Genomic DNA, 118,944 nt, shown 5'->3' with positions numbered 1-118,944 from the left:
TAAGGTGTAATGACATTTCCTGGAGATTCAGGACACCCTTTTTTTGAATCAATAAATTTATTAACGACAAAAAATTGCTGGCACCAAACTCAATTGCAAACATACTAACAGCAATACCTGAGTCATTGTGCGGTGACCATAGAGATTCATATGTTATTTACACTGTAGACCCGGGCTCAGAGAAGGGCTCCATTGACAGTGCTGTCACAGCCTTTGCCCTGAAGGCCCAGATTCAAACACCCCTTCAACACTAAACTGGCTGATGTTGGAAAGCGCTAACTCTGAAGCAGCAATAACTTTGATGTTGGAGGGCAGACTGTCTCACTGTTAACAGCAACGTCCATATTGTTATAAAGATAAGAGTGTCTGAGAAGGAATTCTTTAGATTTGACACAGTTTCCTTGACCTTTGGACCAGATCCTGAGTTGCTGACAGGGAGATTTGGCAAGATCATGCACTGGCAGCCAACAATTTTTGCAGCATCACTTATTTACATATATAGAATTATAAAATAAGTTTGATATATTAAGTTATAAATTCAACCAACTTTCGATTCAGTTGATCTATTGATCTTTTCAGCTCCCTCCGTTCCGGTGGATCCCCTCCTCCTGTGGCCTCATGGCAATTTGCAGTCATCTGTGGGCTGAATGGCCTCCTTCTATGCTGAAACCCGTCTTTGATTCTGAGACTCAGCTTGTCCAGCAATTGTCACTCCATTGTCTCCTTCACCATGTGGACCAATTACTCCGTGTCCCTTTTGGACATTGGATGTTACGGGGATGCTAAGGGATGCTGGATTCTACTGCAGCTCAGGAACGGGCCAATCTGAACCATTGTCGAAAACAGTTCCTCATGGAGGCCATGAGTTGTGAAAGCTGAACTCAGATTCACTCTGGCCTGCTCTAGAGAGGTGAATGAACTGAGTGGCAACACTTTCAACCACTCCAAGTGGCTATTATCCATCAGGAGGAAATATCTGTATGGAAGCGACAAGCTGGCCAACTCCCCATTTGTACCAGAGCCTGTAATCCTGACACCGTGAGCAGGACTTTACCAAACCTTCATCAACCATTCCAGGCCAGTGCACACAGTCCTAGCCACAGCCTCCATTTGGGCAATTCCCAGGTACAGTGTGAACAGTCAACGTAATCAAGGGGCCCTCCCACCCTGGTCATTCTCTCTTCTCCCCTCTCCCGTCAGGGAGAAGATACAAAGGCTTGAGAGCACATACCACCAGGCTCAAGGAAACTTCAATCCAATCCAACCCTTGCAGTATCTTGGGGTCAGCACTGTGACCCCATTTCAGGCAGCTTTGACTCCCTGACAACTCATACCACCTTCTGCAGAGGTCTGATCTCCTCACTCATTCCTATCTCTGATTCTCTCCTCTGGAAAAAGGTAAATTCGTACAACTTCCTCAAAGGAACATCTTTACAGGTAGCTCTGGAAATCTCTTCTAATAGGAAAACCCTCAGTAGCTTGCCACTGAAACATGTCGTGTTCTAAAGTTGCCATTGCCTTATTGCCAGGTAGCCATGACAGTTCATTAAAGGTTGTATTCTGCTTCAATGTACAGTGGTCAAAATTCAAAGTCAAAATCAAGTTTACTGTCATATGCACAAGTACATGTGTGTAGAGGTGCAATGAAAAACTTACTTGCAGTAGTATCACAGGCACATAGAAGATGGCATGGCCCAGATGGTGGGGATCTTTGATGATGGATGTTGCCTTCTTGAGGTAGCACTGCCTCCTGTAGATACTACTGATGGTGGGGAGTGATATATTGGGCTGAGTCCACTACTCTCTGCAGCTTTTTTACATTCCTGAGTATTTGAATTACCAGACCAGACCATGATGCAACCAGTTCTTTCCACAGTACATCTGTAGAAGTTTGTTAGAGTGTTCAGTGACAAGCCAAACCTCCTTAACCTCCTAAGAAAGTAAAGACATTGGCGCGCCTTCCTTGTGACTGCATCTATGTGCTGAGCCCAGGACAGGTCGTCTGATATGTTAACACCTGGGAATTTAAAGCTGCTGACTCTCTCCACCATCGATCCCCCAATGTAGACTGGTGAATGTTCGCCCTCCTTCCCCTTCCTGAAGTCAACAATCAGCTCTTCAGTTTTACTGACGTCAAGCGAGAGGTTGTTGTTGTGTCACCACTCAACCAGGTGTCCAATCTCACTCCTGTAAGCTGACACCTTTGATTTGTCCAACAACAGTAGTCGGGTATGACAACAGGTTGCCCCATCGTTGGAGATTTTCAGTCACCATTGCCAGAATTTGGTCTAAAACTTACCATCATGTGCAAGTATACAACCCCTTATGTGTTAACTGTCTGGTAGTGTCTGACTCCCTGAGTCCATATCCAATTGTGTGTTGACGCAAGATCACCCTAGCTTGCTAAGTGAGCAGAGGACACAACTGCTCATCGGCAGTTCCACAGGTGCTGAGAGTTTCCAGCATTTCCTGTTTTTATTTCAGATTTCCAGCATCTGCAGTTTTCAACGTAGGAGAATTTTGGCTTTGTCCATCTACGTTAAGTGTGTGTGGGAACGGTAACCACAGCTGGATTCACCTCCTCAGAATATAATTGCACATTTATTGAGAGTTGAGATGTACAAGGAAAATGTATGAATATCAGAAATAGATTTTATTTAAATTTTCTTGTTGAAACTTTTAAAAGAGAAGCTAATTAAATAGAGGGTGAGATGAACCAAAATGGGAGAAAAAGAAACACAAGAGGTTCTGTGGATGCTGGAATCTGGAGGAACGCACACAAAATGGTGGAGGAGCTCAGCAGGTCAGGCAGCATCTATGGAGGGAAATAAACAGTCGATGTTTCGGGCCGAGACCCTTCATCAGGACTGGAAGGGAAGAATAGGGGGAGGGGGAGGAGCACAAACTGGCAGGTGATAGGTGAGCCCAGGTGAGAGGGGAAAGGTAGGTGGGTGGGGGAGGCGGGAGATGTAAGAAGCTGAGAGGTGATAGGTAGAAGAGGCAAAGGACTGAAGAAGGAGAAATCTGGTAGGAGAGGGCTGTGGACCATGGAATAAAGGGAAGAAGGTGGGGGATGGATGGGCAGGTCATGAAGATGAGGGAAGGGAAAGACAAGGGGTGAGGGGGCCACAGGAATGAGGGAAAATAAAAAGGAGGGAGTAAATGAAAAAAAGGTGGGGGGGGGGGAGAGAGGGGTGGCTTTACTGGAAGTTGGAGAAATCGACGTTGAGGCCGGCAGGTTGGAGATTCCCATATGAGGTGTTGTTCCTCCAACCTGCGTCTGGCCTCAATATGGCAGTAGAGGAGGCCATGGATAGACGTGTCAGTATGGGAGTGGGATGTGGAATTGAAGTGGGTGGCCACCAGGAGGTCCTGGCTTTTGCGGCAGACTGAGCAAAGGTGTTCGACGAAGCAGTCACCCATTCTGCGTCGGGTCTCACCAATGTACAGGAGGCTACTCTGGGAGCACCGGATGCAATAAATGACCCCCTCGGATTCACAGGTGAAGCGCTGCCTCACCTAGAAGGACTGTCTCGGGCCCTGAATGGTGGTGAGGGAGGAGGTGTAGGGGCAGGTGTAGCACTTTGCACAGTTGCAGGGATAAGTGCCGGGAGGGTCATCAGTGGGGAGTGACAAGTGGATGAGAGAGTCACGGAGAGAGCGATCCCTACAGAAAGCTGTGAGGGGGGGAGGTGGGGAGATGTGCCTGGTGGTGGGATCCCGTTGGATGTGGCAGAAGTTGCAGAGAATGATGTGTTGGATGCGGAGGCTCGTGGGGTTGTAGGTGAGGACAAGGGGAACCCTGTCTCTGTTATGTTGGGGGGGGGGGGGGGATGGGGTGAGGTCAGACATGTGGGAAACGGAGGAGATGCAGGTAAGGGCAGCGTTAATGGTGGAAGGAAAACCCCGGTTACTGAAAAAGGACATCTTGGATGTCCTGCAATGGAAAGCTTCATCATGGGAACATGTGCAACGGAGGCAGAGGAACTAGGAGAAGGACATATTATCCTTGCAAGTGACAGGGTGGGAAGAGGTCTAGTCAAGGTAACTGTGGGATTCAATGGGTTTATAAAAGATGTAAGTGGTTAATCTGTCTCTGGAGATGGAGACAGAGAGATCCAGAAAGGGGAGAGAGGTGTCGGAGAAGGACCAAGTGAACCTGAGGGCCGGGTGGCAGTTGGAGGCAAAGTTGATTGAATTGATGAGCTCAGCACGGGTGCAGGAAGCAGCCCCAATGCAGCTGTTAATGTAGCGGAGCAAGAGTTGGGAAACAACACCTCATATCCCGCCTCGGTAGTCTTCAACCTGCCGGCCTCAATATCGATACCTCTAACTTCCAGTAATCCCTCTCCTCTTGCCCCCACCCCCCCCCCCTCTCATTTCCACACCACCTCCTTTGATTTCACGCATTCCTGTGGCCCCTCACCCCTTCTCTTTCCCCTCCCCTGCCCTCATGACCTGACCATCTATTCCCCATCTCCTTCCCTTTATTCCACAGCCCTCTCCTACCGGATTCCTGCTTCTTCAGCCCTTTGCCTCTTCTACCTATCACCTCTCAGCTTCTTACATCTTCTCCCCCTCCCCCACCCACCTACCTTCCACCTCCCCCCTCACCTGGACTCACATATCACCTGCCAGCCTGTGCACCTCCCCTTCCCCTGACCTTTAATTCTGGCTTCTGCCCTCTTCCTTTCCAGTCCTGATGAAGGGTCTAGGCCAGAAACATCCCTCCATAGATGCTGCCTGACCTACTGCATTCCTCCAGCATTTTGTGTGTGTTGGAAGGAAAAGAAAGATTTAACTTGCCTTTATGTGACACCTTTCATTCTAACAGGACATGCCAAAGCACTGTACAGCCAAAGAGGTAGCTTTAGAAGTTTAGCCACTGTTGTAATGCCAATTTGCAGACAGCTTGTGATAATGATCAAATAATGTCTTCATGTTGCTAAACAAAAAGCCAATTCTTGACCCCTTCATTCTTGCAAACTTGCATACCTTGAACTCTTTCTCTGCAAATTCTTCTTAGAATTCTTTTAACCAAGTTCCTGCCCTTCCCAGATGAGATTCAATGTAGAGAAATGTGCAGTTGTACACTTCAGAAGCAGAAATAAGCGGGCGGATTATTATCTAGGAGGAGAGAAAATCCAAAGCACGGAAGTACAAAGGGACTTGGGGGTACTCGTGCAGGATACCTTAAAGGTTAACCACCAGGTCGGATCGGTGGTAAAGAAAGCGAATGCTATGTTGGCATTCATTTCGAGAGGTATAGTGTATAAAAGTAAGGAAGTGTTGATGAGGCTCTACGGGGCACTAGTGAGGCCTCATTTGGAATATTGTGCGCAGTTTTGGGCCCCACATCGTGGAAGGATGTGTTGACGTTGGAGAGGGTTCAGAGGAGATTTACGAGGATGATTCCAGGAATGAAAGTGCTTACGTATGAGGAGTGTTTGTCGGCTCTTGGACTGTACTCACTGGAGTACAGAAGAATGAGAGGGGACCTCATAGCGACATTTAAAATATTGATAGGAAAGGACAGAGTAAATGTGGCTAGGCTGTTTCCCTTGGTGGGTGAGTCCAGGACCAGAGGGCACAATCTTAGAATTAGAGGGTACAGTTTCAAAACAGAGATGAGGAAAAATTTCTTTAGCCAGAGGGTGGTGAATTTGTGGAACTCCTTGCCACGTACAGCAGTGGAGGCCAGATCAGTGGGGGCGTTCAAGGAGGAGATAGAGAGATATCTAAATAGTCAGGATATCAAGGGATATGGGGATAAGGCCGGAAATTGGGATTAGAATAGTTTTTTTTTCTTCTTCCCCCATTCCCCATTTCTCATTTCTATTTCCCCTTCCTTGGAGCAGACTCGATGGGCCAAATGGCCTGCTTCTGCTCCCTTGTCTTGTGATCTTGTGAAACTATCTCTTATCAGTCATCAGTGATATCTTTTATGACTGTGTCAAAGGTAATTTTACTCCTCCTTATCCTTCTTGACCTCTCTACACCTTTGACACCAGCTGCTTTCAATGTCTCTTCAGTAAATAACACTGTAGTTATTCACCTACCCAATCCTTACATCACCTCTCAAGCCTGTGATTTCTTTCACCACAAAGGACAAGGGCAGCAGAGACATGGAACACCTCAGAGTTACCCTCTGAGTAACAGTAGCGTAGCGATTAGCGTAACGCTATTACAGCGCCAGCGACCCAGGTTCAATTCCGGCCGCTGTATCTTTTCCCCGTGTCTGCATGGGTTTCCTCCGGGTGCTCCGGTTTCCTCCCACATTCCAAAGGTGTACGGATTAGGAAGTTGTGGGCATGTTATGTTGGTGCTGAAAGCGTGGCGACACTTGAACATTCCACACAAAAGATGTATTTCACTGTGTTTCAATGTGCATGTGACTAATAAAGATATTTTATCTCATCTTAATACACCATCCTGACCTGGAAATATATCATAGTTCCTTTATCATTGCTGGGTCTAAACCTTGGCCTCCCGACCTAACAGGCCAGTGGAATTCACCAGTAGAACTGTAGTGTTTCAACAAGATGGCTCCTCACCATCTTCTCAAGGGCAACAGATGCTGGAATTGTCAGTGAGACCCAAATCCCGAAAAATTAATAGACAGAAAATGTCCAACTGGGTGAGACCAAATGCATTGGTTCCATTTCTATATCTCCAGTCAGGGATAAGATAAGATATCTTTATTAGTCACATGTACATTGAAACACACAGTGAAATGCATCTTTTGCATAGAGTGTTCTGGGGACAGCCCGCAAGTGTCGCCACACTTCCGGCACCAACGCAGCATGTCCACAACTTCCTAACCCGTACATCTTTGGAATGTGGGAGGAAATTGAAGCATCTGGAGGAAACCCATGCAGACACAGGGAGAACGTACAAATTCCTTACAGACAGTGGCCGGAATTGAACCCAGGTCACTGGTGCTGTAATAACTTTACGCTAACTGCTACACTACTGTGCAATCGCCTGCACTGGCTTTTCTTCTGGTATCTGCACTGTTATCCCTGCCTTTCCTTGTCTCCGCCTACTTCTGATATACATGCTGCCCTAGTATCATCTGAAGACACAGTACCAGTGTCCACATGTACGTCCACAACACTGACCCCATCTCACCGCCACCTTACTTAACCCAACCTTGACTCTATGCTTGCCTGAAATCCGGTAATTGAACAGAAATTTTCCCCAGCTGAATAGAGTGAAGCTGGAAGCTAACGTCTTCAGTCTGTCACAACTTCGAGTTTCCTCGCCACCGACTCCATTGCTTGGAGACACAAGAGACTGCAGATGCTGGAATCAGGAGCAACAATCTGCCAGAGGAAATCAACAGGTCAAACAGCATCAGTGGGAGCAAAGGAACTGTCGATGTTTCAGGTCGAAATATTAAGATACAAAATATTAAGAGGAATAGGTAGAGTGGACAGCCAGCGCCTCTTTCCCAGGGCACCAATGCTCAACGCAAGAGGGCATGGCTTTAAGGTAATGGGTGGGAAGTTCAAGGGAGACGTCAAAGGGAGGTTTTTCACCCAGAGAGTGGTTGGTGTATGGAATGCGCTGCCAGGGGGTGGTGGTGGAGGCTGATACGTTGGTCAAGTTCAAGAGATTGTTGGATAAGCATATGGAGGAATTTAAGATAGAGGGATATAGAAGGGGTTAGATAGTCTTAGGAGTGGTTTGAAGGTCGGCACAACATGGTGGGCCGAGCTGTGATTCGACTTTATGTGCCACCACTAGATTTCCCTTTGAAGCATCACCCAAATCTGCATTTACCTCTGATCATCTGCTGCTGGCAGGCACAGTAGTGTCGTGGTTAGCATAACACTATTACAGCACCAGCGACCCGGGTTCAATTCTGGCCGCTGTCTGTAAGGAGTTTGTACGTTCTCCCCATGTGTCTGCGTGGGTTTCCTCCGGGTGCCCCGGTTTCCTCCAACATTCCAAAGACGTATGGGTTAGGAAGTTGTGGGCATGCTATGTTGGCACTGGAAGTGTGGCGACACCTGCGGGCTGCCCCCAGAACACTCGACACAAAAGATACAGTTCACTGTGTGTTTCGATGTACATGTAAAGGTATCTTAACTTGTCTTATCTTATCTATTATCAAAACTCTCAACCCTGTCTTGGTTTCTCCAGTACTCAGCAATTCCAACACACCCCTGACCAGTCTCCTTCTCCCTCATTCTACCTCTGTAAACATGAGGTCATTCAAAATTCTGCTGCCCTTAAACCAAACGAGTTCAACCATTGTCCCCAGGCTTTCTGACATAGATTGGCCCCGAGTTAAATCTGTCCAATGTTTTCAAATCCTTCCATAGCCTCTCCACTCACCCGATACTCCATCAAATTATCTGTGTTCCTCCATTCCTGACCCCTTGATTATCCTGTAATTTAATCATTTCACTATCAGTGGCCTTGGCTCCACCTTAAACCTCCCCACCTCTCCTTCATCTGTTAAGATTTTCCTAAGACCTACCTTTTTAACCAAGTCTTAGACAATCAGCCAGAATATCTTCTCATGTGGCTTGGTATTAACTTCTGTTTCATTAAATGTTGTCAAGAAATCAGAGGTTTTTCTACTTTAAAGGCAAGTCAAAACTGAAATATTGACCTGGATACAAAAAAAGTTCACAAAGTCCAAAGTCAAGTTTATTGTCATATGCCCAAGTATAAGGTGCAATGAAAAACTTACTTGCAGCAGCATCACAGGCACATAGCATCATACAAGTAACATTCACAAGAAAAACATAAATTAAACATAAATAAAACACAATTTTTACAAGAAAGAACACAATTAGAACAAAAAAAAAGTAAAGTCCATTTCAGTGCAAAGTGATCAAAATGGTCATAGTATTGCTAAACTCTAATGATTAGGGTTGTGTTGGTTGGTTCAAGAACAGAATGGTTGAAGGGAAATAGCTATTCTTGAACCTGGAGGTGTGGGACTTCCCTGTTTTTCAACTTTTATCCCCATTTCAGAGAGATCAAGCCTAACATCTCAGCACTGAGGTTCAATTGCATAAAGATGGTTTATACAGCATTATGCAATTGAAATTTGTTTTTTTTCCATTGTGAAACAAATTGCATCCATTGCTTAGAATGTGCCATTCCTGGTCAAAATGTGTTAGCAAATCACACAAAAGGTTTGCTGCAGGAAGTTTTAAGCAGGAAGGAGAGAAAGGTAACTTTAGCATTTCAGCAACTGATGGCTACATTTGGGATTTCAAGGCTTCCATCTGAACGATAACATATTTAACAACACAGCATTCCCTCAGTACTACACTAGAGCATCTGCCTAGACATTTTGCACTCCAAAAAAAACACAGAACCCATCCTTCTGACTCAGAAACAAGAATGCAATCAGCTTCAGTCAACTCATGATAAATCTATAGAGTTGACTCTCAATTATCCAGTGGCTGATTCACCAGTTTGTGAGTTAACTGAGCAAGGGAAGAAAAAGTCTATGCTCCCAGGCATAAAAACCCAGACTTCCATGTATAAGAGGTATTAAAATCCCACCTCAGGACATCCTCCACAGAAAACATTGTACTTAAGAATATAGTGTTTTGTGATAGAAGTGTTCAACATATTAAAATGAATCCAAATTTTTGCGTCCTGAATTTGTTAGCCATCTCTTCTATCTCTTAGCCAGTTCCTTAGGATCAAGGATAACTTCTTCCAGGAAGAAGAAGCTCCTTCTTCTAGGAAGGATGTGGAAGCTTTAGAGAGGATGCAGAGAAAATTTACCAGGATGTTGCCTGGATTGGAGACCATGTCTTATGAGGATAGGTTGAGTGAGCTAGGGCTTTTCTCTTTGGAGAGAAGGAGGATGAGAGGTGACTTGATAGAGGTGTACAAGATGATAAGAGGCATAGATTCGAGTGGACAGTCAGAGACTTTTTCCCAGTGCGAAAATGGTTAACACTAGGGGGCATAATTTTAAGGTGATTGGAGGAAAATATAAGGGGGGATGTCAGAGTTAAGATTTTCTTTACACAGAGAGCGGTGGGTGCATGGAACGCACTGCCTGCAGAGGTTGTGGGGGCAGATATGTTAGGGACGTTTAAGATGCTCTTAGGTAGCCACATGAATGATGGAAAAATGGAGGACTATGTGGGAGGGAAGGGTTAGATAGATATTAGAGCAGGGTGAAATGTCAGCACAACATCGTGGGCCGAAGGACCTGCACTGTTGCTGTAATGTTCTATGTTCCACGTCCAGTCTGGCTGGTGGTTTTCTGAGGTGGCTGATGCGGTCAGAGTGGGAACTGCAGTTTGTGAGGTGGCGAACTACTTCTGTTGCTTATACAGCGGTTCTCTGTGCCCCCAATACGTGGCCTCAAGATTCTCAATACCATTAGCTATGCTCCACCTCCACTTTGAACAGTCATGAGCCAGGGCTTCCCAGGAGTCAGTGGGGATGTTGCATTTCTTCAAGGAGGCTTTGAGCATGTCCTTCAATCTTTTCCTCTGTTTGACTGGTAATCTCTTCCCAAGGGAGAATTCGGAATAGAGTCTCTGTTTCAGAGTCTGAATTTGGGCATGCTGACAATGTTCCCAGTCCAACATAGCTGAGTGCGTAACACTGGGGGTGTCTGGGGAGAATACCGATGTTGGTTTGCTCATCCTTCCTGTGAATTTGAAAGATTGTGCGGAGACAGAATTCATGGTATCTTTCCAGTGTTTTGAGATTTCTGCTGCAGTATGTAGTCCAGATCTCAGATGCATAAAGGAAGGCAGGGAATTTAATGAGAACAGCATTTGTACCTGTCAGCCAAATGGCCTTTCTCTGCTCTATACACTCCATGCGATTATATCTAACTTTTGTGCACAATTGTACAGGGATGAATGTAAACTGCAGGGGCAGTTAATGTATCAAATATCAATGCAAATGTTAGCGTATTTACATTAAGAAAATTTCATAACTTCCTGCTGGGAACCTGATACTTAGAAGATGTTGATACATAAAGACCAGGATGGCCTAGGCTGAGTTAACAACTTTAACAGTCAGAACTTTATGCGGAGTAAAATTTCAACAAGAGTTCTTCCCTTCTTTTATGAAATCACTTCATTTCATAGAAAAAACTCCATAAGCAAATATGTACATACATACCAGTCCTGATGAAGGGTCTTGACCCGAAACGTCGACTGTTTATTTCCCTCCATAGATGCTGCCTGACCTGCTGAGTTCCTCCAGCAGTTTGTGTGTGAGGTACATACATAGTTGATACAAGTAACATAAGAACATGAGACACAGGAACGGAAGTAGATAACATGGCCTTGCAAGCCTGCTTCATCATTGACCAATATCAAGAAAGACTTGATTTTGTCTCTGACATCACATTCCATTCTGTTCTCATAATCTTTGACTTCCCTATGGTTCAAGAATCTGTTTGTTTCCACCTTGTGTACAAGATGATAAGAGGCATAGATCGAGTGGACATTCAGAGACTTTTTCCCAAGGCAACAACGGCTAACACGAGGGGACATAATTTTAAGGTGATTGGAGGAACGTATAAGGGTGATGTCAGGGGTAAGTTTTTTTTACACAGAGAGCGGTGGGTGCGTGGAACACACTGCCAGCAGAGGTTGTGGAGGCAGATACATTAGGGACATTTAAGAGACTCTTAGATACATGAATGATAGAAAAATAGGGGGCTATGTGGGAGGGAAGGGTTAGATAGATCTTAGAGCAGGATAAAATGTCGGCACAACATTGTGGGCCAAAGGGCCTGTACTGTGCTGTAGTGTTCCATGTTCTGTGTTCTAATATTTTCAATGACTCCACCTCCACAGCTCCCAGGGCTACAGAACTCTCCTGATTCACCACCCTCTGAGGGAAGACATTCCTCCTCGACTCCATCTGAAACAGGTGGACCTTTATTCTGAAGCTAGATTTCCCCATGAGAAAAAAACATAGTTTCAGCATCTCACTTACCCAACCCTCTCTTATATGTTTCATTAAGATCTGCTCATTCTTCTGATCTTCAATGAATGTAGACCCAACCTGATCAATCTTTCCTCACTAGACCAACTCTTCATTCCCAGCAATCCACCCATTAAACCGTCTTTGCAGTGCCTTCAAAACACATATATCCCTCCTTAAATAAAGAGACCAATACTGTAGGTAGTTACCTGCAGTACTGTAGTTCTCTAGGTGTGGTCTCGCAACCCACTATGGCAGGACCACCTGACATTTATGTTTCTTCCCCCTTGCAATAAAGGTCAGTGTTCCATTTACCTTCCTAAATACTGCCATATCCGCAGGCCAACTTTTTTGTGTCTCACGATATTTTCGCAATAGTTCTGAAGGGTCTAAACAAGTAGTTGAATCGCCAAGTCTATTAACCCAGTGCAGGTAATGCAGGATGAGGGGGCACCTCATTGAAACCTACCGAATACTGAAAGGCCTGGATAGAGTGGATGTGGAGAGGATGTTTCTATTAGTTAGAGAGTCTAGGATCCGAGGGCACAGCCTCTGAATAAAGGAACGTCCCTTTAGAAACTGAGATGAGGAGGAATTTCTTCAGCCAGATGGTGGTCAGTCTGTGGAATTTGTTGCCACAGAGGATTGCGGAGGCTGTCATTGGGTGTATTTGAGGCAGAGATTGATAGGTTCTTGATTGGTAAGGAGGTTAAGGGTTATGGGGAGAAGGCAGGAGAATGGGGTTGAAAAGAAAAATCAGCCACGATTGAATGGCGGAGCAGACTCAATGGGCCGAATGGCCTAATTCTGCTCCTATATCTTATGGTCTATAAATGGGATTAGTGTTGGGAGATTCAATGGGTGGCATGTACATTGTGGGCCAAAGGGCCTGTTTCTGTGCTGTACAACTCTATGACTCCATGTGTACATCCAGATCCCCCTCTGTACTTTTTCTCCATCTAAATCATATCCTGCTTTTCTATTCTTCCATTTCATAGTGGACAACCACACACTTCCCCACATTATACTCCGCCTGACAAACTGTTACCCACTCACTCAACTCGATAACATAGTTTTGTAGAATCTTTGTGACCTCCCCGTAGTTTGCTTTCCTGCCTACAACTGGTAACAGTTTACATGTATTTAATTAATACAGTCATACATCACAGTCATTATATACATCAACTGAGCAATCTTAGAAGACATAGTTTTCCTCTTTCTAGGCTGATTTATCCATTAAGCTAATCTATTAGATTTTGCTCAGCCTTCAAACTCGAAGGAATCAAACAAGCTTAAGCCCCAGACTCAGTTGGATGACTGAGTATACTGGATATGGTATCAGGATATGATCTAAAACAATAAGGATCGAAATGGGGATAAATTCCCTCACTCAGAGGGTGGTGAATCTACGGCATTCTCTATTACAGAATATGGAAAAGGCCAACTTGCTGAGTATTCATAAGGAGGAGATAGAGAGAGAGCTACAGCATCACTGAGAGATACAGTATTGAAACAGGCCCTTTGGCCCATCAAGTTTCCACAATGACTATCAAGCAGCTATTTTTACACTAGTCCTACACCAACCCATTTTATTTTTGCCACATTCCCAACAACTGCCGCCATCCTTTCCCACATTGTTTCTACCACTGATCTACACACTAGGGGCAATTTTCAGTGGCCCACCAGTCTACCAATGGGAGCACCCATTGGAGAAAACCAACGTGGTCGCAGGGAGAATGTGCAAACTCCACGCAGACAGCACCCGAGGTCAGGATTGAACCCCTTGTCACAGGAGCTGTGAGGCAGCAGCTGTACTGGCTGCGCCACTGCGACTATGGACACAAAGGGCCAAATGACAACTCTGCTTGTTTTTTCTATGTTTCTGCTGCACTTTCTCCAAGGCCAATGTACCATTTGTGAAGTGTGGTGCCCAGAACTGAATCCAGTGTGTTAGGGTTTGTCCAGATGAACAATGGGTTCCTCCCTCACACATCAGACACCTGAATAGGTATATGTCATTTTTGTGCAATTCAATAGCAATAAACTTAATAGCTTTAGCCATTCAAAACTAAAATTAATAGAGCCTTATGTTTTCAAAAAATATTTTTGAACTTCAGGAAAAGGATTGTTCTTCCAACAAAATATGTTGGCGTCACTGAGCTAAGCAGAAGACGTCTCTCACAATGTGAAGCAACAATTATAAAAGAGAAACAGTAAATGCTTGAAATGCAGGTGATTCAGTGTTCATCAGGAGAGGATCGGTTAATGTTTCAGATTGATGACCTTTCATCAGATTCTAAAAAAGTGTGAAATGCAACAAGAATTAAGCAAGCGCAGAGGGCAGCAAGGTGGAGAGATGGAAGAAGCAGAGGAAAGGGCTGTGAAAGAGTGGAAGACATGAGAGATCAATGTTCGAAGGGAGGATGGTGCAAAGAAGGGTATGGTGGTGGGACCAAGAAAGAAAATGTAGAGAAGATCAGACTGTGGGTGGTGAACACAGTTCACTAAATCTCCTGGAAAGATGAGGAGCTGTAAATGGGAATGGCAGACTTATTGCATGTAGCTGCTGTCTGAACTAAAGCTACCAAACTTTTGAACTTATCTTGGAAAGCTATAGCGCCAGCGACACGGGTTCAATTCCGGCCGCTGTCTGTAAGGAGTTTGTACGTTCTCCCCACGTGTCTGCGTGGGTTTCCTCCGGGTGCTCTGGTTTCCTCCCACATTCCAAAGACGTACGGGTTAGGAAGTTGTGGGCATGCTATGTTGGCGCCGGAAGCGTGGCGACACTTGCGGGCTGCCCCCAGAGCACTCTGCACAAAAGATGCATTTCACTGTGTGTTTCGATGTACATGTGACTAATAAATAAATATCTTATATTTTATGAGGTGCTGTTTCTCAAGCTGACGTTGAGCTTCCTTGGAATGGTGTAGGAGGGTGAGGACAGAGGTCAGTGTGAGTATAACAGAGAATTGAAGTGATTGGTGATTGTAAGCTTAGGGTTCTGTTTTTGCTCTCTCCACTGTACAGGAGCTGCCATCCTGTCGTGAACGCAGTCCATTAAGTTGAATTACCTTCTTCATCTGAAAGCAGTGTTTGGGATCCTGTAGTTGTCTAGGTTGTTTTGGGGAATGGGAAGGTTTGTTGGGGAAATTGGTGAGGGGATGAGATGTAGTAGATGGACGTGCTCCTTCACTTCTTGAGTCGTTACCAACTGTGAAACTGGTTTCTAAATGACAAACATTTGGGTAATGCACTGAAAATGGCCCAGTACAAGTGAGCCATCAATGCAAGTAAGATTTTCGTTGCACCTGTGTATGCATGTACCCATCCACCATCAGATCTCTGAACGATCCATGAACCCATGAACACTACCTCGTTATTCCTCTTTTGCACTATTTATATTTATAACTTATAGTAATTTTTATGTCTTGCACTGTACTGCTGCCGCAAAACAACAAATTTCATGACATATGTCAGTGATAATAAACCTTATTCTGTTATGACATCAAACTCGATTTTGACTTTGACACCCAGAGCTCAGCAGAAACACTGGTTTAGCAAGCCTAAAGACGTTACTTCTACCGAAATAAAGAAACAAAGGCACATTTCTGCGGCACATTTCAGGACATTCTAAAGCACTTTAGAACTACTGAAGTGCTTTAAAAAGTGTAATCATTACTGTAACTCAGGCCAGTTTGCACGCAGCAAGTTTCCACAAATGCCCATAAGATAATAATCAGACAATGTATTTTCAGCAATGTTGAATGAGGAATGAAATTGGCTTTGGTACCAGCAGTAACTCTTCTGTTCCTCCTCCTCTTCCAGAGACCATCCAGGGATCTTCTACATCCAACTGCAAGAGTAGGTGGGGCCACATTTTACTATTTCTTCCAAAAGGCAGTGTAGCACTAGAGTGTAAAATTGATGGGATGTTATACTGCCTTTTAGAAGTGTAGCACTCCTTCAATTCTGCACTGCATACTAGCCCAGGTTGTTGTACTGCAATCTCTGGAATGGGACCAAATCTGGTGACGGGTATGCAGATGACATGGTCTGCTCAAGGTAGCCGAGCCAAGTAACTAAGGCCTCTTGTGTTGGGGATGTTTGGCCAAGGAGAGGGCACTGTTATTGCTTTACTTGTCATTCCAGTTAACCTGAAGCATTTGCTTACATGGCATTTGTGCGTTTTTCCATTGCTGTGAGGTGCTTGCTGTAGATGGCCCTGGTCTCAGAAGCATAGAAGAAGAAAAGTGATCACTGATGTCCAGTAGACCAAGGGTTTTGTGCCGGGACTGAGATCTTGACCTTCAAACTCTTTTCCTCATTCAACCAAAGGCTGTGCTGTCATGTTGTGTTCAGTTCTGGTCACCTCGTTATAGGAAGGATGTGGAAGCTTTAGAGAGGGTGCAGAGGAGATTTACCAGGATGTTGCCTGGATTGGAGAGCATGTCTTATGAGGATAGGTTTAGTGAGCTAGGGCTTTTCTCTTTGGAGAAGAGGAGGATGAGAGGTGACTTGATAGAGGTGTACAAGATGATAAGAGGCATAGATTGAGTGGACAGTCAGAGACTTTTTCCCAGGGTGAAAATGGCTAACGCAAGGAGGCATAATTTTAAGGTGATTGGAGGAAGAATAAAGGGGAATGTTAGAAGTAAGTTTTTTTACACAGAGAGTGGTGGGTGCGTGGAACGCACTGCTGGCAGAGGTTGTGGGGGCAGATATATTAAGGACATTTAAGAAATTCTTAGATAGACATATGAATGATAAAGAAATGGAGGGCTATGAGGGAGGGAAGGGTTAGATAGATATTAGAGCAGGATAAAATGTCAGCATAACATCATGGGCCGAAGGCCCTGTACTGTACTGTAGTATTCTATGTTCTATGTTGAAGCTATGAATCTTCATTGTCAGAGGGCGGTGTGGTGGAGTGGGGGTAGGGTGGTGGAGGACCTTTATCTTACCGATGTTGTTTGTAATCCTTAACTGTTGTGTGCTTCACTGAATGAGTTAACGATGGCTTGGAGTTAAGCCTCTGAGAGTATACAAACACAAGATTCATCTGCAAATTGCTGATCAACGACTGAGGTCGTTCTGACCAGCCTGACCTGGTCCAATGACATAGACGCCATGAAAGCTCACCAGCGCCTCTACTTCCTCAGGATGCTAAAGAAATTTGCCACATTCCCATTGACCCTCACCAATTTTTATCGATGCACCACTTACACTTGTATTTGTCTACACCTCGCTGCCTCAGTAAAGCAGCCAGCATAATCAAAGTCCCAACCCACCCTGGACACTCTCTCTTCTCCCTTCTCCCACCAGGCAGAAGATACAGAAGCCTGAAAGCAGGTACCACCAGGCTCAAGGACAGCTTCTATCCCACTGTTATAAGACTATTGAACTGTTCCCTAGTACAATAAGATGGACTCTTGACTTCACAATCTACCTCATTATGACCTTGCTCCTTATTATCTACCTGCACTGCACTTTCTTTGTAGCTGTTACATCTTATTCTGCATTCTGTTATTGTGTAATGAATTGATCTGTATGACGGGTATGCAAGACAAGTTTTTCACTGTACCTTGGTACATGTGACAATAATAATAAACTAATTCCAGGTTCCAGTAATTTTGGTTCTGGAGTGTGGTTGTTATGTATTGAACAGATTCTCATTAGTTCTGAGGATTTGCTGCATTCCTGTGGGAAGATTGTCGGAGGTGAGGTGCAACACTACAGCAAGAAAGATTGAGAGAAGTATTGGGGCAATAACCCAGCCTTGACACCAGTCTTCACAGAGAATGGCTCTGTTGTGGATTTGTTTGTTAGTATCATGGCTCGCATGCCATCATGGAGCAAATTTAAGATGGAAATGAATTTCTGTGGGTAGCTGATTTTGATTTCTTCATTCAGTAAGACTGTCGGGGGAGATTACAGAAGAGGCAAAGGGCAGACAGTGGATGAAAGAATGGATGAGAACTTTAATTCGAGATGTCAGACTGGGAGGCACTGTAGGTCAGTAAGTACAGGGGTGATGGATGGATGAGAATTCAGGCAGCAGAGACATGGATGAGCACAAGTTTTATACAGAGTGCAACATTGGAAGTTGGCTGGAAGAGTATTAATCAGATTCAGAGATAGCAAAGACTAGGAGCAGAATTTTGCCACTAATCCTTTAAAGAATGCTGAATTTAGGCAATGTTATGCAGATGCAATCGGAATTGGTTTATTAGCACCAATGTTACAAATAGTCCAAGTTTTAGACAGTTGTTAGGGATGAACTGGTAGCCAGAGAGTTTGTGATGGGGACCAAAGTATCTGTTGAATGAAATGTCCATTTATTATGCAATGACTGTCAAAGAAGCAATGCAACTAACCAGAGAGAGTGGAGGAGTTCAGAGAGGTGATACTGAGATAGAGCAGAGTCTCTTCAGTTACCCGAAGGTATCTCTGAGAGATGACAAGCAGATCGGAAGTAAAAGCGTGTCAGAGAAAGAATTGCAAAGGGGAACCACTGCAGGCAATTCTCTGGCTAATTTACAGAATCATTGCAAACAGGAGGAGGCCACTTGGCCCATCTCATTTATGCCAGTTCCTTATTCCATTCCATTCAGTTCTGTGGCTCCACTCTTTCCCCATAGTGCTGTAAATTTGAATCCATCCAATCATCTTTCCTGGCTCAAAGTCAGAAATAATATACCTTCAAGAACCTACCCAATACTCTTTTCAAAGCCCTGGTTGACCTCATTTCCATTGGCCTTCCTGACAGCACATTCCAGGTTCTTATCATTCCCCGGCTAGAAACGTTTTTCTGCAGATCTCCCTCTATATTTTGCCCTTTGCTTTAAATCTGCATCCCTTGAAATGTCTGTTATTAGCAACAACTTCTCTCTGGTTGCTCTATCTAATTTAATCTTGAGTATCATTCAGATGATATCGCTATAGATAAGAAATAGAAGTGAGTGCAGCATAGATAGGTCCTTGGAGAACTCCAGAAGTAACAGTGCAGAAGTGAACATTCATTGGACAAGAATGGAATCAAGTAAGAGCACTTCTTCCTTGCTTGGTGAAGGAGGAGAGGAGTTCGATGAGGACGGTACGGAGCTCTGTTGTAGGCTGCAGGTGGGTTGACAAGGTGAAGAGAGATAGCTTATGTTGATCATAGTAGCAAAAAGAAAATTCTGACTTTGAGCCAGCAAGGATGATTGGATAGATTCAAATATAGAACTTGGGTGGGGAGTAAAGCAAAAGAACAGCAAGGGCAAGAGACAGTAATGATGAGGACATCGAGTTGTGGGAGAGGATGCTATTGTCAATTGCACAATTGTCATGATGAATTGCAGTCTTAGGTTTGATAATTAGAAATTTGAAAGAGCAGAAGTATTGGCCTGGAGAGATTTTCTTTTCCATAATTGTATATAGAAAGAAGTGGAATTGGGAGAGAGAAGGGGAATATAGTTAGACAGTGAAGGAACAAAATTATTGCCCTATCAGTGCTTGTAACTAGATCCTACTGGTCCCGGCCTACTTTTACACTCTACATCTTCTTTCTTCCACCTTACAGCATAAACTTTGATTTCTTTCTCCTCAGATATATTTATGCCGTTATCTTCAACAACACCTTGTGAAGTTGTTTTCCATATTCCTATCACTCTCCACATAAAGAGCTTTCTCCTGAATCCCCTATTGGATTTCGGTGATTATCTTCTATTTATGCCTCTTAAATTTGGACATCTTCTGCGCAAGTGAAATATTAATAACACCCATTCTCAATCGATAAAGCAATGTCTTCTTTCTCTGCCACTGACATTTCATTATTGAATTAAAAACCCTATACTATTGGATAGTGTGGAAACATAGCACAATAAGTTTATAAGAAACTGGGACTGGATATAGGCAACACTTTTCTATTTAGTGTTAATGACATTGATAAGAATTGTACCATATATTTAACATGTACAAATACTTGGGATTTAAATAACAAAAAACTTAATGACTAGCAAGTCAATATGGCAGCCATGTGACAAGCTCTCGAGATAGCTCCTCCTAGCTTGCCCACAGGAAAACTGATGGGCAGTTGATAGGGAAACAGTGCAGTTGTGTGTCAGAGGCCAAGTGTGGGAAGGTGCTTTGGTGTGGAGTCTTTGATGCCCATGTTGAGAGGCTGTGCAGAGGCTTGCCAACAACTGCTGGAAGTGTCTGGTGGAGTCACAGTTCAGTGGAGCTGGGTATTTTCATTCTTTGGTCTGGAAGATGATGGCAGTGAAACGTAACTGCAGGTCACTCCGCATCTGTGAAGAGAACAGACAAGATCTTTAACTATGGGGCCAACTGTAAGAAAGCCCTCAAAACAGTAACATCGTGGTTGAGTTACTGGACTAGCACTGGCAAGGTGCAGGAGTTCAAATCCCACCAGGGCAGCTGGGGAATTTAAAACCAAGTAATTAAATAAATCTGGAGTTCAAAATAAAAACTATTCTCAGTAATGAGAACCACAAAACTACTCTACTGTTATAAAAACGCTTCTGGTTCATTATTGTCCTTCAAGGAGAGAATCTTGCTATCCTCACCCAGTCTAGTCCATTTGACTGCTGGCCTGTTAAGGTAGTTGACTGCTAACTCCCTCTTCAGGATTGACAATAAATACTGAGATCACCAGGGATGTCCACATTCCATGAATTAAAAGAAAACTGTTACTTTTCCCTTTCCAATGGATCTTCCATGTTTTTCCTCACTTTTCCCAAGGCTCTGATTATTGTTGAGATAAAATTAGAGGCACGACTGTGAACCTTCTGTGCTAGTGCCAATTCTCTGGAAGTAATGGAGGGCTTTTCAAGTGTACGTGGCAATATAGCCCAGGACAATTTTATCTTCTCACGCACCCCCCCACCCCCGTCCCCACCACACTTCTCAGAGATGTATTTTCAGTAAAGTTGTTGTTGGACCAAGTCAGGAACAAGAAATTCTTGACTAAGCTCACCCATCTTCACGCAGGATAGCTCTGGTCAAGCCTGGGCTAGGCTAGTCCAGCAAGACCACAAAGCTCAGCACCAACCATGGTTGAAGCTGAGGCATCCCAGTCTGTATGATTGTTACCATCAGAGACTGGGGAGCCTCTACTGTGGTGAAACAAGGAGAGGCAGAGTCAGCAGCTGTACAGAAAACAAAATAAAGACTTTAACTTATGTAGCAACTTCCATCATCTCAACTGACCCCAAAGCAAATACTTTTGGAGTGGCCCATTATTTTAAAGCAAGGAATTTGATAGCCAATTTGAACAAGAGGCCAGAATTAATATCTAAGAATGTAAGAAATAGGAGTGGGAGTAGGATGTCTAACTCTTCCAGCCTGCTCCACCACTCATTAAGATCATGGCTAATCTTCTTCCTCAGCCCCATTTTCCAGCACTGGTCCCAATATCTCTTGATTCTATCAATCTCTGTTTTGAATGAACAGATAGCCAAGAGGGCCATAGATCCAAGGGAGACTGCAGACATAGAGAAGACCAACACCATGGAAGAACTGAAGAAAAGAGTGACGATTAAAATCAAGTTGTTCCTCGATCAGCGCCCAAAGCAGGTCAGCAAGCGCAGGGGATAGGGAGATTAGTACACGGGCAGCACAGTTTTGGTTGACTAGTTTATGGAACTTGCATTGCTTAAAATTTCAAGGTCTGAATCAACTTTACAGCAAATACTTCATTACAGTTATTTATTAATAATATCAAAACTCTTAACAATTATTGCATTTCTTGTTTTATTCATGATAGTTAACTTATTTATCTGTATTTCTCATCCAAGTCTATTTACAGAAGTAGGTCAAGGTGTACCTGAAGCGAGAAAAAGCTACAACTTCAATATTTGTGATTGAAACCAAATCAGGAGCTGTGGTTACACAGCAGAGGTCTGCAACAAAGCACAGGAAGAAATTAATAAATGATGAGAATGAAAGAATGAGATAAATATGATGTGATATATTTTGGTACAGAGATAAGGGAGGCCACATATTCTCTGGAAAGGTTGGAGGGACAGAGACATCTGGGCACACAAATGCACAGATTATTAAAAGGAGCAACAGGTTAAAAAGGCTGTTTTTATAAAAATAGCAAACAAATCATTGAAAAGCAGAGAGGTGACAATAAACATACTGAGTCTTGATTAGGCCACACTTGGATTGTGGCAATGGTTCTAATATTTGCTTTATAAAAAGAACCTAGGGAAGAGAGTATGTTTATGGGAATGATATCAGACCTGAGAAATTATACCTTTTAGCAAAAACTGAGCAAAGGAATAAGCAGATCAAGGTATTCAGAATTGGAGGACATAAATACGAGCTGGCCATTGATAAATCCAGTAGGAAATTCGGGAGATGCTTCTTTATCAGTCAGAATGCAAAAATTCATTATACTGAGGAACAGCTGAAACACACATCAGATGTGTTTGAAAGGGGAAATCACATGAGGGAGGAAGGAACAGAAAGATATATCGATGGGGTTAAAAGACTGAGGAGAAGCTTGCGTGGAGCACATGCACCAGCATGCACCAGTTGGGCTGAATGGCTTGCTTCTATACGGTAAACATTTTGTAAATTTCCAGGTTTCAAAGCTGAGTTGGAGCCAGAATCTGAAGCTGAGGAAAACTGTATGGCAACGAATTCATCCAAACTGTTTTTCAACACAGACACAACTTGGTGACACTGAACTCTCCCTCACCAAGCCCTCCACTCTCTCTGATCTTAAATCCAACTCGGACACAGAAAATTAAAGTCTCATTTTTCTGTCAGGTGTGAGGATATCACTGAAAGTAGTTTGATTCCTGGTCCAAGAATCATTAAAACCAACAATACAGCCAACACAAATCAAACAGAAAAAAAAGAAAAATCTCAATTACAGATGCTTTTTTTATAAAATTAGTTTTCAAATTTGGGAGTTGCTGGCAAGAATGACATTCAGTATGCATCTGCAGTTGTCCTGGCCTGCTGTGTGAAACCTAGTCTTCAACCACTATGCCTATTCTTTGGTAATGGTTTGATGCCATGAAGGACTGGCTGGATAAGATAAGATTTCTTTATTAGCCACATGTACATCGAAACACACAGTGAAATACATCTTTTTGTGTAGAGTGTTCTGGGGGCAGCCCACAAGTGTCGCTATGCTTCCGGCGCCAACATAGCATGCCCAAAACTTCCTAACCCATACGTCTTTGGAATGCGGGAGGAAACCGGAGCACCCAGAGGAAACCCATGCAGACACGGGGAGAACGTACAAACTCCTTACAGACAGTGGCCGGAATTGAACCTGGGTCACTGGGAGGTAACTAAGAGTTGCCCACATTGTTCAGAGAAGGCTCAAGTGGTCCTGACAGAGCAAGAACAGTAGGTTTCCTACACTAACATGAACCATTTGGGGCTTTACAACAATCCAACTGTTACTGAACTGCTGTGGTGAAATCTGAGTGGTATTCTCAGGGATTACTTGGTTGCCACCATGAAGTATATGGAGAATTGATTAAGTTACTAGACTAGCAACCAGAGTTCTGGACCATCAATCCAGAGATTGAATCCCACTAATGACAGCTGTGGAATTTAAATTCAAGCAAATAAAAGCTGTAATTTAAGAAAAAAATTGTTAGTCTCAGCAGCAGCAGCAAGCATGAAACTGCAGGATTGTTGTAAAAAAAAACAACCTGCTTTATTAACATCCTTCAAGTAAGGAAACTTGCTGTCCTTAGCTGGTCTGGCCAAAATGTGACTCCAGACCCACTAATGTGGTTGATTCTTAGCGGCTTTGTCAGTTGGGGGACAAGTAGGAGTGGATAAAAACTGCTAACATTATCAAGGATCTGAGGCATGTGTTACAAGGGCAGTTCTTTCCGTTGGAACAAAAGGTTACAAAAAAAAATGGTGAAAATTATGGGAGGAAAGCTATTTCAACTGGTTCCACTGGGCATAAATTTCAAATCATCATAAAACAAAAGATTAAATGATCTTTATCAACTCAAGGGCCGTTAACACAAAAAGATGCTGAAGGTGTCGCTTTTGAAAAGAGGAAATGTATAAATATTTGAGGAAAGGCAATTGTCAGTTTGGGCAAGAGTGGAACATTCAGTGCTGTAGGATGACCTGACACAGGCCTGTAAAATTATGAGAGAGTTTGGAAGGAAGTCTAAAGCTCAGGGGCATAAGTGAGATAGTCACTAATAAATCCAGAAAGGAATTTAGAAAGACCTCTTTACCCAGGAAGACACAAAAGATTCTGCAGATGCTGGGATCTGGAGAAACACACACAAAGTATTGGAGGAACTCAGCAGGTCAGGCAGCATCTATGGAGGGGAAATAAATAGTCGATGTTTTGGGTTGAGACCCTTCATCAGGACTGTGTTTCTCTTTACCCAGGGCGTGGCTAATGTTTAGAATTCACCACAGCAGGTTGTTCCATCATTGGCTGCACTTGTATTTATATAACATCTTTTAGACAGACTTGTATTTATTTTACATCTTTTATGCCACTGCTGAGGAATATCCTAAAACAGTTTGCAGTCAACAAAAAGCTATTCATTGATATAAAATGGGAAACATGGCAGCTAATTTTCACATGGCATGCTCCCCAAGGCAATATAATAAAAACAAAATAACCAGTTTTAGTGATGTTGGTAGAGGGATATTGGCCAGGACACCATGGGTAACACTCACATTCTTTGAAATCGTGCTATGTGATCTCTTGTGACACGTTCTTGGTATCTTAAAATAAAGACAGCACCTCCAACAGTGCATTACTCCCCCAGTACTAAGATTACAGTTTATATTTGTGTTCAAGTCTCTGGGATTTGAATATAGAACCTTCTTACTCAGAGTTGAGAGTGCTGCCCACTGAACCACAGCTGCTACTAAATGTGCTCGTGGCACTGCAGGTTCACCTGGACAGTTTCCAATATAACTGAGGTTACAAGGCCTGGAAATTGTTAGACTATTTTTCAAATGGTGTTAAAACACTGCAGTGAGTCACCCTAACACAATTTAAGGAAGCCCAATAATGATCAAGATCTTCAGTTGCAAGGGTCACAGAACAGTGTTGCAATGCCTGTGTGACATATTGCGGTGTCAGATTCCGAGCAGAGTTCTGATGAAAGGTCTCTGACTTGGAAACATTAACTCAAGTCTCTTTCCTCAGAAGCTCCCAGACCTGCCAAGTGTTCCTGACTTATCTGTTTTAATTTCAGATTTCCATCATCAGTTTTTTTAAAAAAATGTCTTCATTACCGTATTCTGTTGATGCATTGTAAGATTTCACAGCCACTGGCATTTGGTCTCATGGGTGCTACCTTGGCAGCTAGCTCTTAAGAAAGACCCATCACATTACAAACAGCACTGGTCCAACTACAAGGGTACATTGTTACTGCAAAGATGGGAGGAGCTGGGTGAGTGCTTCCAGAAGAGGAGGTGGTAGTGGTGGGGAGGAAGAGGGTGGGGGCGGTTGGGTTGGTGATCAGAAGCACCTGGATAGCTGGGGAAGAACAGCTTTGCAGAGGGTATGATCTTTGTGCAAGGGAGCTTCAATTAACTACAAAACTAGAGTCTCAAATCTGAACAAAGCAAACTACGTAGGTTTGAGGGGCTTGGCTTAGGTTGAGAATTGACATGAAAAGATGTTAAATGGGTTGGCTGTCATAGATGTTGTATGTTGTGGAAAATGCGAGGTTCTTCACTTCCCCCCCCCCCCCCGCCGAGAAAAAGTCCTCACAGCATCCTGATCAACCCTCTCACAATCTTGTTTCAATAAGATCACCTCTCACCCTTCTAAATCCCAGCAAGTTCTGGCCCCATCTGCTTAACTTCTCTTCATAAAGGCAAACTTTTCATGCCAAAAATCAACCCAACAAACTTCCTCAGAGCTGCCTCCACTGCAAATACTACATTCCTTAAATCAGGAGATCAAAACTGTTTGCAGTGTTCCAGGTGTGGCCTCACAGTTATGGCAAAATATTTCTACTTTTGTACTTTTCCATTTACCTTCTGAATTATTTGGTGTACCAGGATGCTAACTTTGTGCTTCATGTAGGAGGACATTTAGATCTCTCTGGACAGTAACACTGGGTAATCTTTCGCCATTTGAAGAATAATGTGTTTCGAAATAGATCTCACATTTTTTCACATTATACTCCACCTGCCATCTATTTGCCCATTCATTTATCTACATACCTTTGTAGACTCTTTCTGAACTCCTCAAAACTTGTTATCTCCTCATCTTTATATGGTCAACAAATTTGTCTACAATACACACAGTCCCTTTAACTACATTAATATGAACTGTAAGTAACTGAGGCCCCAGCTTCGAAGGAAGTCATGCTACATTTTTTTTTAAGAGACCACATCTATAGCACAGTGTAATAGTTTTGTTTTCTTCCCATGTATGTTTGCTTTGGAGTTGTAAATCGCCTATTGCACTAGATCAATTCTTGGGAATAGAGGTCTATCTTAGAAGTACAATGGGCTTATATAAAGAGACACCATCTTAAATTTTTAAATCTAAGGTCTATTCTGTTTTTGTGGACATGAGGCTTTGCTATTTCTGTATTAATCCAAACCCCAAATCTGTAAACACTAGGAAAGTTAAATTATGGATGAATATCAAAATTAAGCAGATGGGGCAATGGAGAGTGTGTTCGATATTTCCTTACAACAGTGGCCATTTGGCCCATCTCATTTCCTCATTAAAATTTCCCTTGTGCTCTATTCTCCCTATTTTCCCATCAATTCCCCCTATATTCTACTTACTGGGTTGTTTAAAATGGCTAATTAACCACCAGCCTGCACATCTTTGGGACGTAGAAGGAAGCCAGGGTACTCAAAGAGAACCCGTTTGATCACACTGATCACCCTTGAGCAAACTCCAGATGGAGTCAGATTTGAACACCGATCGCTGGCAGCAGCTCTACTTGATGCACTACTGTGCCACTTAGAAGTGCTATCAAATGTCTTCCTGCTTGAAAGGCTGGGTGGCAAAATTGAATCTCATGAAGTATTAGCTCAGTGGCAACATTAATAAGAAATTGGCTTAAGGACAGGAGGCTGAGGCATGACAAATGGTTGTTTATCCCCCCCAGACCGCAGAATAATAGAAAGTGGTGCTAAGACCATTGCTTTATTTTAGTAGTAGTGATGTGGCCATGGTTTGCAGTATAAAATTCCAATATTTGCAGATGACACAAAACTTGCAAAACCTGGTAAGCATTAGTAATAGTCTGCAAAAGAACATAGAAATGTTAGTAAAATGGGAAGATAAATGGCAGATAATATTTGTTATAATGTGTGAATATCTTCAGCAGAAAGAATCAAGAAAGGTAATAAATTAATGGACAGAGTTATAAAGGGCATGCAGGCTGAGAGTGATCCAAGTGTGTAGTGTAAATCTTTGGAGTTAGAGTTAAGAGCAAAGTTAAAGCAGACAGGACCCTGGACTTTATGAACAATACTAGGGAGGCTTTGTTAAATCTGTATAAACACCTATAAGGCTGCCAATGGCGTAACACATTCAATTCTGGTTACCATAATTTAGGAAGGATTAAGTCCTGGAGAGGATTGACAAAAGGTTTACAAGAATGAGATTTCAGTTACAAGGTTAGACTGCAGAAACTGGAGCAGAATCTGGAGCCAAGAAGGATGAGAGGAGATTTCTTAGGTGTGAACAGGATTATGCCTGAACTAGGGTATCAGATTTAACATGGGCCATAAAGGAAAAACTGCTTCTTTATATAAGAAGTAGTTATGATCTGGAACTGCGTGCAAGAGTGGTAGAAACATTGTCAATCGGGGTTTTCAAGAAGGAATTGGGTAGGCATTCGAGGGAAAATAAATTTGCAGGGCTATAGGGACAGAACAGGAATAGAACTGACCAGATTGCTCTACAAAAGAGCCAGCACAAATTCAATGGGCTGTGCCATAACAACTCCATAACCTACTTTATTAAAGTTGAAGTTTGAAAATGTTTGTGTGGGAAAAGAGATCAAAATTACACTGAGAAATCTAGGGGCTTCACAATCACAACAGTTAGTCAGTCACTGGAAATTAAAATCCATTTTAATTTTGCCTCATTAGTGCACAAGGATGTGGCATCTCCACATGGCAAGAGTAACTCCAGAGTAAGACATAGAATCGGCTCCACAATGCACCAAAGCCAAGTTTCACGCAGGCATGCAAGAAAATTCTTGGGTGGCAGAAGTTGGATTTAAAACAGGGTTTAAGCAAACTTATGACATGACTACTCTGTGACTAATTTATGATCCACACAATATTCATTGAACCTTTCCAACTGAAATATTTGAAGGTTCTATAGAACTTCCTTTTTCTTCTAAAACTGAATAGGATGAGTACTTTAGAAGCATACATCATTTCGGAAAGCATCTCAATGGAATGGAGCTCCTTACAAGAAAACGTCAGAGATCAGCTGGAGAATACATATTTAGTGTTGCAATGTTCCTCACTTGGAATGACCATTAAGAACAGGCCAGTGTGGTGCTTCTACAGCCTAACTCTATGCTCAAATCAGACAGACAACATAAGCTTTTGAACAATGCCCTGTTATGTCAGTGGTGGATACTTCTAAAATCTATTATAAGTATGAAAATGAGTCTCCAAATGAAATTCACAATTACAAAAGGTACATAAAAACTCTCCTTTGCGATATTACAGATAAAATAAATATTTCATCTGTAATTAAGAATATCATAATATGGTAATATATTGGAATTTGATGATAAACCATTGAAATTTCATTAAAAATTCCATGCATCCAGGCAAGAGGCAAAGTGGAGGAGAGAGAATTGCACATTCCAGAGTAGTCTTATCACTTGAATTTGTCAGAATATTTACACCCCACCACTTGGAATTCCTATATCACTCAAATCAAGTTGCTTTCAACACAGAAAAGATAGTTTGCAATGTACTTATTATTGCGGTTGTTAAAAAAAATCTTCTGCTTTACTGGGTATAGTTGCTCATAATAGGATTGGGGAGGTATAATATTGCTTTATGAAAGACCTAAAAGTACTTTTGTTCCCAATATAATGACTCCTCTTAAAAAGTGCAGGCCTGATGATTTAAATAGGCAGTGAGTAGAGAGTGTTCTTTTTATTTGTTCCTGGAACACAGAATGTTCAGCCAGGGTGGATCCAAGGGTTATTGCCTATCCTTATTGCCTTGGAGACAGAGGCAGTAAGTTCAATGTAGACATGACTGGTTACTTCTTCTACAGTGCTGGGAGGGACATGGATAGGGGCACAAAGAGTGTCAGAAAAACTGGAAACAACAGCAAAGTACTGTCAAATAAGAAAGGAAACCTTGATTTAACAAGCTGTTGGAGAGCAAAAATGCCTAGCTACAGAGACTTCTTAAAATCAAACGATTTGCAATGCACTACTAGTAGGAACTACAATTAAAAATTACGAATATTTTATTGAACAGCTATTGCATACACAAACATTAACAAGTCTGCACTCGCTGGGCTGAGTGCGATGATGCTCTTTGTAGGTGAAGCTCCCAGCTAGGAGCGTGGGCTCATAAAAATACACTCCCACTTCAGTCAGTTTGAGGTGAATCATGTTTACAACATTAACACCACCAGCCTGGCTGAGCCCAGTGCAAAACATAGCAACAAAATCCTAATGAAACCAGTATACCTTAAATGGTTTTCAACTGTACTTTAAACATTTTTAATTGTTCCCACCATACTAATTAATAGTGCGAGCCTTTACAATATCAGCAACATCATATTGTCATTACACACACCGTTTACAACATCAAATTCATTTAAAATACTGGGTGTTTTCCACAGTTAAAGAGCACAGAGATTTTAAACTAGTAAGGATAAAAAAACTGCATAAGGTGGAAATCTAAAATAAAATAAACTACCACTGTGAATAGTATACCACAATCCTGGCAACATCAGTTTAGGAATTATTCATTTGACAGGACGTCAAGTTAAAACATAAATGCTCAAATTCATTTCACAGTTCATGAAATGTTCCATTTGATGGAAAATCTCACTTATTCATTACCTTTGACTCTTTACATACGGAAGTTAATGCAAGGCAGCAGTGAGGAATGGAAGCTGTAAACTGGACCCATGTGTCAGATGATAACGTTGGAAATGGCTCTGCCATTTTGTCCAGTTAAAAACCAGATAGCTTTTACTCCTCAGCAAGTTATCCATAAATTTTTCAAATCTAAACCAAAACATCAAAATGACCAATGCTAAAATAGAACTCTGTTCTTTCCCAAGTCAATTGTACCCCACTCTGCCATCAGCATCCGAAGACATGGCAGTGTTGCTAAGCAAAGTTTTAAAAAGGCTGGGATCCCACTTCCTGTCCCAGTCACCTGTTGGATTTTTAGAACCTGGCAACAGCCTCCCTTGGTAACAAGAGCTGCCCTGATGCTCAAAACCACACCACTGGCAGCATGCAAGAAGATGATGTGTTGTTTAAAAAAGGATTCTGCTGCTTTACCAAGACGACACGCATGGGAGAAATACACACAATTGCTTCAACTTGCTGATTTTGCAAAGTTATTGGTTCTGTAAGACAATTTTGATAGGAAGATTTGGGCCCAGCCCTGAAGTAACTAATCCCTTGCCTTATCTTTGTACCTTGGCAAAGACTTAAAAACAAGTAAAGCTACAGTCATATCAACACTACAGAGCCTACAGTAGGTCAGGATGAATTGACCAGGGTCATACTGTTCTTTGAGACTGAATAGAGTTTGTTTTCTCAGTTATCATAGTATCACAATGGGATGAGACTGCACGGTTCCTCATTCATTTCCACACTAGGCACATGGGTATAACCAGCACGACTGGCCGTTATTACCCAACTCAGTTGCTCCGAGCAACATGGCAACTTGACCAAGCATTTGAGTCAACTACACTGGCATGGAAAGGAAGTCTATACAAGCCAGACAGGGCCAGAATGGCAATTTTTCATCAATAAAACTGCACTGCTGGCAAATTGTCTCTATCAATGGTATTTTGTTCTGTGCTGCAATGCAAAATGTAACAATGCAAAGCAATTAACTGCTGCTCGACAGTTTGGATTGCTTATCGGTCCCAGTTTTAAGACCTTACAGCAAATCTGAATTGTGCTAAAAAACAAAGGGCTTTATAAACCCAAGGACTCCCACTGGATTCATTCATTGATTGTATAACTATAAACAGTTTGAGTTATGCTCCTCACTAGAGCAGGTGGAGCCCATCACAGAATATTCCTAAAAATTCCATTAAAATACACACAAGGCGACATTGCCCACTCACCACTGAGACAGTTCTCTAAGGCTGGCTTCCTCCAGAGGATAGAACAATTTAGAGGTCTAACTCAGTCCATTTGGCAGTCTACACATTCAGCCTTTGCATGGGAGTCTTAGAAGGCCTTTATGCCAATATCAAGAGTCATGTTTGTGCTGTGCCTTCTGGATTGAAATAAGAGAGAGAGAGAGAGAGAGAGAGAGAGAGAGAGAAAGAAAGGGGAGAGATCACTGAACCATAGTAATAGTTTCACTGTTCTCTCTGGCTCTGCAGTTGCATGTGGAGAGAAACTTTCTGGAGATACAAAACACCTTCACATGAAGGATCCTGGACAGGAAACATCAACTGTCTCTTTCCACAGATGCTTTCTGACCTGTTGAGTGTTTCCAGCATTCTGTTTTCAATACAAAACAGTTAAGCAGAATAAAGTAATCCTGAAACAAAAAGATTTAATAAAGAAGAAAGACAAAGGTTCTGGGTTGAAGGGCAATTGTAAATGGACACCTAAAAGTATTTCTCTGCATAGAGGAAGCAGCAGGTGTAATCGAAAATGCTGGAAATATTCAGCAGTCTGGGCCACATCTGTGGGAAGAGAAACAGAGTTAACATTTCAGGTCGAAGTCCCTTTGTCAGGTCTTGGATCTGAAAGGTTAACTCTGTATCCCTTCCCAGAGATGTGGCTGGACCTGCTGAATATTTATAACATACTGTTTTCATTTTAGATTTCTAGCATCTGCAGATTTGTTTTGATTTTAAACAGCTGTAATTGATTGCTCAGAAGAATGGCTGTTGCCAGAACCAAGGCAATGGACTTTTCAAAAATGAAAAAGCTAGATACTGTAACATTAAGGCTGGCTTCTCCTGGCTTTCTTTGGGCCAGTATCCATTAACTTTTAATATCCAAGAATATTTCTCCACAACTAAATGTGGGCTGAAGATACTGGAATCTGAAACAAAAACGAAAATGCTGGCAGTCAGCCAATCAAGCACCATCCGTGGAAAGAAAAACCAGTCAACATTTCAGGTCAGCAACTCTTCCTTGGAACAACTATCCCCAGATGTTTATCTGGACGGAAGGGCTCTCATCACCTGAACCACTTATATCATCCCCTTGGTGTCAATGTAATTAAAGATCAAGTCTCTTCCCAACAAGAACAGCAGAGACAACGATCTACAGTTAAACAGCAATTTGCCCTTTTCAAAGGACAAAATTTATTTTGCTGGTTTATAAAACATCATGTATATGTGGGAAATAAATGAACCTACATATGTCAGTGCTTGCAGCAGGTATTGACAGGAGATGGCTTTGCCCCCCAAAATCTTCCCCAACACCCAGTGTAACACCTATCCCAAAATTTTGTGTAATTCAGGAAAGGAAACGGAGAGAAAAAAAGCTCTCAGGCAGTATCTTCATCATCGACTCCTTATCTTTTCTAACTATGTATTTTCACTCCCCACCCAATCTTACAACTACTTGCATTTGGCCTTCCCTCCTCTCCTTTCATTGGTCTAAGCCTCACATGCTTACAGTGAAGACAAAGGACTGCAGCCCATTCTCCCAAGCTCATAGGACAAACTGCAGCACTTTGAGACAGAAGGAAAAAATAAGTTGATGTTTCTCTAAAGCACCTGACACAGCAAACAGCAGCCACACATTCCTGATGGTGTAGAGTCAGCAGGATCCCAATTAAATACAACTCCACCTGCTCACACTCTCTTCAGGCAACTACTTCTGAAAGAACTTGGTGACCAAAGCTTTACAGAGCTTCACCACCAGAAACCATGACTACCCGATAATCTGAATCCCAAGCCCTCGTGCTACTTTCTCCAGTGTTTCCACAGGGTCTAGGGAGGAATTGTCGTCATTTCTCTCAAGGACAGCAGCAGGCTTTGGTGCTATCTGGACTACATTTCTAAGGACACACTGGACAGAGGAGGGTCTTCCAGAAACTCCTGCATCTATCTCACCCGCTTTTGGGGCTTGTGAGGAGTCACTGCATTTTGGCAGCAAGGCTTTCGGCATGGGCTTAGCTGGCGGGTTGGTTTCCTGCTGCCTGGCACATCTTAGTTGGGGAGCTGAGGCAAAGTAGTCATCCTCTCTTGCTGCTCTTCCAGCTGGAGGTTTCCTGGAGAGAATTTTATGGCAGGAGTCCAGTGCTGGGAGACATGCGTCTATTGCTTTCCTTCGGCGCCCACGTCTCTTCTCTAGGTCCTTGATGATTTGCTGTGTCAGCTCAACTGTTTCATAGCGGACCAAATGCAGCTGCAGGTATCCATCTGCATGCTCTTTGTATCTAAATAGTTAAAGCAAAAAGCAAGTTTTTGGATGATTTTTTCATTAAAATTGAATAATTACATTTGATAATGTGGAACTTGGGAGGTTGAATGGTGCCATACAAAAACCCCTGCCTTTATGAAATATTTATTTTAAGATGTGCCAAAGTTCTTCATAGCCAAAGAAGTGCTTTAAATCATAGTCACTACTTCAATGTAGGGAAAATACAGATGGCTAAAAAAAAACTAACTTTTCACCTCTAGGACTGGGTTTAAATCCAATCAAGATTGATGGGAAAGACACTTCTCTGTTGGCATCATAATGTAAAATGATTTTGGTAACTCTCCATTTTTATACTCAAACAAAGAATACCTCTACCTCACCCCAACCTTAGGGGGAAAAAAAATCAAAGCTACAATGCTCACTAGATATACTTTGCACACAGCAGACTCAATGATGAGCCAAAGTGAAACAGGTGACTACCTGTTACAACCCACATTATTACAATACTTGAGTCACAAACATCGGCCTATCTATTTTACAGGCTGATTGAATGTGGTAGGTTACCTTATTTGACAACAACCACCTCCTCAGAAAACTATAGTTTTAAAACCCCAGATCACAGATTCATATTTTTGGTGCAGTTAGTGATGTCACCTTTTGCTAACTCCAATGCTAAACTGGGATTAATTTTAAAATTGTATGGGAGGTGGAGGATGTGGGCAAGGATCTAAAAGAATAATTTGTGGTCATCTTCACCAAAAGGGAGGGATGATATCCAAGTTGCAGTTAAGAAGGATGAGTGTGAAGTACTAATGAGATAAACTTTGTGAGAGAGGAAGCATTAAGGCATTTGTTATCTTTGAAAATGGACAAATCATCAAGTCTCCATGAAATATGTGCCAAAGGGGGAGGTAATAGTGGTGGATCTGACCATTTTTCAGTATTTCCTGGTACAGGAGTGCTGCCAAAGGATTGCTGGACTGCTAACTTTGTACTTATATTTAAATAGGAAAGTGGGGATAAACCAAGGAATTATAGGCCAGTCACCTTAAGGTGGCGAGCAAATTATTAGAATCAATTCTGAGAGATGAACTGTCACATGGAAAGGGCAAATTAGTTGGTAACGTTCACCATGGATTTGATAAGAGAAGGTTGTGTTTGATTAACTTAATAGAATTTCTTGACAAGTTAACAAGGTGGATCTATGAGGGCAGCGCTTATGTAATCGACATGAATTTTAGCAAGTCTTTTGACAAGGTCCCAAATAGCTCACTAGTCATTTTCTGTAGGGTTATCAATGATTTAGACTTGCATGTAGGGGGCATAATACAAAAATTGGCTGGGTGGTTTATAGTGAGAAGGGAAGCATTAAATAAAGATAGTCTGGTCATAAGTGGCAAATGGAAATCAATCTGGGGAAGTGCGAGGCAATGTTTTTATTTGGGCAGGTGCAACAAGGGAATATGCAGTAAACGGCAGAATATTGAGTGATGTGAAGAACAAAGGAACCTTAGAGTGCACGCCCAAGGTCCTTTAAAAGATGGCAGTTGGCATTCTTAAGGTGGTTAAAAAAAGACACACAGGATTTATTTATTCAGGCAAAGTAAATAAAAGCAGGGAGGTTATGTTGGAACTGTGTATGACATTATTTTACAGCACAGCTTGAGTACTGTGTACTGTTCTGGTCACCACAATAAAAGATTTATTGTGCCAGAGAAAATGCGGAGGTGATATACAAGCATGTTGCCAGGATGGGGAAACTGTATCTATGAGGAAAGACTGGATAATCGAGGATCATTTTCTCTGGAACTGAGGAAACCGAGTAAGGACAAAAGTGTATAAAATTATGAGGGGCCTAGACAGAATAATACAAAGGACATTTTTTCCCTTAGCAAAAGGGTCAAAAGCCAAGAGGAACAGATTTAATGTAATGGGTAGAGGTATTAGAGGGAAGAAATGAGCCTTTCAACCAGTCAATGGTAGGGATTTGGAACTTTCTACACACAAATAAACAGCATCTGCAATAATCAGACAGGTAACCTTGACAACCTGAATCGTGCATGCCCAGAAGGCCACTTCAGCTGGTGCATCTTGCGGAGGTGCATTGTTAGAGTGTAGGCCCAAGAAAAACATTTGCCACAGATGTGGCACTTGTATCGAGGCTTTGTTTCCCCCTGGAAAGAGGCAATAGTGACACATTGTATCATTGACTTGAAATATTTTTTGAAAACAAAATACAGTGTTCCTTTTCTTGTTCAAGCACAATTGGATAAACTCTTTAAAAGGTCATTGTATTCTTGAGGGCTTTTCTTCCACAAGATGGCAGTCAAGCTACAAAGATCCAATGTGACAACAGAATTAACCATTGGAATTAGTTCCTTGTTTACGTTGCACCTGCTTCAGTCACCAGCACTTGAACAGATCTCCAGTTCTGGTCACAGATCTTGCATGATGTTTTTGGGAAGTCAAATAGGGATAGGACATATACAGTGAGTGGTAGGGCACTAAGGGATGTTCATGAACAGAGAGATCTGGGGGTCCAAGTCCATAGCTCCCTGAGAGTGGCAAAAACAGGTCGATAGGGTAGTGAAAGCATGCTTATTTTATAGGCTGAGGCATAGAATATAAAAGCTGGGACTTCATGTTGCAACTTTACAAAACATAGGTTAGGTTGGAGCATCATGTGCAGTTTTAGTCCTCACGCTATAGGAACGATGTGATTGAGCTGGAGAAACTGCAGAGGAAATTCACCAGGATATTGCCTGAATTGGAGGACTTTAGTTATGAGAAGAGACTGGATAGGCTGGGCTTGTTTTCCCTGAACTGAAGGAGGCTGAGGGGTGACCTGATAGAAGTAGACAAGCTGATGGGAGGCATGGATAGGCAAAATCTTTTTCCCATGGTAGGCTATCAAAAACAAGAGGGCATAGATTTAAAGCGAAAAGGAGCTTTAATGGGAATCTGAGGGGTAAGTCTTCACCCACCCTCCCCTACAAACACCGAGTTGTTGATATCAGGAATGCAATGCCAGTGGAGGTATTGGAATCAGACACAATTACTACCTTTAAGAGGCATTTAGACAGGCAGTTAAATAGGCAAGGCAAAGGACAATACTGTCCTAATGCAGGCAAATGGGGTTAGCGCAGATGAGCAAAACAGTTGGAATAGGCGTGCTGTACGACTTTTCAATGTAAAATCCAGCAATATGGAAACTCACCAAAAGTGGGCAAGAGATACAGGAGGAAAAGGTGAGATGAACAGTTAAGAGGGAGGCAAAAATAAGAAACAAGAAGATTAAAAGGGTTGGATACCACAATTCTAAAGTGATTTCAAATTCATGTCTCCAAAGTACACAAAATTCCACAGTAATTTACTCACCTCATGTATTCTTCTATAGTGCTGTTTAAGTGTTTGCACACTGCGAGCACTAAAATTACACCCATCAGAGCTGCAGTGGTATGTGGGCTCATCATTATGTGTTTCAATGTGCTTCCTTAGGTCATACAAATTCTTAAAACTGGAAATGAAGGGAAAAACATGGATTATACATTGCCTTTAATAGAAGGAATTTTAGAGAAATACAATTTCATACATTGACAACAGCCTCCTTTACCTTCTCACCACACACCTTAAAGCCATACATTTTTAGAAAGTAGTTACACTTTCTAATCTCCAAAACCCTATTTTAATATAATACATATTAATAACATTTAAACATACCAACATTTTCAGCTTTGTTACACAGCCATAAATTTAATCCAAATAGACAAAGAAATAATGTAAAGCTGTCACTTAAACAAAGCGTAAGATAATGTCACACAACCTAATTTTCAAATTAAGAGGTACAAAGTTCATTGAAAGCGTCTATCTTTTAAAGTAATTACTAGGGTTTTTATTATCAATTAATCATCATGATTGGTTCCTATAATTCCCTCACCTTAATGCCCAATTTCAAGATAAACCATCTTGGCAATTGCTTAGCCATAAAGCTTACTGTTCAGGAAATTCCTAACAAGGCAATCCGTCAAATCAAAGCGGAACAATGGAAGTAGAAGTTTTTATGGCTCTGGGCTATTTTTTTGGATATTATACTAAATATTCTTATCAGATGCAACAGATGAACGCTTTCTACCTTGCTACTACATACCCATGTCCTTTTAATCAAGCCACAGCTTGTTCTGCTGCACTTTGGTAATGGGGATAACTGAGAAAGCTTAAAAACAAATTCTTTTCCTCAATTATGACAGCAATGCTCTGCAGAACTGGTTCCAAAGAATGCGACTTAGATGTAGATGCAGCTTTGCTTTGTGCGTCTATGTTGTTGCGCACCAAAAACCAGAAGCAGAGTCACTCACAGCAAACAGTCTAAAATTTACTGCCCAGGATGTACAGCATATATAAACCAGAGAATCCAAGGTTTAAGCTGCAATCTGTGGGCATATTAGTTTCCCAAGATTCCTGGAGGTGGGCACCAGAAGCAGACAGCAGTCATGACAACAAGGTAGACAGTTCTGAAAGACAACAATGCTTTGAAAGACCTAGGGAAATCAATGGAAATTTTAGAAGCAATGGCAGTTGGGCCCACTGTGTTTTATCATATGAAGTGTGCAATGATTGTGTTTTTGAGAAGGAAGAAGCACTTTGAGTGTCAGCTGGAGAGGAGGCCTGAAGGAAAGCTCAACATTCAATCTATTGGTGAGACCGGGGTGAAGGAAATGAAGCTACTGAATGAAGCCATGAAAGAATCAAGCCTGGAAACTGGAGAAAATATCTTCTTCATTCCTAAAATCAAGAAGCACTTCCATTTATATACTGCTTTTAACATTCCAAGATCACTCAAGTTACTTCACAAGAGCATCATCAAATGAAAAGTTGACACCAAGCCACAAAAGGATACATTAGTTGACTAAAGGCATGACTTAAGTTTCCTACAGAAGAGAGATAGTAGTAGTAGTTTAGGGCCTTGACATCTGACATTTTCACAATAGCGATCTTTTGGAAAAATTTAATTATTAGTATCATCGATGCTGTCCCCACAAAATCTTCCAAATTCATAAAAAGTACGAGCGAACCCATATCAGTGTTCTCTCACAGGCTAACATTGCCAGTAGTGAGATTCTAGTTACTCACTCAGCTACATTGGACAGGTTACGATACCATACTCCTGAAACAGGCACTCTACTCTAATCTCTATCATGAGAAGATATTATCAGATGAACAGAAAAAGATTCAAGGATGTGCTCAAGATCTCCTTGAAGAAGTGCAACATCCTCACTGGCTCCTGGGAAACTCTGGCCCAGAGCTGCTCAAAGCAAAGATGGAACATGTGGAATGATACCCTGCGTATGTGGTGGACCACCTCACAAATTATCCATCTACCTGCTCAGTAGGTCACAACCTGCCCCATCTGTAGAAGAACCTGTGGTTTCAACAGTGGTCCACCAGGCCCCTCAAGACTGTCTCGTCATTGAGTATGACATGATTAATCTATGCCAGTCTCAACTCCTCCAGTGCCAGTTTCCCATTATCCTCAATTCTGCCATCTTTCAAATATTTATCAACCTCTACCTCATACACATCTAATGAACTGGCCTCCACCACCCTCAGGGGCAGAGAATTCCAAAAAGTCACCACCCAAGAGAAGAAATCTCTATGCACCTCAGTTTAAAAGATGTGCTCTTATTTTGTAGCTTTATCCTCTTATTTTTGCTATTGGGATAGGCAAAAATATCATCAGCCCTTTTCTCCACTAAATCAGTGTGCTGAAAGTACCAATCAATGCTTATGCTATACAGCAGAAATTTGAGCAACTACCACAAGTTACCTGTTTTCACAGAAGTCACACCCATATGGCCTCTCATCACAGTGGCGGAATTTGATATGGGTCCTTAATGAGGAGAAAGTAGTGCAGGTCATATCACAGAGTGGGCATTTAAACTGGTTCACTAGTAAAGAGAAACATGGATTAAACTACTAAATCAAAAAATCTTATTTTCCATTTGCTTTAATTCACTTTTAGTTTTTTTGCCTCTGCCATTCTATTGTGTGAAAGTGCCTAGCTGTTAATCTGCTAATCACTACAAAAAAAGGATCTGAGATTCGGTAGGGATAGATAGAGGAGCAGAAGCAGTTAGAGATGGCAGTATTAAACCCACAATGTTCTGCAGCGATAGTGCGTGGTATCACAGCAGAACATTGTGGGTTTCCTACTGCCATTTTTACCCCCTCCTTAAATGAGCACATTTCATTCTGCCACAAGCCAAGAGGCTGCCAGTATTCTATTCATATTAGAAAGATATTTCTCCGGTAAAACTTAATTTATGATTACAAGTACCATGTGATACAAATTTAATACATTCCTTCTGTTCCCTCAGTGCTTGTTGCAAAGGACTATGTAAGGTTTGTCAATTCTCCAGGCTGGAAGCATTTAGAACAATGTGTTTTTGGAGACATGGCAAACCATTGGCCACTTTCCTCACTGTGCATTGCAATCAAAATTAGTGAGATCAAATCCCATGGCCAGAATTCACAAACCTTGAAGAGCCTCTAATGCAGTACTGGGGGAGTTCTGCACTTCTTTTAGGATGAAAAGATAATCCAAAGCCTTGAATGTCTTATCGGGTGACACAAGATACCACTGGTCTGTTTGAATAGTGGTGGTGTTTCCTCAAACAACTTCACTAAACAGATGATCTGGTCATTACCACATTGCTATTGTGGAACTTGCTGCAAAAGGGCAAGAAAAATGCAGCTGAAAGTCTCTCTTATGCTGGAGGCCCTGGATGCTTTGGCATTAAAATGGCAGGGAGGGTTTCAGATCTTTGGCGGGACACCCAAAAAAAACTCATCCGTAATTTGCATACAGATGGTTAAACCTCAATCCTAACTAGCATTTGCAGGCAGACGATCATCTTCACTGCTGGGGAATGTACAAGCAGACCAGCAAGGTAAAAATGTTTACGTCTTGCGTGGGCTAAGCCTTTAGTCTGTCTCCAAAGGCATTAATGGTAAATTGCAATTATGCTTTTTTTGTGCTGCTTTCACCTGGGGACAGGACAAGGAGGTAACACGGACCTAGCAGAAGTGGCTGGTTATTGCTCAGAGCTGTTTGTAAGAGGAATGAACGTGCATTTATACAATTCTATTTTTAATCCTCAGAACAGATCTAAACCATGGGATGAACACAAGACCAGATTGCATCTATTTTAATGCAAGGTGTCCGAGTAGTAAGACAGATGAACTTAGAGTGCTGATCAACACATGGGAATATGATATTGTTGCTACCACAGAGACATGATTGAAAGAAGGGCAGGACTGGCAACTCAACACTCCAGGGTACAGAATCTTCAGGCATGACAGAGAGGGTGGCACTATAACTTATTAAGGAATCCATTACTCTGGTAATGAGGGAGGATATCCTACAAGGCTCTTCAAATGAAGCCATATAGATAGAGTTTAGGAATAAAAAATGGGGACAATTGTTTTATTGAGGGTCTACAAAGGCCTCCTAACAGTCAGCAAGAGATAGAGGAGCAGATATGTAGACAAATAGCAGAGATGGAAAAGTAATAGGATTATAGTACCAGAGAATTTCAACTTCCCCAATTCTAAATGGCATGTCTTTAGTGTAAAAGGTGTAGAGGGAATGGAAGTTTTAAAGTGATCAAGTAGTTGTTATTGAACCAGTACAATGATAGTCCTGCTAAAGAAGAGGCATACTGGATCTAATCTTAGGGAATGGAGCTGGGCAAGTAACTGAAGTGTCAGTGGGAGAGAATTTTGGAGATAGACAATGGAACTCCAAGTATAAAAGTTGTTATGTAAAGAGATAAGGATGGTTCAGAAATTGAGGGTGTTTGAAATGGGGAGGGGGGGGTGAGACGAACTTCAATATCAAGACAGGAGCTGACAAGAATAGACTGGGAGCAGGTAGGTCTACATCGGACAAATGGCATTCAAAAGTGAAACAAGGAGAATTGAAGGCCAACATGTTTTGTTAAGGGTGAAAAGTACGTACAGCAAACCCAAGGAACACTGGATGTCAACGGATATCAAGAGCTGGATTAAAAGAAAAGGAAACATAAGGCAGGGGTACAGAACTGAAAACAGGAGAGGCCCTTCAAGACTGTGGAAAACATTGGGGTACACTAAAGGGATAAGAAAGGCAAAGAGGGGGTACAAAATCTCACAGGCAGACAAGATGAAGTAAATTAATGGCAAGAAGGTAACCAGGAAAAGAGTAGGGCCTAATATGAAGCAAAATTCCGATCTAGAAGAGCTAGAGGACATAGGTGAGACCTTAAAGTAATACTTCTCATCTGTATTCACTAATGAGAAGAACACTGTAGTTAGAGAATTGAGGGGGGAGCACTGAAATCCTATAACTTTTTTTATGTAAACAAAGGAGGTATCAGATGTTTTAGCAGGTTTAAATGTGGTTAAATCCACAGGTCCTGGTGGGATACATCCCAGGCTGCCATGGGAGGCAAGGGAGAAGATTGCTAAGGCCCAAGAGAGATGTTTAAGTTATTCCTGGCCATGGGTGGGGTGACAGATGACTTGAGGACAACAAATATGGTACCCTCATTCAAGGAGGACAGCAGGAATAAACGAGGTAATTACAGTGAGTCTAACATCAAAGATAGGGAAGTTATTGAAAAATATTCTGAGGAACTGGATTAATCTACACTTGGAAAGGCAGGGATTAATCAAAGATTGTCACTATGGTCTTGTTGGGGGGGGGGGGGTTCCTGTTTGACTAATTTGACTGAATTTTTTGAATTCGAAGCTGTAATAAAGTGTGAGGTCTGTATGGCAGTTACAGTCTACAAGGACTACAGTAAAGTCTTTGACAAGGTCTGATCCAAAACATTAGAGCCCATGGGATCCAGCACAAGTTGAAAAACTGGATCCAAAATTGACTTGGTAATAGGAGGCAGAGGGTGATGATGGAGGGCTGTTTTTGTGATTGTAAGCCTGTGAACAGTAGTGTATCCTAGGGTTCAGTGCCAGGATCTTTATTTTTGTCACGTAATCTAACAATTTGGATATGAATATAGGAAGTACGATCAGTAAATTTGCAGATGTGCCTGCATTGTTTTTTTTCCTTTAGTACTACCTCAACGTATGGAATAATCTGCAAATGACACAGTAATCAGTGGTGCTGTTGATAGTGACGAGGATAGTTACAGTCTACAGGATGATACTGACCAAATGGTAAGATGGGTAGAATTATGGTAGATGGAATTTAACCCTGATAAGTGCAATGCAGTGCCCTTTGGAAGGACTAATAAGGATAGGGCACACACAATGAATGGTAGGGTCCTAGTGAACATTGAGGAATAACAAGATCTTGGTGTACAAATCCAAGGATCCCTGAATGTTGCAGCATTTCTGTGCTATAGCTCTATGACTGCAAAAGTCGTAGAAAATATTTTGAAGAATTGGTGCCTATCATTTTGTAACATTCAGTTATCTAGTGAGGGCAGCACGGTAGTGTAGCGGTTAGCATAACACTATTGCAGCGCCAGTCACCCAGGTTCAATTCCGCCGTTGTCTGTAAGGAGTTTGTACGTTCTCCCCATGACTGTGTGGGTTTCCTCTGGTTTCCTTCCACATTCCAAGAGATGTACGGGTTAGGAAGTTGTGGGCATGCTATGTTACCGCCGGAAGCATGACGACTCTTGCAGGCTGCCCCCAGCACATTCCAAGATTGTGATGGTTGTTAACACAAAAAGTCACATTTCACTGTGTGTTTCAATGCACATGTGACTAATAAATATTATCTAATAGATAATATTCAGTTATCTATTACTTTTGCTTTGATTGAATGAGAATTGTGGTCTGGTGAATTCTCAGTTCTTCAAATATTATAAAGAGATCTTTTCACCTATGACTGGGCAGAGAGATCAGAGTTTTTGCAGCTCATCTAAAATGTGACACCTCTGAGGGTATATCCCCTCTCTCCACCCTGCCCCAACCCCATCAGCACTTTACTCAATTGCCAGCCTCAGTTAAGCACATGGATCTTTACTTCTAAACTGCATTACTTGGCTCTTTCTGCCCATCATCCCTCACCCCTCCTCAATCGTGTAGTGGTTAGCGCAACACTATTACAACACCAGCGACCCGGGTTCAATTCTGACCACTGTAAGGAGTTTGTACATTCTCCGTGACTGCATGGGTTTCCTCCGGGTGCTCCGGTTTCCTCCCACATTCCAAAGGCATATGGGTTAGGAAGTCATGGGCATGCTACGTTGGCACCCGAAGCGTAGAGACACTTGTGGGCTGCCCCCAGAACACACTGCGCAAAAGATGCATTTCACTGTGTGTTTCAATGTACATGTGACTAATAAAAAAAATCTTATCTTACCTACCGGCTCATCTCAGCACCCCCCCCCCCCCCCCCCCCCCCAACTTCTTTAAACTGGCTATTTTCCCTCTCCACTCTCAGTCACAATGCATGGTCTCAACCCAAAAATGTGGCAATTCTTCTCTTCAACCCCTACCCCTCCCCCACCCCCCCACCACAGATGCTGCTCAACCTGCTGAGTTCCTCCAGCAGTTTTTTGCTACTTAGTAAAGAACTGCACTACATGCATCAGTGTGTATATTTTCTGCAGGGCTGAATCACCACCACCTCAATCACTTCACAGGGCAGAACTGCACAAGAACATCAACTATCCTATGGAGTACTGAAGGGCAGAATTTGATAACATTAACCCACACTGTGTTCTCAATTATGTATGTGCAACCTACCATGATTCCGCACGTGGTCCCGTAGCAGTCTTTCATTTGCGAACTGCTTGTCACAGTGCTGACAGGGAAATGTCTTCTCTAAAGTTAAACAGAAATAAGTATGTTCTGAAAATTTGAGTGGAGTTCAAAGATCATCCTTTCAACATTCAGTAATTTTGCTATCTGCTCCACGTGTGACAAATTAGCTACTTCATCACAGGAGGCCTATAATTTTTATATCAGGAAATGTCTCCACTTGTGGAACAGAGCAAAACTAGGTGGAATAAATACCAAAAATCCTAAAGAAATTCAGGAGGTTCTTTTTATCCTGACAGTGATTAGAATGTGGAACTTGGTACCATGTGAACCAGCACAGGTAAATGGCAGGGATAGCTATTTAAGCACATAAAGGAAATAAAACGATACACTGATAGAACAAGATGAAGTCAAGTGGAAGTAGGCATACATGGAACATTAACTTCAGCATGGAGTAGTTGGCCAAACAGCCCATTTCAGTGTTATGAATTCTACAGAGAACTATAAGATACAATAGGAAATTGTGTGTCTTTAAGAAAAAGAAACAAGATTTGTGGAAACAGGAAGAGGATGCAAACTAGAAAATGTCAGAGGGTTTTTACAAATACTTAATATAACTCATAAACTGTCTGAATGACTGTCAGCATTTTTTTGAAATCTTTACTTAAAGACCAAAATGGAAATTTTGTTGTTATACAAAAGACAAGATCATTTTCACAACAGCATCCTCTGCTCACTATCTGAGGAGATGAGGCCTGGGGCAGATCGCCCATTATTACATTGAATAGTGGAGCAGTTTTCAGGAGTTAGGTGGTCTACTCCTGCTTCTATTTTCTTATGTAATCCCAAAGTTTACAGGGCACCAGCCATACTTAATAATACAAGACCAATCCTGCTGAGGTTCTCAACAAACACGAGGTTTTATGTGCATAGATTAGCAATATCAATTTGTGGTGTTTAGTTATTTCACCACTAGGAAGCATTAAGATACCAGGAACACCATGCTCACTCCTTCAAGTTCCCTGATGAGAATGCATTGCACAAGTTGTGTAATCAGACAAGGTTCAAGCAATCTATATCTGACTCCATTTGGTGAGGAAAGGGAAAGCATGATTAAGAAGGGAGAAATTTGACATTCTGTGCACTCCTAGTGTCCTGTTTTTCAAATGTGTGTGAAATTACTTGAGTTAAAGGATGTTTAATCATAATGGAAAAGTCATCAGAGTTCCTAATCTCAACTCTGTATTTACACATTGTTGCATGGAAGGCATGTTTGTCATTACACACGAATCAGAAATGTTACTGAAATTTCACCAAGCAAATTACTTGGGCTAAATTAAGCAAAAACATAAACAAAAAATTCATCTGAAGCAGTCACATACGCTCATTTGAGGTCTGCCGGCGAACATGGTCATAAAACTTAGTATTATTGGAAAACATCCCTCCGCAGTTGGGACAGGAGGCAACCTTCTCCTGTGTGTGACTCCGCAAATGCTCCCGAAGTTTAAACTTGATTTTAAATGTAGCACCACAACCTGGAATATTCATTAAATAGAAGTATTTAGTTTGTTCATAATCAAACAAATACATTCTTATAAATGCTCACACAAGCAAAGAAAATTTATGACACAGAAGGCCATTCGACTCATTGTGTCTGTACCACTTCTAAAAGAGCTACCCTGCTGAATCCCATCGTTCAGCAAAAGGAACATAGTCCTGCAGGTACACATTCAGTACTTTTTAAAATATGATGAGAGTTTCTATCTCTATCACCCTCTCAGGCAGTGATTTGTAGACCATAAAAACATTTTCCTCATCTCCCCGTAAACCCTTCCACCAATCCTGTGTTCCAAGGAAAACAGTCCCAGCTTATCCAATCTTTTCTCATAGCTACATTTTCCAGTCCTGGCAACATCTACATAGACCTCCTCTGCACCCTTCCTAGTTCAATCACATCTTTCTTGTAAGGTGTTGATCAGAACTGTAAATAGTATTGACATAACTAGTGTATACAATTCGAGCATAGCCCCCAGCTCTTATATGCTCTGCTTCAGCTAATAAAAGAATGCAAACATATGCCTTTTTAACTACTGGTTTTCAGAAAAACCCACCAGGTTCATTGTTGTCCTTCATGGACTCCAGACTAACAATGATATGATTGACTGTAATTGTTCTCTGAAATGTTAAGCAAACCATTTACATGAAGGGCATTTAGGAGTGAGCAGTAAATATTAGCCTATCCAACAGCATCCCCATCTACAAACAAATAAATGAAACCCCATTCCAAGAGGACAATGGCTGAAGTGTGGTTAAAAGGAAACTTCAGTGCAGTGAAAAAAGATTGCTGTATTCATGTTGTTCTTGAGCACTATATTAAAAAAACATTTGGAATTGAGCAAAAATGTCTTAATTAATAAAGGGCCTTCACATAATTAGGGCATTACAACCAATTCTTTTTCCAAATTGTAGTCACAATTATAATGTAAAAACCATAACTCCAATCCAGTAAGTGAAAAGATAATCTGTTTTTCCTTCATAGGTGTTGGTCAAGTCTAAATACTAGGAAGTACCCTCCCTGCAATCCACAAAAGAATGCAATGAATGACTTGAACATTAAGTAAATTATTTAAATTACAAGTCCAATCATTTAACCTTGAATACACATGTTCACGGCTACAAAAAAAAGGGCAAGTTGCAGGCTGAATGAGATAGTTATGGTAGGTTTGACCTCCACATCACTGCAAATGCTCTGGGTCAGCAATGCCTCACAACTGCTGACAGCATCAGTCCATGACTACTGTTGCAGTTTCTTTGGCCCTGGATAGAGATATACTGGCAGACCGGTCAACCTATTCTTGGTTACGGGATCAGGGCAGCCCATCAAGATTTAAAAACAAGCTAGATGTTTTGGATTGTTCAAGGCTGCAGACTGGTCATAAAATGAATAATAATAGGGTTCACATGAATAGCAGAATTTAAATGTCAGTCTTATTACTTGCTTTGGCCATTTATATCTCTAGATTACCTTTCCAGCAGCATGAAATGGCTTCACCTTTGTTAGGAAGAATTTCTTTATCCGTGCACTGTCCATGCATATCTACATGCCGGTAAAACCATTCTGGATTGTCAAATGTACTCTGGGAGCAAAAAAGGCAATCAACACATGGGTAAAAGATGTCAAATTGGGAACTCTGAAGCAATGATCTTCCAGATTGCAAGTCAGCATAGTCATAATCCTTTGAAAGCTCAAGCTTCACTAATTTTTCATATTGTAGCAATTTAATGTTTAAGACAACATAAAAGCTTTTCCTTTTATAGTATGATGTCTTAAATATCTCAAAATTATTCACACTCACTTCAGGAAGTTATGGATTTGAGTCCCAATCTAAAGATTCCAATACAAAATTTAGGGTGAGAGTCCAGTAGGACTGAGAGATTGCTGTACTGATGGAGGTACCACGCAGATGCAAAAAATCCCATGAAACTTTTTCCAAAGAAGAGCTGGGAGTTTTCCATGGTGTTCCATTTATGCCTCAATCAACACCACTAAGCAAAGTATTTGGTCATCAACCGCAACTACCATTTACTTATCATTGCAAAAATTCCCCATGATATTTCTCATAAGCATTATCAAACAAAATTTGATGCTGAGACAAATAAGGAATATTAAGCAGTTGACCAAAAGCTTAGTCATGATTTGGTGGCTGCTGTGCACAACCAGCTGCCACATTTTCTATATGACCACAGTGTGACTAGTTTCAAAAGCATTCATTAGCTGCAAATCTCTCCAGAGCATCAAGTGATTGCAGAAAACACAATATTACTGCAAATCTTTCTTTCACAATGAGTTACTCCTGAAATGCAGTAACTTTTATAAAGGTCATTCTGACATCCATTAATTGAAAAGTAAAAATTCTTGTTTGATGAACTGTCTTTGACCCGAAACATTAACTCTGTTTCTCTTTCCACTGATGCGGCCGACCTGCTGATTATTTCCAGCTTTTATTTTAGATTTCCAACATCTGCAGTTAGTTATTTTTGATTTTCAAATCTCGTTTTACTGATGTTGATTAAGTATTGGCCTGGATACTGGGACAACTCACCCGAATCAATTTAAGTTGGATGTCAGTTGAAAATCCTCATCCTTAAAAATACACCAGTTGTACTTTCAACCCCATTCCTGCCACAACTTTTCTACTCTTTTGAAGAGGATGACTCTTACAGAAATGTTTTCTAGATGTCATGTACCTTTATTCCACTGTCCTATCCAGCTGTTCCTTACTTCAAAGTCGAGTTTATTGTCATAGGCACAAGTATACGTATGCACAGGTGCAATGAAAAACTTAATTGCAGTAGGCAATTCACAGGCACATAGCATTAGAGACAACATTCATAAGAAAAACATAAATTATACAAAATTATGCAAGAAAGCACAAAATTAAAACATAAAAAAAGGTCCATTGTAATGCAAAGTTGTTGTAGTGTTGCTATACTGAGGCAGTGATTAGGGTTGTGCAGGTTGGTTCAAGAACCGAATGGTTGAAGGAAAGTAGCTGTTCTTGAACCTGGCGGTGTGGGACTTCAGGCATCAGTACCTCCTGCCCGATCGTAGCTGTGAGAAGATAGCATGGCCCAGATGGTGGGGATCTTTGATGACAGATGTTGCCTTCTCACGTAGGTACTACCAATTGTACACGATGTATTGGGCTGAATGCACAGGGATGTAAGAAGCTGCAAAGTAGCTTCTTACATGCGCAGGAATGTAAGAAGCTACTCTGCAGCTTCTTACATTCCTGCGCATTCGAATTGCCGTAACAGACCATGATGTACCAGTCAGGATACTTTCCACAGTACATCTGCAGAAGTTTATTAGAGTGTTCAGTGACATGCCAAGCCGTCTTAACCTTTTAAGAAAGTAAAGGTGCTGGTGCGTCTTCCTTGCAATTGCATCTATTTGCTGGGCCCAGGGTAAGTCATTTGATATGTTAATGCCCAGGAATTTAAAAGCTGTTGAACCTCTCCACCGCCGATCCCCCAAAGTAGACAGGCACACGTTCGCCCTCCTTCCCACTCCTTAAGTCAACGATCAGTTCTTTAGTTTCACTGATGTTTAGTGAGAGGTTGCTGCTACGTCGCAGCTCAACCAGGTGTCCTATCTCACTCATCACTATGCTGACCCATCACCCACCTGTGATTCATCCAACAACAATGGTGTCTTTGGCGAATTTGTATATGGCATTGGAGCTGTGCTTAGCCACACAGTTGTGTGTATAGGGAGTAGAGCAGGGTGCGGCCTTGCGGTACACCTTCGTTGATGGTTAGCAAGGAGGAGATGTTCTTACCATTCCTGATTGAGGTCTGCTGATAGGAAATCAAGGATCCAGTTGCAGAGGGAGGCCGAGGTCTTGAAACGTCATGATGTCTGGATGGGATGATTATGTTGAACGTCGAGCTGTAGTCGATGAACAGTGGTCTGACGTACAAGTTCCTGTCGTCCAGATGGTCCAGTGCAGAGTGAAAAGCCAAAGGAATCGCATCTGCTGTTGACCCGTTGTGGCAAAAGGCAAATTGGAGCGGATCCTGAAGACCTCTGAGGAAGGAGTTGATTGGCCCCATAATCAACCTCTTGACGCACTTCATCATGGTTGACGTAAGCACTTCCAGATAGTAGTCACTGAGGCAGGTCACCACACTCTTCTCGGGCACCAGTACAATAGGTCACTTTTTGAAGTAGGTGGGAACCTCAGACTGCAGAAGTGAGGTTGAATATGTCCATAAATACTCCAGCCATTTGGTCTGCACAGATCTTTAGTACTCAGCCAGGTGTGCCGTCCGGACCAGACGCCTTTGGTGGATTCACCCTCTTGAAGGATGTCCAGATGTTGGCCTCAGAGACTGAGATTACAGGGTCATCCAGAGATGTGGAGGCTCGTGTGGGTGAGTCATAGCTCTCCCTATCAAAGCGTGCATAAAGGGCACTGAGCTCATCTGGGAGTGATAGATTGTTACCATTTATGCTACCCAATCTCACCTTGTAGGAAGTAATATTGTGCAAGCCCTGTCTCAGCTGTCGCGTGTCCATCTGTGATTCCAATTTAGTCCGAAATTGCCTCTTTGCGCTCACAATGGCCTTCTGAAGGTCACACCCGGACGTCTTGTATGACTGGGTCATCAGCCCTAAACACCACAGATCTAGCCTCCGTATATTATGAATCTCCTGGTTCATCTAGGGCTTCTGGTTGGGGAAGATTTGGAATGTTTTTGTGGGTACATGCTCATCCACACATGTGCTTATGAAGTCGGTGATGACTGCGACATATTCATTTAGGTCCGCTGATGAATCCTTGAACATAGTCCAGTCCACCGACTTGAAGTAATCCCAAATTTGCTCCTCCGCCTCTCCACCCAGCTCTTCGTAGACCTCTTCACCAGTGCCGTGCTCTTCGGTACCTGTCTATACGCAGGCAAAAGCAGCACAGCCAGGTGGTTGGTTTTACCCAAGTGCGGGCGAGGGATGGAGCAGTACGCGTTCCTGATGGTGGCATAGCAGTGGTCGAGTGTGTTGAGTCCTCTAGTGTTGTAGATAATGCATTGATAGTAGTTAGGCAGAGACTTCTTCAAGCTAACCTGATTAATGTCTCCCGCCATGACATGACAGGCATCGGGGTATGCTGCTTCATTCCTGTTGAGTACGGCACTTAGTTTGTCAACTGCTAGCTTGACGTGTCCTGAGGTGAGATGTAGACTGCAGTCAGGATGACAGAGGGGAACTCTCTAGGTAGATAGAACAGTTGGCGCTTCACTGCCAAATGTTCCAGGCTGGGAGAGGCCAGGAATAGGACAAGACTGCCACATCTGTGCACCATGAGTTTATCATAGAGCAGATGCTGCTACCTTTTCCCTTACTTGATGCTGCAGTCCAACTCATGCGGTGGATTGAAAATTCCTCAGGCTGGAGCTGTGTCAGGAGAGTTGGGGAAGAGGCATGTCTCTGTGAAACAGAGTACACAGCAGTCCCTCGTGTCCCTCTGGTAAAATAATCTTGCTCTCAGGTCTTTTATCTTGTTCCCCAGCAAATGTACATTGGCCAGAAGGATGCTAGGGGAGGTGGGTGGGGGAGGGAGTCTTAAGTCCCTACGCTTCAGTCTTACCCAAGTCCTCCCTGGCGACCACGTTTTCTGGCACAATGGAGGCCTCCCCAATGTTTCCAAGTGCTGTGTTAGCCTTCTGAGTGGTCCGTTCTGCCAAGTCTGTTGGGTCTGTCTAACGTTCGTAGGATCGCTAATGCATTTAAATGGCTTTAAAACACGTTATTTACTGCAGTAGCTTCCACTGCAGTTTTCAGTTTTAAAAGGTCAGATCTTGAGTACATAACTATATTCCTGTTAGCTGCCAGCAAAATGTCACCTCTCTCCAGCGCCATCTTGTGCTGCATCTTGAACTTTATTCATGTTATGTGGCAGGATTCATAGCTATGCTCATTACTGCTCCTTTCAGGTGCTTCTGGTTAAATCAAGAAACTTGGCTGTTTTATTTTTTAAATCCTTCAGTTAATTGTTGACAAGGCCAGCATTTATTGTCTAACCCCCTTGCCAGATCAGAGTTTGATACAATGGATGGCTTGTCATATCTACAAATGAAGAGTCAATCATATTGGTGAGGGTCAGGTTTCCTTGCCTGAAAAGACATTACTGAACCAGCTGGATTGTTACAAAAATCTAAAAGATTCACATTCAGCTTTTAAGCAGCAAATTAAGTTTGACCCAGTTTTTGAAGGTCCAAGGCTAATCGTACCCAAGTCCAACACACCAATGGTACTAAAGACATTCTAACTGACTTCTACTGTGCTTTGAAGGAGATGGAAGAAACAGGTTCCAGTCCAGATCATTATCAGAAGCTACAGTTTAAAAATAAAGTTGGCCATTTAAAACTGAGGCAGCTTTTTTGAATTCTCATCTACAAAGAGGATGGAAGCAGGGTCTTTGTATTTTTTTAAGGCAACTTGTGACAGAGAGAGCACCAGGATTAAGAGGGCAAGTGCACCATGTCTGCTGTGAAGTTGTTACAGGTATTTTCAGGAGATGCATAAATGGATTTAGCAATTTAATTGTATTATCTCACTTGGACTAAATACCAGGGAGTGGTCAATACTAGTGGGACCTTAATCCAGCAATTCAACATCCCTAGAGTAAAAGAAAAAATGGAAGATACAAGAAACCCATCTCAAAATATTGCCCTAAATTTTGCTGGAGTCATGCCACTAATTCTTTACCACAAAAAAAAGCACCACAATTTCAAAATTCACCAGAAGTATGAGTTTATAATGGTGTGGGAAAGACAAAAAGACATCTGGACCAATAGTCATTCTAGTTAACCAATGAGACTCAAGGGATCGAGAAGGAAAAAACAGGGTCAAATCAGGTGTAACAAAAGGAAGAGAAAAATAATTTTTTTTAATATAAATTCTTCATAGAGTTTGCTTTCTGGGACTTCAGAGTTTCAATTGCTCTTTTTCTAGGCTTCTGAAGTTTAGCGCATCACAGGACCACAAATCTTACTGTTTAAAAGCCCCTGCTTTTATGTATCAGCTGAACTCATTTTGACTTTTAATCTGTTTTAACAGTACAAATGCATCAATTTTTTGAAGCCTACAAGAAAGTTGAGGACAGGCTGCTGTATTTTTTACATGGCAACAAGACACATGGCAATTTATTTATAGTACAACTTTTTGTCACAAATTGTTCAATTTTCTTACCATCACATGAATCATCTAATGCGCATTTAAATATCACAAATTTTCCAGGCAATTTATGGGCCACTCTCTATTTTTTTTTCTAAGTGTACTGAGGTGGTAGAAATATTGAGAATCAAGGTCTATACTCACATCACAATGCTCCCACTGGCAAATGAAAGTCTCTGCAATCTCTGGGATCAGATTTTGGTTCTGACTATCCAGGGAGCACACTGGCAAATCAGGACGTAGTCGTTGCAGCTCTGAACCAAAGTATTTCAGCTTGGCGTGATAGCTGTGAAAGTTGACATGTACCACCAGTTCATTGGGCCCTTCCACTGCCAGGAAACCACAGCCTCGCCAAAGGCACTGGAACTCATCTGAAACGTGAATTCAAGAAAACTACCTAACACCTTAATAACTAATGAGGCTGGACAACAAGTTTTGTTTTTAGGTCCACTCCTTAGTGCTCACCTGGTGGATACTTCAAAACTTGCTGGTAAACTGTTTACTGAGAGAAAACTAATGAACAATATATGGTCAGAGTCACACATTACAGAAACTGGCCACACAGCCCATCACATCCATGCCAATCATCAATAATCCATCAACACAAATTCCACTTACCAGCACTTGGTCCTTAGCCTTTTATGCCTTGGCAATCTAGTCCTACTTAAATGTGTGAGTGTACCCTGCTTCCACTACCCACTTAGACAGCATGTTCCAGATTCCATAGGTTGTATTAAAGTCTCTCAAAGCACTTCAGACAATGTCTGGAGTGCAAAAATTAAATTTCTTTATGTGAACATTGGATAAGCAACAAAGTGGTGGATAAATGTGATGATGCAAGTTAAGAGCTTAACAACTTTCAGATAGTAAAATGAGGGAGGCAGATCCAAAAACACATTATTACATATAGACTTGTCTATTCCAAAGTCAGGGAAGAGGGCTTTAACAGGAGAAGGAGATGTTGAAAATTTGACGACTGTGGAAATAAACAGTCTCTGTGATGGGACAGATAAGTGGTTCAAAACTAATCTTGGGTTTTATTATAACACTGAAGCTGCAAATAGTTTTATCAAGTACTAGATGTCTTCATAGAGGAAGATGGAATTAGTGGGTAAAGAATGGAGTCTGTGAAGGGGACGATAGATGAATAGCTTTGATTGTCACAATACCCAACACCTCCCCAAAGCACAGGGCCACACAGCTAACCCAGTCTTAGCAATTCAATTCAAAAGTGACTCGCTGATTCCTCTCCCTTAAATACTTCATGAAAGCAATTCAACTAAGTCTTCTGAATCTTCCAAACTCAGAATGATTCACTGGTATTTTTTCAAACATCATAATACCAATGTGATTCCACCAACCTTGTCTCAGTTACACTGCAGGTACTACAACTTGCCAGGTTGCACACCGGAAACTTAAACTAAACAGGGTGCTGGAAACTTGGGAAAGAGGGAAAAAAGAAAACAGGCCAAAGGGAAAATATAAAAAAGTGATATTAAATGTTACATACCTAATTCTCCAAAACTATCATACTCATTAAGATGCTCTTTTAGGTGTGCAGCAATATGATCACAGAATTCCTCCATTGTCTTCCCAATAAAGGTGCAATCTGACCATTCACATGACAGCACCAGCTCCAAGTACTTGATGCTCTTTCCTGGGGCCATTTTCTGATTGGAATTCACTGGAATCATACCACCATTTCTTACCAACACCTACTTTCTGCTGTAGAAGATGGAAAAGTGAACAAGTTAGAGTTCTAAGAATCATTCTCAATTAAAAAAAAACACATCATCAAAATTAAATCACTTTCCTTTATACAAATGTGCATTTGCACCTATGGCTAGAATGTATTCCTCTGAAAGCAGCTTAATTCAAAATAAAAGCTTATTTAAAGATGCAAATTCCCAGGAAATTAGGAATCATCTAATAACATTAGGAAAGATGCTTCAAAACCTTACAAGAAAAAGTAAATCTGTGGAGCTCTGCTACATTAAAGAAATTGCTGAAATTGTAAAATATTATGCACAAGATCCTACTTTAGGACTAAATTAAAATTCAAGTGGTGAAATGTTCAAAATGATAAATGTCTAAAGTCAGTGAATGCCCCAAAATGCTTTTTACAATAGCGCAGCGACAATGTTCTACAAGCTACCGTGTTATTCAGAGCCTATCAATCGGTTTTATTCTGGTATTGTTGGCCCAGCAATGAATTCTGAAGGGTATGGAATAGGAGCAACGTCCAGCTGAATAATACCTTGAGACCTTTTACAAGAGGTACTACCGACTCATTTGAGTCATAATTTTAATATCCCTTCCAAAGTATTCAGTGCAATCTGGTCAAAGTCAGAAGAGGGTTGGAAGCTGTACACCAAGCAGCCAGTTCAGAGTGTATTACCTTTGCTTTACGTACAAGATCACTAGAACCCAAAAATTGGGAGCTGGCAAATAAACAGCAAAGAAGCCAAGAATAAAAGGCAGTTGCTGGAAACCTAAAATAAAAACAGAAAATTCCAGCAAATACACAGCAGGCCAATGAGCTTCTGTGGAAAAAGTAATTATTGTGTCAAGTTGATTCTTCCTTGGCAAAATAAACAATTAACAAAATGGGCAGATAGCTGAATGAGTAATTTACAAGTTATGACAGAATAATGAACAGAAACATAAACTTGAATAGAAAACTGAAGATGCAGATGAACAAAGGCCTAAAAGTTGAAAAAAATTCCCAAAGTCAAAGTTATCTACCTCCTTTTAAATACCTCCATTGATCTAACTTTCAAAGTCCTCTGGGGTAGAAGAATAGATATTTAGGTTTTTTTTGGACATTCTCATTCCTCTTCTATTTCAGATTTCCAGCATCAGCGGTAGTTTGCTTTTAGATGGTTTCTTTTTAGTACTGCAACTTCCTATGCTATAAAGCAGCTCTTTATTTATACTATATACAACAGAAAACCACTCAAATACTAGGGAGAGGCTTAAACCCATCATTTGAGACTCCAAAAGTGCTGAACAGTGCCAAGTGAAATTGCATGGAGTTTCTGCTATTCAGCACTTGCAAAGAAATGTATACATCAAATGAAAAGCAAAAACTGCAGATGCTGGAAATCTGAAATAAAAAAAAACAAAGACTGGAAATACTTAGCAGGTCAGGCAGCATCTGTGGAAAGAGAAACAGAGTTAATGTTTCAGTTCTGATTGAGTATCTTTGACTTAAAACATGAACTCTGTTCCCCTTTCCACTAATGCTGCTAACCTGCTGAATGTTTCCAGCATTGTATTACATATAAACTGACAACATGGTTCTTTCAAACTGTACATTTATAATTCTAATAGAACAATTACCAGAGGGCATAGCTTTAAGGTGACAGCCGTGGGGCAATTTTTTTTAAAAAACACAGGGAGTGGTAGGTGTTTAGGATGGGCTGCCAGGGGTAGTGGTGTAAGCAGATACGAAAGTGGCATGTAAGAGGCTTTTAGGTAGACACATGTACATGAAGGGATATGGATCTTGTGCAGTCAGAAGAGATTTAGTTTAATTTGGCATTGTGTTTGGCGCAGACAACGTGGGCCAAAGGGCCTGGTCCTGTGCTGCACTGTTCTATCTTCTAAGGCAGAATGTGTACAACTAAGAATGATCAAGGCATGGGCTGATGCCGACATAATGCTCTCAGCATAATGAGTGAAATAAAGAAAGTAAATGCTGGAAACACCCTGAAGATCTGGCAGCATCTGTACAGAAACAGAACCGACAATGGATCTGGCACGTTGCCTGTTTCTCTCTCCACAGGTGCTGCCTGACCTGCTGAGTATTTCCAGCATTTTATTACATACACACACAATTCTTTAAAAAATTGGCAACTTGTTTCTTTCAGACTATGGATTTATAATTCTAACGGAACAAGGCCGAATACGTACAATCAAGAACGACCAAGGTACGGGCTGATGTCCAGAAAACGGTCTCCTTTCAACACAGTGAGTGAAATAAATTGAGTAAATGCAGGAAATACTCAGTAGATGTGGCAGCAGAACTGACGATGGATCTGACACGTTAACGCTGCTTCTCTCTCCACAGATGCTGACTGACTTGCTGAGTGCTTCCCAGCATTTTCTGCTTTAATTGCACACAACTGACTTGTGCAGCGCTTTCCTTTGCCCCTTTGAGCGAGATGATCAGCGCGGGTGACACTCACCTCAGCCACCACCCTTAATCCTGAACTAAATGACGGCCCTTGAAGCCCAATTGTGACCCAAATCCAATCAAAGGCCCCACACTCAAGCACGGCGCCAAATCTTTAAGTCCCCGATGCCGCCCCCACCCCGTGATCGTCAGGCGAAACCCCCCCAGTTCGGCCCCGTGCCTCCTACAGGGAGGCCATTCGCCCCCTTCACCCACCCCCAACCCCCCGGCAGGGAAGGAGACTCACCGCGCCGGATCAGGCTGGGCCGAGCCGCCTCCTCCCGCCCGCGCTCCGTCGCTATGACAACCGGCGAGCCCCGCTGACCAGCCTCCACCTCCGGCCCCTCACCAGGCTGACACGGCGGACACAGCCCACCCTGGGCTCCACCCCCTTCCCGCCGCGCCCCCCCCTCTCTCTCTCTCCCGCGCTGCTCGCCGGCTCCTCGGCCGCCGCCGCCGCCGCACCGACCCTCGCATTTGCCGCCTTAAAGACGTCACGTATTCCCCGCAAGCCCGTTGGCCGGCTCTGCCCGGCGTTTATACGCCGGGGCTCGACGAGGAAGCGCAATTTTCGTCCAATGGGAAGTCGAGGTGGTGGTGAGGGGGATGGGGGGCAGCCAATGGCTGCACTGGATCGTGGCATTGGCAACGACGGGGCTCTGCGAACGACCAGGACGCCATCTTTGTTAGGGGCAAAAACAACAACCAAAAGTTGTTGACTTTGCATTCTTAACACTTATTCTACATTCTGTTGTTCATCTCTAATGCAAAACAAAGTTCTTCACTGTACCTCAGTACATGTGACAATAATGAACCAATTTAAATTGAGGAAGTCATTTGCCCCATTGTTTCTAACAGTGATTCAACTCTACCCTTCCCCTTTGCCCCAATCCCTACAAATTATCTTCAAATATTTACAAATTTCTCTTCTGACAGCTGCTTTAAAACTGTATTTATACACTATCAATTTAGAATCATGTTTTTTATGCACCTTTTGTTTCTTTAAATAATCATTTTCTACCCACTGTTTCTCTGCATTAGATATATTTAATTGTCTAAATCACTAATGTTAAGCATTAATCACAAAACTATATATAGTGGAAATATGAAAAAATCTGAAGCAGTTGGACTAGGATTATATGTAATATTATGTGGTAGTGTATTACTAAGATTCTGGGTAACTTGTTGGCTTTATATTTTTAAACTCTCATTTCTGATCCTCTGAAACATGCACATTACGTTCATCTGAGATAGAGATATACATATACCATCTCTTTCCAACAGCCTGAACCCATGCTCTTCAGTTTATTGCCATTTTATTCTGTTTATATCCAGGCCACGTTTTTTTTAAATTAAAGGTGCAGTGAAAATTTCAAAATTGTGCTTTGCAGCCCAAAGTACAAATTAATACTGCAATTGAGAAACATGTACTCCTACTATTGAACACCATTGTAAGCACACATTTAAATGACATTTCTTTGTAAGAATTTCCTTACAGAGGAAGAGTATTTTCTAACATTCAAACATTATTACTTGCAGGATTTAGCACTAAAATTTGAATTGAAAAGTAGTTTATTGGGAATGAAACACCACTGATCATGAAGACAGAAAAGGTACTTTGAAAATTAATTATATACCCTGATAAATTTTCTATGATTGCAGAGTTTTGCTTCACTTTTTCCTGCTCAGCTATAATTTAGCCAGCAGATTACTGTGCTAAGGGTAGATGCTGGAAATATTGAGCATCTCAAAAGGACATATGGGAAAACACATCTTTCAAGTGTTCCACGACAACACAAGCTGACAGCAGTGTCGCGCAGGAGTACCTGCTGCATTCATTCAACTGCAACTGAATTTCTAAATTTCTTTCGAGGATTAAAATACACACTGGTGACATCCCATGTTTATGTCAAAACCTCTCCAGTACATTTTCCTAAGATTCAAACCTAAGTAAATGATCAACTGAAACTTGTCTCTACATCCTATCTTGCTTGTCATCACCAATTTTCTTGTTGCCCTTGATTGTTTTTTTTATTTTGAATTGGAATATGACCCATTTTCCAAGTTCTACAACGGCCATGTCCCGGCCTGAACTTTGCAACATCCTTCAGATTTCTCAACTTTTTTGGAAACTCACCAGATCTTTAATTTGCTGTTTTTCAGAAGCTTCCATTTCAATTATGCATTCACTCATTTCATGTAATTGTTTTAATAATGCTGCAAAATACTTAGGCAAATTTTAGAAAAGGCATAATGAAATTGCTGTGCATTTGTGGGTTTCATTTAGGATTTACATTCCTTAAAAACACCTCACATTTAGCATTGGAAAACTCATGGAGAAGCACAGCACTATGATTATCAAGGAAAGGTGGATATATGAGGAATGACAAATCTCCATGGCCTAGAAAGACGAGGATTGAGAGAAGACACCTGATTGGATTCTACAAGCTGAATTAAAGAAGTAAAATAAGGTAGGGTAAGAGGACAATCAGTTATAAATAAAGGGGCCAGGATATGCTCCAGGTCTCACTGTCACAGAGTAGAACAGTGCACAAGGCCTCAGTAGCAGATCCTGAGGTCCTGCTCCCTGATAACTCACTGCTGCCAAAAGCCTTTTAAAATGTTTATACACGTTTCAGACATTTAATGGTATTTAAAAACAGTTGAAATCAATTTAAATAATTTGAAAGTTTAAAAATTAAAATATTACTTAGAAATAAATCAAAACATTTTTTTCATCAGGCATACCTTCAGTAAAATTAAACAAAAACTTCACTTACTTTATTAATCCAGGTCAACTACCCAATTCAAATGAATGGTGATGTAAAACTGAGGGGTGAAAATGTTTCTAGCCCCCAGCTGAGGATGTCTATATTCCATCTCTGGACTCACCTATGAACCCAACAACAGAGCAGAAGTCAGATCTCCTGGCTAGTCATCTTCAACTTGTTCCTGACTCCCATGTTGGAATGCCCAAGCGCAGAAGTTGGGGACAAACCTGAGTCACACAACATAGCAGGCAAATGGCACAATCCAGCCCATTCTCGTTTCAGAGCAGATAGTAGAAAATAAGCTTCTTCACAAAAAGAACAATAAATATTTCAAGTTTACTGACAGGCTGGCTAAAAAATGGATGGAAATTTAAGGGTATTCAAAGTGAGAAGTCGGAGGAAGTGGCATTCAGGGACTAAACTGCTCATCAACCTTGAATTAGTACATCTCTCATTTTCAATGTATATAAAATACCTCAGCAAATGATGGAAATCTGAAACAATATATAAGAGTGAATCATTTCCAGGTAGAGGCATAGTTCTACCTAAAGATACATACCTAAAATGTTAATTTGTCTTTGTTCACCAATAAAAGCCAATTAACCTGCTGTGTGTTTAAGAGACAGCATTTGGGGTTTTTGCTTTCATGCCATCCACTTCAGGATCTTCCTCATTTTGAAAAATCAGTATTACCTGTTGGAGCATCAATTCACTGAAAAGATCCAACCATGAAGAATCTGTCCACAACGTTGTTCCTCCCAAATGTGGCAGTCTGTTCACAGCATTTGCAAGTTTATAAGCAAAATTTTTAAAAATAACTCAAAAATGTCAGTCAAAACATCATTACGGTTTCACCAAGTAAGTGTTTTACACCTCCCTCCTGACATGCTGGTGAGGCGCTCTACAACTGCCAATCTGAAAAACAGATTGTCCCCATTTCATTGCTAAATACCAAGTAGGGTGAACTCTGTCAAATTAATTGCCCTTTGTGACTATGGGCTGGTAACAAAAACAGAGAGCCACTATTTCCCAATTTCTATCCACTCTAAAAGTTGCCTGGTTATATGCATTGGGTAAGGAGAGGACAGTGGTTGGAACAGATAGATCTTCAACACTCATTGCCTAGACTCACATGAAGAAACATCCATTTGAATCAAGTGGTTACTGACACAATGAGAAGATCAGTCAAATAAATAATGTTTACTTCCATCACCATCTCCTCCACACAGTCCTGATAAGTAAAATGCATGTATACCGATCGGGTCTCCTTCAGTGCAGTGTTGAAAGCTCATTGCTGACAGTTTCTAACATACTTTATTAGTGAGTGTGGCTGGTGCCTATTATTCATAACTTATTATACTGACTGGCACTCTTTTAGTGGCTAAGAGAGCGTTTCCTGTCTCTAGGTCATAACTCTCATGCGAGTTCAACTAAGAGAAGAATATGAAATACATACAATTTCATGTGGTTTTGGGGGTGTTGTGGAGCAGAAACAAATAAATGTTATCTTATCACCTTTGTTAATCTTCCTTTTAAAAGGCATGAGTGTGTCTCTAAGATCATTCTGATAAAAATAGTCAAGGTTACAGAATGAGAGATAGAATGCACTGAATGGGTAAAATAGCACACAAACAGACACTCACACATACAGCCAGATATATGTAGATCCAAACACACTCTGTCCCACACACATGCAGACCCATTCATAGTCACAATTAAACAGAGCTGGATATTTAGCAGTTGCACTAATTCACAATTCCAACACATTTTAACTCATTAGGAAATGTCACAGAATCTTTCATACATTTTGTTTTAAATTGTGCTCCACTTCAAGCCTAATTTTGTTTTCACTTTTAATTTAAAAAAAAGTTCATTTTAAACTGCTAATAATACACTCAAGACGCCGTGTTCACCTCAAATCTACAAATCCAAGCTGGGAAATCTGTGGGGTGGAGTGGATTGAATGCAGAAAGTTGTTGGTGCTGCAGAGGTGTGTCGAATGTCAGGAGTGGATCGACACTAGTTCAGAGTGGACAGCTTCATTCCACTGTGTGAAGCGGTAGCGTGTCTTTCACAGTTTATTCTGCATTGGGTGTTGCTGATGCCCAGGGTGAGGGAGGGGCTGTTCTGTATCTTGCAGTGGGGACAGAAAGGGGTGGGATTCATTAGTAGCTGTACATCTGTTGTTGGGACTGTTGGGATTGCTGCGCCTGAACCTGAACCTGCTGCTGTTGAGGCGGTGGTGCTGGCGCTGCTGCTGTTGTCTGCTGAGGCTGCAGGATGTGATGAGTGCCATCTGCGGCTTGCGGCACAGCCCTCCAGGTCATGGTGTGCTGCTGCTCGGTCAGGGAGCTCTCAACGGGGGCGATAGAGTTGACGAATGTGGTCAAGTTCATGGACTGAGGCAGGGAATGGGCCTGAGGCGTGGAGGCAGGCTGTGCCTCGATCTGGATCTCCATTGGCCGACTGTGCACCACTGTGGAGCCACTGATGGAGTCAAAGCTGACTGTTAGGATGGAGTCGAGCTGCATCTGCCGGTCCTGCAGTGTCAGGTTAGTCACTGTGATGGGCTGGAGGTTGGTGAACTGGGTCCCGGCCACGGTGCTGATGTTGGACGAAACCGCAATGTTTGTCAGTCCAGCAGAACTGGTCGCCGTGGAACCATTTGAATCTCCAAGCGTCACAACTACCTAAAACAAAATAAAATTTAAACCTCTTTAAAACAATATGCTTACCCACAAATTGTACAACAGAAAGAGCTTGCATTGATATAGCGCTCTTCACGACAGGATGTCCTGAACTCCAATTTTCCATGTCTATGTGGGCATGCTATGTTGGCGCCGGAAGCCTGGCAACACTTGCGGGCTGTCCCCAGGACACTCTACACAAAAAGATGTATTTCACTGTGTGATTCGATGTACATATGACTGATAAAGATATCTTATCTAATGCAGGACTCCATTAAAAAAAAAGAAGGTACGCGATGCCTTGGTAGGCTTAAAGGTGGAAAAATCCCTAGGAACGAATGGGATTTATCCCAGGTTGCAATGGGAGACAAAGGAAAAGATAGATGGGGCTCTGGCCGAGATTTTTAAATCTTCACTGTACACAAGTGAGATACCAGATGACTGGAGGACAGCAAATGTGGCCCCCCTCTTTTCAAGAAAGGCAGCATGGAAATTATACACTTGTAGGCCTAACATCAGTGGTAGGGAAGGTATTGGAAAAAAAAAACTCTGAGGGGGTGGATTAATGATCAGTGCAAATGCAAGGACCAATCGGAGAAAGCCAGCATGGCTTTGTCAATAGCAGATCCTGTCGGACCAATCTGATTTTGTTGAAGAGATAACAGAGTGTATCGATGAGGGCATTGCAGTAGATGTGGTTTACATGGACTTCAGCAAGGCCTTTGACAAGGGCCCACATAGGAGACTGGTCCAAGGGTTAGGGGCATCCAGGGCAAGTTGGTAAATTTGATCCAAAATTGGCTTAGTAATAGGAGACAGAGGGTGATTGGATGCCTGTGACTAGTGGCATCCCACAAGGATCAATACTGGGACCTTTGCTTTTTGCAATATATGTGAATGAATTGGATGCAGGAGGTATGATCAGTAAACTCACAGATGACATAAAGATTGGAGTTGTTGATAGGCTCCACGGTGATATTGATGTGTTGGTGAAATAGGCCGAGAAATGGCAGGGTGTTTCATCTAGATAAGTGTGAGGTGATGCATTTAGGGGCACTAATGAGGCTAGGACAATGCACCATGATGGTAGGGTCCTAGGCAGCACTGAGTAACAGATGGACCTTGGAGTATAAGGCCAAAGATCCTTGAAGCAGCAGAGGCAGATAATGTGGTTAAGGCAGCACATATCAAACCTCAGCTGGGGTACAGTGTGCAGTTCAAGTCACCACACTATAGGAAGAATGTGATAAGAGTTGAAGAGCATGCAAAGGAGATTCACCATGATGTTGGCCAGTATGAAGTGTTTCAGTTATGAGGAGAGACTGGGCTTGTTTACCCTGGAGTGGAGAAGGTTAAGAAAGGACATGATTGAGGTATATAAAATTATGAGGGGTGCAGATAGGAGAGATTTCAGGAAACTTTTCCCTTTTACAGAGCTAGATAAAACTTGAGGACATAGATTTAGGGTAAGAGGGAACAGATTTAGAGCGAATCTCAGGGGGACCTTTCTCCATCCAGAGTGCCATGTACCTGGAACATACTGCCTGAGAGAGTGGTGGAAGCAGAGTCACTGATAGCAATTAAGTGTCTGGACAAGCACTTGAATCACTTCGGCATAGAAAGCTGAGCCAAGTGCGAGAAGATGGGATTAATACAGATAGGCGCCCACTGGTCAGCATGGATGTGGTGGGCCGAGTGGCCTTTTCCCACTCTATAAATCTATCGGATGAGTCTGCTGTAAAAATGACCACTGATTTTATCCTCAGTGCTCTAATATTTATTTCTCAGTTTATATCAGATTCAAAAGTTATTTGGTCATTACCATACTATAGTTTGTGGGAGCCTGCTGTGTGCAAATTGGCTACTCGTTTTATACATTGCCCACATTGAAAAGTACTTCATTAGCTGTAAAGTGCTTAAGAATGTCGAGGTAGTGCAAGTGCCTATAAATGAAAGTTTTACTTTTTTTTTTGACCATCATGAGGACAAACACTGATTTTACAGAGATCCTCATCTAATTCTGCTTCGATACCACACTGACCTGACTCATGTTTTGCACTGCTGAATCTGTCTCATCCTCCACTGTTGCTGCAAAACCAGCCTCTTTGTCTGCGTAGGAATACATAGCAGCCTCTTCGGGAGCTGTTGCTGATTCATCATCATCTTCATCGTCGTCATCCTCTTCGTCTTCCTCCTCCTCGTCATCATCCTCTTCTTCCAATTTCCTCTTCTTCCTTTGCGCTCGTTTTGATCTCTTCACCTGGCCTATTTCAGCTAGCTCACTCTCATGCAAGCTTATGTCCTGCTGTAACAAGACAGTGAAACTTGGTCAATCACCAAGACAAAGTTGATCACCGAGCATCCAAACCTCTCCCATATCTGCGCCTGAGGGCCACACACACTGACACGTGCACACAAAACAGGCCGCAAACAAAACCATTGGTAGTAAATAAATGATGGAGTGCATTTGACTCATTCTGCATCAATATTGGTAGTGCAATTATAGGGATTAATAATATTCATGGGAATTCCTGGTGGAGACCTCTTCTATCAGATCTCCTCTTAACCCTCTCTGCTCTAATAAAGCAGCTCAGCATCTCTAATTCCTCACCTTTCAAATGTTTTCTTTAAAACTATAGTTTGCACTGTTCTTGAAATGAAAGGAACTTGCTCCTCTACTTTCACTATTGCAGCAGAAGAACTATCAACAAGAGTGGCCTCGAGAAGCTACTTCCATCTGCCTTTTTGTGTCCAATCAAACTGTGATTGGGTATACAATTGGTTCGACTATTCTGCACAAAGTTATTCTGAGATTGTTACGATGCTACAAGAGTTCATATAGAAAATGCTTCAGGTGAGTTGAAGAGCCAATCTGTAAAACAAAGGCCTTTGTCTTTCCTCCTCTCCCCAGTGATGGAGCACAGTCAAGTACCCATCCTCGTCGCCAAATGAGCCAGCAGTCAGACCCTCCTGAAAACCTCTCACCTCAGGGTGCTTGCGTCGCATGTGCCTGTTCATCGACGCTCGCGTCGAGACCTTTGTGCCACACAGGTGGCAGTTCTGCGCTTCCACCTTTTTGTGAGTCAGCTGTATGTGTTTGAAGAGCATGTACTCCGTAACAAATTTCTTCTCACACACACTGCAGGTCCACTGCTTTCCAACTGAGAGCGAGAAAGTTGGGCAGGAGAAGGGAAGACAAAAATAGAAAGGATTTAAAAAGTTGGATTGGTGGCTGTGAGAAAAGCATGTCATCAAAAAGGAACAGTTCTTAATAAAGATTAAGATCCAGTGATGGAATTACTATATTGGCACTATTTCTTATCAAGGCTGTTTATCCAAGGAACTGTCTATGGATAACTCATCTGATTCAAGTTGATTTTTGCTTGTAGCTTAATCCCAGCTAGTGCTATCATATACATATGACATAATATCTGTACCCACATTAAACTCCAGCCTGTAAATCATTCATAGTTATCCATTTTTCTTCATTTAACTAGAATCATTCTGCTCAATATGCACGTACCATCTCTTTGAAAAAGCTATCAATTAGAACCAATGCCCTGCTCTTCCCCAAAGCCCTGCAACTTTTATCCATAACCCGATTCGTTCTCAGCACAAGTTTCCACTGAAAAATTGTTTCTCCTTCTGAAAGGTGGAGTTGCTTTCATTAGTGTCTGCTGAAAGCCTCGTCCTTGCTCGAATGAGAATGTTTTAGTTTAGCATACACACCTGTGTGAAGTAGTTTATGATTCTCCATGCTGTTCCTCTCACTGAATGTTTTCCCACACAGTTCACACATGAAATCCTTCACACCTGTAGAGAATAAAAAACACACAATATCTATATTAAAAATTATGTTCAGTTGCTGTCAGCAAGCTTTACACTGAGTTACACCACTCCAACTGGCATAAATGGAAAACAGCATACAAAGATTACTTCAATGATGTTTAACTTTATTGGGGCATCACTTATACTCTTCTCATCATCCCTATTTTTCATTACCTCCATGGTCTCACCACCTATCTCTAATACCCTCCAGATTCCCTCAGATTTTGGCATTCCCACAGTTCTGGCCTCTTGAGTATCCTTGATATTCTTTGCTCTATCATTGATGGCAGTGTCTTCAGCTCTCTGTATGCTAACTCTGGCACTTCTCCCCTAACCCTTTGTGCCTTACTCTTTTAAGATACTCATTACTACCGACCTCATTGACCACACTTTTGGCTGGGTGACTACGTGTCAATACTTGTTCAATAACTCTCCTGTCCAGGGCCTTAGAATGATGTTAACTGCACTACACAAATGGAAGTTGTCAATTTGTGCCCTACAATGTGGCCATCCTTGATACAGTCATTAACATACACAAAAACAGCACCTCAACCACATGTAAAGAACAAGTCCCCATCATAAAACACTTGATCTCCTGAAAACAATGTGTGATGGGCAAGAACAATTACTGCAATCCTCTTTTAATTTTAAGGTATTTCTAACATATTTTTGTCAATAAGTAAACTGCTTCTATTCCTTTGTTTCTCCACTTCTATTTACAAGGTGACTCTTCACTTTCTCAGGATAATCATCTCAAATGAGAATTTGAAATCTGAGACATAATTTTGAGAAGAATATAGGAAGGCGCAGAGCTGAGGGAGCTCTGCTATAATTGAATGGCAAGGCAGGATTGAGGGAGTGAATGGTCAACACCTGTGGCTGTTGAGGACAGACACCCATCAGTAGTTACCCGTGTGCCTCTTGTAATGCTTGAGCATGTTGACCTTCTGGGCAAACTTCCGATGGCACTCCTTGCACTCGTATTCTTTGATTCCCTTGTGCAACTTCATGTGATGTCTCAGCGCATGTTTGGTTTTCATCCCTAGGCACAGAAAAGCAGAGTGAACAGCTGTATTATTGAGCACCCCAATACCAGAGGGCATGCATTTAAGGTGAGAGGGGGTAGGTTCAGAACAGATGTAAGGGACACATTTTTTACTGAGAGAGTGGTGGATGCCTGGAATGTGTTGCCTGATAGGGTGGTGGAGGCAAATTCATTGGGGGCTTTTAAGAAGGGCACATGAATGAGAGGAAAATAGAGGGATGTGGGCATTCTGTAGGTAGGAGGGAATAGCTATGTCGGCACAACATTGTGGGCCGAAGGGCCTGTTCTGTGCTGTACTGTTCTATAAAAAGGACAAGCCTTGAGCGAGGTTGGAGTTTAGAATTCCCACTCTGCATGTGAATAGCACCGAAGAGAAAAAAAGGATCAGTATCACTACTACTTTATCAAGGGGCTTGGAGGCATGCCTAGATATTCATTCCAGTCTCATGGAATTTAGGAAGAGACTAAAGTGATCTTGAGTGGGTGTGGTTGAAATAGAGAAGAGAACATTTGAAGGAGTTACGCATTGATTGTGAATAGAAATGTGCTTCATGTCCACAATGGTCTTTAACTTCCTAAACTCTCTTCGCAACCAAAATTCAAATAGATGGCTTTTTTTTTGTAACTCAGAGATCACAATACTAACAACATTTAAAAAAACACTTGAGTGATGTTGGTGCCTCCCTCCTTTTCCACTACCACAACAGTTCACACCAAGCTGCTCGAGGCTCTCAGCTTGTCCACCATGGAATTTGTGGATTGCAACCCAGGTCCCTCTGGCATTCCTCACCTTTGCCACATTCAGCACACAGGTAGTCCCGAACATTGTCATGTACCCTCATGTGTTCCTTCAGCATGTCTCTTCGGGCAAAGGACTTCCCACACTGCTCACAAGTGTGGCTCTTCACTCCTAAACAGTCAGACACAGGATTAAACGTACACCACCTCAGAGAGAAATCCAATAGCATCAAAGCTTCTTTGCGCTTGTCTGTTAACAAGCAATAATATGAAGTCAAATGAACCTCAGTTTCACAGACTTTATTCGCGACACCCAGGGAATAGTTTTAAGCTCTTGTGCAAATGAAATGGGCACTTCTTGCAACAATTATTTAATTTGTGGATTAGAATAAACCAATAGTGCACAATCGTTCTGAGGAAAGGGCCAGATTTGCAATTCAAACTACTTTCACGTGCCGCTCAAAATGTACATTTTGCCCCAGCCATTCAGAAAAATACATAAAAACCAAGCTACTTTTTAGAAAAAGCTAGCAGACAACATTTCCCTCTCAGGCTAAAGAAATCAGTCCCCACAGCCCTGAATGAAGAACTGGATACAATTCCTCCCTGTCCCAGTAACAACTGTACACTAATGTGTACCAAAGTTAAAACTAGGACAAGGGCTACAGCAGGGACAGCAATTCTAATGGTTTAGTCCACTGAGCCTGTACCCTAGCATTACACTGTGACATATAGGGTTGTACAGTGACATATCTGTATCCATCAATAGTGTATCCTCTGGATATACAGTGACACACCTATATCCACCATTGCTGCACTCCAGGGTTATACAATTACAGACCTCTACCAATGACCTCTGTACCCCAGAGTTATAGTGAGACCTGTACCCACCAGTACATCCTCACTGGCACTGTACCCACGTTATACTGAGCTGTACCAAGTAAAAGATGCACCCTCACTAGTATGGCACCCTAGGGTTATACAGTGACAGACCTGGACCTACCAATTCTGTACCACAGTTATACAATGAGATCTGTATGCACCAAGGACAGTACCCCAGTGTCATACCGTGACAAACCTGGACCCTGAGGATTCAGGCCTACCTTTGGCAGGGCTGAGGGAGTCAGGTAGGTGGCACAAGGGGACTGGCCCTACATCCAGTCTGCAAGCTCCACAGTGCTCCTGCCGGCCTCCAAATCCTTCTGGTGGATGATACCAGAGGTTGTTCCTTTTAAGGACTGCCTAGAACTTCTGGCAACCCATCAGCTGGGTGGATGGTGTGGTGAGTGGCCAAATGAGGCACAAGTGAACTCTACGAGGCTGCTGGGATAGCACGTGTGCTTGGTCCTCACAGAACCATCCTCCAGGTTGCACAGGACCTGTAGGCCAGGTGTGGTGCATCACACATATAAACCAAGCTCAGCCTTTCTTTGCATTCCTGGATTTGGGACAACGTAGCTAACCCAGCTATTCTGGAGCTTCCCACATCACAGCAGTACTTTGTTGGCGATAAAACAGTGACATCATGAAAGGACCATATAAATGCATCCTTTTCCCAGGGTCTCTCTCGGTCTCTCTCTCTCTCTCACACACACACACACACACACACACACACAGAGCAGCATCATCCAATAAAAATTAAGTCTGTCCATGTAAAGAAACATTTAAGGCAGGTAATCAAAAAATTTGGTCACAGGGAAAGGTTTTAAGGATCGTCTTAAAGGAGAAGACACCAAAGGTTTTACAGACAAAACTCTGGAGCACTGGGACTTGACTGTCAAAGTCACAACTACCAATGGTGGAGTGATTACATTCAGAGATGAGCAAGAGGTCAAAATTAGAGGAGTCAAGATATATTGGGCTGGAGGGGTTACAGTCTTTAGGAGAGAAAAACAAATCTTTGCACACTTGAATCAGAAAAACAAACCAGAAGGCTTTGCTGCACTACTTTTTAATTGGCTGCCAGCCAATCCTAGCCCTTAAGCAATCTGCTCCTGACTTTCTTGGGAGACTCCAGTTCCCACTGCATAATAACAGGATTGAAACACAGCCACAGGTGCTTGCAATTTTAAAGGGGAAATCATTGTTGGTACAATTGATTTCACTCACATTCTGTAAATGTCCACATTTGAGCAGGAGATAGCAATTGAACAGGAAAATTAACCAGGCTACAATAGAAACTCTTGGTTTTGAAAGAAAGCAAATTGCGTGCCCCATTATTATTTGGATGATCGACACCACCCTCCAACCTGCATCCTTAGGACATTACCTAAACAAAGCACAGCAAGGCTAATTTTCTCAATTATTTAAGGATTACAGAGGCACCAAAGTGGCATTAAACCTGATTCAGTAAAGATGCCACATTGATAATATAACCACACCCTTGGCCAAGAACAGCCATGCAGAGACTTGAAGTTCTGGTTTCTATTTAAATTGACTGCTGGCTTTTTAAAGAGGACATGTGACATTTTGGTGACAATTGTTTCAACCAGCATTCTCTGCCAACAGCAGCAGTTGTTCAGGAGTAAAGGCTGTGCTAATGTTGGTTCAACTGCCACTTAAAGGGGTGCCTACTTTCTCTGGTTTACTTGATGCTGGAACTCTTAACACTTCTGAAACACATTGGGAGACTTCATGGCGCACTTTAGGTAATTTTCACCCATACTCCAAATACTTCCACATACTTATGGAAATTCCCTGAAGACTACCCAAAACCATGAGTATGAAAGTGCTGTTACTATTGCACCTTATGGGAATCACAAGGGGAAAAAAAAGATGTGCTTGTTCACAAGAGTCTTTCCGGGCCTGTACAAGGAATGGGAGGAGTCTATATTGTCAGGCAAAACACCATTGACTGCTGCAGCAGAGAGGCGAAGAAGAGCAAGGTGGTACAATATCCCCATGGGTAAAGGACACAATCCCACCATTAGGCCTCAACCCATCTCCCCCTGCCCAACCATTCCACTGGACTTCCAAAGCCACATCCAAGAACTTGTGCACTCTTTAACTACATCCCCACATCATCCTGTAACATCCCACTCCCTGGCAACCAGTGCAATCCACACAGTCTATTGCAGTGGGTGAAAGGAACTCAGATATACTGCTCCATGGAAATTGGACCTAATCACCACTAGACTGCAGGTATCTAGTTTAACACCTTCAGGCAAATTCAAATTATGGCTCTCAGCAATTAGGATTAAATCTAAACTTTCAAATGTTTCAAATTTCAAATACCCAAAGAAACTTTGGTATCCTGCATCCACTTAACACTTATGGCTTCCTCCAGAACTTTGAAACAAAGGATACCAGAATTAAGACAAATTAAATCAAAAGTAAAATCTAAATCTTAAAAAAAAGGTTTGGATAGCTTGGGAGAATTATAATATCCCCATGTGGATCATAGTTTACCTGTGTGAATTATTTTGTGACGTTCCAAGTTCCCTGTGCTGTTAAAGATCCTTCCACAAATATCACAGGGATGGATATATCTGTAACAGAAATGCAACTGCATAGGTTAGCAGAGTGAGACTGGATTATGCGGTAACAAGAACCACATTACAGACTGCCAGTAAAAGAAGTTACAGTTTTGGAAATCATTACAATAAAAACTATTCTCCCTGATTAAAATAGATACTGGCAAAGGTGCAAAAGGTCCTAGAACAGAGGCCATACTCATCAGGAAAGACTTGAACAAGCAAACGTTCAAGAGAAAGATGAAAGGTGACCCAATTGAGGCGTTTAAGCTTATGATGGAGTTAAGAGTGGACATTAAGAAGATGTTTCCATTTGTTAGCAAGTTTGAGCTAATGGGCCACATATATAAGATAGTCTCCCATAAATCTAACAGGAAATTTAGAGAAAACTTCATGCTGAATGTTCTGAAAGAGGCACTCTCTGTGGCGGGGATTAATTAAGCAAATCAAGGCAAAGTTAGATAAATGCACAAGGTGAGAAGGAATTGTAAATTTTGTTGATGGAGCCGGATGACAAAGGAGGCTAAAGGCCGACAAGTCTTCAGACCTGATGCTCTGTATCCGAGGGTTTGATAGGGAGGTCCACCAGAATGATTCCCGGGATGGTTAGGCTGCCATACGAGGAGAAATTACTCATGTAATAAATGTATTCAATAGAATATAGAAGAATGGGGCGGGGGGTGGGCACCTCATTAAAACGTACAATATTCTGACAGCGTTAGACAGATGAGATGTGGAGAAGCTTTCCCTGGCTGGAGTACCTAGAACAAGGGGACACAACCTCAGGTTACTGGGCAAGTGACTTAAGGCCAAGAGGAGGAATATTTCTTCTCTCAAGAGAGTGGAAAACCTGTTATTTATGGAGAAGTTAGATACATTCCTAGGTGCTAAAACCATCATGTCTAAAAACATCATCTCAAGTGAGATGAGGAATATGGTATTGAGATACATGATCAGCCATGGTCATATAGAATGGTAGAGCAGGCCTGAAGGGCTGAATGGCCTCCTGTTGTTTCTGCCTTCTATGTTTCTGAGTTGCTGCAGAGCAGTGGAAGCAAGTTTTGGTTGTAATCTACCAATATGTCATTGATTCTGGAGAGGTCCCAGAGGATGGGGAAAATCACAATTGTAACACCACTATTCAAGACAAATGTGAACGAAGGTACTTTGGGAAGTTAAATTCTGGTAGGACATAGAGTAAATGGCAGGGACCTTGGGAGCACTGATGTATGGAGAGACCTGGAGTGCACGTCTACAGCTCCCTGAACGTGGCAACAGATGGTTGGGGTAGCAAAGACAGCATTCAGTATGCTTGGCTTTATAGGCCAAAGCATTGAGTTCTAGAGTTGGCATGTCAGGTTGCAGCTGTACAAAACATTGGTTTGACAACATTTGGAGCAATGTTTACAGTCTAGTCGCCACACTACAAGAAGGATGTGGTAGCAATAGGGAAAGTGCAGAAGAGATGGTGAGATGTTGCCTGGAATGGAGGGCTGTAGTTAAAAGGAGAAGCTGGGTTTACTCTCACTGGAATGAAGGCGGTTGAGTGATGACCTTAAAGAGGTTTATAAAATTCTATGAAAGGAGGGAGACAGAAATCAAGAAAATTTTAGCCAGTAAGGCTCACATTTGAAATTGGGAAAATGCTGGAGCCATTATTGAGGAGGTAGCAGCAGGATATTTAGAAAATTATAGGACAATCGAACAGAGTCAACATGGCTTTATTAATGGGGGAAAAGTTGTCGGATGAATTTGCTCGAGCTCTTTGAGAATGTAACAAACAGAGTGAATAAAGGAAAACTTTGATGTAGTGAATTTGGATTTTTCAGAAGTCATTCAATAAGGTGCCATATAAAAGGTCACCGCACAAGAAAAGTGTGCATGAATAACAGAAAACAGAGTCAAGATAAATGTGTCATTTTCGAACTGGCAGTCAATAGGTAGTGGGGTGCAACAAGAATCAGGGCTCGATTGGGTGAAAGGACAGAGTGTCGCCAGAATTGCTGATGCTAGAAAGACAGGTGGGTTGACAAGTTGTGAGGAGGCACAAAGAGTCTGGAAAGGGATAGAGATAGGTTAAGTGAGTGGGCAAGAGGGTGGCAAAAGGAGTATAATGTGGGAAAATGTGAGGTTATCCACTTTGTCAGGAAGAACGAAAAAGGAAATTGTTTAAACGGAGTGAGACCAGAAAACATTTCATCATGGGGATTTTCACCAATTTTACAAGTCTCCCTCATCTCTGATGCAAACATTTCCAGCATTAATCCCTGCTTAGTTTCTCTTTCAATAATTATTGCACCCAGCCCACCATCAACCAACTCCGTACTGCTGATAACTCTGTAGCCAACCTGCATCAATAAGGGGTGGTGGATAGGATTAACATTCACTGCCTGGGGTGGGGAACTGGGGTATTGGTTGGCGAGCATGCCTAGAATGGCAGGGATTTGGCTTCAGGTTATTAATTAAATTTTGACTTGCATAGTTGAGTGGTCAAAGTTACGTGGCTGAGTGTTACCAATGCTCTGCTCTCCAATCCCAGTACAGGGTTTCGAGCAGAAATGTCGACAATTCCTTTCCTCCCACAGATACTGCTCGACCCGCTGAGTTCCTCCAACAGACTGTTTGTTACTCTAAGTTCTCCAAGGCAGGTTAGAGTGTGTGTGTGTGTGTGTGTGTGTGTGTGTGTGTGTGTGTGTGTGTGTGTGTGTGTGTGTGTGTGTGTGTGTGTGTGTGTGTGTGTGTGTGTGTGTGTGTGTGTGTGTGTGTGTGTGTGTGTGTGTGTGTGTGTGTGTGTCCGCCCGTGGGCATGGGTTCCTCAGCTTTTCAGTTGGCAGCCCTCCAATGTAGCTTTGTATAATTCCCAGTTATACAACCAGCTGGCCGACGAGTAGTAAGGTGACAAAGAAACTTAACACCACCTACTTTTGCACATTGGGGTCAGAGTCCGGCAGCTCCTCCCTGTGAATGACCATGTGAGCGTGATAGGTGGCCTTCAGCGCAAAGCGGCGATTGCAGATTGTGCAGCCATAGCCCTTCTCCTTGTGAATCTCCATCAGATGCTTTAAATACTGACTCCCCTTGGCAAATGTGGCCTGCAAAAGGAGCAAAACATTTCCCTATGAACATCTCAGGATCCCTTGAGTTGTCAATCTGGTCTTGGTTTCAGGATTCTTACTTTACCTATTTGATTAAATTTTTGGTTGTGTATCAGAAGGGCAGGAGAGTTAACAGGTCCTGAGGTGCACGAATTCTGCTATATCATCAAAAATATCAACGGGCAGGAAGAAAAACTGCTGAAGATTTGTGAAAACAGTAACAGATGAAATTTAAAAAAAAAACACAGCTAGCAACTTCAGTTTATGGAATTGGCATCTAGGGACACCGAGGGTGACAGAGATAAAAGCCGCTGTCTCGCAGTACCAGAGACCTGGGTTCAATCCCAACGTGGATGCTGACTGTGTGAAGTCTGCACATTCTCCCATGTGACTGTGTGAGTTTCCTGCAGGACAATCCACGCATTTCTCCCATATCCCGAAGCTGTGCGGGTTGGTAGGTTAACTGGCCGTTGTAAATTGTTCCCCTCAGCCCCCTACCCTCCTGTGAGTGGGAGAATCTGGAGGAGTTGATGAGAATGTGGGGGGGGGAATACTAATAATAAAAAAAAAACAGGATTAGAGTAAGGTTAACATAAATGGATTGTTGATGGTCAGTGCGGGCTCAGTGGTCTGAAGGGCCTGTTCTGTGCTGTAGCTCTCTCTGACTTCTGCTGAACGAGGTGACATTATGAAAACAAGGCAGCTGTTCATGCTTATTTTACCCTTGATTTCAATCAGGTTTATCTTTAAACTCCATTTACCTTTCCTGATCCTGTAACCCATAATACCCTGGCTGAATGAAAATCTACAATTCCCTATTTTGAAATCTGACAACAGCTTCTAGAGTTTTCTTTTTGGGGGGTGGGGGGAGGGTGGTGGTGGTGGAGGTGGAGGAGGAGGGCGAGGGAGAGAGAAGAAGGGAAAAAAAAATCAGGGTTCCAGCTTCCCACCACCTTTGGATGTTGGTGTCACTGGCAAGGGCACCATGTATTGTCCACCCTTTATCGTCACTGAGAAGCCAAGGTTGAGCTGCCACTTCAAACCATCTTGGTTCATCCAGTGAAGATCCTCCGGCAGTGCTTTTGGATGGGGAGTGGTCCCTGACATCTTAGCTTTACGGTGGCATCAGGCCGATGTAATCAGGGAGGGTCAAGTGAGATGATGACATCAACCAGTCCAGTACTTTGGTGGCTTGCTGCTGGCTGTACAGAGGTTTGTGCTTCACCTCTTCCCTCCACCCTTCCCAAAACATTTTCTTGGTTAACTGCTGAAATCTGTCCATTTTTGCAAAGTATGGGGAGGGCAGACTGCACACTTGTTTCAGCTTACTGTGGGGTATCAAAGCAGTAGGTTTTAAGGAGTGTTCTAAAAGCCTTTCGCGCAGGGTTCCCAAAAGCAGCAATAAAGTAAGACTTACCTGGCATTTTTTGCAGCTGTACTTATGTGGAATAGGTTCACCTGGTCCGTCTGAAGTATCTTCCGTTTCCTCTGCTGTGATCCCAAGTTTGCTGATGAACTGTTCCCGCTGCTGCTCATTCATCAGTGGAATGTCCTGGACACAAGAGAACGAAGGGTATCACATGGAGGAATTCAACACGAGGTAAATTGAAGGGAATACTGTACAACCTCTATATAAATCCATTCACTTTTGCTCAAAACACTGTTTCAGTTTTTTTTGCTCTTGGCAGTGATACTGTAGCAATCATCCCAGCATAGGTATCATGGGTTTGTACTTCCACAATCTGGTGCCAGCTAGAAAAAGCCAAGTACTCCGATGCCACTTGCCTACACCCACACTAACACAGGACATTAGTTCTGATGCAGCTTTTCTGTTTGGCACTTAATGCTAGGAAAAGTGCATATGTTAGTCTGTGCGAAAACTGCATGCATTAATTGGCCGGAAAGTTGCGTGTTTTTAGCTGGGAGAATTGCACGATTTATCTGATAGGGCAGCTGCATGCTTGCTACAAAGACAATTGCATGGTCAGTTATGTTTCTACCCTATGAAAGTATTTCAAACCTCTATTTGTATATTGGTTTGCATACATTTCAATAGGTGTTCAAAGAGGAGAAAGAAAGCAAATTAGCTGCAGAGAAATCTAACCAATAGTAGGCAATACATTTTTGCCAAAGGAACCAGAGTATTGATTATCTGTAACTGACCTTAGCAATCAGAACAACTTGCATTTATGTGGGGCCCACGTGGCCACACCTTAAATGTACATCCTTGGCTATAAATTACTTTCATTATAGAACATAGAACAGTACAGCACAGAACAGGCCCTCCGGCCCACAATGTTGTCCCGACATAGCTATTCCCTCTTACCTACAGAATGCCCATATCCCTCTATTTTACTCTCATTCATGTGCCCATCCAAGTCCCTCTTAAAAGCTCCCAATGAATTTGCCTCCAACACCCTATCAAGCAATGTATTCCAGGCATCCACCACTCTCTCAGTAAAAAACTTACCCCTCACGTCTGTTCTGAACCTACCCCCTCTCACCTTAAATGCATGCCCCCTTATCTTGAAGGGTTGTGAAAGGTGCTATGTAAGTACAAGCCTTTTCCCTTTAACATAATAAAAACTCAAGGCAATTCATGTTAGCATTATCATACAAAATTTGACAGAGATCCACATCAGCAATTTTTAGAACTGGCGAGTAAAAATTTAGGTCACAAGTTAACATTATGCTGAGTTTCTTAAAGAAGCAGAAAGAGAGATAGAAAGGTTTATGGGGGTAGTTCCAGTGCATAGAACCTTGGCATAGCCTCCAATATTAAACCATAATTTTTGGAACACAGAAACCATCAAGTTCTATGGCTGGACAAGATTGCAGAGCAGGGAAGGACAAGGCAATTAAGTGATTTAGAAACAGGGCTGAAAATTCTAAATCAAAGGCATTTCTAGACCAGCAGACATTGTGGATCAATTGACACGTGAACAGGAAAGACTTGGGGAAAATTTAGGTACACTGGAAAATAAGAGCAGGAGTAGGTCACCCAGCCCCTTTAAACCTGTCCTGCCATTCAATCTGATCATGGCTGATCTGCCCTAAGCCACAACACACAAAAGCTGGAGGAACTCAGCGGGTCAGGCAGCATCTATGGACGGAAATGGACAGTTGACATTTCGGGTTGAGACCTTTCACCTGGACTGAAAGATACAGGGGAGATTTGTCAATAATAAAAAGGTGGAAGGAAGGGGCGGAGCAAGAACTGGTAGGCGATGGGTGGATCCAGGTGAAGAGGGGTGATAGGTAGATGGGGGAGGGGAGAGTGGAGAATAGCGCCAGAATACCCCTTCCCTCCACCTTTTTATACTGGCTACCTCTCCCCTATCTTTCAGTCTAAATGAAGGGTCTTGACCCAAAACATCAACTGTCCATTTCCCTCCACAGATGCTGCCTGACCTGCTGAGTTCCTCCAGTTTTTTGTGTGTTGCTCCAGATTCCAGCATCTTTGATCTCTTATATCTCCCCTCTGCCAGCTCCACATAGAATCAATTTCCCAACCTTTCAAAAATTTACCTATTTCCTCTTGAAATAAGATAACACATCTATATTAGTCACATGTACATCGAAACACACAGTGAAATGCATCTTTTGCTTAGAGTGTTCTGGGGGCAGCCCGCAAGTGTCACCACGTTTCCGGCGCCAACATAGCATGCCCACAACTTCCTAACCCGTACGCCTTTGGAATGTGGGAGGAAACCGGAGCACCAGGAGGAAACCCACAAAGACACAGGGAGAATGTACAAACTCCTTACAGACAGTGGCCGGAATTGAACCCGATCTAGCCTCCACAAACCACAGGGGTAAATGATTGCAGAGATTCACCACTCCTTGTGAGAAGTTGTTCCTATGCAGCTTAATTTTAAATGAAAGCCCCCTTATTTTCCCTTGTTTGAGACTCTCCCACTAATGGAAACATCTACCTTGTCAAGGCCCCTTAGGACCTTGCTAACATGTCTCTGTTTTCCCTGTTTGGACGAAGGGTCCTGGATCCATACATTAACTTAGGAAAGTAAAACAAAGATACTGCCTGATCCATGGAGTGTTTCCAGCATCTTCCGATTTTATTTCAGATTTACAGCATCTGCAATTTTTTTTTGATTTTCACTTTCCTCTGTCTAGAGTGGGACTTAAATCCAAAAACCTCTGATTCAGAAGTGAGCATGCCACCAACCAACCCAGAGGTAATCTTACCCTTATAAAATGCACAACACGCTGATCAAAAAAAATATTTTTCTAAAAAATAGTACCTTAAAATGGACATGAGTGTGATCCCTCAGAACATCAACACGATAGAATTTGCGTCCACAGATCTCACAAGTGTACTTCTTGTCTCCATGTGTCAGCAGGTGCTTATTCATGTTGCTTCGACAGGAGAAAACCTACCAACAAAATGCAAATCGGGACACAGGCATATGACAAATACATTCCTCCATCATTGACTGAATTTTTCAAAGATGTAACAAAATGTATGGATGAGGGCAGTGACGCTGAGGGAGTCCACATGGACGTTAGTAAGGCCTTTGACAAGGTCTTATGTAAGAGTTGTCCAAAAAGTTAAAACTCGAGATCCAAGGCAAATTATCAAATGGACCTAAAATTGGGCTTAGTATAGGAGACAGTAGATGATGGTGGAGGGTTGTTTTATAATTGGAAGCCTGTGAGCAGTTGTGTACCACAAAAATCAGTGCTGAGATCCTTACTGTTTGTTATATACATTAATGGCTTGGATATGAACGTAGAAGGTATGATTAGTAAGTTTACAAATGACATGAAAATCAGTAGTGCCATTGATAGTGAGGAGTATTGTCACTATGATATTAGTTGGTAAGATGGGCAGAACAATGACAGATAGAATTTGATTCTGATAATTGTAAGGAGGTGTGCTTTGGGAGGACCAATAAGGCTTGAGTATTCACGATGAACGGTAAGGCCCTAGGGAGTACTGAGGTACAGAGAGACCTCGGTGTACAAATGCAAGGATTCCTGAAAGTGGCAGCACAGCTGGGTAAATGGGTGGTGAAGAGACGTGGAATACTTGGTACAGCTGGAGTTCCGGTCAGCACACTATAGGAATGATGTGAAGTACAGAGGAGATTGACCAGGATGTTGCCTGGGATGGAGCGTTTCAGCTTGAGGAGAGAAATGGACAAGCTTGGATTTGTTTTCCTTGGAGCAGAGGGAGAACCTGATTGGAGATGTACAAAATTATGAGGGGCATAGGTAGGGCAGAGAGCAAGAAACTTCTCCCCACGGCAGAATTATCAAAAAGTAGGAGGCACAGGTTTAGGGTAAGGGGTTTAGAAGAGATCTGAGGAGGGTCATTTTCACCCAGTGGGTGGTTGGAATCTGGAATTCACCTCCTGAGTGAGTGATAATGACAGATACTCTCACAACATTTAATACACATCTAGACGAGCACTTGGATCACTAATGCATAGAAAGGTAAGAACAAAGTGCTGGTAAATGGGTACTTGATGGTCAGCATGACATGGTGGGCCAAAGGGGCTGTCTCTGTGCTGTATGACTCTGTACCAATTATCAGGTGGCAATCAATTTAATAAGGGTTGAAATTTTCTCCATCTCTTCTCTCAGTGCAGTGAAGGTAATTCTACTGAGGAGATTCAAAGTAGCCCCCTCCCTCACCACACTTTAACCCTTTTCCAATTGAATCCTCCCATGGATATACTGGTGATCAAGTTGTACCCATGGAAACTAAACCTAGAAAACAAAAGGGTGCACTGCTGGAGGGTGCAAGATTAAAATAGGAAAGAGAACGAACAGACTTCAGGATTTAAGAACTTAGGAGGGGAGCCAGTCAATGATGGTAAACACATATTGAATTGATTTGTTAATGTACACCACGGCCCTCAGCATGAAGTGTCATCACTGCTCATACCTTTCCACAGACAGGGCAACCTGATGGTTCCTTTTTGTACTTCACCATTCCATTGGTCTCACTTTCATCTTTTTTCACACGTTTTCCACCTATTAAAATAAATAGAAATAAGGTGTTTTATTTAGAAAATACAGCAATGAAATCCAAATTGCCCACACACAAAACTAATAATCCTATACAGAACGTAGGTATAATCTGAAGATGAAATCCGAAGATAAATTATTAGCAATCCCTGAAATAGTGGCGAGGTGCATAAACTTAGGACTAGTGCTTAAATACTGCAGTAAAACAGGTTCAAAGTGGATAACTGCATGGCGTGGTCAGAAAATAGGCACATTTAGGAGATTTAATCAAAAGAATAATGTAACAACATTACATAATGAGGGCTGTTGCAGACCTGAGACACAGGCACAAATAACTCATTACTACACCCAGTGAACACAGCCATTGAATGAATTAATTTGATAGGGGCAATACACGGAAACACTTCCTCTGGTACATGAAACCTAGAGAGAAAATTGGAGTAATACAGAAAGAAAACATCTTAGGAAGGATGTGCTGACGTTGGAGAGGGTTCAGAGGAGATTTACGAGAATGATTCCGGGAATGAAAGGGCTTACATATGATGAGCGTTTGTCGGCTCTTGGACTGTACTCACTGGAGTACAGAAGGATGAGAGGGGACCTCGTAGCGACATTTAAAATGTTGACGGGAAAGGATAGAGTAGATGTGGCTAGGCTGTTTCCCTTGGTGGGCGAGTCCAGGACCAGAGGGCACAATCTTAGAATTAGTGGGTATAGTTTCAAGACAGAGATGAGGAGAAATTTCTTTACCCAGAGAGTGGTGAAATTGTGGAACTCCTTGCCACGCACAGCAGTGGAGGCCAGATCAGTGGGGGTGTTCAAGGAGGAGATAGACAGATATCTAAATAGTCAGGGTATCAAGGGATATGGGGATAAGGCTGGAAAATGGGATTAGAATAGTTTTTTTTTCCCACCCCATTTCTTTTTCCCTTTTCCTTGGAGCAGACTCGATGGGCCGAATGGCCTGCTTCTGCTCCCTTGTCTTGTGATCTTGTGAAAACCAGAAGACACTTTTCAATGGAAAGGATTGTTAAAAAAAATTGGTATTCCCTAAAAGCTTCTGATACTGCAAAATCATTAGGTTTCCAGACAGCAGTATAGATTTTTATAGGATGAGGACAGAATTGAATTGCAGATCAGCCATGATTTGATTGAATGAGTGACCAGACCTTGTTCCTATGCTCCGTCCCACAATAAACAGGGTAAAGGAGGTTGCTCCAAATTAGTTTACTAATCAATAAGCACAAGAAATTATTAGAAGACTATGTTCGAGCCGAGGAGGAAAGGAGCCTAAAGTAGCTGGCAACCTCATAAGTTTTCCGTCAGACAAAGCAACTCTCCTGCCTCAGAACTCAAAGGGACCTACTACGGAGATTTTTTTTATGTCACAACGTGCCTTCAGTATGCCGTCTCTGGTGGTCCAACATCACGTCTTTCCGGTAGAACATTTTCCCACAAGTATCGCAGGAGAACTTCTTGTCGCCATGTTTCTTCTTGTGCTTTGAAAGATTACTGTTGGTCGAGAAGAATCTGAAGCACATGTCACACTGGAATGTTTTGTCATCTGGAAAATAAATTACATGCAAAAATTTGGGTGGAGAAAGAATTGGCTCCAAGGTAGATTGCAGCACTGCTAACTGTTCACAATTATAGCCTGATACACAACAGCATTATGTTGCAGTTGTACAAGTCATTGGTGAGGCCACACTTGGAGTACTGTGCACAGTTTTGCTCACCCTGTTAATAGGGAAGATGTGGTTAAACTGGAGGGAGTGCAGAGAAGATTTCTGAGGATGTTGCCAGGACTAGAGGGCCTGAGTTATAGGGAGAGGTTGGCCAGGCTAGGTCTTTATTCCTTGGAACATAGGAGAATGAGTGGCGACCTTATAGAAGTGTTTAAAATTATGAGTGGAATAGATAAGGTGGATAGTAACAATCTTTTCCCTAGGATAGGGGAGTCCAAAACTAGGGGGCATAGAGTTAGGGTGAGAGGGGAAAGGCTTAAAAGGGACCTGAGGGGCAACATTTTCACGCAGAGGGTGGTGAGTATATGGAACGAGCTGCCAGAGGAAGTGGTTGAAGCAGGTACAATAGTATCATTTAAGAAGCACTTGGATAGGTACATGCAGGGACAGGGCTTAGAGCGATATAGGCCAAACGCATGAAATTGGGACTAGCTGGGTTGGCACCGTGGTCGTTAATGGACCAGTTGGGCCGAAGGGCCTGTATCCGTGCTGTATTGCTCTATGATTCTATCATGGAACAGCATGTCCCAGAAGGCATAAGTTCAGCCATTGTGTCTGTGGAAGTACTCTGAAAGAGCTGTGCAATTAATCCTACATCTTTTCTCCAAAGCCCTGTAACTTCAAGAATTTATTCAATTCCCTGACAAATGTACATAATTAATTTTAAAGCAACCGACAGTTTAATTTTGAGTTGTAGAGAGATACAACACAGAAACAGGTCCTTCGCACTCACTGACTGTGTTGATCTGTTTTGCTAGATTATTTAAATCATTCTGCATCACGTTTTCAGTAATCGTAAATCAAGTCAATCTGAGTTCATTGTCATTTATTTTAACATTTTGTGCTGAGCACATTAGTTTTCCAACAAACTTGCATTGTTCTGTCAGTCACTGTAATTTTATGTATTTTCTGTGTAATCAATGCCATTTTGACTTTGGATAACATAGCCTCTTTTCCTACAATGATGAATTTAATAACATACCAATCAACTCAAGTGGCCCAATTGGCAAGATCTTGCCAGCAAGGAACCACCTATCATGCAGTTAAATGGTGGTCCCTCTGATGAACCCTTCAAAAATAAAAGGTCCTCTGTGGAAGACTGTGTGAGAGATGCAAGAGTTGGACATGTTTCCTTCATAGGATATTTCCAAGCTCTAACCCTCTCTGTAGCTCTGCGACTTTTCATTTGTGTGCTGTGACGCTGAGCAATCCAGACCAGGGAAATCCCAGCCTCTTTTGCTGGTTTGCATTGAGTCAGGCAACGTCAGTCTGACCAGAAATTGTGGCCGCAGGGGTCCTCAGCACTTCTGGGTCTGGGAGGGATAATGCTAACTTAATGGGAGCCAAAGATCCACAAACTGATGCACCCAAGTACAGCCCTTAACAGGGCTGTCACTTCCACTGACAGCAAATTTACCTCTTTTACCTGTTCGACAGTTGTGAAACTCCAGCGCAGTCCTGATGCGGAAAGCTTTTAGACATGTGGAACACTGGAACATGTAGCTATCATCCACCTGAGGAACAACAGCAGTCATAGTGTAATAACTGAAATAATAATTATTCACACATTGAGCACATAAAGTAACACACAGTAATAACAGCTGGTAAAAAGCATTTTAAATAGCATTAGGGAACACCGTAGAGCACAGTTACAGACCCTTTGGCCCACGACGTCTGTACCAAGCATGATGCCAAATTAACCTAATCCCTTCTACCTGCACATAATCCATATCCCTCCATTCCCTGCATATTCATGTGCCTATCTAAAAGCCTCTTTAATGCCTCTATTGTATCTGCTTCCACTACCACACCTGGCAGCGTGTTCCAGGCACCTACCATCCTGTGTGTAAAAAAAACTTTGACCCACACATCCCCTTTAAACTTTCCCCCACTCACCTTAAAGTTATGCCCTCAACATTTCCACCCTTGGAGAAAGATTCTGTCTGTCTATGCCTCTCATTTATATAAACTGCTATCAGCTCTCCTCCACTCTGCCTCCAATGCTCCAGAGAAAACAATCCAAGTTTGTCCAACCTCTCCTTATAGCTGGTATAATAAACTATTATAATCATTGTAAACTAGTCTGTGTAATAGCATAATAAAGTTATATACCATATAACAAAATAATTTGTCTTATGATTTTGTGGCAGCAAACTATCGGCATTTGCCATCAAAGCATCACAAATTGAACAGCATAATTTAAGAAGGAAATCTCAAAGTTACCATCAATCTCCTCCACAGACAGCACAGTTCGCAACCCTCTCCAAATAAGCCGAGAGAAATCTCATGAGGAAATCAAGTATTTACAAAGTAGAACACCTAAAATACCCGGAAATTGCTACTCTGTTGTGCAAAGTTTATCTGCAATTTTAAAGGTGTTCTTAGTCACAATTACCATGTAGCAAACTTTCCAATCCTAAAAAGAATATAATTCCCTAACAAATGTTTTTAGAATAGAGCAGATTTCAAAATTTTTTTTTAAATATAAACTTGCTTGTGGATTTCAACAGATACCTTACTTATGTGCAGATCCCTTTGTTTAGTACCCACTTTAAAAGTTACTTAAAAATTATTCTTTTTCTTTCCTGATGTGTGATTTCTTCAATGCAAGTAACTGCTCAGCCTGCCCAATGACATAACAACTGATGGACTCAGTGGATCTCCTTGAACAGACACCTGACAACAAATGGAAAATGTCCATTTGATCGCTGTGGGCAACTTTTGCCGACATCAACAGCAGGTGCTACTGACCACCAATGATGATTTATGGTATAGCTGGAACACAGAATGAAAACTGGCACAATTAACTGGGCAATATTCAAAAATAATTAGCCATATAAGATTTTAAAAACTGATGAGCGGTATATCTGGTCAAACAACGGGTTCAATGAATAGCCAAAATGTAAATCAATAGGCTTGATCTTAGTGGAATGTCTGGAGCAGAAATGCCCAAACTGGCCCATGGCAACTTTTGGAATAGCCTGCAGAAAGGCCCCCAGTTATCAATTTAGAAGGGGACCTTAGAGTAGGAATCAGGGTGATGATCATGAGGGGTAAGGAGTGCAGATGACAGAGAGGGAGATGGATAGATGGGAAAAGCTGGCCACAAAACGTGGGACAAACCTAATCTAACTAATTACCACCCCAGTGATTCAGTCTGCTCTTAATCATAAGCAAAGTGATAGAAGATGTCAACAGCGCTGTCAAGCAGCACTTAGCTATCATCTGCTTGCTGATGCCCAGTTTGGGAATTCCATGCCCATGCAGTTCCAGATTTTATAAAAACCTCGCTGTTAACAAAGACCAAAGAGCTGAATTCCAAAAGTAGCTACCCTTAACATCAAGACAACACTTGATGGAGTGTGGCAGCAAGAAGCCCTGGTTAAAGGAAAGTCAATGGGTTTTAACAGTTGGAGTCCAACCTCACACGAAGGAAATGGGTGTGATTGTTGGCCGGTGATCCTGATCCCAGGACATCAGAGCAGTCTCCCTAGCCTATCCTTTTCCATTGCTTCATCGATGACATTTGTTCCATGCCAAGGTCAGACGTGGGAACATTCAGGGATGATTGCACAATGCCGAGTTTGACTCACTCCCCTCAGAAAGAAGCAGTGTATGCCTGCACGCAGCATGGCCTGGGCAATGTTTTTAAATTTTTAAATTTTATTTACAGCGTGGTAACAGGCCCTTCCGGCCCAGCGAGTCTGCGCCGCCCATTTTAAACCAAAATTAACCTACCCGTACCTCTTTGCAATGAGGGAGGAAACCGGAGCACCCGGAGGAAACCCACGCATACACGGGAGAACGTACAAACTCCTTACAGACAGCAACGGGAATCGAAACCCGATCACTGGCGCTGTAATAGCGTCATGCTAACCGCTACGCTACCGTGCCACCCCAATGTTCAGGTATGGCTGATGACAGCAGGTAATACTTGCATTCACAGAAGTGTCAGGCAATAACAATCTTTAACCCTCCCAAGTCACTCACCATCAACATCCTGAGTTGTCACCATTGACCAGAAACTCAGCTGGATCAACCACCTAAAAACTCTGGCTAATACGAGGAGGCATGAGGCGGAGTATCCCGTCATTCACCTCCCAACACCTCAAAGGACGTCCAAGGCACATGTCAGGAGTGTGAGTGAATATCCTCCACTTGCCCGGTTGAATGCAGTCCAACAGCACTCAAAACAAATAACCATCCAAGGCAAAGTAGCTCACTTGATTAGCACACTAGTCCACCACTGCAAGCATTCATTCACTCCACCACTGACACACTATGGCTATAGTGTGTACCACATACAAAGCACAGTACAGGTACTTCCACACATCACTCAGACAGCTCCTCCTGACCCACATCTCCACCGCCAAAGACCAGGATATCAAGTGATGGGGAACACAAGCGTGGCCCCTCCCATTCTAACAACATTCTGACTTTTAAACATACTGCTCTTCCTTCATCGCAATGGGGCACAAATCCTGGAACATCAGCACTGTGGGAATACTTCACCAGAAGGATTGCAACAGTTGAAAGCAACAGCCCATCGTCATTACTACCATCTCAAGGGCAATTAGAAATGGACAATAAATTCCAGCTTGGCCTGTGATGCCCACATCTCAAAACGGGAATTTGAAAGGACCACCTTGGTCAGGGGAAGGGGTGGAAAAAGAGGTTCTGGGTTTGGTCATGGAGGTGGGTACAAGACGAGGGGTCAGTAGGAGGGAGGCAAGCAATCAATAAAGATGGCGAGTTGAGGTACCCAAGAGGAGGTGGGTGGTCACCTCAGATTCTCCAGCTGTGGCCCAGATAGCGTGTAGCAATTTAATTACCATCTAAATACCCCTCCAGTTAAGAAGTAGTTCCCTGGCTCTTGCTCATCCAGTAGAAGTTGTGCAAGTGACACCAAAGGAGCACTGTACACCACTCAACATCTCCATATCTACTCAGAGCTCTCTATGCACAGTCTTACATAACGTCAGGACAACACTGGTCTGCGTAGCATGGCTCGTTTCCACAGTTCATTCACAGTGCAAATGTGATAAGACTACTGCAACTACATGCATCATAGAGACTATTACAGGACAGAAGTGGGCCACTTCGTGCAGATCTTTCCCACACACAGCATCCAGACTTGGAATTCAAATTATAATTATGATCTCGATCAATGTAATTGTTGGATTAGAGTATTACTATAGAGCCCTACTTCACTATGTTACGAGCCAGGTTGCTATTTGGTGAATGTCCCTTTAAGGCACCTGGACAGTAGAGTAGTAGTGTGTGTGTGGTGTTATCAAGACAGCAAGACTACAACAATGTGCTGGCTGTTTTGCTCAGTGAGTCGAGGAGATAGCACGCGACTGACTGCTGGCCTCTGCATCAATGGGTGAAGAACAATAGCTGTGTCTGTCACTACAATCCATGTATGGATTTTTGGAGCAAACAAGTGGAGTCCAGGTATTTCTGTGGGCAGCCACATATCGAATGCCTTCGGGGTGGCAGATACTTCGGAACATAGTAGGGGAGATCATCAGAGATTGATGTGTCGTAAGGGTTCCATCGTGGAACATGTGGATTTCATAATTTCTCTCTACATTCTCTCTTCAGTCAAAGGTGGTTTTGCAAAAGCCTTTGCTCACATTTCACCTTATGACTTGCTGAACGGAACTTTGAGAACTATTCCTAGACTTGGGGTTTGGGAATTTGCCACACACGCACACTTTGGGTTTATTAGTTTCAGGGATTTTGTTTAACATCTAACGTCTTTGCTTTTCTTATTATCACAAGTAGTTATTAATAAAATAGTTTCTAACACTTACACATGACTCGGTGTGTTTCTATTACTGCTGGTACGTAACAACTATCATATACTACTTCACCTGGGCAGGCACGGTAGTGTAGCGGTTAGCATAACGCTACTACAGCTCCAGCGACCCAGGTTCAATTCCGGCCACTGTCTGTAAGGAGTTTGTACGTTCTCCCAGTGTCTGTGTGGGTTTCCTCCAGGTGCTCCGGTTTCCTCCCACATTCCAAAGACGTACAGGTTAGGAACTGTGGGTATGCTATGCTGGTGCTGGAAGAGTAGCAACACTTGTGGGCTGTCCCCAGAACACTCTACGCAGAAGATGCATTTCACTGTGTGTTTCGATGTACATGTGACTAATAAAGATATCTTATCGTTTCTAAGATCATGTCACATAGAAAGAGGCCATTCAGTTCACCAGACCAGCTCCTTGTAAGAGATGTTGGTTATTTTTTTAAATTAACCAAACAGAATCCTTAGTTTCAAATTTCCGCATTTATGAAGTTCAAGTTTGAGCCAAGAGTCAAATTTTAATAATTAGAAAGCAGCTTGAATCACAGGTTGGAATGGTCTCCATTTTCTCTTCCTATCCCCATTTCTTCCCACACGCACTTAAGTAAAGCAAATCCTCAGTCTCCATTGCTTCTAAGAAGATGTCATCTGAGCCTACCTTTCTCTTTCATCCTAAGCTTCACACAACATCCCTAAACCTATTCACTCCTCCCCATCCAGGATCTCAAAACTATGCATCTCCTCACATTCCCTCAGTGCTTCACTCTTCAGGTTATCCAAAATCCATCCAAACTACTTCCTGATTTATCCAACCTCTGTTCCCAGCATTGACTTTCTCCTCCATAAAGGGTGGATTCACGCTCATTGATAGAATACAGAGCTGGGATGAGAAGTGGCAGATGGAGTTTAACCCGGATAAGTGTGAAGTGATAGACTTCAGGAGATCGAGTTTGAAGGCAGATTACAAGGTTAATGGCAGGACTCTTAGCAGTGTGGAGGAACAGAGGGATCTTAGGGTCCACACCCATAGATCCATCAAGGTTGCCACACAGGTCGATAGGGTTGTTAAGAAGGCGTATGGAGCGTTGGCCTTCATTAGTCGGGGTATTGAGTTCAAGAGCTGTGAGGTGATGTTGCAGCACTATAGAACTCTGGTCAGTCCACACTTGGAGTACTGTGTTCAGTTCTGGTCGCCTCATTATAGAAGGGATGTGGAAGCTTCAGAGAGGGTGCAGAGGAGATTTACCAGGATGTTGCCTGGATTGGAGAGCATGTCTTATGAGGATAGGTTGAGCGAGCTAGGGCTCTTTTCTCTTTGGAAAGGAGGATGAGAGGTGACTTGATAGAGGTGTACAAGATGATAAGAGACATAGATTGAGTGGACATTCAGAGACTTTTTCCCAGGGTAACAATGGCTAACACAAGGGGACATAATTTTAAGGTGATTGGAGGAAGGTATAAGGGGGATGTCAGGGGTAAGTGTTTTTTTTTTACACAGAGATTGGTGGGTGCGTGGAACACACTGCTGGCAGAGGTTGTGAGGGCAGATATATTAGGGACACTTAAGAGGCTTTTAGATAGTACATGAATGATAGAAAAATAAGGAGCTATGTGGGAGGGAAGGGTTAGATAGATCTTAGAGCAGGATAAAATGTCAGCACAACATTGCGGGCCAAAGGGCCTGTACTGTGCTGTAGTGTTCTATGTTCTATATTCATTAAAAAGCTTCCCTGTGGGAAGTTGAAAGGGATCCAAGATGTCCTTATGATGATGTACAACACAGAGGAGGAAAACATTACATTTCCTGTAACAAGATTTGCTTTACAGTAGAAATTTCAATAAAAAGGCAATCAATATCAATGTTTCAGTTTTCACCTCATTCCTGCTGTGCTTATACGAGACGTGTTGTTTCAAACTTTCCTTTCGGCTGAATTCTTTCTCGCACTCATCACATTTGTAAAGTTTATCACCTGGAGGTAAAAGAAAATTAAATAACAAGGTCAACTATGGCCTTAAATCTACTTTTAAAGCGTAATTCAGCTTGGGTCAGTAAGCAGCGATAGTACAGAGGAATTTTAATGGGTCCCAATGACTCTTTTTTCAGAGATCACATGGAGTTCTATAGTAAGCGATGGCACATTGTTATTGTGCATGTGTGGTTTTACCATTTTCCATGTGTTGGATAGCAGATCGTGACAGGTTGCATGCTCACATTAACACCGTTGCTTCTATTTAACTTTCCATTAATGGATCAATACACAAGTGATTCCACAAAGAATTCTATTAAGGATACAAGAGGTACAATGAAGTGGAATTTTAACCATTCATTTCATACTTTTGCTAAATGTCACCTTAAAATGGTAGCAGCAATGGTAAATTGTTGCAGCCCTAATTATATCTGACCTTAACTATATTGATGGGAGTTTACGTTGTACAATACACGTCACACCAAACCTGGGATAAATGATAATTCATAGCAGGTGGAGTCTGGCTCTGTATTTAATCCACATTATTGATTACCCTGGGACTGACTTATGGGTCTTTCTGCTGCATCAGATCTCGGGGCAGTGTAAAGGAAGATTTACAGGGCAACTAATCAATGATACTGTTGTCCTGAATGTATTTATTGGTCCATTTCAGAAGAAGTTTTACTCTATTATTCTATTCTGTACTTGACTTGAAAGTGAATGACACTCAAAAGTTTCCATTTGCCAGCAGAAGAGTAAAAGGTTGGGGCATAGCTGTGGGAGGTGGGTGGGAGAGGAGCTCCCCAATCCCCTAAACTGAGGAAATACATAGAGCATAGGAGAACATAGAACATTACAGCACAGTACAGGCCCTTCGGTCCACAATGTTGTGCCGACATTTTATCCTGCTCCAAGACCTATCAAACCCTTCCCCTCCCATATAGCCCCCCATTTCTCTATCATTCATGTGTCTATCCAAGAGACACTTAAATGTCCCTAATGTATCTACCCCCACAACCTCTGCCGGCAGTGCGTTCCACACACCCACCACTCTGTGTAAAAAAGTTACCCCTGACATCCCCCTTATATCTTCCTCCAATCACCTTAAAATTATGTCTCCCGTGTTAGCCATTTTTGCCCTGGGAAAAGGTCTCTGACTGTCCACTCGATCTATGTCTCTTATCATCTTGTACACCTCTATCAAATCACCCCTCATCCTCCTCTCCAAAGAGAAAAGCCCTAGTTCGCTCAACCTATCCTCATAAGACATGCTCTCCAGTCCAGGTAGCAGTCTGGTAAATCTCTTCTGCACCCTTTCTAAAGCTTCCACGTCCTTTCTATAGTGAGGCAACCAGAATTGAACACATTATTCTAGGTGTGGTCTAACCAGGGCTTTATAGAGCTACAACATTACCTCGTGGCTCTTGAAATCAATACCCCAACTAATGAAGGCAAATACACCATATGCCTTCTTAACTTGTCCTATCAACTTGTGCAGCAAATTTGATAGATCTGTGGGCTTGGACCCCAAGATCCCTCTGTTCTTCCACACAGTTAAGAATCCTGCCATTAAGACATGCTCTCCAATCCAGGCAACATCCTGGTAAATCTCCTCTGCACCCTCTCTAAAGCTTCCACATCTTTTCTATAATGAGGCGACCAGAGTAGACAAAGTAAAGGCAGCTAGAGTTGTCATTGCTGGCTGCTCTCCAGTGATTACTGCCGAAAAGCCCACTTCAGAACCCACCAGTTCCTTCTCCTTCAATGAAATAACTTATCACCAGTAAATGCTTAAAGCTTAAGGTACAAGGGAATACTAGTGCCCTAGCACCACACCTCAGTAAGGGGAACGACTGAACAAGAGGGCAGATGTTGAAGTACTTTCATTTTTGTACATTGTGGGGAACAAGATGTATTTCCAGCTCAGCCATGACAAGTTTTTCCATTTAGAAAAAAATACATCATACAGGTAGCATGCTACTGCTTCAACAAAGGCCCTGAGCACTTGCATGAATAATAAGGCCTGATGTTAGAACATTGGTGTTACCATGAGAACGGATGTGTCTCTTCAGGTTGCTGCTGTTGTTGAAGAACTTATTGCAGAGGTAGCACTGGTAGACTCGAAGGTCACCCGAACGTCTAATTATCTTTCTATGTGCGTCAGGCCTGTGGGACAAGAATACACCATAAGCAAACGGCACATCTTGTAAAAACGTGTGCACGATCACACAATGTATGTGGATTAAGAAGTGCTGTTGACCTTAACCCAGATCTCTTACAGAAACAACAGACTTACAGTGCAGAAACAGGTCCAACTGGCCCATGCTTTTAGGAATTTACAATAAAGGTTAGACCATTCAGTCCCTTAAACCTGATCCACCATTCAATGAGATCACTGCCAAACTACGTTCAAATGTACTTGCCCATCTGCCCCTCTTCCTCCCACTGGGTCCCCCCCCATCCCCCCACGCTGTTCCCATCTGCCTAGCACACTGCCCTTATTTAGTTCCTCTTCACCTTCCTTTCTTATCAGATTCCATAATCTGCAGCCCTTTGACCCCTTCTCACTTGGATCCATTTATCTCTTGCTCCACCCCTTCCCCGATCTCTTTATACTGGCCATCTCCCCTCAATTCTTCCAATCCAGATGAAGGGTCTCGACCCAAAATGTTGACTGTCCATTTCCCTCTATAGATGCTGCCTGCCTGACCTGCCAAGTTCCTCCAGCAGCTCGTTGCTTGCATCCAACTTAATTTGCCTTCCTGAGTTCAGAATCCTTTGGACACTAAATATCCATTGACTTAAAGTTATTAATTTAGCTGCAGCAGAGAGAAAGATACAGTTATCAGCCTTTACTTCTGAACTTCCCACATGAATGGCCCTTCCCCGTTTAGTCCTAGACTCCACCCCACCTCCACCAGAGATGCAGTGCCATTCTGATATAGATTCTTTTGTTCCCATTTTCCCCAGAAACGTCTTTACCTTGTTGAAGGAACTGTATTGCATCCACGATGAAAGGTCAAGTTTAATGGTGCACAAGCTGCTGCGAAATAGTAAAGGGGTTGCAGGAGTCAAAATGTATATTTAGTTCCTTGGGATTTACCTCAAATTTGGACGTACGTGACGGCCATTTCGCAACATTTTCCCTGAATTTAACATATCACCCATTCTTCCTTCACGAACAGATGTTTCCAAAGGTGCAGATGTTGAAGAGGCTTTCACAACACTCTCGGACACTGCAAGAAAATGCAGTAGCAAAAATTACAGAAAAGGCAGTGCAACAGCTTTTAATGGTATCCTCAGCCCAGTGAAAAGACCCAAATTCTACTCTTCCTCACATAACATAGCACAAAACCAGAAGGAGCCATCCTTCTGGGGCAGGCAGGGTAGTGCAGCGATTAGCGTAACGCTATTACAGCACCAGCGACCCGGGTTCAATTCCCGCCGCTGTCTGTAAGGAGTTTGTACATTCTCCCTGTGTCTGCGTGGATTTCCTCTGGGTGCTCTGGTTTCCTCCCACATTCCAAAGACGTACAGGTTAGGAAGTTGTGGGCATGTTATGTTGGCGCCGGAAGCGTGGCGACACTTGCGGGCTGCCCCCAGAACACTCTACACAAAAGATGTATTTCACTGAGTGTTTTGATGTACACGTGACTAATAATTTATCTACCCATCATACCCACGTGTCTGCGTGGGTTTCGTCCAGGTGCTCCGGTTTCCTCCCACATTCCAAAGACGTACAGGTTAGGAAGTTGTGGGCATGCTATGTTGGCGCCATGAAGCGTGGCGACACTTGCGGGCTGCCCCTCAGAACATTACACAAAAAATACATTTCACTGTGTGTTTCGATGTACATGTGACTAATAAAGATCTTATCATAATGGCTTTTTCAGAGAGCAATTCAATTTGCCCCACTCCTGGCCTTTTCCCTGGTCTTCTACCCTTCTTTCCTGGTGACTTGTTCTTGGTCACCTTTCTCTAATTCCCTCTTGAAAGCTCCTATTGATTCTTTATCCACTATACTGTCAGAAGGCAGATTTGTGGTCACATCTTTCCTCAGAAAGTAATTTCATAGTCCAAACAAAAAAAGAGCATTAAGAAAGGAAGAATTCTGCATAATTTATGTTTTTTGTGAATGTTGTTTATGCTATGTGCCTGTGATGCTGCTGCAAGTAAGTTTTTCATTGCACTTGTGCACACATGTACTTGTGCACATGGCAATAAAGCGATTGCCCCTGCCCCCAGCTGATGTTGCAAGATGCTCCCAGCTCATGCTGCTTTACTGCCGTTCGAGACATAGAGGCAGTCCAAACCTGCGGTCTGATTGCGGTCGGAGGGCAACGGCTCGGGCTCGTCCCGCCGTAACTTCGGCTTCCGAGGCCGTCTGGCTCTGGGCTTCTGTTCCGGATTTGTGGCAACTTCAGCTGCAGCCGGGCGATCAGCGGGGAGCAGGCCCGTGACTCTGTCGGGACCTGAATCCTTCGTAGGAGCAGGCACTCCGTGAACTTGCTCCAAGTGATTCATCAGATGCTCTGCAGTAATCAAGATTGCATTTTTAAAACAACAGCTTACAAACAGTGAGCAATGGTGCTGGAGTCAGATATGGCGAATCTGTTACAAAGGTGAGACAAAACACAAGCAACAGATGCTGAAAATGCTGTGAAGGTGCAAGAGGTTCATCAACATCTGTAACATTAACACTCTGGATCTACACTTCCTGGAGTACGATGGCCAATTTTACACCTCGTCTGTTTTTGTTATTATATTTCCATTGACACCAGCTTCATGTCATCACAAAAGTAAAAATTCAGCCTGCTGCACATTTTGTTGCCACTGTTTCGAGTTCTTGACTCAAGTTAATGCCGGGAACTGGGGTGGACAAATGAACAGCCATTGCCCTAAATCGAACTCTGCCCTGGGGATACTAAGGATGAAAGACACGAGGTAGCACCTAATCTGTCCGAACTCAGATCAGACAACCCATCCAGCCCACCTCAGTCAACCATTGACTCCATCATTACATCATCTAACTGCCTCGCAAGTGACTTGAGAGGGCATGTAACCACCACCCAAAACAGCAATCCAGAGATTGATCATTCTATACAAAAATCATAGAATGATAAAGCAGTGGAGGCCATTTGGCCCATCAAGCCCTTGCCAGCTCTTTCAAAACATTACCCAATTGACTTTGCCTCTTTCCCCACAGCTCTAACTGCTTCCATCTTTGAGAATCTATACAATGGAAAGTTATTAAATCTGCTCCACCATCATTCCAGGCAGTGAGATCCAGACCACAGCAACTTGATGGCCACTCTTTGCCCTTAATATCATATGTGGCTGTGATGTACACTAACTGGTGATTGGTGGCATTCTCATCCACCTTTGATTCTGGTCTTTCATGGTGGTGGAGGTTGGCAAGTGTTGCCAAGCTTTTGTGAATTGCTGCACTGCACTTTGCAGATGGCGTACACCACAGCCATAGTCCATTGATGTTTGATGGAATAAATAGTTGGGACAGAGGACTGGATGCCTATTGGGAGGGCTGCTTTGTTCTAGTTGTTGAGCTGTTGCAAGAGTATTCTTTCATGCACCTGACTTGTGTCTTTATAGATGATGGAGAGGCTTTGACGAATCAGGAGGTGAGTCACTTACTGTGGGATATCCAGCTCTGACCTACTCTTATAGCCATACTATTTATCTATCGGGTTGAGTTAAGTTTCTGGTCCATGATGAGTGCCCAGATGCAGGGCTTGGCTGGGGGCATATCTGGCAATGTCAATGCCATTAAATTTCAAGGGGTCATGTTCAAACTCCTTTTGGAGATGGTCATTGCCTGGAAGTAGCCATTGCTTGGTACTAGTGTGGCAAATGCCTCAACGTTGTACAGATCTTGCTCTATGCAAGTGTAGGCGGCTTCATTGTCTGAGGAGTTGTGAACAGAATTAAATATTCTTCAATCAATATGAGACTGATTCCTATTGTTGGAAAACTTTCCTTTGAGCAAAGGCATTAAAAAAACTGAAAACTTTGCCCTTCGAAGCAGGTGAATGAGAAGACTTTTAAGAGGTTACGAATATAATGTCCCAGCTCCTATACTCAGTGCCCTGACTGACGAAGGCCAGAGTGCCAAACACTTTCTTCGCCACCATCTACCTGTGACGCCACATTCAGCAAACTATGTACTTGTACTCCTATGTCCCTCTTTTCCACAACATTCTCCAGGGCCTGACCATTCACTGTACAAGTCCTGCCCTGGTTTGACTTCCCAAAATACAACACTTTGCACTTATCTGAATTGAAAGACATCTGCCAATCCTCGGACCACTTAATCAGATGATCAAGACTCCCCCTGTAATTTTTGATAATCTTCTTCATTGTCTATGATACCACCTATTATAGTATCATCTGATAACTTACTAATCATGCCTGGTACATTCACATCCAAATTGTATATATAAATAACGAATAACAAATGTCCCAGCACCAACCCCTGTGGCACACCACTAACCACAGGCCTCCAGTCCAGGAAACAACCTTTGACCATCACTCTCTGCTTCCTACCATTGAGCCGATTATGAATCCAATTAGCTGTCTCTCCCTGGATCCCATGAGATCTACCCTTCCAGACTAGCCTGTCATGCAGGACTATGTCAAAGGCCTTGCTAAAGTCTCTTATATATTACCAGATGCAATGAAAGCCATGCCAGAGAATTTTAGGGACAGCAAGTTAGTACATCAGGCAAAGGGTCTCACCTGTGAGAAGATGTGGTTCCTGAAAGACATCAGAACAAACTTTACAAGTCCACTGATTCAGGTCCACTGTAGGGACTGCACTGCCCTCTTTAACTCTGTCTGGAGGAAAAGCACATTAAGCCAAGAAAGAAAATGACAAACCTTTAAATTTCATCAGGTTTGCGAGCATGAAGTAACAGGAATTTTAACAAGGCAAACACCTGGATTTATTTTGGAAATGGCAACAGAAAGCCCTGCACTTATACAGTGTCCTTCACATCTCTATCATTACCATCTGTTACGGACTAGGTTACTATTGGTGAATGTCCCTTTAAGATAGAGCATAGTGGTGTGTGTGTGTGTGTGGTGTGCTTACGTCAACAGAAGATAAAGGACGTAATGACATTTTTTTTGAGGAAGTCAGTCACAGTCAGAAGAGAGAGAGAGAAAAGAGAGAGAGACACCAGCCTGCTAGTTTTCTCTATTGATGGATGAGAAACAATAACTGTGTCTGTTACTACAATCCACGTTATGGAAATTGGGAGTAATCCTGTGGAGTTCACTTTGTTGCTGACCTGTAGAGCGAAACAGGTATTTGTGTGGACGACCACGATTTGGATGCTTTTTGGGGTGAGGAAGTCACTACCGAGTAAACACTGAGGTGTTGTTTGGGTTCCATCGTGGAACATTTGGATTTCGTAATTATTCTCTATGGTCTCTCTACATCTACGTTTTATCTTCAGACAACGGTGGTTGTTGAAGAAGCCTTTGCTCATGTTTCACCTTATGGCTTGCTGAACTGAACTGTAAGAACCATTCCCGGACTTGGAGTTTGGGACTTTGCCACACACACATGACGAGTTTAGTTTTGGGGTTAATGTTCAAGGTTTAACATTTTTACTTTTATTTTTCTTATTGTCATGAGTAGTTATTAATAAAGTAGTTTTTAAACACTTATGACATGACTCGGAGTGTTTCTTTTGTTGCTGGTTCGTAACACCATCCAAAGGTGCTTTACAACCAATAAAATTTCAGCAGCCAATTTTCCTACAGCCAGCTCCTATAAACAATGTGCTATTGACCAGGTCATCTGTTTAGTGGTATTGACTGAGGGATAAATATTGCCTAGGCTAACTTTTATGCTCTTCTTCTAAGTAGTGCCACGGGATCTGTCATGTCCACTTGAGAGACACGACAGAGTCTCACTTTTAATGTCCAAAATATGGTACCTGCAGTGCATCATCTCCTTTGATACTACACTGCAGACAATGTGCGAATTCTAATTTCCTTTGGCAACGATTAGTTGGCTGGTGAAATCTAGCCTGCATCCTGATCTATCCTGGATCAAGTTTGATTAAGGATCTGCAAAACGTTTACTTACTTGCTGCTTTTACCATTATTTCAACATGCCAGTTTAGGCATTTAACTGCATATTGCAGCTAATAAAATCTTTGCCCTCAAGAGCCAAAGGAACATCTGGAAACAGCATGGAAAATTCCTCTCCTCAAGTGGTTAAGGCCAGCTCATGAGATCATCCAGACCTTATGTTAACAGTAAAGCCACACCATACTCTATACCCCCCCAGCACAACCCGAAAAGAAATTGGCACGTTTAACAGATTGTTAGCAGAATGACAGAGCATGGCTCACCTGGAGTCAGTGCCATAGACACCGTAGTGTTACTTCCCTTATCACATAGAGATGTTACAGACTGGATCTTAGGCAGTAGTTTAGACTCTTCTTCAGATCGCCTCTCATCTAGGGAAAAGAGCCAAGTTATTGGTAATACACATTTCATTCACTCAGAATCGATCTCCATTTCAATCATATCACAACTTCAAAACAGAAAGAATATTTTTCTCCCCACAAGCAACTCAGCCTAATCCAACTCCCTTTGCTTGCTCTCCATGTTCTTAATATTTCTCTTTTTTAAGCAACCCCATAGTTCCTCTTTAAAAGAATCTACAGCATCAATTCCAACTGATTCAGAATATTCAAAATTCTATTCGTCCTTAATTGTTTAATTTTTCTAATGGTCTAACATTCACAACATCTCCTTTGTATTCCACTAATCAATGGAAAACTTATCCGATCTTGCAAAACATAACTCATTCATACTCTTGAGAGCCTCTTTCAGATCAGCTCCCAACTCCAGTGAAAAATGTTCTAACTTCTCCTGAAGAAGGGTCCTGACCCGAAACGTTGACCGCCTGCTTTTCTCCACAGCTGCTGCCTGGCCTGCTGAGTTCCTCCAGCATCATCGTGTTTTTCCATCAAGTTCAAGAGTCAATTGAGAATGGACAATAAATGCTGGTCTTGCTAGTGACCTCCACACTCCATGAATAAACGAATTCAGGAAGCGACTTTCATTTTCAACAACAGTTATTGTAAGTGCTGGTTTCTGGACTGCTCTCCCCTACCCCGCACCCCACAACTTTACTGGGCATGTTTCTGCTTATGGAAATCCAATTTGCTAATTTTCAAAGTAGGGTTCAAGCAGTCTTTACGTCTTGTTAACTGCTTACAGTAAATTAGAGACTGAATACTTTGAGCACATTTTGCATACCAGTCAGCCTAATATCAATGAAAGGAAAAACAATGGAGGAGACACTTCAGGAGAAAACAGAAGTATCTAAAAAACAAAAATGTAGTAACTAACAGTCAATGTGGAATTCAAAAGGGAAAGTTCATGTTTGACTAATAAAGCCACAGCATGTGAAGCAAGGAGATAAACAGAAAATGGACAGAAGAGCTGAGATCAGAGGGATTTTGGTGCCCGATTCACATGAAACCAGTATGTAGCTACAGCATGTAATTAGAAAAGCAAACAGGATTTTTACACAATTAAAATAACACTACTTGAAAAGGAGAACAGAACATCACGAACCCCCTAAAACAAAAAAGGACCAATTCTGCCTGCAAACTATCCCAATAAACTCTGGATTTACATGCTAATACCTTACCCTTCACTGCACTTGCTGTTTGCTTGAGCATTGATTTATCCATTTTCTTTGCATAGAACACTGCATACCAGACACGAAGCTCGGTACCAGGCTGGATGTCCTTAAGAAGAGAGCAAACCATCATGAAAAAGATAATTAACAAACTCAGGCCAAAATCCTTTGGCTATTTCCTTTAGCAGAGAATTCAATAAACCAGGAACTGCAACTCAAAATAAGTGAAAAAAGGATTAGAGGTGAGAGGAAGAGAAAATTTTCATCCAGGGAGTGGTGGGGATCTGAGACTCATGGCCCGAAAGAATGTTAGAGAGTAAACCCCTCATCTTGGACGTGGCTTTGACGTACTGAAGCCTACAAAGCTACAGACCCAAGAACTACAAACTAGATTTAGTTTCATTCCTCTTTTCCACCAACACCAACACGATGGACCAAATGATCTTTCTGTGTTGTAAATTATTTAGTCTAGCCTCCGGAAAAATAATTTTTCAACTTATGTGGTTATGACCTTAATGCTTTATGCTTCTGTTAAAGGAACTGTAAAATTCTGCAGACATCAGAATTCTGATACCAGAGCAAGTTCAGCAAAATCCTAACTCATGACAGATTCAGCAGGAGCTTTAAACAAAAAGCACAGAAAGTGTTAGCGTATAAGCACAAGATCACTAAACCTGAAAAAACACCCATCACTCTGCTACAAGCTGAGTCAAGAGACTCACCACCTCCTCCCTGCAACAGGGTGCTTTCCCCCATGTATGACCCCTTAAACTCCTCTCCACCTCCAACCAATCAGTGTCCTTTCTCTCAGACATTTAGTTCTCCTCTATTAAAATGCTTCTTAAAACCTTGCTCCTTGATCAAGCTGCCAAAGTATGTCTGACTTGACCTTTGTAATAAAATCAGAAATCACTAGTTCAGGTGGGAGGTCACTGACCAAAGCATCAAAACTCTTTCACTCTATAGTTGGTAGCTTGACAGGCTGAGCACTTCCAATACTGTTTTTTTATTCCAGCTTCTGCACTCTTTTACTTTTATCCTAATATATCCTTAACCAGCTCTAAGGTCTGAGTACACTTTGCAAAGGACGTTTGGATATTGCACTAGGGTAATAGGTGCTGTAGAAAGGAATATCCTTTGTTGTTGTTGACAAATGAGTCTCTGAAGTTTTGCATTCTCGAGTGTACAATGGCACTGGAGTATCATCAGTATTGTTCGAATCACATCTCAGCAAGCAACCGAAGACTTGCATAAAGGATAGGAACCAAATGTCAAGTAAACTAGGCCTAGTTCACAGGAATCCACAAGGACAGGAATACATTATTTGGCCCTTGAGGTTGTGCTGCATTTTTCAACTTCCTCTCACTCCATTCTACTATTCCACCTTTACAACCTTTAACATTCCTCTTTTTAAATACAATTATTTAATTCTAAAATAATTCACAAACCTGTTTTTCAACAAAAGCTTGTATTGGACTACTTGATCTTTTGTCTTATACACAAAATATTTTTTTTATTCTCTCCTTGAATTAAACTAACTCTCTTTAATATAAACAGACAGACAATTGTACAGGGAATTGGGACATCACACCTGGTGTACTGCACACAATTGTGGTCTTATTATTTTAAAATGAACATCCTTGTACTGGAGACAGTTCAGAAAAGGTTCCCCAAGCTGAATGCTGGATGAAGCAGTTGACATGAGGAAAGGTTAAGTACATTGGGCCTATATTCATTAGTTTAGAAGAATGAGGAGTGCTCTTATCAAAATCCAAGGGTCTGAGAGGGCTTGATAAGATAAATGCTGAGAGGTTGCTTCCCCTCATGGGGAGAAAATAAAATTGGGGGCCTGTATTTCTGAATAAAGGGTTGCCCATTTAAAAAGCTGATGAGGAGGAATGACTTTTCTCAAGGGATAATGAATCCTAAACACTTTGTAGTCATTACCGTAGTTCTGAGGTGCAGTCACAGTTGCTATGCAGGAAAATCACTAGCCATTTTGCTCATAACAACCTCTCACGGATGATAATATGATATATGTAGTATATAGGCCAAAGGACTGGGATAACTTGATTCTATTTGAAGAGTTTACATCCAACTGATAGAACATGGTATCAGTTTAACAAAAGGTGGCACATACCAACTCTGTTACACACTCTCAGTACAACAGTGGACTGTCAAAGTAGATTTCTGTGATGAGTTGAGGCTTGCATCAAGAAACTCTGGCTCAGATGCAAGACTGCTATAAACTAAGCCACAGCTGACACATCTCACAGACCCTCTCATATGAACATGCAAAGTTACAGAAAATAAATGACAGACTGGTCCATTCAGCTTGTGCTAGGTAATGACTCAATGACGTCCATCCCCATCAAAATCCCCCCACTCCAAATCTCCACATCCCCTGTCGACTGTTACCTCCAGGGTGCAGCCAAAGACATAAATCACAAAAATCCATGCTCATTCACCAGGACAGTGAGGGAGTGCTACATGGTCAGTGATGCCACCTTCCAGGCAGACAATAACCTAGGTGCTACTAGGATCCTGCAGCACTACTTTGAAGACAAGCACAGCAGCTATCCGAAGTGTCCTGTTAAATAATTTTCCCTCCCACAAATATCATAAAAATAGATTAGCTAGTCAATGTTGCATTTGTTTGCAGTAGCTTGCTGTATGCAATATGCCTGCTGCATTTCCTACAACACAACAGGGATCAAACAGAAGTATTTTGTTAGCTGTAAAAAGCTTTTGGACGTCCCAAGATTGTGAAAGTCAATATATTAATGCAAACCTCTCTCTTTTCAAATAAAAGGCTTAGTAACGCAAATTCAATTCAGCGGCTGTAAAAATTTGGGAAGATTCTCTTAGTTAAGATGATGAGAACAAGTTCAAGAGGTCTCAGTGACTATGCACCACATATTCAATATTACACCTAGTAACACCCTGATTGGAGCAGAAGACACATCCAACCTTACCAAAAGTTCCCATTCTTTTCTAATCCTATTGAAGTTGCATGGAACCCAGGATCACTGACCACCTCTGTACCTGTAATGTGTTGAAGTAAATATCATGGCTGTGTTGATAGGCTGTGAGATTTTGGTGATGATAGTCTGTTGCTGGTCTCACGAATATCATCCAATTGCATTCCTCTTCGTTCGTGGTGTCAAAGCAAACATCGGGCCTGTCCTTCTGGAAAACCTTGCAGGCGAAATTAAATAAGCTGGGAGATCATCACAAGTACAACTCTCAAAATAACACTTAATCAGCAGAGATTGCCAGGTCATTGAGATGATTAAACTGAAGGACAAACATACAGAAAGATATTGGGAAATGTTCAAATAAGTAAAATTACCTCCAGAGTGATAAGAGTCCCAAAGTCAAGGAGTCAATCAGCATGAGAACAGGCCCTTCATCCCACTGAGTCTGCTCCCATTATCAAGCACCCATTTACACAAATCCAATTCTAACCCCATTTTATTCTTCTCACCTTCTCCTCAACCACCTCCAGATTCTTCCACTCACCTACATCCTAGGGGCAACTTAGAGTGGTCAATGTCATTGGGATATGGGACGAAACCAGAACAACAGGAAGAAACCCATGTGGTGACAGGGAGAGGGGGCAAACTCCACACAGACAGCACCAGAGGTCAGGATTGAACCTGGGGGCCAACTGGAAGTGGGGCGGCAGCTCTACCAGCTGCAGCACTGCGCCATCCAAAAACCTTTCGTTCTTTTTGACATGTCCCTTCATACAGTCTAAAGAAACCTTTAAATGCTGACTGTTTTGGGTGGATCAACAAATTCTAATTTGGCTGATGTTAAGTTCATGAGAGCTCTGAGTAAACATTCACTACATGGTTTTCCATTGATGCCTACAATTGTTCATGGGGTTTCATTTTATCTCTTTGCAGCATTCGGTCTATGTTTATGGAATAATTTTAACACTGGTTTCTGTGCATTCAAATGTCAAATTCATGATCAGACAAAGATAAGCCCAGGATAGACTAACAGACGGAACAGAAAAACTCAAATGGAAGTTGAAAAAGAGACCTAACAAAGCTATTTAAACTTATCTTAAGTTTTGATGAAAGTGATGAACAGGTAGGAAGAAACCCTTTCTTTGGAGTGGATTGGTAACCTTGTCATAGATGTAAAATATTTGGCAGAAAAATTATAGACGAAATGAGGCGAATTCTTCTCACTGTGTGCAGTTAAGGTCTGGAAAATTTTACCTGAAAGGGTCTTTCAATTAGATGCCATAGGACCTTTCAAAAGGTAATTGGATTATCTACTTGAAGAAGTGTAATTTACAAGAATTTGGGGGAAAGGCTGGAATGTGAGATGGCATGGTAGTATAGCGGTTAGCACAACGCTATTACAGCGCTAGTGACCCGGGTTCAATTCCGGCTGCTGTCTGTAAGGAGTTTGTACATTCTCCCCGTGTCTGCGTGGATTTCCTCCGGGTGCTCTGGTTTCCTCCCACATTCCAAAGATGTACGGGTTAGGAAGTTGTAGGCACGCTATGTTGGCGCCGGAAGCGTGGCGACACTTGCAGACTGCCCCCAGAACACTCTACACAAAAGATGTATTTCACTGTGTGTTTCGATGTACATGTGACTAATAAAGATATCTTGTCTTATCTATCTTAAATTTGATTGCTCATTCACAGGGACAATTCAGGTGTGATTAGCTGAATGGTGTTCTTCTGTGCTGTCCACCTTCCCAGGAGGAGTCTTGGACACAACAAGAACTTTAAGAACTGATGAACTGGATCAGTCCAAGGTATGAACCCAAGTTTCAGGGACTGGGTCTTGAACCCACATTCTGCTGACTCAGTGGTGAGAGTGCTACCAACTGAATCATAGATGAAGCAACAACCACTCAGCAGAACTGGATTTAACATCTGGTTGCCCATTTAAGGCCAGAGGAGCAGATTACTGTAAATAGACAACTTAAAGTCAATTAAGAGGCTAATTTCCTCTACGTAGATTGACAAGTTCCCAACATCCAGAAAACCAACAGGAAATGAATGGCTTTCTTTTTATTCTGCACATTAGTCAGATCAGCACATCGTAGACGTTGAGAATCTTCAAATGGAAAGAATTGTAAAACCATAGGCGGTGGGACGGCAGTAAACAGGATGAGGTGGGAGAGCTATACCACGCGTAATTGGATCTGTGTTCTCTCACTAATCTCCACCCAACAGCAAACAGCAGGAAGGGGAACTGTATCAAAGTTGAATTGGAAGCCACACTTTTTAAGTGCGAATGTAAAAGAAAAACCCAAAAGATAAATTCACAACACCAAATAGCAGATACCGAATAACCAACCCATACTTCCACCTCATCCCAAACCTTATAAATGGGAAGGAAAGATGTATGCTGTTTCCAGCTCTGCTCCTACCAATTACAAACATTTTGTAACCTGGAGTTGCTTTGAAAAAAAAATCAATAATTTGATTTCTTGCTGATTTTTCTCCAATTTATATTCTTCCCTTCTCTCATGAAGATTCGAACTCTTCGCACACATGCTCATGATTAGTATGCCCAATTTCACTCTAGTCACTGGCAAAGCAAGGACAGCAAGAAATGGCAAGTTATTTAACTATGCGCAGATTCTGGCCGAGCTCGACCTTATCCACACCGGACAGTGTGTGCAGTAGCAGCCAGCCGAAGTTGTTGGTCCGTCACTGAGAACGCAGCAGCTCACCAGTGAGTGGTGCAGCTACCCAGATGTTGCACCCAATACTTATCCCTTAAACAGCTCCACTCATCAAAAACTATTTGGTCATCATCTCACTGCCGCTTCAGAAGTTTGTTGTCTGCAAATTGGTTCTTAGGTTTCCTATATTATAAATGACCGATCCTCAAGAACATACCACTGGATGTAAACCACACTAGACATCCCAACCTGAACCAGCACCATATAAATGGAAGTTGTTCCTTCACAAGAGGCTCAATAGCCTCTGGGGTAAGACTAGATAACTCATCACAAGCAAGGAACCAAACCGTGGAGTACTCTGGCCTGTTCCAATCACTTCTTATCCTTATTGAGCCAAAGATGGAACAGCCGATTGGCCATTGCTCAACCTACCTTCAGAGAAAACATGCTTTCTTTCTCCAGCTGGGGAACTCTTTTGGCTTCAAATGGTCCAAATTGTGTGCGCTTCACCAGGGGAGTCAATGCAAAGACCCCTTCACTTCCATCTTCCAGCTGCCTGATCTCCAAACTGGATGGCAGTGAAGACCTGGACATTACAAAATTACAACATTTGTCTTCTCCAAAAAAACAGGTTTCTTGCCAATGACCAGAATTATATGTCTTGAATATAATATGAACTGCCCATAAGCTCAATCAGCATTTCAGATTTGCTACAGAAGGACCATAGAGCATTTGATTTTAACTGAGGTGTTGGAGAAGAGAAGAAGAATGCATTCAGGACAGGCAGGCATTTGCACAGGAGGTTGTGCCTTCCGAATTTAAGGCAGGCCCTCATAATCCTCAATTGGTAAAGATATTGCCTGGGGAATGTTGGCCTAGCTTTGAGTCAGTAAGTGCAGTTGGTCTAATCCTTTACCAGTTCATTTCTTGCCAAACAAGCATTAAAACTAGCCTCAGGGATCAGAAAAACCAACCTGATTTACCACAGCACAATAAATCACAATAATTAAAGGTGCACCCTTTCCTTTAAGTTTACAGTAATATTGAGGCAGCCCAGTCACTAGAAACCATTTAAAAAAGAGTATGTGAGGCTTTTCACAGATAAGCAATCAAGGATCCTAGGATTCACTACATTTTTCCATAAATTAGCTACCTCAAGAAGTGTCAAACATCTGAAAAGCCTCATGTGGCTACAGAACTCTTCATAAAAAAAGAATCACATGGAAAATAGGATGCACTGTGAGCCAGCACAGACTTGTTGGGCTGAACAGCCTCCTTCTACATTGTAAAGAAATACAAACAAGACAGATTGAAAAAGTAGTTTGGGCCAGGAGTGGGACTGGATGGTGGTTCCTTTGGGACATGTTGTTGCTACTGAAAAAAAATGTTAGGAAACTGTCACAATTTTCATATACCAATACAATGGGATAAATGGGGAAAAGTTTACTTTCATGTCAATTGCTGTCTTGCTTTTCACTTCAGCAGTTGCTGCATTCCTTACCGAGCTCTGCTCAAAACAAAAGAGTCACTGACGGTCACCAGTGGACCCAGCTCCGGGCATTCCGAGTCGTGGTACTCCCCACAGTCATCACACCCTAGGAGGAAGCGAGCAGATGATGGTTTAATCCCAAAATCTCTCATAGTCAATCTGCCTGTCAAATTCCTACGTAGCATCAGTCAGCTGTGGTTCAGACGATAACACTCACACTCATGAGTCAGAAGTTTGCAGGCTCAGGACCCATTCCAAATACTTGAACACAAAATCTCAGCTGCAACACTATTGGAGGTGCAACCTATCGGATACCACTTTGACTTTCAAAACCATCAGGCAGGAGCTATAATGGCTGCTTGATGGTCAGTGAAGACTCAATGTGTTAAAAGGGACAGTTTCCGTAATATACAACATTATGAGTCTATGAGCAGTTACAAGCCACCAATACAAACAATTTGCTACTTGCTCTTCCCCACTTGCACCTCTTTACATACTTTTTAATTAAAATTTGTTTTTGTACAATTTTTCACCAATTCTTACACCAGTTTTGCCCATGACTTGCATGTTCAGACGTGGCAAATAGTTTCAGAGAAACGTCACTTGGGATATGCCATTCATTGCTTCTCACTAGGGTCTAAATAAGATCTATCCTTTATTTCAGAAACATCTACTAGTTGAACCCCAAGGCTGACCTCCACCCAGAACCTACTTCTAAGCAGAACAGTTTCCCTTTATGATTACTCACTCCTGCCCTGTTTGAGGTAACTTTCATTTTTTCCAGCATCTTCACATGCTGGGGTGCAATAGACCTCTTTTCATGAGGAGAATATGTCCCTCGGACAGGAATGACCCAATTATTTCGACCGTACTGGTTGAGGGTGATACATTGGAGATTACACTGCATCAAAGCAACCACGTGCATTACTTGTTCCCAGTGGTCTCCCAGTGGGACTTGAACACACGACCTACTGAATACAGGAACAAGAAAGGAACTGACCTGAGCCAAGCGGATATATCCCCACTTCACAACCTATCCTCCCAGTCATTAATTTCCATCGAGGAATTTTGTTAAAAGCAGCTTTGCAGGGAGGTGATCTCACCCAATCATGCCTATTCCTTGCAGAACTTTACACGCATGTGCTGAGAGGCAGCTTTACCTCAGGGTTCAAATCTCACTCAAGAGACCCAAGTAAAAATAAAATCTCAGTTTAGAATCCAATGCAGTGTTAAGCAAGTTTGGCGCGGTTCGAAGTGCCGTCTTCAAAGCATCTTCAGTTACCAATGGATGCAAGGACCCTGTGGCATAGTCTCAAGGAAAAGCAGGGGAGTTACTGCTGTGTCTTTGTGTAACAATTACTTCTCATTCAACATGACTCAAGCAAGATCATCTATTCATTATCACCTTGCTACTTGTGGAATCTGACAGTGGGTAAAGTGCCTGGCAATTTGCTACATTACAGCACTAAAAAGCACTAAATTCTCAAACTACCATAAACACACTGTGAAAAGTTTAATTTTTGTATACTCAAACACAACTGTTCTCATACTTACAGACAAATAATCTCTCATCGAGGCCATCTCCAGCCATCTGTCAGAGGGGAAAGAAAAATCAAGAACACTGGGATTAATCAGAGCAATGTGGCTGTGTATCCTGCATAAACATTGACATGGTTCCTGAACCTTTGAAATTCTCTCTGTGACAGGGAGGTCTTGTAAATATGGGCAAAGTCAACTGCTTCCTACCTCATCCTGTCCCACATCCCACTGCTAGTGCTGGCACACAGTTAGAGAACCCCTGGAAATATTGGAAAACTTCAGAAAATTAGTCCCATTCACATTGGTACCAACATTAATTACTGGAAGTTCTGGTAAATGCTGGTAGAATCCTAATAATCATCCATTCTAATCTACCGAAAACGTTACTGCACAAAGAAACTGTGCTATCACTGCTGATAACTTGGTTATCAGCAACACAAGAAGTGCATTGGAATAGATGATGGCCTGGAAACCCAAAGTCTGTTCCGCCGTTCAATGGGATCACAGCAGATCTGTGACTCAACTTTTCCCCATTGGGTTGTGGGGGCTGGATCACAAGAGGTGCTTAAGGAGGAGGTGGACACATTTTTGTAAGATTGGGGAACTGAGGGCACTGGTGCAGGAGATGAGGCCTTTGGACTGATCAGCCATGGGCAGATTGAATGGTGAGGCAGGCTCAAGAGGGCCAGCGGTCCATTCCTACTCCTACTTTTTTGTGTTTTTTTCTTAGTACCTTTGGATAACAAAAGTTAATCAATCTCAGGTTCTAATGTGGCAAACTGATCTCATTTAACAACTTTGAGAAAATGCTGCTATATCTTTCAGATGTTAAGCTTAAATGTCTCACTTTTTGTAAACATAAAAGATCTCATGGCTCTGTTTCAATTAAGAAGGCTACCCCTTGTGGTGTTCATTCCTCAAATCTATATCACTAAAATTATCAGATTATTACCAAATTTCTCTGTAAGTTTGACGTTTTGCATTTTGTTTTTGTTTCTTTTTTATATTCACTCTTTTTTCAGGATGTGGACAACGCCAACATTTATTGACCATCCCTCACTGACTTTAAAAAGATAGTGGTGAGCTGCCTCCTTGAGGCATTGCAATCCTTCCGATGATCCCACAGTGCTGTTGGATAGGGAGCTCCAACATTTAGACCCACCAATGATGAAGGAGCAGTGAGGCCCTTCCAAAGTTGGATGGTGTCCAACTCAGGGGAGAACCTGCAGGTGGTGGTGCTCCCATACACCTGGTGTCCTTCTACTTTTTGATGGTGGACATCATGGGTTTGAGAGCTGCTGCAGGAGTCGTCCACGCAAGTAACTGCCGTGCATTTTGTAGAAAGCACACTAGTGGTGGAGGGAATAACCATTTAGGATGGTAGATGGTGTGCCAATGAAGCAGGGTGTTTTACTTGGGAATGCTGTACCTGTCCAAGTAAGTGGCAAGTATTTCAATCACACTCCTAATTGTGCCTTGTGGATTGTGGAAAGGCTCTGCAGTGTCAAGAGAGGAGTCTCTGACATGCTATTTTCATGTTTTCTTACAACAGAGGCGGCCTTTCGGCCTATCGAGTCCATGCCACCTCTCTCGGAGCAATTTGATACATCTCATTCCCGCATTTATTTCCCAGTTACCTATTCTCTCTCGCATTCCCATCAACACTCAAAGCAACTGACAGTTACCAGTCAAGTAGGGGGCTATGTGGGAGGGAAGGGTTAGATAGATCTTAGAGCAGGCCTGTAGTGTTCTATGTTCTAAGTACTTAGTGGAAACCCAGATGGTCTCGGGTATAATGTGCAAACTCCACATAGACCGCACCAGAGGTCAGGATCGATTGGGGGTGGTGGGAGCTGTAAGACAGCAACTTTACTTTCTGAGCCACTGTGCCATCCCCTTGGAGCCACAGTATTTAAGTGGCTAATCCCGTTGATTTTCTGGTCAATGGTGACTCCGAGGATGGTAATAGTGGAAGGCTCAGCAGTGGCAGTGCCATTGGACATCCAGAAGTGGTAATATTTTCTTGTTGGAAATAGCCATTATCTGGCACTTTTATAGCATGAAATGTACTTGCTGCTTCTGAGCCCATGCTGAAATATTGCCTGGACCTTGCTGCATGCTTCATTTGCTGAGGAATCGCAAATGGAATTGAACATGGTGCAACCATCAGTGAACACCCCCACTTCTGAGCTTACAAGGGAAGGTCATTGATGATGCAGTTTAAGATAGTTTGATGGTTGGGTCTAGGACTGCCCCGAGGAACACCTGCAGTGATGTTCTGGGGCTGGGAACACTGACCTCCAACAACCACCTTCCTCTACATGGAGTATGACTCCAGCCATCCAACTGTTTTCCTTTTGATGCCTACTGAATGGAGTTTGACTGTGGTTATTTCCTATACTGCAACAATACTTCAGAAGATACTTCTTTGACTGCAAGACACTGGCACCACAATAGAAGTACAAGTGTTTAAATGCAGATTTTTTTTTAAACTCATTTCTTCAGCAATCTCCCAGATAGCCAATCAACCAATGTAGTAACATTTAAACATAAATGTTCTGCATCTTCCAATCAAACCATAATTGGCAGAATGTGTGGTGTGCAACTTCTTTTCCCAAACCACTGACAAGAATTCTATTTTTTCTGACTTCTCACAGAAATTTGAAGAACCAAAGGAGACCCAACCCACCCAAGCCAGTTCAGAATTAAATTTCTAAATGGGATTTTATCCTAACACAAAGACCCAATGTGAACACAGCTCCTCTCTTAAACTTACTACTTCAAAGAGAAGCACATCAAAGAACCTTGCATCTGTAAAACACACATAACCAGCCAATGGATGAGAAATCCGTATAATTCCAACGCCGCAGCAAATTTTGTGGAATAAAAATACTCACACACAAAGCCATGTGATAGCTGATGTATGCAAACAGCCCCAGCTTCATCTGCATTATCATCATCACTGACCTTGTACAACTACACTCGTACCGTGTATAAAATCATAAAAATAGGTCTCAGGTAATTTAAAACACCACCTTGGAAGCATGTGATGAATGATTTGCAACCAAAAAATTAAGGCCTAGCTAAAAGGCTTGACAAAATTTAAATAACCAGGGCCCACTGAATTCCTCTCAATACCTCTCACAGTGCAAAAATAAACAATTTATTTTTAAACATAGTTAAAGATACAACAATCACATCTCCGACATTTATGCATTGTTCAGAGCTTTGGAGCTTTCCTCACAGAAATAGGTCATACCTACATCTACCACAGTAACTCCCAGTGTTGCTTTGTTCGTCCAATATATATTGTACATTGATCTTTGGTCAATTCAGTGTTGACCAGGAACATTTACCTTTGATATATTTAAGTAAACCTGGTGTCAAAAGACAGGCGCAGCAAAGTATATTTGTAATCATATAGATTTTTGATGCAAAAAATCCATTCAACACATTTTAAATTTAACATTCCTGATGGAGTGCCTTTTAATAAATAATCACTTTGCTGCTACAATTCACCCAGCTGCAGAGAAGAAAACGGTCCAGAAATATTGGTAGTTAATCAGCACTGTGTTTTATTGCGGTTCCTACTTTCTTGACAGTGGAAACTATCCAAAAAAAAATGTAGGTTAATAAACAGTGCATCGTTGCTGCTTTTTCCTGCTTAAAGAGAGACCATCTGTTAATACTGAACACTAATAAACACTGTGAGTTACTGTTTTTACTGAGTTCTCTGGATGGAAAAAAATACATTCCGTGAATACTGTTAATAAGCGGTGCTTTATTGCTTTGGCTGCTTTCTCCTGGATGGAGAGGGAGACAAACTGTCCATGCAAGTTATGGATTAATCAACACGTTGTATTGTTGCTATGCACTGCCGGCTGGAGAGAAATATGAACCATTCATTCATAAGGTGCATTTTTACCGTTGCTGCATCCTTCAGGACAGGTTATGCATTATTATCATTAATACTGGCCGTGCATAGAGGGCAGAGAGACAGTTTGTGCCCGGTAACGTTGTATGTTAAGAAGCAATGGGCATCGTTTCCTTTGCCTGGATGGAGCCTGCGTTATTGTTGCCGCCGCTTTCTCGGGGATCAGGATGCATCGGGAGAACACGTCCCGAACCCAACAGGCTCCGACCGTCCCCAGGCTGGGCTGCTGGAGGAGGGAGCCGCTCGGAGTGCTCCGCCTGCACTCCCCACCTCTCCGCCGCCATTCCGGGTTGTCTGAGCGTCCCTGCCGCCTGCCGATCCATGCGGCCGCCGGCGGCCCTCAGCCGGGTTTTAACAGCGATCCGCCGCGCTCCGCCTGGCAACATTGTAACAAAGAACAGGCGGAATGGCGGCCGGAATGGAAACATTGTATCGATCGGCGGCGCGGCGTTCCACAATGTTGCGAGCACCAATCGGCAGCTCCAGGCTCCGAGCCGGACCCCTCCCTCCCGCCGCGGCCGCTTCCCTCGCCCTCCGCCGAGCTGGGGCGGCGCAGCCACCTACCTCCCTCCGGGCCGGGGCCGGGGCCGGGCTCAGGCCGCGCCGGGTTTTGCCCCCCGCTTTCCGCCTGGTTTTTTTCCGCGCAGGTTCGACTCTCGCGAATCCTGACTCCGGGTTCCGATCCGCTCGCCCACCCCGCCCGCCAGCGCGCAGGAGCGGAAGCCACCGGCCCCGCTTTTCGCCCGACGCCTGCCGGGAGTTGTAGTCTCTCCGCGGGCCGGCCGGCGGGCAGACTACATCTCCCGGCGTGCCGTTCGCCGGACTCCCTGCTTCCAAGCGGCAGGGCTTTTTACCCGGTTTAATGGAGATATTCGCGCTCCTTGCCTGACACTTCTGGGACGTCAGACATCGTCCCCCTCGCCCTGCCATTCGGCGCTGCAATATTCCCTCCCCTACTTCACCTGCACTAGTGCGCATGATCGGAGATGCCCGCGGAACGCCGGAGGGTTGCTGGGAACTGTAGTCCTCATAACCCATGGAGGGGCAATAAATCCGTTCAGTTAAAGCAGCAAAATACTGCGGGCGATGCACATTGGAAATGAAACAGAAGATGATGGAGATTCTCAATGGTCAGGCATCACCAGTGCAGGGAAAAATAGGATTAACGTTCTAGGTTGACGACCTTTCATCACAAACTTTTCTCAACATCAAAGCAACTTCAAAATGATTTTTGTTTAAATTTTCTTCAAGGTGGTGTCAACTATCCAAAGATAACGAGCTGAAGACCTGGTTTGTTCTGCTTAAGCAGCCCCTGAGGGCGGAGGATGACTTGGTTGCCCTCGGAGGTGGGCACTGGGCAGGTGGTGTGCTCCTTCCACTGGGTTTCTGTGTTCTCCCGATACGTGGACTCAAGGTTCTCAGTGCCATCCTGAACCCTCCGTTGATATTTATGTGGTCAGACTTGCTTGATTCCCATGAATCGGTGGGGGTGTTACAATTTTTTTTCCATGGAGGCTTTGTGAACATCCTTGAATTGTTTCTTCTATTTACACTTGCCATGGGAGAGCTTGGAATAGTGTCAGTTTCAGGAGTGCTGTTTATAGGCGTGCAAAAGACAGAGGCTGAGGAGATTCATCATGATGTTGCCTAGTTTGGAGGACTTTAGAAATGGGGAGAGATTGGATAGGCGGGGCTTGTTTTTCCTGGAACAAAGTTGGCTGGGGGGTGACCTAACTGAAGTGTATAAAATTATAAGAGGCAATGATAATGATAATCAGAATTTATAGATAATCAGGATCTTTTTTCCCATGGTAACACATAGGTCAGGCTGCTGTTCATCTACAGCTCGGCATTCAAAACAATCATCCCCTCCAAACCTATTGCCAATCTCCCAAGGTCTGGGCCTCTGTACCTCCCTTTGCAACTGGATCCTGGACTTCCTCATCGGCAAACCTCAATCAGTAGAGATTGGTAATAACCTCCTCCTCATTGATCATCAGTCAGGTGCCCCTCGAGGCTGCGTGCTTACCCCCTCTGCTCTACTCTCTTTACACCCACGAATGTGTGGTTAAGCACAGCTCCTGTACCACCTACAAATTCACTGATGACACAACTGTGATTGTGCCTTTTTCTCTCTCTTCACTATCTTGTATAATTTACATTCTGCGTGTTGTCTGTACCTACTTGCCTGTGATGTTGCTGCAAGCAAGTTTTTCATTGTACGGTGAGGTACAGGTACTTGTGCACATGACAATAAACTCAACTTGACTTTCGTAGAAGCTTAAGAGATTCAGCATGTTACCAAATACTCTTAACAAATTTCTACAGATGCACTGTTGAAAGTACCCTGACTGGGTGCATCATGGCCTGGTACGGCAACTCCAACACACTAGACTGCAAGATGCTGCAGAGAGTAGTGAACGTAGCCCGGTCAATCAAGGCAGCATCTATCATGAGGTTCCCCACCATCCAGGTCATGCCTCTTTTCACTGCTACCATTGGGCAGCAGGTACAGAAGCCTGAAGTCCCAATTACCAGGTTCAGGAACAGCTACTTTCCTACAACCATCAGCTTATTGAACCGACCTACACAACCCTAACCCTCCCTCAGCAATGAAACACTATGGACACCTCTTGCACTACCGTGGACTTATTGTTTTCTGCAAATATGTCTTGTTTTGCACAGTCTTTTATAATTTGTGTTCTGTGTGTTGTCTAAACCTAGGTCCTGTGATGCTGCTGCAAGCAGGTTTTTCATTGTACCTATACCTCACCATACTTGTGCACACGACAATAGACTTGATTTGACTTGGCAGAAGTATCAAAGCGGGCACTGGTTTAAGGTGAGAAGAAGGAGTTTTAAAGGGGAAATTATTTTCACAGGAAGAGTGATCGCTATCTGGAACTTGCTGCAGAAGAACTGGTGGAAGCAGATTCAATTGCTACATTTAAGAGGCATTTAGACAGGCACTTAAATGGGCACAGCAGGGAAAGAAATGGACTGAATGCTGGAAAACAGAATTAGAGGTGGGCAAAATAGTCAGCATGGATGTGGTGGCCTGAAGGACCTGTTTCCGTCCCATACAACTCTATGACTCTAAATCACCAACACCTACTTTGAAAGTGTGAATCCTGGTTCTCAACACTTCTGAAATATCACCCTGCAACTGTCCTGTCAAGCTATAAGAACTTAGTATTAATTAAATCTCTACTTTTAACATCTCCTTGTGTGGCAAACCTGTTATCCCAGGAACCTGTTTCCTTTGTTGTTCTCCCTCTATCACAAGCATATCCTTCCTTAGGTATGCTGATAAGCCCAGCACATTGGTTCTCTTTTTCTCTCCATGGATGCAACCTGACCTGCTGAGTATTTCCACCAATTTCTGTTCTTATTTTACAATATTTCAGGTGTGTCTGAAATATTCAGTACATGTCTTCTGGCATGTACTTTTCTTATTTAGTGGTTGTGATTGAAATTTCTCTGTGCTGCCAGGGTTTTCTTGTTTCTCCAATGGCATTTGGCCTTGTTGGACCCGAGAGTTTACTGTGGGATGAAGCCAAGGGTATTCACATAAAAGGGCAGAGTTACAAATGAAAAATTTTTCTGTGTTCCTTCCAACATGTGCTGACTGTCTTTCTATCCTTGACAAGTTCACTTCCATTCTTGCTCTTGGCAGGGTGGAACATTAGGAGTTTGGGCCATAGGTGGTCTTGACAGTGTGAAAGGATCCACGTGTCATCGTTATCAGAGTATTGTCAGACTTCCTGCACCATTTCCATCCACTTTCAGACGCTTGTAGAGTGTTTCCTTTGAGGCAATAGCAGAGCTTCCAATCTAGGAATGGTTTGCATTTGTAGTTAATTAGCTCTTGCATCTCCTGGTCATTCTCGTCAATCTAGTCACAGTGTTTTTTTGGTAAAGAAGCCAAGATTCTCCTCACATATGTTAATTATTGAAGGACTTCGGGAAAGTCCACTTGCTGTGGACACTCTGTGGTTCCTGTTGTTTAGGGGTTTGTCAGATTGTCTGTGAGTCACAGTTTAAGGAACGCTTTCTTTGCTTGGTCCTTAAGACTTTCAACATTGATTTTCTTGTGGCATTTCTGTTTTATAATTCCAAAAAAATACTTTGTTCATAATATATACAATAAATTAATATCATCAATAAATCAATCAATCCTTCTCTACATTAATTGTACCATCAATTTAATGCATTCTCTTGTATTGCAAGAACACTACTCATTTCCTCAAACAATGTATCTGTGAAGCATTTAACAGGCTGTCATAGACTCTCATTGTCAGTGGGGACATGACCCTTGGACTGTGGTCCTACATTTCTGTTGTTTTGAGTCCAGGTTAATGTAGATATCAGAACAGATTAGGTGGTGGGCAGTCCAAGTCATCGGTACTTGTCACGGTTCAGGTAATGCAGGCATCTTTGTGGTCTTGCTTGGACGACAGTTTCATCAGCACCTTGCTCAGAGTTGTTGCCATGAGGTCTTGTGCTTGTCCACTGGTGTAATGGTAGTGTAGCAGTTAGCATAACGCTATTACAGCACCAGCGACCCAGGTTCAATTTCCCGCCACCGTCTGTAAGGAGTTTGTACGTTCTCCCCGTGACTGTGTGGGTTTCCTCTGGGTGCTCCGGTTTCCTCCCACATTCCAAAGACATACAGGTTAGGAAGTTGTGGGCATGCTATGTTGGCGCCGGAAGCATGGCGACACTTGCGGGCTGCCCCCAGAACACGCTACGCAAAGATGCATTTCACTGTGTGTTTCAATGTACATGTGACTAATAAAGATCTTAGATATTGGCTTTGATAAGACTGTGTTCTGCATATTTCATCAAGAGCAGCTTTTGTTATTGCCTTCTTGCTAGGAGATTGCATCCTTTCCAACCCATGTTGAAGTCACTCAGTTAAGTCAGTTTGTCTCCTTCTGGGGCATGGGTCAGGATTTATCCATGGTCAGACTAGAAGTCTTCCTTTCCAACATCTGTAGCTTCCAGGATGGGGCATATGCTCTGGTAACCATAGCATACTTGGTCCATGTCAGGGTGAGGGTCCATCTTGGCTCATGAGAATGTTCAACTAACCCAGGAGGAGTTGCTGAGACCTCAAACAAGCTCATTCTGCTGGCAAAGCTTACCCCATGAAGACAACATTGCTCTTCTAATTTTGCCTTCCAGAAGGTAGTGTATCTCTTTGTACTGGCGCTCTCTTACTCACGGTGTCAACATCAGAGTCCCTGAGCTATTATAGTGGAGCAATGGCTGGTTTATCACTGTTGGGGCTGTCCATGAAGGTCCTGACATTCCTAGTCCCAAACTCCTTATTAACATGCTGCCAAATTAACAGTAATTGTTTGAGGGCCTACACTTTAAAAATCCAAGTTCAATAATTATCTGCTATACTAAAGACGTTTACTTTCCAGATATCAGCTTTTTAATGTCACACCTTTAAACAAGCAAAATCTTCCAAAAGGCACATTTCAGGAGTTAGGGTTGATGACCAAAAGCTTGTTTAAAGAAGTATTTTAAAAGGTGGGGAGAGGGACATGCTGGCCTTCATCAGTCAGGGCATTGAATATAGGAGTTGGGACATTACGTTGCAGTTGTACAGGTCATTGGTGAGGCTGCACTTGGAGTACTGTGTACAGTTTTGGTCAACCTGTTATAAGACGTGGTTAAACTAGAAAGAGTGCAGAAAGGATCTGAGGAGGTTGGCAGGCCTGAGTTATTTGGAGAGATTGGCCAGGCTAGGTCTATATTCCTTGGAGAATGAGAGGCAACCTTATAGAAATGTTTAAAATTATGAGAGGCATAGATAAGGTGGATGGTAACAGTCTTTTTCCCAGGGTAGGGGAGTCCAAAACTAGGGAGCATAGATTTAGGGAGAGAGGGGAAAGATTTAAAAGTGACCCGAGGGGCAACTTTTCCCACAGAGGATGGTGAGTAAATGGAACGAACTGCCAGAGGAAGTGGTTGAGGCAGTTATAATAATATCATTTAAGAAGCACTTGGATAGGTACATGGAGGGGAGGGGCTTAGAGCAATCCGGGTCAAACGCAGGAAATTGGGACTAGCTGGGTGGGCACCATGGTCAGTGTGGACTGGTTGGGCTGAAGGGCCTGTATCTGTGCTGTATTGCTCTACGACTCTGACTCTAGAGACTGGTTTATTGACAGAATTCCAGAGCACTGCACCGGCAGTTGAAAGCACAGTCATCACGATGGAGCAATCATTTTTGGCTCCCTTTGCAATATGCATTCCTTGACACCCACTCTA

At 42.5% G+C, this 118,944-nt stretch overlaps 2 protein-coding genes across 9 annotated transcripts; both read right to left on the bottom strand.

Moving 5' to 3' along the window:
- Positions 1 to 29,384: 29,384 nt before the first annotated feature.
- On the bottom strand, positions 29,385 to 57,772 carry zgc:112083 (uncharacterized protein LOC550461 homolog). Of its 4 annotated transcripts, XM_052015020.1 has the most exons (11): positions 57,441 to 57,772; positions 56,932 to 56,977; positions 54,527 to 54,741; positions 53,161 to 53,387; positions 47,302 to 47,413; positions 45,659 to 45,811; positions 44,262 to 44,339; positions 39,328 to 39,448; positions 36,882 to 37,020; positions 35,553 to 35,677; positions 29,385 to 33,519 (listed from the first exon to the last, which is right to left on the bottom strand). In XM_052015020.1, exons 3-11 carry the CDS (start codon positions 54,708 to 54,710, stop codon positions 33,012 to 33,014), a joined length of 1,647 nt encoding a protein of 548 aa, XP_051870980.1. In that variant the 5' UTR covers positions 54,711 to 54,741; positions 56,932 to 56,977; positions 57,441 to 57,772; the 3' UTR covers positions 29,385 to 33,011. The 4 variants fall into 4 exon arrangements, with proteins under 4 accessions (XP_051870980.1, XP_051870979.1, XP_051870981.1 ...); XM_052015019.1 differs by lacking the exon at positions 56,932 to 56,977; XM_052015021.1 differs by lacking the exon at positions 56,932 to 56,977 and having other exon boundaries at positions 54,527 to 54,738.
- Positions 57,773 to 61,144: 3,372 nt separating this feature from the next.
- Positions 61,145 to 113,592, bottom strand: prdm15 (PR domain containing 15). Of its 5 annotated transcripts, none has more exons than XM_052015004.1 (25): positions 113,514 to 113,592; positions 108,741 to 108,777; positions 107,199 to 107,292; positions 106,130 to 106,283; positions 103,082 to 103,234; positions 100,046 to 100,145; positions 98,733 to 98,840; positions 97,105 to 97,203; positions 94,665 to 94,883; positions 93,455 to 93,587; positions 92,399 to 92,517; positions 90,260 to 90,354; positions 83,987 to 84,083; positions 82,221 to 82,388; positions 80,742 to 80,830; positions 79,093 to 79,224; positions 76,248 to 76,382; positions 74,658 to 74,827; positions 71,671 to 71,750; positions 68,315 to 68,434; positions 67,390 to 67,521; positions 66,381 to 66,464; positions 65,637 to 65,812; positions 64,693 to 64,956; positions 61,145 to 62,654 (listed from the first exon to the last, which is right to left on the bottom strand). In XM_052015004.1, exons 2-25 carry the CDS (start codon positions 108,775 to 108,777, stop codon positions 62,130 to 62,132), a joined length of 3,483 nt encoding a protein of 1,160 aa, XP_051870964.1. In that variant the 5' UTR covers positions 113,514 to 113,592; the 3' UTR covers positions 61,145 to 62,129. The 5 variants fall into 5 exon arrangements, with proteins under 5 accessions (XP_051870964.1, XP_051870966.1, XP_051870961.1 ...); XM_052015006.1 differs by lacking the exon at positions 113,514 to 113,592 and adding an exon at positions 113,224 to 113,374 and having other exon boundaries at positions 83,996 to 84,083; XM_052015001.1 differs by lacking the exon at positions 113,514 to 113,592 and adding an exon at positions 113,224 to 113,369.
- Between the last annotated feature and the right edge of the window lie 5,352 nt (positions 113,593 to 118,944).

This window comes from Pristis pectinata, chromosome 4, assembly GCF_009764475.1.
Source record: "Pristis pectinata isolate sPriPec2 chromosome 4, sPriPec2.1.pri, whole genome shotgun sequence".
In the NCBI taxonomy this organism is placed as follows: domain Eukaryota; kingdom Metazoa; phylum Chordata; class Chondrichthyes; order Rhinopristiformes; family Pristidae; genus Pristis; species Pristis pectinata.
The sequence above is the reverse complement of the archived record's forward strand: the minus strand, read 5'-3'. Positions and strand labels throughout refer to the sequence as shown.

Bases quoted from the DNA above. Each gene is read 5' to 3' on its own strand.
- zgc:112083 (XM_052015020.1), bottom strand. From the start codon at position 54,710: ATGATTCCAGTGAATTCCAATCAGAAAATGGCCCCAGGAAAGAGCATC. The intron at 47,414-53,160 runs GTGAGTATAGAC...TTTTGCTCCCAG, and splicing joins GCCAGTGGGAGCATTGTGAT to AGTACATTTGACAATCCAGA. The intron at 37,021-39,327 runs GTAACTTGTGGT...CTTCATTTCCAG, and splicing joins TGTGACTTCTGTGAAAACAG to TTTTAAGAATTTGTATGACC.
- prdm15 (XM_052015004.1), bottom strand. From the start codon at position 108,777: ATGGCTGGAGATGGCCTCGATGAGAGATTATTTGTCT. The intron at 97,204-98,732 runs GTGAGCCATGCT...CTTTTCCTCCAG, and splicing joins GTCTATGGCACTGACTCCAG to ACAGAGTTAAAGAGGGCAGT. The intron at 93,588-94,664 runs GTTTGGACTGCC...ATTTTCTTGCAG, and splicing joins CGACCGCAATCAGACCGCAG to TGTCCGAGAGTGTTGTGAAA.